The 144179-nt window shown below is 41.6% G+C and overlaps 1 protein-coding gene across 4 annotated transcripts; it reads left to right on the top strand.

Annotated features, from left to right (window-relative positions):
- Positions 1–7038: 7038 nt before the first annotated feature.
- TLE1 (TLE family member 1, transcriptional corepressor) lies at positions 7039–117408 on the top strand. 4 transcript variants are annotated; one of them, XM_054031628.1, is made up of 20 exons: positions 7039–7766; positions 8766–8866; positions 10766–10829; positions 10935–10979; positions 28714–28776; positions 29761–29865; positions 51582–51786; positions 52567–52583; positions 63539–63655; positions 71922–71975; positions 73738–73890; positions 74787–74931; positions 75649–75839; positions 77084–77160; positions 104897–105146; positions 106913–107160; positions 109532–109679; positions 110065–110215; positions 110686–110762; positions 116779–117408. In XM_054031628.1, the coding sequence occupies exons 1-20, from the start codon at positions 7743–7745 to the stop codon at positions 116884–116886; spliced, it is 2343 nt and encodes a 780-aa protein (XP_053887603.1). In that variant the 5' UTR covers positions 7039–7742; the 3' UTR covers positions 116887–117408. The 4 variants fall into 4 exon arrangements, with proteins under 4 accessions (XP_053887603.1, XP_053887605.1, XP_053887606.1 ...); XM_054031630.1 differs by having other exon boundaries at positions 51585–51786; XM_054031631.1 differs by having other exon boundaries at positions 29761–29835.
- The last annotated feature ends 26771 nt before the right edge of the window (positions 117409–144179 follow it).

A 144179-nucleotide genomic window follows, 5' to 3' on the forward strand; every position in this document is an offset into this window, starting at 1 on the left:
AGGTGCACCTACAACATATATAATAATGGTTTGCATTTTATAGCACTTTTCATCTGGGGAATCTAGAGTGCTTTATAAGCATTAATTAATTAAGCTTCTTAATGCCTGTGTGAGGTAGCTAAATATGCTAATACCTATTTTTATATGGATAAACCAGTACACAGAGAGGTGAACTGACTTGCCCAAGATAATACAGCAAATCATTGGAAGAGTTTTTTCATAGATTCTAGGACTGGAAGGGACCTCGAGAGGTCATCGAGTCCAGTCCCCTGCCCGCATGGCAGGACCAAATACTGCCTAGACCATCCCTAGTAGACATTTATCTAACCTACCCTTAAATATCTCCAGAGACGGAGATTCCACAACCTCCCTAGGCAATTTGTTCCAGTGTTTAACCACCCTGACAGTTAGGAACTTTTTCCTAATGTCCAATCTAGACCTCCCTTGCTGCAGTTTAAACCCATTGTTTCTGGTTCTATCCTTAGAGGCTAAGGTGAACAAGTTCTCTCCCTCCTCCTTATGACACCCTTTTATATACCTGAAAACTGCTATCATGTCCCCTCTCAGTCTTCTCTTTTCCAAACTAAACAAACCCAATTCTTTCAGCCTTCCTTCATAGGTCATGTTCTCAAGACCTTTAATCATTCTTGTTGCTCTTCTTTGGACCCTTTCCAGTTTCTCCACATCTTTTTTAAAATGCGGCGCCCAGAACTGGACACAATACTCCAGCTGAGGCCTAACCAGAGCAGAGTAGAGCGGAAGAATGACTTCTCGTGTCTTGCTCACAACACACCTGTTAATGCATCCCAGAATCATGTTTGCTTTGTTTGCAACAGCATCACACTGTTGACTCATATTTAGCTTGTGGTCCACTATAACCCCTAGATCCCTTTCTGCCGTACTCCTTCCTAGACAGTCTTTTCCCATTCTGTATGTGTGAAATTGATTTTTCCTTCCTAAGTGGAGCACTTTGCATTTGTCTTTGTTAAACTTCATCCTGTTTAACTCAGACCATTTCTCCAATTTGTCCAGATCATTTTGAATTATGACCCTGTCCTCCAAAGTAGTTGCAATCCCTCCCAGTTTGGTATCATCCGCAAACTTAATAAGCGTACTTTCTATGCCAATATCTAAGTCGTTGATGAAGATATTGAACAGAGCCGGTCCCAAAACAGACCCCTGCGGTACCCCACTCGTTACGCCTTTCCAGCAGGATTGGGAACCATTAATAACAACTCTCTGAGTACGATTATCCAGCCAGTTATGCACCCACCTTATAGTAGCCCCATCTAATTTGTATTTGCCTAGTTTATCGATAAGAATATCATGCGAGACCGTATCAAATGCCTTACTAAAGTCTAGGTATACCACATCCACCGCTTCACCCTTATCCACAAGGCTCGTTATCCTATCAAAGAAAGCTATCAGATTGGTTTGACATGATTTGTTCTTCACAAATCCATGCTGGCTATTCCCTATCACCTTACCACCTTCCAAGTGTTGGCAGATGATTTCCTTAATTACTTGCTCCATTATCTTCCCTGGCACAGAAGTTAAACTAACTGGTCTGTAGTTACCTGGGTTGTTTTTAGTTCCCTTTTTATAGATGGGCACTATATTTGCCCTTTTCCAGTCTTCTGGAATCTCTCCCGTCTCCCATGACTTTCCAAAGATAATAGCTAGAGGCTCAGATACCTCCTCTATTAGCTCCTTGAGTATTCTAGGATGCATTTCATCAGGCCCGGGTGACTTGCAGGCATCTAACTTTTCTAAGTGATTTTTAACTTGTTCTTTTTTTATTTTATCCGCTAAACCTACCCCCTTCCCATTAGCATTCACTATGTTAGGCATTCCTTCAGACTTCTCGGTGAAGACCGAAACAAAGAAGTCATTAAGCATCTCTGCCATTTCCAAGTTTCCTGTTACTGTTTCTCCCTCTTCACTAAGCAGTGGGCCTACCCTGTCTTTGGTCTTCCTCTTGCTTCTAATGTATTGATAAAAAGTCTTCTTGTTTCCTTTTATTCCCGTAGCTAGTTTGAGCTCATTTTGTGCCTTTGCCTTTCTAATCTTGCCCCTGCATTCCTGTGTTGTTTGCCTATATTCATCCTTTGTAATCTGTCCTAGTTTCCATTTTTTATATGACTCCTTTTTATTTTTTAGATCGTGCAAGATCTCGTGGTTAAGCCAAGGTGGTCTTTTGCCACATTTTCTATCTTTCCTAACCAGCGGAATAGCTTGCTTTTGGGCCCTTAATAGTGTCCCTTTGAAAAACTGCCAACTCTCCTCAGTTGTTTTTCCCCTCAGTCTTGATTCCCATGGGACCTTACCTATCAGCTCTCTGAGCTTCCCAAAATCTGCCTTCCTGAAATCCATTGTCTCTATTTTGCTGTTCTCCCTTCTACCCTTCCTTAGAATTGCAAAGTCTATGATTTCATGATCACTTTCACCCAGGCTGCCTTCTACTTTCACATTCTCAACGAGTTCCTCCCTATTTGTTAAAATCAAGTCTAGAACAGCTTCCCCCCTAGTAGCTTTTTCAACCTTCTGAAATAAAAAGTTGTCTCCAATGCAGTCCAAGAATTTGTTGGATAGTCTGTTCCCCGCTGTGTTATTTTCCCAACATATATCCGGATAGTTGAAGTCCCCCATCACCACCAAGTCTTGGGCTTTGGATGATTTTGTTAGTTGCTTGAAAAAAGCCTCATCCACCTCTTCCACCTGGTTAGGTGGCCTGTAGTAGACGCCTAGCATGACATCTCCCTTGTTTTTTGCCCCTTTAAGCCTAACCCAGAGACTCTCAACACTTCCGTCTCCTATGTCCATCTCTACCTCTGTCCAAGTGTGTACATTTTTAATATATAAGGCAACACCTCCTCCCTTTTTCCCCTGTCTATCCTTCCTGAGCAAGCTGTACCCATCCACACCAACATTCCAATCATGTGTATTATCCCACCAAGTTTCAGTGATGCCAACAATGTCATAGTTGTATTTATTTATTAGCACTTCCAGTTCTTCCTGCTTATTCCCCATACTTCTCGCATTTGTATATAGGCATCTAAAATACTGGTTTGATCTTTCCTCCCAGTTTTTTCCTGACTCTCCTTTCTCTCTGCCAATATAGCCCACACTCCCTCTTGTTTCCGACTCATTTCCCCGGTCTCCATGTTCCCCACTTACCTGTGGGCTTTGCTCACCTGTCCCCGTCGAACCTAGTTTAAAGCCCTCCTCACTAGGTTAGCCAGTCTGTGTCCGAATAGGGTCTTCCCTCTCCTCGAAAGGTGAACGCCATCTCTGCCTAGCAGTCCTTCCTCGAATAGCATCCCGTGGTCTAGGAAGCCAAAGCCCTCCTGGTGACACCATCTTCGCAGCCAGGCATTCACCTCCATGATGCATCTGTCTCTGCCCGGGCCCCTACCTTTAACAGGAAGAATTGAAGAGAATACCACCTGCGCTCCAAACTCCTTCACCCGTGCTCCCAGAGCCCTGTAGTCACTCTTGATCCGCTCAGTGTCACACCGCGCAGTATCATTTGTGCCCACATGGATGAGTAGCATGGGGTAGTAGTCAGAGGGCCGGATAATCCTCGACAATGCCTCCGTAACGTCTCGGATACGGGCCCCCGGCAGGCAGCATACCTCTCGAGATGAAATGTCAGGGCGACAGATGGGCGCCTCCGTCCCCCTCAGCAGAGAGTCTCCGACCACCACTACCCTACGTTTCCTATTCGCAGTGGTGGCAGCAGACTCTCCAGCCTTAGGGGTACGAGGCTTCTCCTCCTTTACTGTAGGGAGTGATTCCTTCTTTCCTGTATCAAGAAGAGCATAACGGTTACCTATAACCACGGCAGGAGGGTTCGGAGCAAGGGTGGAGCACTGCCTGCTGCCAGAAGTAACCAGCTGCCAGCGTCCACCCTGAGCCATCTCCTCCTCCACCAGTGGTGTATCAGCAGTCCTGTGTACTGGGACAGCTACCTCAGCTGTCTCCACATGGACACTGTCGAGGAATTGCTCGTGGATACGGATGCTCCTCAACCTAGCCACCTCCTCCTGTAGCTCTCTCACCTGCTGCCTGAGAGATTCCACCAGCAGGCACCTTTCACATTGGATGGTCCCCCCAGCCTGGATATCCGTAAGTGGAAATTGCAAGTTACAGTCTTTGCAAAACCACACCAGGATCTGGGTAGAGGCATCCATGCTTAGGCACTCTGTCTGGCTACAGGCACAGGTGGAGGAGACAGTAGCAGTGCTGGCACAGGTGTTGCGGGTCTTCCTAACCATCGTAAGCCTCCCTCTGTCAAACTCCCGTCTGCAGCCCCCTGTCAGCAGAGGCTTCTAGCTTTCAAACCTTCCTTTGAAGCTCACAGCTTCCAACTGCCAGCCACAGCACACGGTCCTTCAAACAACCAAAACAAACAAACAGACTGACAAACACAAGCTCAGCACACAGCAAGTAACCCTCAAACACAAACAAACACACACTACAGACAGTCACTTACCCCAAAAGGTTGCTGTATTGCTCCTCCTTCACCTGGAGAACTCCCTTGCGAAACTCCCTGTTAGCAGCCCCTGTTCGCAAAGCCTTGGGCATAGAACTCTCAGAAATTCTGACTCCCAGTCCTGTGCATGGACCACTAGACAAATTTACAGTCTGGTGCCACAATCACTGCCTTCTACTGAAAAGCAAACCTTTGTTGACTGCCGCTAGGAAATGGTGAAAGAAGAAAATGTACCTTCTTATGTATGAGATTGCACTCAATTTAAAAACCCTAAGGAGTGCAAAATTCATCTAGTGTTTTGGAAAATATGCACATGTAATGAGAGTTTGCTTTGTTTTTTGTCCTCCCCACCTCCGCCTTTTGTCATTTTTTATTGTAGGTAAAACTGGTAATAATGCAGTTAAAATAACTGAGAATTGAATAAAGTCATAAATTGTTCTTGTTTAGAGATGTAACAATTTCACTCCTATTGAATTTTAGTCATAGTCAGTTCTAATTTAAATTACATACTGAAATTTAATACAATTATAAATAAATCACATACATGTTTAAAGGGAAGTTTAATTGTAGGGTAAGAAAATATTTACTATAAAATTGCTCCCTTTATGTTCCAATGACTCCCTTTAATATTTTAGGACTTCTCCTTTAGGTAAAATATATTACCTGAATAAGTACGGGAACATTTATTAAAACATTATTGTAAAGCATTAAATTTAAAAGATTTATTAAAGCATTATTTTAAAGCTACTAGAACCTAATGCTTGATTATTAAATTCTGTTATGAATCAGATGGTTGTTACTAGAGGATGTGTTCTGAAGATGTTTACATCCCATTGTGGGCTGTGTCAGTATTTGGCGGGGCAGTAGTTAAACATGCAGCATGTGGAATTTATTTGACCCTAGTCTACTTCAAATAGACCTATAAACTGTTTATAATATTGGAAGTTTCTAACTGCTTAACTCCAGTGGAACTCTCTTAGAAAAAGTCAGTTTTACTCAATGGACAACTTCAGTTCTGTCTGAGGGTCACTGTAACTAAAATTGCAGTTTGTGCATTGCAATGCATTAGATCAAGTTGTGACTTTCATCCTACTTCCCCTCTATTGGAGTACACTATAAGCAGGTGCCACAGTTTGTGCACCTATGTGTACGTAATCTATAAATTAAATATGTATGTGTGCCATATTTGTCTGTCGGAATTAGAAAGTAAACTGGGATGAAAAAATCATAGGCCAAAATGTGCTTTCAGTTTACAGCAATGAACAGCGCTGAGTTCTTTTGGATAAAAACTGAGAAAAACAGAGCGGAATGGGACATGATTTTTATTTGATTTGATTTGGATGGGCTATATAGCTGTATTATAACAACATAAAGAGTATGTGTGTAATTTATATTCTTTAAATAAAATTTGAGTCTGTACATACATACTCCATTAAACTAGTGGGCCACTAGTAGATGTTATGGGTAAATCGTCTTTCCCTACAAACTCCATTTTGTCATGTTCATAATTTTCTGAAAAATTCTCTTTTGGGCTACAGTTTTCCATGCTGGGTCTGGTCCCAGAGGTGAATTAGTCTAAAAAATTTAATACAGATAGATATGTGCACACCAAGCTCAATGCCTGGAGCATAACACTCCACCCCCCAGCCACTGTGTTTAACCAGGGCACTGTATGTCTGGCTCTAACTGCAGCTTGTCCTGCTCTATGCTAGGATGCAGCATTTATCTCGCCGTGTTACTTTCACAGATTGAGACTAGAGAAAGGGGGGAGGGCAAAATGGAGGAATAAACCAGATCTCAGCAATACACGCCTCCCTTCATTCCCTTTTCCTCCTCCTCCTTTTTCTCTGCCCCCCCGCCCACGTTACTTTGATTGACAGTTCAGCCTCTCCCTTCTCCTTCCCACCGACCTTCCCGTTCTCCCTGCCTCGTTGAGCGTTCCACGGCCTCCTATTGGTCCGCTCGGAAGGGTCCTGCCGCTCCGCCAGGAGAGCTGGAGGGACCAGAGGCTTGTCCCATTGGGCAGTCGAGAGGAGTACATCAGCACCCCACGTTGGCCCATGAGCAGGCGATTGGCCACGGATCCCCTCCTCCCCTCGAGTGGGCGGGGCCGGGTGGCTGGTTAGCTAGAGGAGTGTGAAACCGCGTGTTAATATAACCAGCGCGGGCGGATACATTGTGTCCCGTTTATTGAGAGCCTGCTACTGCCACGGCGCTGCGCTCCCCGGCCCATCCCCCGCGAAGTTTGCATACTGCGCGCTATTATCCATGGAGGGGCAGCTGTAATTGGGAGGCTGTTTTTCCCCCCGGCCGCTGTTGTCTGGATGTGTCACCCTGGGGCGCTGGAGAGAACTTTGTCCCGGCCGTGAGCGGAGCGGGGCGAGGCGAGGCGCCGGCCCGGGAGAGCCCAGGATGCTGCTGCGCGCGGCGCTTGCGGGGCGCCGATAAGAGTCGCTGCTCCCCGGTGCGCGCCCGGCCGGAGGAGGTTATAGTGGCGCTGGTGCGCGGAGGAGCTTCCCTTTGATTAGTCCCGCCGGGGGGTGGGTGGCCTGGGACCAGGGGGGTGCGTGTTGGTGCCTCTCTTTGCATCGGCCCGAGGAGTCTCCGCGGTTCGTGGTTCCCCTTCCCCGCGGTGCACGTGCCGCTGGAGTCGGCCCCCGCTACTCTGCGACCGGCCCCTTCGCCAACGCCCGGGAGCAGCGCGGCGCTCGCCGGGGACTTTCTCTTGCGCCCCCATCTGCTGAGTGTCCCGCCGGTGCCAGCCCGCCCGCGCCCCGGCCTGGATTTCCCCTGCGGGCAGGAGCTGTGGGGAGAGGAGTCGCCTGCGCTCGGAGTTTCCGGTCTTACAATTGCACAAGTTACGAGCCTGCGAAAGGGGATTATTTACTCTGCAGACAGAAGCCGCGGCCAGAGGAGGAGGAGAAGGTCGGGCAGTGAGGGGAGCAGCCACCCCCCGCCTTGCACTGCCCCCGCCCCGCGGAGCCGCGTGGCCTGGGGACCGGCTGCGGCCGACGCGCCCAAGGAGCCGACACCTGCCGGTGACTTTTCAGAAAGCGGAGGGGGCGCGTTGCTGGCCGAGCCCCTAGCCCAACAACAACAACAAAGGAGAAGGCGGCGGGAGGAGGATGCCGCGGCCGGGCCGCTGAGCGGCGGCGTCTGCCCGCGAGGGCTGCTCGGGGCTCGGGGTCTAAAGTTGGGGACTGAGTCGAGAATTGAGCTGCAAAGGAGCAAAGCGGCGGCCAGAGCCATGTTCCCCCAAAGCCGGCATCCCGTAAGTAACCCCCGGGCCGGGCTACCCTCTCGGCACCCCCTCCCTGTAGGACAGAGGGGATCCCCGCTGCCCTTTGCCCTGGGTGAGTGAGTGGCCCCTGCCTGCCCAGCCAGCCTCTCTCGCTGCCTGGAGGGCTTCACTCTTCAGCCCTCGCTGTCCTGCGGGCCCCAGGGCTTCCTGCCCCAAGAGCGACAGACCCGCAACAGGGCACGAGGCAACTTCTTGGTTTCCCTGCCCCCCCCGGGGGGGGCTCCCCCCGTGTCCCTTTCCCGGAACACAGACCCTGCCTGTGTACTGGAGGGCACTGCGGGAGGGGCTCCTTCTCGCCCCTTTGTTTTAATGTGTAACTTATTTGCATATAAATGACAATGGCGGGGCTGGGACTCTCCTTCGCCTCGCCGCCAGGTTGGCTCCTTCCCCCTTCTTTAGTTGCAGCCAAATAAACGCTGGCTGGAGCAGAGACAGGATGTGTGCCCCTTCCCTCCTCCCCCCCCCCCCCCCCCGCATGTGATTTTACCGCAGGGAGGAGTTAGCACCGACTAGTTTTCCTGGGATGGTGGTGACAAGTGTAAAGGGGGTGGGGGGAGAGATCCTGACACCCATCCCTGTGCGGTTATATCCCAGGGTGGAGTAAAAGTCACCTTTATTTGTTTGTTTTGGAGAGGGATGGTGGGTAATAGCGGCAAGGGGGGGTGAGTTGGGTCCCCAAGTCTCTTCCCCCTTTCCCTAGCGTTCTCCAATTGTACCCTGTGCAGGAATTAAGCTCCCTCTCTTTCCTGGGGTGTGATGTTCATGAGCGTGGGACCCATTGCTGTTGGAGGTGCCCCAGTTGAAGTGTAGGGTGGCATGTTGCTGGGGGATGGTCCCTAAGAAGTTAGCTGTGCAGACAGTGGAATAAGTAGCTTATCTTTCATGCCTGTCCTATGGCCTTGCTCACTGTTTTTTATTTAAACATTTTTCTTTTCTTGTGCCTGCTCTTTCCTCTGCTGGCCTTTCTAGACACCGCACCAGGCTGCAGGTCAGCCTTTTAAATTCACTATTCCAGAGTCTCTGGATCGGATCAAAGAGGAGTTTCAGTTCCTCCAAGCTCAGTATCACAGGTGGGTGTAGCATGCTCTGTTCATAACCAATTCTTCCTGTACCATAGGCCTCAGGCACATACTGCTTTTGAGGATTCAGGCTGGTGCACAACATGTTGTTCAGTGGGGTGTGTTTCTTTTTTCTTGTCTCCACTTTCGCTGGTGGGAGAAGCTGTGTTTTATATCAGCGTCCAGATGGTGGCGTGGGGAGTCACAGTTAAACCCTGTCATTCACTCCTTTTCTTTCCTTGCCATTGTTTTCACAGCCTGTTTTGCTGCTGTTCAGATGAACTTTTTTCTGTGTGTTTTTAGAGCTTCACAATAAGTGTCAATATTTGCTCTTGGGAATTTTGTAACTGGCTGTGTTCAGAACAGCAGGTCAGTGGGTGCCTTTGTCCTCATGTTCCCGCATTCCAGTACCAAGGCACTGTTGAAATAAGCTTTTAATAAGAGCTAGAAGTTCAGTAGGAAGCAGTGGAGTCTAGTGGTGAAAATGAGAGTGACTGAGTTTGGGACCAGTAGATTCTAAGCCCAGCTTGGTCACTTAATATTCTGTTTGTGACCATCTGTAAAATATTCAGGGTGGGAGTGTGAAATTTAACTCTTTGGTAGGATCCTTAAATGAAAAACCTCCATAAGTGCAAAGTATTCTGAGAGACTATCCACCCTAACTCCATAGTAGAAAATGTTATGGTTAGTTCTCATGTAGTGTATGTTTGCACTTTTTTGTTTACAATGTTAATGCAAAAATATAAAAATGAAAATAAGCAGTATTTAAAGAGCAAATAAGGATTTTAAAAAAGCATACAAGGATTTTAGTGTGCTACCAGAGATGAGTGAATTTCATTGCTTTGGTAGATTTGAGTTATGGTTGCTATGCCATCATCGAAGCTGGCAACTGTGTTGCTAGTCCTTGTGCTTATTGCTGAGGTCTCTGCAGATATCAAGGGTATATTTTCCCCTCGTTGCATAGACAGTACTTTTGGCATTAACAGGAAACATGTCCCTTGGTGTGTAGCTGTACCCTATGACTGAGCAGAGATGAATAGAAGGCTCTATGTACAAATTTTCTTCTTTTTGAAGTTTGGATTAGGCCTTCATGATGATGTTGTATATAGCGTTTATCTATACAGAAGTTTATCGAGGCCTCTGGGGCCTATTTTTGATAGCTCTTGTATTTAAAAATTGCAAAACTTAAACTGTATACGGTTACATATAAAAAAGGTGAGCATGCACACCAAACACTTTGATTGCTTACTATTTTCTTTAATAAAAAAAGTCAGTTACCAGTCCACATGACAAAGAAATGGTATTTAATATTTTGTTTTAATTGGAGAAATTGGAGTAGTAAGGGTATAGGTTTATTGACACTACAGTTCCTTCACTTGTATTTTTGTTCTCATAAGTATATAAAAAGAAAAGGCATATCAAATTTTAAATACTGCTCAAAGGCTATACCTCTTCAAGACTTTGACAAGATAGCTAAGTACAAAATCAGGAGACTTTTTGGAGTAAAGGTTTAGAACTGAAAGGCAGGTGAGTCTTCTACTGTGGTTACGTTGTTGAACTCTAGTACACTAATTCCTAGACAGATTTTTTTTACTTTTACATTTAAACTGTAGTGAATTCAGGCAGTACCATAGTCTGGGGGTTGTGACAATTTTTGGTAATCACTCTAAGCGTAGTGTTTTGATAATATAGCCTTATTTAGTATGTATTTAAAATGAGTCTGATCTGATTTGATGGATTCTATGTACTCTTTATATTCATTTTCAGTTTTTCTGTTATGATACCAGGCTAAAGTTTGTTATTTATATTGAAGCGAAAAGACTAATAAGCTATCAGAGTGCAAATAGGGAAGGTAGATGTCAAAACAAGTGTCATAACATTTACATTAAAGTGTCTGTTTTATTTTTGTAGCCTTAAATTGGAATGTGAGAAACTGGCAAGTGAAAAGACAGAAATGCAGAGGCACTATGTGATGGTAAGTATAAAATATTTGTTTTTCCCTTTTGTTCATTACAGAAAATATTTTCTAATACTTTACTATCGTATGCTGGTTTTAAATTGTACTTTCCTTTATTTGCAGTATTATGAAATGTCCTATGGATTAAACATTGAAATGCATAAACAGGTAAGATGTTCATCTAAGTTCATAACTACTAAATTTATAGTCCAACTTGTTTAGGGTACTAAAACAAAGCTTTTGGATTTATATTTGAATTAGTGCAGTATGTCAGAAAGAGTGGATTGATTCATAGTTGTGACTAGTAAACATTGTTCACCTACCTAATATAAAATGATGGGACAAATAAGATCTGCAGAACAGAATGGTGGTGTTGGTGCTGGTTCTGAAAGATGTCCACAAATATATAGGAAATGGCTTGCCTCTGTAAACAAAGACACTTGAGTTAAATGGTTTATAAGGAAATAGATTTCTTTGAGGAAATTCCTAGTTGGTACAGCCCTAGATCTGTCTAATCAGTCTCTTATGCGTCTGCAGAATATGTTGATAGTTGCTGAAAACTTAGCAATTTCAAAGTATGAAAAGATTAGTGACTTGGAAAATTCTTATGACTGAGTTTGCAAGTTCCCATAAAATTCACACTTATGGCCACTATAATGGTGAATAAAAAGAGGTATTGAACTGGAACAAGGCACTAAGGACCTCATAAGAGAAGAAAAGCTAAATGATTGCTCAGCCCAGAGGACCCTCAATTGAGTACTCATTGTCTGCCAAAGAAAGCATTAATGGCAGGGTGTAAGTATTCTGTAGATATGCTGACATTCACTTTTTCATCAAGATGCTGGTACAATAAGTCTTTCAGAAATCGATGGCCTCTTAAAAAAATTATCATTAGATGAAGTTGCACAGTTGGACACATTTCAAAGTGCAACAATACAATTCTTTCTTGATGTATATGTGCTATTTCATCTAAAACTCTTGTTTCATTAAATTAAAGAGCACGGCTCACCGGCTAGGGCACAGCGAAGAAATTGATTAGTTCAGGTTTCAGATCTTCAGTACATTCAAAGACTTTCATTAAGCAAGTATATTTCAGAGCTGAATTCTGTTTTTGTAACTCTGAACTCTTTGATATTTTTTTCTTAAAATTTATTGTGCCCTGAAAAATATCAAATTTGGTAATGTGGAGTTAGATGTGTAGCTTTACATGCTCTGTTGGAGATGCATTTGTTTAAATTTGAAGTATTAACTAATACAGAAATATGACAACTTTGTTTTGAGATAACAATGAATTTTGTAGGGAGAAGATTTGGGCTACCATTTGTGACGCTCAGATTAGATATAGAGCTGAATTTTTTTTTTTTTTTTTTTCTTTTGCAACTTAAATTTGGAACATTGTCAGCTTTTACTTCAGGCAACTGTTTTGGGCTCAGTGGTAAAAACTCTTTTCTTCAAATAACTTAATGGTGTATTGTGACTTGGTGATAAGTTATGATAAAATTAATATCTAAATGCAAACCTCTTCTGGTATAAGTATTACATAAACTTATAATAGGATCAAAAGTGTAGATGGGTTTAAAATAATGGAACAGTTGATGAGAAAATGCATTTAGTGTATAAATGCACTAAAAAAAATCAAGGAACCTCAGAGCTCATATTTTCACATTGACCATAGCTTCTGTGTATTGCCAAGCTTTAATGATTATATATAAATGGTGTGTAATATTTATTTGCTGTGATGATATAGTGTAGAAACTTTTAAAGTAAATGAAAGAATGCATTATAACCTGCGACGGTCTAGCTGGGAAAGGCAGTATGTTTTTGTGTACCTAATATTGTGATTTTTAATGTCTGTGTTTTGTTTAATCATAATCCTAAGGGATGAAAGAACAAACTTCTGGGGAAGTGCATGGCGATCCAAAAAATGAAAGTTGACAAGAAAATAAGCTGCTTTAGTGTTAGTGGGTTTTCATGTCTTCCATGTAACATCTTCCACTTGAGTGCAGAGTCTTTAAAACCTCAAATTCACATCTAAACTACAGAGGTGCAAAATAGCACTGTTACAGTTCAGTATAAATTGTCTTTAAATTGAAAAACATCCTTCTAAATTTCAAATCCTATGAAGGCATTTGGTAGATAATAATCATAATTCTTATTAAAACTGGTGACGTCTAGTCCTTAGGGTGTAGCCAGCCTCAAATTGATGCTTTTTGCTGGCCGATCACCAGCATGGCCTAAGTGCTCATTATGTTGTAGAGAGGGCCTTTGGAGCTCTCATTACGTTTGACAGGAATTCTCTCTAGGGGGAAACTGGGCATTAGCTAGACTCCTGACAGGCTGAAATTATTCCTGCTTTATGGCTTATAACCAAATGCTAGCAAGGCATCATCAGGGGACACAAGAAATTGTCATTTCTGACAACATCTTTGTTACAGAAAAATGCAGCGATGGGGAAACTTTCCACTGAACAAGCATTAATGTTCTGAAGGCTTGTCTCCTGTGTAGATGTTACCCTTGCTCTGTGTGAAGCCCTTCAGAGTTGTTGGTCTGATGAATTTTTTTTTTATACTACTTCAGTGACTCTTCACACAGTGAAGTGCTGCAGCAGTGTTAAAATAAAAGTGTCACCCAAATAAAAAGTGATGTAATTATAGCTTGCCTTCTCATGTCAAAGCTGGTTTGTTGCACAGATATTATGTGTTAATGTTGTGTCAACAGTTCCATTATCCTTTAATTCAGGAGTTTATAACAAATTGGGTGGAATAAATTCACAAAGGCTTGAATGTTATAAACAGCCCTTTAAAAAAGTAAATATGCCATTCTAAAATGTACTGCATTAACCTAAGCATTCTTTTAGAAAGTGATGCACTGAGGTCAGGAAATGGCAAAGTTAAGGCTGTGGAGGCAACCTTAACTCTGCCCCTTGTGCGTATGTATTACAGTAGTTTTTAATTACATATGCCTCTCCCAGGATTTCTGCCTTATTTTAACCCAGGAACATGGACAGTGCTTAGTGAGTAAAGTGTCTGTTAAATATATTTATCCTCACTGGTCAGTTTGTAGCTTCCTTTCTTGTTTTTGTCATGAACTAGCTTTGGTATACTTAAATCAGACTCCTTATGTTGTTTAATATAGGTTTTTATGGTGTTTTACAGGTATCCACATTAAAATAAATAGAAATGAAACACAAAACAAAACTTAATAAACCCAAACAAAAAAAACCTATAGAATTGTTCTCAACTAGTGTTTGGATGTGTGTAGCAGAGCTGAGATGATGATCAGGATATATTGACTTGACTTGCATGTAGATCTTATACGCATTAGGACATTACATTCTAATAACTGGGGAGCATTTTATAGGTTTTTAAATGTTAACTTTCATTCTCAATCCTTTCCTACTGTGATATCCATGGCCAGCAATGGACACACTGCAGCTGCTGGCGCCGAGGCATACTGTCTGTCGGGTGTTAATAGCCATATTATACTCGAAGGGTTGCTGTCATCGGGTATTAGAGCAATGTCTCTTTATTTTCATCAGCCATGTCTGTCGTCTTCTGGAGTAAGTCAGGAGATAAAGCTTCCTGTGTGTTTAATGTCCAAATTGTTTAGGTGTAAGATTAGCTTTTGTTCGGTGGCAGGCAGCCAAAGAGAGAGCCATCACTGTTGAACCCACTGACAAAGTTTATATAAACTACTACAGCGTGTGGTGAGTTTCTGCTGTCCTAAAATTGACAGGTGGGTCTCTGAGTCTTTGCGTGGATAGTTATGATCTTTGACCTGCCTTCAGGCAAATGTGTCTTTCCACTTTTTTTGGCTTATCGCCTTTCTTCTTGCAAAATAATAACCCTTAACTGCTTATAGTAGTACAAGAGTTAAATGTCCTCTTAGTTCACTCTGTCATGTGAAATCACTTTAAACAGTATTCAAGAGCCAAGTCTCTTACTATCACGATCTCCAGGAGCGGTTAAATAGGGGGGAATTAAGAGGCTTTCTTTGCTCTCTGCAGCTCTTTAATAGGATGGTGGTATTGTTGAAAGGGATTTAAAGATGATTTTTTTTTTTTTTTGCCTTAATTGCATTTTAGTTATTGGAGTGAATTTTATGATTTTTTTTTCCCCTAAAGATTCTGATGCTGTGTAATTAAGTGGCTTTGTTAACTTTTGGAAACTTAAGATACATAGAATGTGTTTGTGTCTTAAAGGAAACATAAAGATGGGATCATAATGACTTTCTTCCCCTCAAAATGTCATATTTACTTTACAAATGTGATTAATATATAAAAGAACCATCAGCATTTCTAAATGACACAGTCATCTCACTTTATACCCAATCTGAGCTCTGGGTACGAGAAAGCTGAGAGGATTGGTAATGAGACAGAAGATTTCACCTCTTGGTCATTGGCTTGCCCAGGTCAATGATGTAGTTACTATCTGTCAGTTATTCAGTGGACTATGCTAAATGAGCTGGTAGTCTTCATCCATTTCTAAGTAGGTAGCTTGCCACTTTGTCAGACACCATTACTGCAGTCCTTTTAACTAGTCTTAGCAGTTGGACCTAATTTAAACACAAGTTAAACAAATGGGTACTTTATTATTCTTTAAATTATTTTAGCACCAAGGAACCATGGACTAGGACCCAATGGCACTTGGCGTTGTACAAACACAGAACAAACAGATGGTCCCTGTCTCCGAGAGGTTACAGTTTAAATAGACAACACAGGCACAGCCTGGGGGAATTGGAATAATGCACGGAGTTGACAATGTGGTGGTGGCAAGCTTTCCAGGGTGCTTGTCTCCCTTATCAGCAGTGCATTTGGAAGCAGAAGAAACTGAAAATTGTTTTGTTTTCAAGTTGGGGTCCCTTTAAATCATAAGTGTGCTGTAACTTTAATTTTTATGGTTGATAATTCAGGGGCAAAATTGATTTAGACAACATTTTAAGAATTCAGCAGTCCATCTGTTAGTAAAAGGGAAACTTTTTTTTTTTTTTTTAAAAGAACACATGAGCAAACTTCAAGAAAATGCAGCAAGCCTTCATCAGTTTCCTTAAGTTTGCAAGGAAACTGGTGTTGATAATTTTGTTTTACAATTTAGTTATGAGAGAGATGTCTGTGTGTTATCCTGGAATGTGGCCTATACTTTTCTGGTTGTTGTTTCAAAACAAAACATCTTTGGCAAAGTAGTAATTAAGCTGCTAAAGATATTGGGCAGCAAACTGAGTTTCTTCCCAACTGATGTTTTTGTTCCTCTTGCAGCTTTTTGATGTCTTGGATAAACAGTCGGTCAAAGTAACTTACAAGTAAGGTGACCAGTCAGTGTATTGACAAGAACAGACACAATAGAAAACTGCATTAGGAGGCAAGCCACTGGGATTTGCAGTAAATATATTACAGAACACAAGTGAATTGCCGATACTGCTTGTTTAGCAGTTTGCAAGGGCAATGCAAGTATGGATTTTTGAATTAGAAGGGAAGGACTGTTCTTTCTCTGTGCCGGAACATCTAGTTGATGGCTGAGGAGAAAATTGATTTAGAGAACAAAATGCTGCTGCCTCTATTTTTGCCATTTGAAAAGCTTCTATGGATTAGTGAGTGAAAACAAAAAGGTAGCTTTCAGTTTAGGAGAAGGGGAGCAGAATGGGTCTGTTTGTTTAGCTGCATCTTGATCAGGTATTACGCACATGAGATGGGAGGAAAAAAACAGCTATTGTGAGGTCAAGATAAGGAAAGGGCATCTATAGCTGAAGCTTTGGGTTTTGCACAATCTGCTTAAGTCTGCCTAGTTCTAAAATTGTTTTAGAAGTGCTTATCTTCCGATAAACCCAATCGTTGTACTCTGCCCTGTAGTAGATCCAGTTAAAGTTTTATTTTTAGCTTAATTAAAAGAAATGATGGCAACTAGTTAGCTTGGGTAGCTCTGTATAATAGAATATTGAAGATTTCAGGTATTCTCTGTGTAGTAAACTGTTTGCAGTACTGCCGCTCTTGCTCGTGGAGTCTTATGTCTGCAGTAGCTTAAGACAACATTCACATGCATGACCTATTGGTATCAGTGTAGAAACATGTCCAGTGGATTTTAATAGCTTCAAAATCAATGCTAAATCTCTCAGTTTAATTCTTGTTAAAGGAATATGGCCAATGTAAACATTTCACTTCTTTCTTGGAACCATTAATAATGCCCTAAAATCTTTATTTCTTTAAATTTAATTGGTCATTAAATTTGCAACACCACTTGGTAATATATTGTCATTCTGATGTGTAAATGTATAAAAGTTGCGTAATTAGTGTACATACCTTTCAGTAAAGACTTCCTGCGTATTATTTTTATACTTTGATGTACTAGGGGATGGCTATGTCAGTTTCTGTGGTATGTGTGAATTTTTCCATGTTACACTAACTCCAAGCAGCTCCTTCTCTTGATCCTCAAATCTGATGATTTTGTGTCTGAGTCATTCCACTGAAGTCCAAATTGCACCAACATTCTAATCTTTTATTTGAATTTTGGTAGCACCCAAAGGGCCTCGATCGAGATCCAAAACCTATTGTTCTAGGTACTATAAAAGTGCGTATTTGGCTTAAAGAGTTCACTATCTAACTTGAAAAACCTTGGAGCCGCCCCAGCTGTGCAACACTTCTGGGGGTTTTTTATTGCTACTTCCTGATACAGGAAAGTTCGATATGATAGAAGCTTCAGAGGGCATTCTTGCACATAGGTCATACTCACACACACGTACCAGTGTAGACTGGTATAAAGGGCCAAGTCTACTTGTCAAGACAAACACCTGTCAGGGATGGTCTAGATAATACTTAATCCTGCCATGAGTGCAGGGGACTGGACTAGATGACCTCTCAAGGTGGGCAATTAATGTTCATGTCTGTGCACAAGTAGCTTTCTGCATGAATTTTTTTCCCCCTTCCCGTCCTATGATAAGCATAGGGTAGACATGAAAGAGTTACTAAAGGTGACAGGATATTTAGAACTGGCTACAATCAGTATAAAAATGGGTAAGATTTAAAATACACCTCTACCCCAATATAACGCTGTCCTCGGGAGCCAAAAAATCTTACTGCATTATTGGTGAAACCGCGTTATATCAAACTTGATTTGATCCACCAGAGTGTGCTGCGCCGCCCTGCCCCCCTGGAGCACTGCTTTACCGCGTTATATCCGAATTCGTGTTATATCGGGTCACGTTATAGCGGGGTAGAGATGTAGTTAAGAGATGTCCAAGGGGGAGAAGGCAGATGGGAGTAAAATGCCAGTTCTTGGTCCTTTGTGTTCCTGTAAAGGAAGAGTCTTAATGTTGAGTCCCAGCATCAACGGGAGTCAAATGCTGCATAGAAAGTAGAGATTGTACCTGCAGCACCAGCGTCTAGCTGAAGGAGATACTGTATCCCTTTGTCCTGGGGGAACCATTTATGTGGTTGAGGTTCTTCATGCTTTAAGTTGGATGCATGTTGGATGGCTTTGGAGATGCTCTTGTTCCTTGGAGGGGACAGTGACAAGTAGGTGGAATTGGGGCTTCAAGAAGAGAATTGGGTGGTAAACAGTTGGCCAGAGGTAAAGCTTAGTTTTACATTTATTCGGTTATGAGGCCTAAGACAACTTCATTGTTTAGTCGAGGCTAGATGTTGAAACAAAACGGTGGAGCTAGTTACAGGCCTCTGTGAATGTGTATAAGTCATGAGTGTTAAGTCAGAATTCATGAAGTGGGACATGATGAAAATTTGGATTAGCAGGGAGATGTGATAAGTGTCCTTCTGTTAAGACTAATTTAAAAAGAGGCCTGACATACTAAAGATGTGTGAAAGGCTGTTGTCAAGATGCTAAAGTGTTCCTTATTCCTGCCAGTTGGCCTGGGTTCAACAGCATTTACAGCTGAAAGTAGAATGGGCAGTTGTTTACAATGCTTGGTCAATAGCTGCGGCAGAGCAGCTCACTGTGCTATTACAGAGAAGATTGGAATTGGAAAACTGAAATGTATCCAGTGACTGTACTTTAAAGTTGAGTGAAGTCCAAACCCACATCTGATAAATGTCACCGTTGACTTGCGTATCATATATATACTTATGTTGGAATATTGTGGCCTTTCTATAGCTTAAACTGACACCTGAGAGGCTTCAGAAAAATGTAGCCTAGGGTCTGGAATCAAAAATGTAAATTTCCGCATTGTGAAACGTACATAGTATGCTTTGAGACTTTAATAGAGATCCTGATATTTTTATTTCCCAAACAAACTACATGCACCCTACATTTTCAGTGGGGAAACATTAAAAAAAAATGTGAGGAAGTCATCTCCTAGGGTTTACTCGCATAGTATTGTGGCTGCCGTACTTTGTGATTTTGAAGTGAGTACAAATACAAACGTTGGGCAGAGGGAGAGATGCATTTCATGTTAAACTGTTGGCTTTTGCCCCAAATACAGGAATTGTTCCCTTTATTTTAAATGAGTACCCATTGCTGCTTATTAGATAGTTTTCCTTTCATAGAGAAAAAACCTCACCCCTCCTGTTGGTGAGAATATTAGTAATGACAGTGTTTATAACTTTAAAATATAGTTTAAAAGCCGACTTCTACGGTTTGTCGTATACTGGTTAATATGGCTGTAAAGAGGAGATGAATGTGGCTACTTTTCTGAGTCTATTACTCAGGAGGCCTGTAAATTTGATTGGCTGTTACAATTCTAGCAGAATCATTCGATTTGAGAGCAATAGAAAGATAAGATATCCAATTACCCAAATGATTTGCAGGGTTAGCCAACGTTGTCATGGAGATGCGAGTTGGAACAAATTAAATTTTAAGCAATAAAATAATCTTAAAGCACGTCTGGGAACAAGAAAATTTGGCAGTGGCACTTACCTGAATTGAATCTTAGCTTGACACGCTGTTGTTTGACATTGATATACTGTGGGGGCCTCAACTTTTAAATGGCATGTTGTCTTCATGTTTTTTTCTTTTTGCAGCCATTGCCAAAACAAGGCATGTATTAGTTGTAAATAAATGGTTGTTAATAATATATGCTTATCTCAATACTCAACCTGGATTCAATAACGCTTATGAATAGCAGAGTTCATAGAATGTTAGACTTAAATCATTTGAGACTTTTTAATATTTAAGTTTTCAGGTTGTTTATATTTTAAAAAAAATTATTTGCAACTAACATTTTTTAGTGTCTTATACAACAAATTTTTAGCAGAAATAGTGGAGACTAAGAAGTTTGGAAGCCCCTCTTTTTGGGGGGGGGGAGACTTATGAGTAATGAACACATTTTTGTTTCTGAGGTTCTTGATTTTTTTGAAAAGCATAAAAGCTTCACTATTGTTCTGTGTTGCTTTTTTCAGCAATGCTGTAGGAATATGAGAAAATCTATACCTTTAAACTTTGACTGATGAAGAATAAAACTTGTAAACAGAACTGTGATGTGTGAAAGGATGTTTTTATTATTATTATTAATGCAACATTTAACTGATTCCTGGCTTGCAGCATGGATTTAAAACAGTCGTCAAGTGAGTCGCATAAAGAGAGCTTTTATCCACGTCTCTTAGACAGATGGAGATGAAAATTGGTCTGAGGTCAAGCCATTTGCAACATTCTCACATCCTTCGATTTTCATCTCATCCTCTCCACAGATCATCTCAAATGATTCAGTAATGACCAAGAGTGCAACATTGACCTTTATTCCCTGGTGGGTTAGTGTAACACAGTATAAATGGCTGGAAGTAGTTTCTTTCATCCAGAAGAAGTTCAGTGCTGTGATTGGCCTTCCATGTGGGGAAGTGCAAATGAAGGCAGAGTACTTAAATTTAGCTTCTAATGCTGTTGTAAACTTGAATTGACGGTCTATAATTTTTGTCCTTGTGTGTGTGTGTTTTTTTTTTCTTTCTTTTTTAAGATACTCGTTCCAACCTTTTCACACACTAGGATGCCTTTTATTAACAGGATGAAGTTGGATAACTTGATTAGTCACTAAATATTTTTTAAGGCCACTTTTAAATGTAATATGTGTATTTTGGTAATTAGCTTTGGTCTAACTGGCAAAGACTTGATACAATAGGACCAGTTTTCTTCTTTTAGATTTTATCACTTGTATGCCTGCATTTCACATGCTTCTTAGTTTTTACTTTTTTTAAAGCTGCTTTTGTCCTATAATATATGGAATTTTGGTGTAACAGTTTAAATATTTCATTGACTACTTACTCTAAAGCGGGTTTAATCTAGTAATTCCTGTAAAAGATTATTTTTGCTATTTTATGATTTACAAAGAATACATAAGAAAATGATCTTGATAAGCCACACTGTTTATCACTAAGGGTCAAGTCCTGGTCCCATTGAAGTCAAGGGGAGTCTTGCGAATGGTCATCTTCCAACACTTTCTATGAATAACTTTATTATTTAACCCAACTAGAATGTACTTTATTTTTTTGCCATCTGAACTTCGTCTGGAGAGACTTCATGTACAGTACACAAACTTGTTAGAAACACAGATGTCACTGGAAAAGGTGCAGAACATCTGTAGTTGTAGCGAGCTTTTGTTTTAACATAGACTATAGGGTCATTTTAAAGCAAAGATGTGTTTTTTTTTTTTTTTTTTTTTTTTTAACATCAGGTTTTTATATTTTATATTTGCACCATTGACAAAGAATTTACTTTTTAAATTATAAGAAGACTAGATAACTGAGACTTGGATTTTTATTCCTTTACTCCCTCTTAAACTGTTCTCCACATTATCTAGCATTCTAAAACGGATATGAAATGTGGCATACAAAACTGAATAATTATAAGGAGGTTAAAAGGCCACAAATGTGGCATGCAAAATCCTGCTCTCACAAGCTTAACATACACCAGAATCAGACTGAATGCTTTCCTATCTTGATCTAGTTTTGTGACCTACAAAGTACTATTTTCAGATCTGTGGGGGCAGACTTCTCTTTTAACAAAGTATACTAACCACACTGTTTCTACATGATATGCTGCTAATTTTTTTTTCTTTCCCCAATTTGGGCTCTTAAGTTTTGAGGTGCCTTTTGAAAACAGATAATGGTATTGAACCACAATATTTAACACGTCTTATTAAATATTCCAAATATATGATTTAAGATAAAGTTGGTTGAGATCTGATATATCATTTACAGGGCTAGAGGTGGTTTTTATGGATCCTTGTCGCTAAGGACGCTTACGCCCTATCTACACTTGTAGAATACTCTTAATAAATAAAATTATTGCATTGTTAACATATGGTTAGTTCCTACAGTGTTACCTATGTTGGGGGCCCTAGTGTAAAAAGGCCACGTGTCTTATATTATATGTTGACTTGCCCCAGTCAGAGGAGACTTGTGTAATACTATGTCAAAATGCCTGGTGTGCCCTCTGTGCTAGAGCTTCTTCCAACATTACTAGCAAAGATGAGCTAGTGGTAGTAATGGTGAGAACTTGTTGAAGTATTTTTCTTGTGTAGCTAAGGCCTAATATGGGGGTGATGTCTTTTAAGATTACATTACACTTTTTTCCTTTCTCACTTCCAAAGCAAAAACTAACAGCGTCCTAAAGAAAAGATTGGTTTGAGCGTGGTTTCCATATTATGCATTTTAAAAACAAAAAAGTTGTTTGCAGGTTGAATTTTAGAATACAATGTCATCTGCTGGATCAAACATTTGTGAAAAATTTTATTAGTATTAATCGTTCTTTTATGGAATAAATAAATATTGTTGGTACAAACACTGCTTTCATAAGTGCTTAAAAAGATCTGTATGACAGAATCTTATTTAGAAAAAAGCATGGCTGCTTTGTTTTTTGTCATTTATGTCAAGAATGCAACTATAGCAAAATGACATATTAAAAATACAAACACTTATGCTTAGCAACGGTTAGGTCAAAACATTTGTCATTAATTAGAAGGAACCAAGGCAAAAAAATTACATGAAGACAACACTGCAGGCTCAGCTTCACTTTGCAAAATGCAGCTGAATTCCTTCATGTTAATTTTAATGATGCTTCAAAAAGGAGGGCAGCACTTGAATCAGGGGTCTGACAAGCTTGTCATTTGCAAATAAATCAAAAGACCATCATTGCAACAGCAAGAACCAATGAATGGAGTTGCTTTGTCATTCTTTGATAGGCCCCACACTCAAGCCTGCTATTAAAAATGAATGTATTCAAGAGGCTCTGCATTAAGAACATAAACAATTAAGGGCACTTGAGATGTTCTGCTAAGAGCTGCCATACAGATACAAGAGCTTTTACATGCAATGCAGGCCTCTGCAGTCTGCTTTGCCAGTGAGCCAAAGAACATGGGCAATTAGTGTTCATGTCTGTGCACAAGTAGCTTTCTGCATGAATTTTCTTTCCCTCATTGTTGGTCTTCAGGCATACATAGGGCAGTTAAAACAATCTGAGAATAGCTGCATCAAATTGGAGACTGCCCCCAAGTAACTGTTAAAAGAACACTTTTAGCAACTGCCAGATGACTAACTATAAATATGTATCTTTATAAGCCTCAAAAATTGATGACTTAAGTCATGATTACTAAACCATTCAAACTCTCTAGAAGGAGTTGAGTTTTGTTTTTCAAGCATATTTCTTTCTAGGAGAATTGTGATGGGAGTTTGTTCTTGCAATGATGGATTTAAATGGCTGTAATCCTCCCTGGATCTGCATTTGAAACTTTCACAATTAGCAATCCTGTAGGAACACAGAATACACTTCTGTTCTTTCCTGGATTGCTAAATGAGCAACTAATATTCTTTACAAGGTAATAACGCGGTGGAGGTGAATATGTAGAAACTGAACTAACTCATTACTTGTATACGTCTAGGTAGCCTAAGTTTATGGAAACAACTTTTTTTTTTTAAAACCCTTGGGGATGGAAGACTTCAGAGGAGCCAGGGCAAAGTTAAGTGTTCTGTGGTCACTAGTCGTGTTTCCAGTGCTTGAGAGAGGAAACTGATGTAGTTTGGGTATTAAATCTTGATGTAGTTTGGGTATTAAATAATTCCTTTAATAGCTGCTGATGGATTTTTGGTGGATACTCGAAGAATGTCTTTCTTTGAACTGAAATTTCTAACTTTCAGTATTTTAAAAGGTCCCTAGAGGCAGGTGCAAAGGAAAATTACTAATTAGGTACACGAGTCTGAATAGAAGGTTATTGTTACAATAATGTTGTCAAAGTAGAAAAACATATGTAGCTGTTAAATATTGTGGTATTATCTATGGGTATTGTAGGAATTGAGTGTTGTAGCTAGATGAACATGACTATTTCTCATCAATATATGTGTTACATGGTTTAGTCGTAATTTTCATCTTTCAAGCTTAAACTTTCCAAGCTTTATATGTTCCTGAAGATACGTTTTAAAAACAAAGTTTTGTTGGATTGAGAGGATGGTGAAAGCTGTGATGGGCAGTGATTGTTTTTTCCTATGTTAGTAAACTCTTGAAACTTGGCATAGTCTGGTGAAAATCTGTTTTGATTTATCAACCCTTGAGAATTTCATTCTATATACATATGGAGTCAACTTTTTCATGAACCTTGTTGCAAAGGTGATACAGTAGGCAGCGAAGGCAAGCTACATTGTGCATGATATTACATCACTGGATTAACTATTCATCCTTTAGTTCCCTGATCTAAAACAATTTCCAGGTATTTTGGTGACATGACCAATAAATGGGATCATCAGCGTACTGTTCCATTTTTTTGCTACCAAAATACCTACGTCGCTTAATATTTGGGGCATGTCCATGGGAGTTGAGGGAAGATGGGGGGCTCAAAAGACTGCTAATGGGTTTGCAGAAGACTTCTAAATCAGGATTGCTAGGGTCTTCAATAACAAGGGGGTTTGTAGGGATGTGACCTTAAAACCAACCAAAAAAATCCCCCAAACCACACCCAGACAATGTTAAGGGGTTTGCTTTCCCATTGTTTAAGTTCAGAAGGGACTTTTAGCTGAGACCAAGAGCAATATCTCTTCAGTCCCTTTCCTCTCAGTGCACATGCTCATATGCTGACTCTTCGGTTTCAGGTTTGCTGTTGTGGTTATTCTAGTAAACACTTTTGCAGGGCCTTGGGAAGTAAGTATGCGTGTGCATCACCAGAACAGTGCCTCAATGCTGCTCTTATGCTAGCAAGAGATAGGCATCCATGCTTTCTATCCATAGTTTGATCCTATGAACAACATAAAGTTGAAAATTAGACATTTATTTTTCAGCTGTATTAATAAATGTTAACTTTTACAATACTAGGGCCAGCGTCATAAAATGAAAATGAGACTTTTTTTAAATTAATGGTGCCCCTTTGAAGTAGTAAGTGCCTATTTAACAACGTGAAGAGCTCTGTTATCTCGAAAACATCTTTCTCACCAACAGAAGAAGTTGGTCCAATAAAAGATCCTATCTCATCCGCCTTGTCTCATGTTTTAACAATTGACCTTTCAATGTACAGTAAAAGGTGACATTTATCAAGAATTAGGAGTTAAGGGAACAGTGGAGGCAGTGCATTTAAAAAACCCCTAAAAATCTTTTATTTTTTTTTTATGCATTTTTTTTTCATGTCACAAATCTCTCTGGTAACTTCTTTGATTGAACTATGGAAATATCTTAATGCTCCACAAATTCTGAAATGCAGATTAGATGTAAACTAATTCTCAAATACTTCAGTGATGTAAGGTCAAAAGACTGATTATTTTCCACAAGTATCAAGAGATTCACATTTGTCTGACCCATTTAGTGGTTTTTTTTAGGGAAAAGAAATCAGAAAATTCCGTAAGGATGTTAAATTTCATGGACAAAAAGTTATCAGTGGTCCTGTTTTGCTTTACTGACTTTGAACCATTTTTCATTCAATTTCTTTAATCCCTGTATATGAACAGAGGGCCTACACCTCCAAGTGTGAGACTTCCATGAAACACCAAATATTTTAGAAATCTTGCTTTAAAAAACACAACTGACCCCCAAAAGTGAAATCTCTAATCAGTTATAGTAGAGGATTACAGGCCAGAGAACCTTCACTTAGGCTCTTCTGACCAAAACTGCTTTCCACCTGAAACTAGAACTCATCTCCTCCCATCCTGAAAACAAAGGACTTATGACCTAATTTTAATTAGGTCATTCAGGAACTATATATTACCGCTCCTCTCTCATGGGGATTCAAGCCCATTACACAGCAGTCTACTGGCATCCTAATTGCTGGCAGATCTCCAGCTCAGGAGGGGCTAGTGTGTGGGGAACATGCTGCAAAGAGTGAGTTTTGGTAACTAGGTAAGTGTTAGTTGCGTACGTGAAATTTACGAAAAATGCACATGATACACAAACTGGCCAACAATACTTGATCACTTTTAAAACTGCTACAAACACGTAACAGCTTTCCCATATTACTGTTGCTATTCATTAATTTTTTTTATTTGGATTGCACTAGCACTGAAGGCCCCAGTCAGACTCTGCCCCCCTGGACTAAGAATTCAAATAAAATGATCTCCACTCCAACGTTTATTTAAATAAAAAAGCTGTTTCTGAGCACTTGTCATCCTGTGGAATGGGAAGGAAAGGTCGGAGAAGCAACCACCTCTTCCTCCTCTAAGGAAAGTGAATTGTGTTCCCCTCCCTCCTTTCCATCCTCTCACCCCTTTAAAAAAAAAAAAAAATTCACATTAAGGGGAATACTATTGGTTGTGCCAGTCGTCAGTGGAACAGCTATCAAGTAACTGGCTGCTGGTCCCTGATTCTCTGCTCCAGCTCTGATGCAGGCTACAGGGCCCTTGGACTACTTTAACTTGCATCCATTGGCTTTAGTTCCCTAAGATGCTAAGCTCAGTGCATTCCCCTTCCCCAGCCTTCCTGCCAAGGGTTGTGGAGAGGGGAGCGTTCAGACAATTCTACTAGTTCTGCACCTGCTGGGCACTACCCTACACCCAGGGAATCCGCAGCAGGGAACTTGCAGGTGGCTTCCACGTCTCTTGTTCTTCCTGGGTGGTGCAAAGGGAGCAGAATGGGGCAGAAAATCTGCTCCTAGAATCATTAGGGTGTTGGGGCGAGGAGGAGGTTCAGTGGTTGACTTCACATCAGAATCTTCAGCTGTGGGCTGCAGCTAAGATCTTTGAGTAAGAGTTCCTCTATTCACCATAATATTGGAATTTGACTTCAGGTAAATGGATGGGGAATCCTTGCTATCAACAGACCATTATCTTCTATTAACCTTAGCTCTTATTTTATCGATGGGGAAACAGATGTAGGGTTTAGTGATTTATCGGGGGGATGAAGATTCATGTTGACGATGTAGAGCAGTGTTTCCCAAACTTGGGACTCCGCTCCTGTAGGGAAAGCCCCTGGCAGGCTGGGCCGGTTTGTTTACCTGCCCCGTCCGCAGGTTCCGCCGATCGCGGCTCCCACTGGCCGCGGTTCGCTGCTCCAGGCCAATGGGAGCTGCTGGAAGGCTTTCCCCACACAAGCGGCGTCCCAAGTTTGGGAAACACTGATGTAGAGTGTATTGGGTACAATTCTTGGAGTCAGGGGATATGGGTTCTTCTAATCCTGGTTTTGATACGGACATGCTGCAAGTTGGAGGACACTTATTATATAATTAATAGGCGTGTAGTGAGGTATAAATAAAGGTCTGAAATTCTGTAAATAAAAAAAAGAATGTCAGTGACAGTTGGGAATAGAATTTGGGAATGCCTGGTCCCTCAGCAGGCACGTGCTCAACTCTAGACTGTGCTGTGTCTGAGAAGGAAGGTAAAAACATCCTTTCCCTTTGCCATTTTAACGGAAGTCTTGCAAAATTGATAATGAAATACTTGAGATTTGCCTGTTAAGCTCTGTTCTCTACTGTCTTCAGTGAAGCTGATCATTGTCTCCTCTGCTGTTTCTTTAGGTTTTACAATTCTGTAGTCTTGTTCTGATAAGTTATCCACTGCTTCAGTGATTCCTTATCCTTGCCATGCCCCCTATATGTTTGCCCTCAGGGTTCTGTTCCTTCCTTCATCTGCTCCATTATTTCAATTGTTTCTAAATAGATGTTTCCCAAATCAATCTCTCTGCCAAGTCTCTGCCCTCTTTTGCACCTGTCTCTTGGGTATTTCTTGTACACTTCTGATTCTATCTTGCTGTCTCAAAAACTCCTAATCTATCTTCACTATCCCTTCTCTATTAGATCAGTTTCTTCATTGGATGCTTCTTTTACCACCTTCTCAGTTTTCATTTTCAAGGTCCTGCAAAAAACTGTCCCACCTCCATGTCTGTTGCTATTTCTTTCAGCTCAGTGTCCTCGGTTACTTTCTGCTCCTTTTGTCCATGTCACATTCTTCATGCCCTTCTGTCATGCTCCCCGCCTCTACTTACCTGCCAAGCACCCTCTCCTCTTTCATATGCACCTCTTCAGTAATCCTTTCTGCTGTACCTTTTCCATCCTCTCCATTATTTGAACTGTTGTTCTTTTTTTATCTTGACTTTTAAATTGTAAATTCTTCATGGCAGGCAATACATCTTGCTCTCTAAAAGGATTGTCTAAACACCGAACCTGATAAAAATCACATGAAAGGATATTCGCTTCACATGCCATTTTTGTAGAACACTGTTCTGTGCAACTTGGTAAATTGGGTAATAAATCTGCCTTTTAAAAGGCTTTAACTTGTGTTGGATTTGAACAAATCCTTTACTTGTTAATGAGCTACTTATAAAGACCAGATTTTTCCTTAAATATATATAGAGATTAGGTACTTGAGACATAGCAGATGTCCTAGAGTAACGAACTAGGTCAATGTCCTGATTAGGAGCCTATTAGTAATCATTTATACTTTCACTAGACATCTTTATGAATTTTTTACAATGCTTGCACTTAATATATGACCCTGTAAAGTATCTGATATATGATAACATCTCATGCATGTTTTAACCAAAATATTTACCTTTTTTTCTTATAGACAGAAATCGCCAAGAGACTGAATACTATTTGTGCACAAGTTATCCCGTTTTTGTCTCAGGAAGTAAGTAAAACTGTTCAGCTGTTAAAGTGCAATTATGTTGCTTCTCTGTTTGCAAATTAGCTAGTTTTAAGATGTTAATTTTATCACAACGCTCAAGTGTGAGGAACATCTGTTATAGCGTTCCTGAAGTGTGTAACTCCTCTTAAACCCCCCCCATCCCCGCTAATTTGGTCTAACATCTGAGTTTAAACTGAGGAACTGGTGACAATAGCTCAACCTCAAATTAATTCTCTTCAGGGGGGGAACTATAAAATGACTATAAAACAATTTTTTGTTTTCATCTTTAATGACAATACTAAGTTCTACTTAATAGTAAAGTGTTAAATTCTGTGTAAATAAGAAAGTTGGCCTTCAATACTAAAATATTCAGATATTATTTTTGGGTAGGTAGGTAACACACAGTTGGTAACTCAAATACAAAATGTTGTTCCAGGGTATAAAAACATTGCTTGACTACAACTGTAGCATATTAAAGACTACTTCTGTTCAGTATTGGAACCAGCTTTGGATTAGACTTTCAAATACTTCATAGTTGCAAAAATGTAGGTAGCTGCCTAGTCTTTTTGTTGATACCTACACTATGTTCATTATATTGGATGCAGGAATTATAAATGACTTGTAAAATGGACACTAGTTTCAAGTTGTTAGAACCTTCTCATCTCAGTTGGAAACTAATGATTTAGTTACTAGAAGATATTCTCTTTAAAAGTTTCCAACATTTAAGTTACCTTTATGACTTTTGCCTCACTCTTAAACAATGAATAACAAATCAAGTACTTTACATCTTAACTGGCATAAGATGACCTATAATAGATAACCTCGGCTTCTGTCTTACTGTGCAGATTTCTATACAGAAACTATTTCTGTGCATACTGGTCTCGGTTTTAATGTACTGGTGTTTTTATGAGGTGGGAAGAGGAGAAGTTGGCATAGGTGTTCAACAGCTTAACACAAATTTTAACTTTTTTTTTTTTTTTTAAATAGCATCAGCAGCAAGTGGCCCAAGCAGTAGAACGTGCCAAACAAGTGACCATGGCTGAACTAAATGCCATCATCGGGGTACGTGGCCTTCCAGGTCTACCTCCTACAGTGTGTATAACCAGCTTTCATTTCTTATTGCTTTGGTAGTTTTAAAATAAACCTGATAATTTTTTGATATCTAATTCTGTTTTGATACCTAATATTATTGCTCAAACTTATTTGACTTGGCTCACTCAGATTTTAGAGGAGGTAGAATTAACAGCAGCTTACTTTGTAACAGAATGTCTTTTCATTCCCTGCACCCATATATTATATCAAAACCTTTGCTGCAAGAAAGACCAGGGAGTTTGGGAAAGATTTATTATCTATTGATCATGGGTATTGTGCGCTACTTGATCTAAGTTACCTTTGTTTTGCCTCCTGCTTTTTGTGACATTTGAGTTTTTGGAACCTGTACAACTATTCAGTCTTCTTCCTTTTCCTTTCTTCTGCATCTTTCATGAATTTTAAAGTAGCAGGCTAATGAAAAGAAACTTCTCTTGCTTTTGAAGTAGTATTAATTGTCTGACATAATGTTCTAATAGCCTTTCACCAAGTTTGTGCTTCTAACTATGCTGAAATAAGTTAATACTATTTTCTTGTGACTGGTTGTCATTCACAAGTCATTTGTTTTGCATTAATGAACTCTGTGAACCATGCATTCCTTCCACTGCATGAGTTCATTTCTCCCATCACTAAGTCTAGAATATATCTCATGTTTTCTGCCCTTCCAGACTAAGTGAAAGAAGTAGCCGAAACAAGAAGCCGTCCTTTCTGATTTTATTCATATGTGAGCGCCTTGAGCAGATTCAAATTACTCATTTATCAATTTATGTTAATTGCTTGTGAGAAGATGCCCTGCTGGTCTTTATAGTTCCCTCAGACACTTTGTAATGATAATTAGACATGCTGCTGTACGGATTAACAGTGCCATAGTCCAATGACGTCTACAGACAATGGAACCAGTTAATCCATCTGTGCTTAAAATTACATCCCAACTGGAGATGGAAAAAAAAAAACCCCATAAGAGCGAGGGAGGATTAAAAGAATGAACCTCAGCTTGAAAACTCTCCTTTCATCAGTTTCTCAATTGCAGATCTGCAGTCGGTTTGCCTGTGGTAAGCTATTGGCAGTCAATTAGGTGAAATAAACTGGGAGGGTGACCTTCATTTCCTTTTAATAGCTTTTTCCTCCCTCAAATGGGGAGGTTCAGTGGATTTTCAGCTTAAATTTTATTCAAGCTGCTTTATTACACTTGACAGATTAGCTTTGCATAAACATACCCCCCCCCCCTTCAAATCGGAACCCTGTTTTCCCCTTTTTTTTTCAAATTTTGACTGTTACTGAGTTAATTCACTAATCATGTTTAATAAAAGTTACATCTGTATTTGTCTGCAGTCTTCTCTGTGCTTTGCTTGCATAATGAATTGCCTTATTTTGAAGATCAGATCAAATATACATACAAGCATACTGTATGAATAATATTTGATTAGCAAAGATTAATAGCATTGTGTTTTCTTGTTATTTTAAAAGTGTACAATTTCCCTGAGGGCAGCTCCTGAATAAAAAGTCCTTTTCATGGTGGACTAAACTTGTGGGACACTTCTTTGCACAGTGTTTTAAAAAACAAAAACAAAAAACCCCAACAACATTAAAACACCTTTTCCTTGGACCAAGAAATTATCCTGACAGTGAAGATTTACTGTATAGCAAAACCTGTCTTCCCAAACTCGCTATGAAAGTGTTGTCCCCAGTGGCATTTGCTGAATGTGTACTGTTCAGTTCTGTGCTCTTAGGTCTACAACTACAGCGTACAATTATGACTTTTATAGGCAGGGGTTTTTTGGAGGTAGGGAAAGGTATGTTAATCTTATGAATAGAAATCTCAGAGTTTTTTAATTTTAAACTACCAATGATCCTTCAGTAGAAGCATTTCCATTTGTTTTATGAAAGAGTACTCAGCAATGCTGTCGTAGTTCAGATGTTGTGAATGAGGGAATAAACACGTAGTTAGCACAAATGTATTTTAATTTTCAACGTAGATCTATGTATTATGCATACCAGAAATCAGATGTATGTCAAAGTGATCTTTTACAGTTTTAGGTGATCAATAATTATCCTATGCGGCACAATAAGTTTCATGCTCTGACATATGCTTGATTTTGTTTGAAAGGAATTGTGTGCATCCTGGAAAATCAGAGTAGCATAAAATTGGGTTGACAATTCAGTGGACCTTTGCTCCCCTTCATTGAACATGCAGTGTGTCAACCTGTCTCCCCAGAGGGGAGGAGGCATCAGGAGGCTGGCTATTCCTACAATCAGCAGCTGCGCTGAAAGTAAACACAGCCCAGTTTGATAGCAGCTGTCAGTATTGTTCAGGGACCCGACTTAGTGTAAAGAACAATAGAGGGGCCATACTCTTAAACTGCAGTGTCTTTCAGGCTAAGAAAAGAAATAGTAATTTAACGGTTTAGACATCTATTATGAGTGTGAAAGATCATGAAAGACTTCTTTAAAATGCAAATAGGCTGAAGCATTCTCCAACAGTATAAGGTACAATCAAGTAGCCTATGGCAGCGTAGTGCTAAAGATATTTCTGTACAATAAATGTTGGGGATGGGAAGAAAGTTAAGCATTTTCTCAGCAGATGTTCAGTTAGGTGTTCTCCCTGACTTGGTAAAATCTGCATTCTTGGCATTTCTGTCTGAGCACTGATTTTCTTTCCTTCTTTAAAAAAAGGATTGTGATTCCCTGACATGGTATAATGATTCAAAATAACTGTTTCCAAATTCAGTCTTGCCTCATTAATTTAGTTATTAAAGAGTTTGTGTTTCCATTGGGTGCACATATTGGGTTGGGGGAGGAGAGGAAGCAAAACCAAACCTTGTAATTTAGTGGACACTTAAAAAAAAATTAGATCTTTGTCACTTGGGGGTGTAAAAATCCACACGGTTGAGCAACATGGTTAAACCGACTTAAGTCCCTTTGTAGGCAGCACTTGGTCAACAGAAGAATTCTTTCATTAACCTAGATATCACCTCTCAGGGAGAATCCCTCCCATCAGCCCAGGTAGTGTCTACAGTTGAAGCACTACAGCATCACAGTTGTGACACTGTAGTATTTTAAGTGTAGAGAAGCCTTAAGACTTGTTTCTTGATAGGCCACTTTTAAAATACAAACACACTACTACTTTAGTTACTTGAGAAAATTGAATTTAGAGCAGGACTGCAAGATATTGTGGGGGGAGGAGGGGAATTATCTATCTAATGTAAAGGCAATTTTTAGTCAGTGTATATAAAGAAAGTATATTTAGATTGGAGGAATAATGAGTTGCATTCAGAAACTTCAATGAGTAAAAAAAAAATTCAGGTAGTGTTAACTTCTTTAATTAGATGTTGGAAGATCAATTGTGAGATGCGTGTTCATGAACACGCTCATTCACAGCCCCTTACTAACGGTTACTGAAATGTGTTATTGGGATTGTCTAATTACTTATGTCAAGCCGCTACATGTTAGTTTGGCTGAGCTAAGTATTTTACTTTTCAGCCATTGTACCTGTCTGTACATGTTCAGAAATTGTACATGTCTGTTGTTTTTTGAATTACACCAGTCAGTGTTCATTGTATTACTATTTTTCACTAAAGTTGATTGAGTGAAGTAGTAGATTTGCTAGATAATTAAATGAAAAGTTTTGATTGTAAAGGATAGGTGCACCTGTTAACTCCTTGGCACCACTGATTTCAGAGCTTTGCCTGAAGTCTGTTTGGGGGCTGGGGAGAATCCAGATCATGGCATGAAAGGATTAAGTGGATTATCATGGTAGAACTTGAAGGGATTTTTTTTTAGATATGATTAAGCAGCAAGCTGGAAAATCAAAGATGCCTATCAGCTCACACCAGGAGGAGCTAAGGGACAGTTATAATTAGTCTATCCCACTGTCAGCAATAACGTAATTTTGCAAGATTTATATATGGGCAACATTAATAAAATCCAGTCATTTATATAAAGTGTACATTCTTAATTTAGAACTACAGATCTGTAAATTGGAAAGGTATTTTAGTATAGAGAATATAGCATACAGACGTGAATACTTAGTTTGACATTAGTTGCTAATGGTTCTGTGAAATGTATCTTTTTGGATTGACAGTACTTTTCAAGACAGATTGAGTTGTAGACCTTCAAAAGAGCTCTCCACTGTTGCATGAGGTGATTGGCTAAAGGATTAGCAAACTGCTGAATTATTTTTCTCTCCTTGGCTGTGGTTGCCAGCTATCTCTGGGATGGTAGTGTGTGAAGCTTAAGAGGATGAGGTTAACCTCTTGAGGGTTTATTCTTATGAGTGTGTAGTTAATCCTTGGAAAGCCTATAAATAACTAGGCTGTATGTTTTGTTATAAAATAGAAATACAGACTAGAACAGAAATGAATGCAAAATTCGGTGCAAGGGAAGAGCTAAGCAGCTGTAGCATTACTTTAGATCCTTCTCAGCAGTGATCTGTATTTTGTGCCAAGTGATATTTGGGGGGCGGCGGTTTAAGAGCAATAACTTAATAGTTTTCTGTAAAAAGAAAGCTGAGTGCAAGATACTTATGCATCTTTTTGGTACACTTCATAGTGTACTAGCCTATAAGAAGCAAGCTAAAACCTTGCTGTTCAGATATTTATAGTTTTTAAGTACGTACAAAAGTGCATACACAAACTTGATGTTTTGCCTTAAATTACGTGGGATTTCTTACTGTGTATTTGCATTAGATACAAACCAAGTAATCGGTTTCCTTTTAGTTATCACAGCTGAGGCAAGATTCATCATTTCGACATTTTCTTACCTGATTTTTCTGCCCCCTCTCCTCCCCCCCACTGAAATTGTGAGCACCCATTTCTGGAAAATCATGCCACAAAGCTAATTGCGGTTCTCAAAATACACGTTCTTGCAAGATGGCAACAATTATGTATACTCTCTGTGCTACAGCCCAAGCAATGAGCAACATAAATGCAACACTTTCAAATAATATTTAAAGGTGACTTTTAATAATTGTATATGTGGTTTTTACGTATAAAGACCTGAAAGGGGGCTTAAATATGCCTGTGTGTATTTGGAAATCATGATTTTGCTGAAGGTTCTGAGAGATGTGTATGGTGCTTCTATGCAAGAGGTGACAGCATGGTCAGTATCCGAAACATTAGTCAGTGAAATTGAACAGTGTGTTTGGTTTTAAACAGACTAAAAATCCCTTCCCCTCTCCATTGCACAACTTTTATTTTGTCTTTTGTCTTGTCACCACTTCACTAGTTCTCTGTTGATCAGTCTTCCTCCTAGATAAGACTTTTATAAAGCAAGTAGGTATAGGGAGAATACTTTCAGTCCCTCTACACCGATCTAAAAAAAGCAAAAATGGGTAAAATACTCATCACCTTTAGACTGGTGTGTAATTGAGCTAATCATCTCTGCATCTCAAAACAGTATTGACATGCTTGCATTGGTTATATTTTAGAGGTGTAATGACTGAACCTGCAAATAAATGGAGATGGGCAGAATTACAAGGATTATGTGGTTGACTCAACAAAAATTTATTCTTTGCTTTTAGTTGCAGAAGTTTGAGAGCAGAACACATGTGCTGACAGATTTATTCTAGTAATATTCATTAGACCTGTCAATTTCCAGAGCAAATTGCACATATTTGTCTAAAATAGAAAAACATGCTTTAAGTGTTTTAAAGGCTGTTCCTGTATCCCCAAAACCACTCCCAAAGTGGATTAGGTAACTGGTTTCAGATGCCCAGCCTGTAGGTTCAGTCCAGATGTAACAATCTAGTTCCATGATGGAGTAAGATACTACAGAATATACCCGCTTGATTAGTTTCTAGACCTTTATGGTTAGGAACGCTCTTTGAATGTCAACCAGTGTAGTATTGTCTTCAATGTTTGGGGACACCCTTAGCAAATAAGAGAGAAATGTTTTCCCAACTAGAGCCTGCACTCCGCCGTGTGTATTTCCCTTTAAGGTACTTCACCCTCTCCCCTTTGTACTGTTCTCCTTGGTCCAATAGTCCAGGCTCTATCCTTCCTGGTTTTTTTTTTTTGTTTTGTTTTTTGTTCCACCAATGCTGACCTCAGCCCCATTCTTCCTGCCACTTGAAAAAAAAAAATAATAATAAAAAAAATCTCTTGTGTGTTCCAACTTCCTTCATTTTATTTCCCTTTCTTTTCTACTATTGTAAGGTCTTTGAGCCAAAGACCACGTGTTATTTGTGCAAGTGTCTGTCACACCTGTAGTGCTATATAACTATATATACTATAAGTATTAAACATTTAATTAAAATAATTACTCAATGAAAGCTTAACTGCTGATCATATTCAGCAGGAAAACCCATCCAGTGTGCTTATTCAGAGTTGGATGAGTGACAAATACAGAGGGTGGGGCCGTTCAGCCCCACTGTTTCAAAAAGTGCACTGTTCTACTCTGCACCGTGGAGCCCTACAGTAAAATCTTTCATCTTCCTGACATTGGGCCTGGGCTTGTCCTTTGAGAGCCAGAAGGGAGGGAGGAGAGAACCTAGGTGTTGCTGGATTTCTAGGCATTCTTCCCAGAGGTTTAGAAAGAGGAAGAGCTGCTGTACCTTCTCCTACTGACTGCTCAGGAAAGAGAGAAAAAGCAGTACAGTATTCCCAAGTTTCACCTCACTTAAACTACTTGCAAAATCGGACATAAAAATACAGAAGTGTCACAGCACACTATTACTGAAAAATTGCTGACTTTCTCATTTTTTACCATAGAATTATAAAATATATAATTCCCAGTTTGAGAAACACTCCTATAGTGTATAGAGCAGTTAAACAAGTCATTGTCCGTATGAAATTTTAGTTTGTACTGACTTCGCTAGTGCTTTTCATGTAGCCTGTTGTAAAATTAGGCAAATATATAGATGAGTTGCTGTACACACTGAAGAGCTCTGCAAACCCCCAGAGGTATGTGTACCCCTGGTTGAGAACCACGTCCTTAAAGTAAAATGAAGAGTGTATTAAAATAAAATAAGGGGTTACAATAGTGTAATGCTAGTCTGTGCATGAAAAGAATAAGATCTAGAGATACCATAAGAGGGAGATACCAAAGCATTCAGGAGCAAGCAGAGCAGTCCATCTGATAAGAAGCCTAGGGAGGAAGCAGCAAATCATCTGCTCCCACCGGATGAGTCTTCATTAGACTTTATTTATTTATTTTTAAACCTGGATTTAACTGAGGTATTTGTTTGTAGAAGCTGGTGTGGACACCCCTACATGTTTGTTCTTTACCCAAGGGCGTTCATCCATGGGAACTGAAGGGAAGAACAAATGTTTGCCTCCTGGAACAAATGTGTGGGGAGTGTTCATACTAACCTTTGCCAGTTAATGTGAGATTAATGAACAAATTTGTAGACAATTGACTCAAGTTAAAGTCTACTGAAGATGACCAGAAGCATCTTTCTTGCGGCTTATGTTTTCATTGCCAAAACTGTGTGTTTTACACAGAGTGGTACCTTTGGTGTAAAATTCTAGTTAAGACCAGGCACAGGCAGACTTTACCTCAGTGTAGCTAGTCGAGGTCAACCTTGTATCCGGTCCACTCACCTTCACTAGGGACTTTTTACAACAAACACACACACCCCAGTGAACACACAGCCTCTTTGGGGCCTTGATGTAGGGGTAAGAGTGGGAATAGTTTGAGATTCTCTTGAAATGTGGGGTGGGGAAGATTGCAAAGAAGATACTGGAAGAAATCGTGAACATAAGGAAAGATACGATTGACAAAGGAGGATGGAAAAGGAAGAGAAATGGCAGTAGTTCTGAATCTTCTGCTTCTTGGCCTCTCATGGAGTAGTAAAGATTGCTATCACGTAGATGTTCTGTTGAGGGTCTCGTGTCCCTAACTTTGTAGATCAAGGCAGTGTGTGTGTGAGATGCAGGGGTCTTAATTCATTAATGTATGTATATATACTTCTGCAGAGTGAGTTTGACACCCTTGTTTCACCCTGAGTTGAACTAGTTTTAGAATTGGAATTAATTTGGAGGGGTGAGCTGGGAGGGAGTTGCTTTTAGCTAGTGGTTCATTTTCCTATTTAACCTCCCCCATCCCAGACAAACAAGTTTGAGATAATTTAAGGACACTAACAAAGTGGTGGTTTTTGAGATGAGCAGTTGAGTATTAGTTTAAAATATGGGTTGACTGAAGAACAAGGCAGGAGCTCTGAAACATTAGCTGATTTCATAGGGAAAATGTGAAGAACAGTCGTAAGCCATTCTGCTAAGCTCTACCCTGATATAACGCGACCTGATATAACACTAATTCGGATATAATGCGTTAAAGCAGTGCTCCGGGGAGGGCGGGGCTGTGCACTCCGATGGATCAAAGCAAATTCGATATAACACGGTAAGATTTTTTTTGGCTCCCGAGGACCGCATTATATCGGGGTAGAGGTGTATAAGGTTAGCCTCCATACGAAAGGCGTTTGCTTTAAAACAAGGTAAACTTACTAATAATTTTCGGTTTTGTAATTTGACATCATTGTTTTAACATCAGTCATCTCCACAAAAACAAATGGTGCCAAACAGGATTATGATTTTGTGAGAAGGCAAAATAAGTGGCAAGAGCAATAAAGATCCTGTTTTCATGCATTTGTCTATAAGAAAGCAGGAAAGAGAAATAAGATTTTACCCCTGAGATATTTTAGGCTTTTAAATAATAGCTAAGTCCCATTATCACTCATGAGCTATATGTATGAAATTTGTAGGTTTAGATAGTTTTGCCAATACTACCCCTCTGTAGACTTAAATCTCTTAGCAGGGTCACATTTATAAACTACACAAAATAGAACAGGTTTGCTGAAGACACTATTCCCTTGTTTTGAAGAGACATTCTTTTCCCCCACACAGGGCACTATAACTTGTTCACATAATGGAGATCTTTCAAATAACTTGTGCAGAGCTACAAAGATTTCATTCTCAGCTATCTAGCTGTAGATGTAGCAATGGGCACTTTCCTGTTTGTTTTTCCTGTGGCATACTATAGCTTCAAATCCCAACAAATAAAATCTGAGCCTAGAAAGAAAGAGGAAGTAAAGGAACTGAAATAAGTACAGAGAGTTCAAAACGGTGGATTGAGTTAAATCAAAGTTATTTTAAGTCACTAATTTTTAATCATGATTTAAATCCGCAAACAAGAAAACTTGATTTAAATAATTTTAATTAAAAAGCACAAATGCAAAAGAGTGTTTTATAAACAAAGGTTGATTTGCATTGGTTCGTGATCATTAAAATACATTGATCTGCTATTAGATAACAGCCTTTACACTAAATTTATGCAGTTGTACAGCTTAACTTGCATTTATTTAGATTCTTAATGTTTACATTTTTTTGTTATAGTAAAAAGGGTGAATAATGCATGTCTTATTCACTGGATGAATTTTTATTTGTGATTTGTCAGTCTCTTCAGATGGGAATGCAATTAAATGAACAAAACTAGCATTTCAAATTTTATTAAATAAAGCTACCTTAAAAGTGCCTTGATTTTTTTTGTTTTGTTTTCAAAACATGTCTTGCATTTAAAACTAATGGATTTATTTAAAAAAGGAAATATTATCTGTAGTTAATTAATTGAACTGGTTTTCTGGTCCCTGTGTCCTTCAGGATTTTAAAAGTAGTAGATCTCACCCTCACACTTAGTTTTTATTTATAGATTGAAAGAGGACACCAAGATTTTCCACTTCTTCAACTTCCAGTTGCTTTCTTAACTTTGAATGAACTAGTCATTGAACTGAGCTAGTTGAATAAACTGAAATTAAGAAAATATTCTCTCTCCGTTTTCAGGAAAGGCTACTGCTGTCAAAAACAGGTTTTGTACATCAGTGAACTCTTTAGTTCCAGGTGCTTAACCACTGACTTCCACCAGTTCAGTGGTTTGACTTCCTTTAAAACTTAGCAGCAAACATGTACTGCTTAATATTATTTTTGTATTTAAATTAAAATGATTTTAATAAGGTTGGACCTTAACGTAAGTTGTCAATTTCAAAGCTAGTTGAAAAAAGATCTTAAAAAAACAACAAAAAATATTTAAAAAATCAGGTTTAAGTAAGATTGAGGGGAGGGAGGAAGTATTTTTAATCCATCCTAGTTCTAGAGGAATTAGATGAAAATTAAGCAATGAAGGTAGCAGCTAACTTTTTTCACTTTTAATAAATGAACTCCGATAGGGAGAAACTAACCAACAATTGGGCGATGATATTATTGAACATAGAAATACAACTAATTTGACAGCTTCATGGACAAACACCCCAGCCTCATGGATACCGTGGTTAGATAGTTCAAAAAAAGAACACATCACAATGATTGGGAAAACGTACTCTTCTCTGCTGACTGTCTCTCATTGGAATAACCCAGAATGGAAGCGTATGGTGTCCAAAAGATAAATTTGAGGGACATTCAGCATCTGCTGTCATTGGAAAGCCTGGGATAATTGTCCTTAATGTGGGCCTTTTTACACACTTATACTAGTATTGGGCCTTGTTTTGGGATACAATGTACTTGACAAAGTTCTTTATGCTAATCAAGACTGTACTCCAGGACACACTTTCCCCCAGACTACCTTAAGCACTCTAGGTCTCTAGCTGAAACATTTTTCTTTTAAGTGTGGCTGTGGAAGTACAGATAAGGGACAATAGTGCTTAGGCCTGCTGTATCTTATGAGGTAGCTACAACTTTCCTGGCTGCTAATATGCTTTTCAGTGAGCAACTAGGTGGTTTGAGCATTGGCCTGCTAAACCCAAGGTTGTGAGTTCAATCTTTGAGGGGACCATTTAGGGAACTGGGGATTGAGTTGGGGATTGGTCCTGCTTTGAGCAGGGGGGTTGGACTAGATGACCTCCTGAGGCCCCTTCCAACCCAATCATATTCTATGATTCTAAGAGTTCGATTTCTTTTGGACTGTGCTTCCTAAAGGGTAAGTGGCTGTATACAGCTCCAGCTGGAGACCCAAAGTGGCCTTCAAGAATAGCCCCAAAATCAGTGGGTTTAACCTTGAGGCGACAGAGGTGTATGTTATGTGACTAGCTATGTATCCTTGAAGAGTGGTGACCATTTTTGAGCTAGCTGGAGCTGAAAAGGGGTTCCTAGCCACTGCTGCTTTTATTACCATTCAGGTATATTGAGGAGTCCAAGAAAACCCTGAGATTGCCTTATCTATCATGAGTTTCCAAAGCTGTGGGTTTTTTTAAAATTAGGTGCTTACATTTAAACAAGGCAACACTAGCGCACATGGGGATGAAGAGGCAGTGAGGCTGAGTGTAGCAATACATGTTTGCCTTCTGTCCTTCTGCCCCCTCAGAAAGCCGGACAGACTTTCTGTTTTGGCTGAATTTGGAAAATCTTTCTAGCAAGAACAGTATTTCAAGGCTTTAAACAGTGTCTGTGCTTACCCAAGCATGCTTCAGGAAATCTCCCACCTTTTCAGTACCACTGGGACAGCTCCAATGGTAGTAACAATGGAAATAGCGCTAATGCGGGAAGGGCATAAGTGCCTTTACCACTGTGTTGTATGGACATGATTAGAGCTAGTGGCTGTGACATGGTGGTAGAAATATTAGTCTTTTCTGTGTTAGTACTAGAATCCTACCACCATCAATGGAGCTGCCCTAGTAGTAGTGCAGAGTCAGAGACTTCCTGAAAAATGATTACATAGACAAGCAAGTAATCACAGGTGTTAGAACACTTTCAGAACCGCTTTCATCATTCTCCATAGGTAGCAGAATCCTGGAGGGCCAAAAGTCCTTTGGACTCCATGCTCACTAGGATTGATGTAAAGATGGAAGTGGGAAATGGGACTATAAAGGCGGGGGTGTTTTCACTCAGCTATCTATCTCAGTGCAGCTTTGAAGTATGGGAATGCACTTCTTCCTTCCCTTTTAATTTCGGCACCAATTGCTAACAGGAGAGTGTGCAGAAAAGTCCACCCTTCTTAGTTATGACCCTGTTCATTCTGGGGCCAGTTCAGTATGTGAGATGCAATGACAGCCTTTTTTCGTAGCCTTTTGTATGGTAAGAGACATTAATGGCTGCTGGAAGAAACATATGTCTGAGACAGAATACACATTGCAAAATGTAAACTGTCCTTATGACCTGAGAGAGGTTGAGTTACAGGAATTAGGGTGGGAATTGGGGTAAATTTAGATAAAACTTGTATAACCACTCAAACTAAGCTAGGTTTGTTCACTAGGAAAGTGTCATTACTTCCTCCAAATTCAGTGTAGGTGTGCCTGTTTTAATTTGCAATTTACAAATGTATTTACAAACAGTATGACTTTCTGCTCAGAGTGCATGTTGCACATCTTTGACCTTGCATTCTCTAATGGAAACATGCAGCAGCATGTACATAAAACACAAAAACCAAACACAGCATTACAATACAGATGCATTTCCTCCCCTAGGGAAACGATGTGAGAATGAATACCATGTAACAGATATTAGTTACATCACTTAATACGACACTGGAAAGTGGTCAGACACTATACTGATGAGGACAGTATAAGAACTTGCATAGAATAAATATTTCATATGCTCATATACGTTCTTCATAGTTGTGCGTCCCCGTCCCCCGATTTGATTAGATGTACTTATTATTGGGAGAAACCACCTGGATCTAATATTTTTTGCTCATAGTCCAGATTTCTAGGGTTGCAGTAGAGATGGCATAGAACTTCAACTAGCACAAAAGAAGGTGGCAGAAAGACTTGTGGCTGTGTAGGAGGGAGCTTTAGTTTTTGAGGTTAAATCTGGCAATAGCACTAATTATCTCTCTTCTACTCATCTTGAGTTTCACCAGGGTAGTCTGAGGTTACCACTCTGTACATAATAGGCATTGAGAATATGGGTCAGGCTTCTACTTGGGTGGTGAAACTGTCTGCACTAGCTTTGCTGTTTGGTAGCTGTTGATCTGTGGCTTGGGAGATAGCCCTGCAAATTCTACTTGCACCAGGGCCTGACTGCAGGAGGACAAATTCCAGTTTAAAAGTCTGCATCTACCCCATGTCCAGACTGAGCATACTTCACCTTTTGTGAGTCTGTAACCTGGTCTCCGCCCAGTCAGGTAACCTCTGTGCCTGTTCATTTCTAAGTCCCTGGCTGCTGGTTTTTCCCCTCCACACCCTGACTCTAGACTGCTGATCAAAGCAGGGACACAGAAGCTACATCTCCCCTTAATGAGACTAGCAGGATCTGTAGTATAGGACATTTTTAGTGGTGGGCTGTGGATCACCCTATAGGAAGAGCAGAGTATGTACTACCTATAACCATTTTCAGAGCTTGGTGCAAAATGCATGTTTTTGAAAAGCTTACTTGCAATCCTAGGAACTACGAGGAGTGTGTAAAGGTATAGTAGTGGCATGTATACTCTACTGTCTCTATATAATGTGTGCATATGCGACAAGGTGGAGCTCTCCCGAGATGGTAGTGTCCCGTCCCCCCCCACTTGCTCTACCTCAGCTCCTTGATGCAGCATAGATAAGGAATGTATACAGCATTAGTCACCTTAATATCTAGGCACTACACTTGATAAATAAGGGGCACAAGACATAGATCTTCTAGGGCTCAGCCATTTGCCTAGAAACTAAATATGCTTCAGTTACAAGTGACTGAGCCCCAGAAGGTGAAAGCAGCGACTGCTCTTTCTGCATCTCGTGCCCTTTATTTTTTTATTTTTTTTTTTTTTGGTCCAATGGCAAGATATTAAGGTGATTGATGATTTGTACATACCTTATATCAAATTGCATAGAGGAGCTGAGGAAGAACAAGTGAGGAGAGACTACTGCTGGGGAGATCTCCACCTTGTTATGTATGCACAAGTGAAGAGAGACTACCGGTTTGGGAGCTCTTCTGCAAGTACTGCAGTACTAAAGGAGGGGTGGAACTTCTGCTTCTGCCTCTGCTTGGCAGGGAGGCAGAACAAAGAACTTTACTAGCAAATGGCATGGAATACCTCAATTTTTTTACATTGTCAGGAACTGGGAAAAGAGGGGAGTGATGGAAGAAGCTAGGAGGTGGGTGTAGGGGGGAGAGTGTTGTAGAGGAATGTGGGATCTGGGCAGGAAGAGGATGACTGATCGCTTAGGACTTGTCTAAGTGAACAGCAAGATGGGGCGTAAATCTGCCCCCACTAGTGTGCTGTGCAGTAAGGGCTAGTCTACACTGGCAATGCCAAAGCGCTGCTGGGGCAGTGCTGCCACAGCAGCACTTTAACATGCCTTGTATGCTCGTGGCACAGTTATAAAAAAACAAAAAAACCACCCACCTCAATGAGGGGTGTAGCTCCCAGCGCTGGGGCACTGTTTACACTGGCGCTTTACAGTGCTGCAACTTGCTGCGCTCAGGGGGGTGTTTTCACACCTTAGAGCAAGAAAGTTTCAGCTCTGTTAATTGCCAGTGTAGACAAGCCCTAAGTGTTCGCTTAGACAAGTCCTTAGAAACCTAATGTAATAACTGTGTAGAGAGGAGAATGGGATCCTGGCAAAGATTGCTCGCCTTGGGAGCCCTGGATTAAATTCCCTACTCCACTACAGGCTTCCTGTGTGACCGTGGGCAAGTTACTTTAGGACCAGATCCTCAAAGTTACTTGGCTGTTCCTCCACTCAACACCTAACCGATAGGTGCCCTATGCCCCAAGCTATGTGCCCACACTCCCTATACAGTGCATGAGGGGAGAGAGAGAGAGAGATGCCTAAGAAAGAAATCCTCAGAAGTCAGCTGATGGGAAGCCACCTAAGTTAGTCAGCAGTGAAATGCTGGGGAAGGGAGTGGGGAGAGGCTTATGTGCCTGGCTGACAGGCTGGAGATAAATGCTTCCCTGTGCTTGGGATCAGTCATGAACCCTGTCCAGCAGTTAGGTGCCTGACCCAGGTCAACTGTTTAGGTAGCCCATGAGCTAGCAGCCAAAACCATTTGCACAAAATAGACACATTTAACAGTTTTTACAATAAGAGAGTCCCCACAATAGCTAGTAGGCCAGGGATTAGGACATTCACTGCACATGTGGGAAACCAAGGCCTGATTTGGAGCAGGGACTTGAATCCTGGTTTCCCACATCCTGGGTGAGTGCCCTAATCCCCAGGAAAAAGAGGGAAGACACACATGCATATATCCTACTTTGTCCCCATGTGTCTTGTGCTGGCTGTGCTGTACTGGCCCCCTTCCGCTATCAATGGCCTGCATCTGGCCTTACTTCTGCGGGGTCTGACGGTTCCTGTCCATACTCAGGGCATGCCTACAGTACTGGGTTGTGCTAAAGAGAGAAGTGCTTCCCCTGCAAAGCTTCAGGGCCTCTGTAGCTTTGACCTGAGGTATTGCTAACAAGCTATTTGGAGCTGTGGGATTGTGTCAGGGCTTAGGTGGCTTTGCAAATGCCAACTGGTGGAAACTTTGGGGACTTAGGTGCCTACAGCATTAGGTGGCAGCTCAGTGGTGGCTTTGAAAATGTCAGTGTCTAAGGATCTTTGTCAATCTTGGCCCAGGTCTTGCCTTACCTCAGTTTCCTGTCTATAAAATAGGGGGTAACAGTACTTCCCTACCTCACAGGGTGTAGTAAGGATAAATACATTAGAGTATGAGGTACGACTGTGGTGGGAGCCAAATAAGTACGTAAGATATAGACATAGGAACTCCAGGCTAGATCAGTCTGTATGGGTAAGTACAATCATATGCTAATGGGACACATCTCTGAAGATTTATGAAGAAGTTTGACGTGCTAACCATAAGAGAAATATTAGTGGTTTGAATCATTAGAACCTCTGTGTTTAATAGATATGAATAATCTAGACTTAAAAAGCACCTTTCAAAGCAAAGGATTCTAAATCTTATTACAAACGTGGAGTCTTGCTCTGAAACCTTTAGTAATGTGGCCCAGTGAAGTTACTCTCTGGTAAATTTGGTGGAATGTGGCCCTTGATTGATTTATATATAAAATCATCTCGTCCACAGAAATGCAATTGCCTCAGAATTTGAAACGTAGCCTCTGTTTTGGTAGCGTACCATGTACTACACAGCAGTTGAAGAATGCAAGAACATTGGAAATGTAAAACTACAGGAGAATTTAAAGTATTTAGACACTTAAGAAATCACACTATATAGATCAGGGATCGGCAACCTTTGGCACACAGCTTGCTGGGGTAAGCACCCTGGCGGGGTGGGCCCGTTTGTTTATCTGCCGCATCCACAGGTTCAGTCGATCGCAGCTCCCACTGGCCATGGTTCGCCGTCCCAGGCCAATGGGGGCTGCGGGAAGCTGCGCGGGCCGAGGGAAAAGCTGGCCGCCGCTTCCCGCAGCCCCCATTGGCCTGGAACGGCGAACCGCAGCCAGTGGGAGCCACGATCGGCCGAACCTGCAGACGCGGCAGATAAACAAACGGGCCCAGCCTGCCAGGGTGCTTACCCCAGCAAGCTGCGTGCCAAAGGTTGCCGATCCCTGATATAGATGTATAAAAAGCTTACAATTTAAATAGAATAGATGAGGAGTCAAAGAAAGGAAGAAGTATCACCGTTTTGCAGATGGGGAACTAATGCACAGAGATTAAGCTTGGCCAGTATATCTCAGGAAACCCCTGACAGAGCTAGGGATTTGACCTAGATTTACTTGGTCGCCGTCCCATGCTTTAAACAAAACTATCTTTCTTAATGACTAGAGTTGAACTTTGACAACACCCTTATTCCAAACCAGAGGACCAGTGAAATATTGCCCTCTAATAGGCTAACTGAGTTTTTTAATACTTGGTCTTTTGGGCTGTTTTTGATGGTGAGGGGAAATTGGGACAGAAGTTTTGAGGAAATAAAATGCTGTTTGAATCAGCTTTCAAATGATAAACTGAATTGTTCTTTTGTCAATATTAAAAGGATTTTGGGAGGCGGGGAGAGGTGGTTGTAACAAAGCAGTTCTGGTTCAATTAGAGATTATTTTTAAATCAATACTGTGGTTAATTACCACAATACAATTGCTTGTGCATGCATCATTGCAATCTCTTCTCTCCTCCCTCTCTCTCTTCCCCTCTCCCCCCGCCCCCCGAAACCGGACACAGCTCTTGCTCTGCAAGTAATGATAGTAATTGGTGGTAAGACAGACCTGTTACTCATCCTTTTGAGCACATTTCTTATGGCAGGTGTCTAGATTTTAATTAAGTGCTAATGAGCATGCCTAGCAGACCGTGATACTCGACCGACTTTTTCAGTGTTATGGCTCACTATTGCTGAGCTCTTAAAAAGAGACAGAGAAGGCATTAGTATCTTTGAAGTGACAGGAAGGTGATTATGTGCATAATATAATTGTTGCCATCATCTAAAGCGGTGAATGCCTACTTTGTAAATATGTCCTCTGATCGTTGCTGTTATCCATTCTCCTGCTCCCTCTTTTCATTTTCCCCATTGCAGACAGCATAGACTCTCTGTTTGGAGTGGGTTTTGGGGAAGAGCACTAAGATATCTTAGGCTTTGTCTACACTGGCACTTTGTCAGCAAAATTTTTGTCCTTCAGGGGTGTTTTTAAAAAAAAAAAACAAAAAAAACACCTGAATGATGAAAGTTTTACCGATGAAAAGTGCCTGTGTGAACAGTGCTTTGTCAGCAGAAACGCTCTCTCCTGCCGACAAACAGCAGCTATACTGCGCAGCTTTTAGTGGCACGGCTGTAGCGGCACAGCTGTCTCTAAAAGATGCGTAGTGTAGCCATACCCAAGTAACTGAGTTTTTTTCTAATGGACACAGAACATGAGCTCTTTGAGGCTGGGATTGTCTTCATCTGTGTTTCACATAGCACTCTCAGTGCTATGCATGGCTGAAATATAAATAAAGTTTTTAATTGAAGCTAGATTGAAATCCGACACACTCAAGTGCAACAGCTCCAGTGGGGCAGGAGACCAAATTTAGTCCCTTATTTTATAGCAATTATCAATTTCTAATCATTCTGCAGGTAGTTATATTACGGAGAGTCCTTACAAATAAGCCAAGGTCTGTCCCTCTCCTAGTTGTTGACACAACACTGACCAAGATCAGTTCTGTAAAGGATCATGTAGGATTCTTCCGCAGTGGTACTGGAGAAAGTGTTTTCCCCATTGCTGCTGCTTTGAAGGTTTGGTGAAAGCACTTCAGAGTGTACAGCAGGTGAAATGAGTGATTGTGGTCTAAGGAGGAATACCCTACTCTTCTTGATTTTTTTCAAAATAAAATGCATGCCTGGCACCATTATGAATAGATGCAGGAACAGATGGCTGATACCAAACAAATTCAGTTTTGTTAATATTGATATACTCTGAAATGCTTTCACCAAAGCTTTACAGCTACTGAACTTAGCTAAAAGGAGAGTGCGGTATAATAGCTGCCCGGTGGGGTGGTGTGGGAGAAAGCTAGGTTTAACCCAAGCACTTTAGGTGGTGTACACTAGAGAATGCAGGTTTCTACAACAACAGACTGGAATGCTCATAACATTCCATAAACATTCCAAGTATTGCTACAGCTTCAGTAGCTCTGTGTAAGTCCAGTAACAGCTTTGTTAATGTCAGTTCTGTCTGAACTCTTGGAATACTGCTGTGGCCTGGAAGCTGCACCATTTCAGTCAAGTAGTGTTCCTGGTGTAGTTCCACAATGCTGTGCCCAGTGTTAGGTCTGATCACTCAGAGGATTGGATCAGTCTGCTTGTTAAGGTTACCCACCTACTGGCTGTGTGTGGGCTCAAGGGCAGCTGAGAAGATACTTGGCTGGTCTTGGCTCTGCTCCCTTTCCCCTCACTTGACACCCCAACCCCAGGACATTAAAGAGAGAAAGAAACAGCTACTTTAAACCACAATTTCAGTGTAACCTTCCCCTCCTCCCCCCTTCATATATACAAGCCCAAAGACTGTGGGTAGGGGCTAGTGATCCTCTGCAGTCTGTATGGATTGTGTGGAGATGTAGGAAGGCATAACTTTTCCCTTTCTACCATGTGCAATCCTTGTGCAAGATGTTCTTTTTGAAACAATAATTGGACCAAATAATGATATGAACAGGTGCAAATATGTATCTTATGCTAACATTAGATATGTAATATTCCATAGCTCTGAGAAATGTAACAGATGCTTTATATGTGAACACAAAAAAATATAAAACAAGAAAAAAGAAATGTATTAAAGTTGCAAAGTTAAGCACTCCAAAGTTACTACAGTAGTCTGTGTGACGTTAATTTGGTGTCCTTGTACATGTGTATTATGATGCAATCTTTAATTACGTGATCACATGCTGATTTTTCCACAGGCCTCTTCCCTTAGAGTACACAGAAATAATTGATCACTTAATGAGCAGCTATTCAGTATTTTGTTTTGTTGTCATTGATCATGCCCCATTTAGTGCATGCTATTCCAACTCTGCTCTGAAGACAGGATTATTAAATTTACTCTTGGGCTTTTCTGTGACGTTCATTGCCGTACTGTTCAAGTGCATCACAAACATTAAATTTATTTTCACAACATCCCAAGGAGGCTGTTTTAGGTGGGGAACTGAGGCACAGACACATTAAGGTCAAACGTGTCTACTGATTATGGGTGCCCAATTTGGGATGTATAGGATCTGAATTTTCAGAGTATTCAGCATTATATGGCACTTTATATGTTCAAAGCATAGTTCCTATTAACTTCAGTTGCAGTTGAGTCCTTTGCACTGTTGTAAATCAGACTCCATGGTCTCAAGTTAGACATATAACGAGGAATACACAATTAGTGAACACCTGTTAAGTTTGGTTTAAGTGACTTGACTAGCATCACATAAGAACTCTGTGGCAGGGGCAGGAATGGAATTTAGTTCTTCAGTGTGGCATTCACTTGCCTTAACCATGAGGCTATCCTTTGTCTTCCTGTAATCCCCTGTCTCATTCAAACTTCTGCACCAAATTAGGCAACGGTCCAGCCCTGCTTCACTGCTAGAGCAGGTCCATCCTGTGTACTGAACGAAGCATGGGTCCTCTGGGGGGAAAAAAGAGTATGTGATTAAAGACACTCTCATAATGCATACGTGCAGGGAGGGCTGAATTGAATAGGAATCCTTAATTTTGGCATTTCTAACTTTTGAGTGCTTGACTTTGCAAACGTAGTGTTGTGTTGTGTGTAGTTTCTTGGATTTTAAAAAAAGCAAACTAACCCCCCGCCTCCCCCCCCCCACCACGCAATTCCATCCTGTGATGTCATAGTGAGACGTATATGGTTCAACAACAGTTTGAAACATTTAGATCCTCTGCCACTTGAGCTTATGGAGTAACTAATAGCACTAGTAGGTTGTCATCTTCTGTGTGGCCCAGCACATTCCAGAGGGGAATGAAACGCACACTTTGTCAGTGAGATTTCACAGATGTTTGCAACTGCAGAGGAACAGGGAGATATAGGAATCTTAGGTTACATTCCAGGTACTGGAGAGAGTTGTCTGTAGTGGTCAGATATTTGTCAAGCCTGACTCCCTTCTGTTCCTCCAGCCTTTCTCAGTTCCAGTCCTGTCTCTCCCCTCCTCTCTGCCTCTCAGACTCTCTGTCCCCATGGCTTCTTGTCCCAGTCTGCTAGCCAGTACCAGTCTCCACACGCTGAGCCTAGACCCACACTCCTTGACTAGTCAGTCCTAGTTTATCCCTCTCCCAGTCCTATTTCTTTCCCTCACCCAATGGCTCCTTGTCCCATTCTGCACCCTCTGCAATGACCTCCTGCCCCATAGTCTGGTTGCTGTTTCCTCTGCACTCGGATCAAGCTACTCTCTTTTCCACACTGCCTTGGTGCTAGTACAGGGTCAACTGAGAGCACAGGAGAGACAAGTCTCCCCGGTCTTAGTTCTTGTGCCCAGGGCCACAGCTGGTCGCAACAGTCAAGAGCAGCAATTACAGGAAAATCCCTGCATCACTGGAATGGCAAGTGAAATCCTTGTGGAAATTAGCTGCCAAATTCTAACAACTGCACATTTAGAAACTTTGATGGATTTACACAGGGGCAGCAAAAGGCACATCCCTCACCCAAAGGAAACCCCCTGCCAAATTTCAAATCTCAACTTCAAAACAGGAGTTCTCAGTGAACTAATTGAAGGAATTTTTTAACTTGGGCAAAACAACGTATTTCCCCTAATCTTGTTCTTGGAAATGGCAGAACCATTTTTTGCAGAAACTTGCCCAAAAAATTTCAGCTTGAGGCATGCCCCCAGCATGGGAGATATCATCTTGAATGGTAAAAGTTTGGTAAAATTATAAGCAACTTAAAACAGAGCCTTATAATAGGAAGTGTTAGGCAACCTTAAATAAAGACAGTGGTATATACCTGATCTAGGAAGCTGCACCTGAAATCGAGAGAGGTGTCATAATCCATAAACACCACAATGCTTGTAGGGAGTGCTGTATTTGAATACATGAACTGGTTGATGCTAGCTAGGTTTTTTTAGTGTAGACACTGAAATATTTTAGGAACACAGGTTCTGTAAAAGCTCAGTTTAAGCATGAAATAATGCAGTCTTGTAGGCTGTCTTTTTGGTAGACATTTTTTCTTAAAAATGGCCCATTTCAGTGATGATGGGAGTGCTGTTGTAGACCGGACTAATGTGTTTTTAACTACTTTTGTTTAGCTTTACTCATATCAGGAGTAGGTGACACAAAGTGTGGTGGGGTGGAGAGGAAGATAGGGTAAAAATAGGATTGATTATGAATAGTTAACCAACATTTTTCTTCTCTTTTCTTCCTCAACTATGTGCTTCGCATACTTCCTCCTGTGAATAACAATACCATCCATAACAGCAGCAGCAGTTGCAGGCTCAGCATCTTTCCCATGGCCATGGACCTCCAGTGCCTCTTACACCACACCCATCAGGACTTCAGCCTCCGGGAATTCCTCCACTTGGAAGCAGTGCTGGCCTTCTTGCCCTCTCTAGTGCTTTGGGTGGGCAGTCTCACTTGGCAATAAAAGATGACAAGAAGCATCATGATGCAGAACACCACAGAGGTGAGAGGCATGGCAAGCCTGATTAGGACGTTGTCAAATTTGCACATTGCTGCAAATTGTGTGCATCTCTAAAGAAATCGAATTATATAGAATGAAAATGAGAACAAACTGTTGTAAAAAAAAAAAAAAAAAAAAAAATTTTTTAAAAGTGTGTCTGCATTTCTACCACTGAAGCAAAATTAAGCTTGGAAGTTTTCAGTATTTGAAATAGGCGATCCATTAGGTGTCTCCTGCTTTATAGATTGCAGGGCATTTTGACATCCTGAGGAATGCTTAGTGTAACACCAGTGCCTGCACAATATTGTGGATAATTGTTAAACTGCATAATTGGGTAAATTTTTTTCAAAGAAACTAATGTTGTTAAATTGGTGGGGAGAAGGGAAGAGGGGAATGAGAAGTTAAATTTTGAAGTGAATGTGTTAAATGAAAGATTTAGATAACTGTATCTGTTACTTTAGTTTCATAGGCTTAAGTTCTAGTACACATTTAAATATTGGGCAAAATTGCACTTGACTAATTTTTGAAAAAAATAATTTATTCTGTCATGAAATAAAAACTAGGCTTTGTGTATGTTTAAACTGTAAATCTATCATGTTTACAAAATACTGTAATTTTCAGGAAATCACTGTATTAGGAATGTGCAATGACTTATATAAATAAAAGCCATTTTAAAACTGTTCGGGGCTTGTGTTCTAATTTTTCCCCCCTTTTTTTATTTCTGTTCTTGCCTCTGTGTCTGAACGGGCATGTCTGTGCATTTCTTGGTTACTACGGGAGCAGACAGAGAGCCGGGCACAGTAAGTACCAATACTTCTGTTAACATTAAAATGTTTCTGCTTCAACAAAAATTAGATAAACAAAATTTACTCGCACCTGTTTTTTCTCTGTAGGTTTCCTTGTTCTCCCTCCTGTGTAGTCATAGTTGTATATGATAGGCATATATGTACCCTGTTCAGTACATTGTTTAAGTTGGAAAAATTAAAAGAAACTGTTTGTTTACAAAATTTCTGTGTTCATGATAAAATCATGGCAATGGCGGAGATTTGAACTTTAATCAGACTTGATTTGTTTGCCTTCTGGAGCTACTTTTTTTTTTTTTTAAGTCATGTTTATTGCTGCTCACATTTTGAGTGGCAGTTAAGGTGTTTTTTTTTTTTTTTTTTTAAATAAAAAGATTTGCAGAAGTTTAAGTTGCAGAACAGGTGAGAAATCAAAATCCACACATTACTGCTGTTTTCAGTCTCTTGGGCATTGTAATTTCTCTCACCGAATCTCTCTACCCATACAAATGTCTTCATTACTTGATTTATGCATCAGCTGCAATTTCCCTTGAATAATTTCCTTTCAGGCATAAACTGTAATAAAAATTTCATTATAAAATAAGGATCTGGCTTAGCCCCCACCCTTGTCCCCATCCCAAGAAAAGTCCGCCAAAGGGTGCTACTTTGTTTTTTCTTCACACTTTTGTGTCTGAGTAATGGTGTCAAATTCAGGTGTTAGGTATTTATTTTGATTTATAAAATGAAACTGTATTCACTAATGCCATGGGTGAATTTAGACCTTTATGCAGCAAAATGAGTTGTGATTATTCTCTTTCTCTCAACTAGACAGCAGTGCAAGATGCAGTTTCACTAGGGTTATTCATTGTCTGATAGCCTTAAGACACTTACCTGTTTTTGTTTATATTGCTTGTAAATGTCGGTTGTTTGAATGGCAGGGCTTGGAAATATTTTAATTAAAAATTTCCTGCATGCTTTTTATATGATAAACTGATCTTTTTCTCTTGCTTCCAAGTTGGAATTAACAGTTCTTATTTATTTCCTTGCTCATTGCAGTGGCATAATTAATGTCAGTACAGCTGTGGAAATGGTTAAAGGGTAGAATTCTCAAAAGCACTGAAGGAGTACAAGTCCCATTATATAACAATGGGATTTGTGTTCCTAAATCTATTTGGTGCTCTTGAGAATCCCACCTTTAGTTAAGTATTTTCTCAGAGTCAAAAGATGGATCTCACCACACGTTTTTTCTTTGCCCTGTGTAAAATACTTTGCTAAAAATATTCTGCAAATAATTTAAAGAAAAATGTGACAATTTGAGAAATATGCAGTATGCTTAAACAGCAAATATGCAAAGGACACTTGAGATGTGTTGACTTTAAAGTTTAGGTGCCCAGAATGACAAAGCAGTGTTATAGAATGCAGACTCTGTGCAACCCTTCATTATGCACAGCAAAGAAAGTTAGATACAGTATAAATGTGATCTGCTGTGTCAGGCTGCCAGAAAAGCCTTTTTAGTACATTGTGTGGGTTTGCAGTTTCATTTTCTTAATTATAATTGAACTCATAGTCAACTGAAACAATTTCACCCCAGTCACAACCTGCCACCATATGTAAAATCCATGATTCTCTGCTGTGGGTGTGAGGTAACTAGCATAAGTGCATTCTGGGGTATCGCATAGGATCATGTGGGACTTCAGGGCCCTGAAGAATGCACAGTAAATGTAAAGAAAATTCCATGCTTATTGTCCTTGCTGTTTGGATATGCCACCTAGAATTGGATGTCTGCCACTCTTTAGATCCAAGTTCAGCAAAACACTTAAATGGGTTTACATGTTTTGCTGAATAGAGATGAACTTAAGCATGTGACTTAACACACATAAAACACGTTGTATCCATTTCATGGCAAACAGAAGTTTGCGTTTTTATTTATTTATTTTTAAAGATATTTAGAATCCATGGGAAGTTATCCAAATTCAGATTTAACATTTGTGGTTAACATTTATTTGACAGTGAGTTTTGGTTGGTTTGAATTTTCTTTTTTAGTCACATCTTTAATGTCACTTGGAAATGGTTTTTATATTTAAATACCTTTTTAAGGCTAATATTCAACTGGTCATAGTTACATAAGTCATGTTCACATGACTATAAATCTTATCATAGTGTTTCCTAATCTAGTACTATATATTCTTATCATGCAGATTACTATTTAAATCCATCATCTTGGTGACCTACATATTTATTTCAATGAGGCTTTGCATATTAAATGCATATGGTGATGCTGCCAAAACTGCTGACAGAAATATGCTCTGATCACCCAAGACACTAGAAACCATGTTGTTAATCTAAAGTAGTTGCAATATTGTTCAATATTGCTTTGCAGTACTTCCCTATAATTTCCAGTGAAGATAACTGGTGTGAGCTTCCAGTGCAATCAATGGATGTTGATTACTCTAAGTTGCAAGATAAAAGTATTCAAATACAAAGCAAGCTTTTAATGCTCATCTGTGAGGTATTAATGTAATTTAATGGATTACAGCTGTTCAGAGTTTTGTGAGGCTCTTTTTGAAGAGGAAAAAAAAAAGTGCACCCAGACTAATACATGCAGTCAGAGTTTATAACTGTATGGTTTGAAACAGATGCATAAGCTAGTGAAAACTGGGAGTAAAATACTCCGCATGTGGAGGTGCATTAAGCAAATTTATTATAGTTCTGGATGACTGTGTGTGAGCAATGCCTTTAGAAGTTACTACTGTACATACTCTCACTGCATCTGAGTGGCTGGACTACAACAACTTTTTTTTTTTCTCCCTTACCTTGTCACTCTTCTTATCCTAAAAATCCTGAAATTGGTATAACTGCAATTTGTCTGCAAACTTTTTGAAAAATAAGCTATTTAATGCACAATTTCTGAGGTTGATGATGATAGCTTAAACTAAATCTTCAAAATTCAACTTGGCCAGTTTCGAAGGCAGAGGTGTGCACTTATAACCTCAGCCAAGTTTCCACTGATGAGATCCCAGCTGTCCAAAAATGAGCTATCTTAACAGAGTTTGGTGCAGGAATGCAGACATTTTAACTGTTGTGATCCTTTTGGGCTATGGCTAATAAAGCTGACCAGTCAGTTATGCTAACTAAGTTCTGTAACTGAAGTTTAATAAGGGTTTTAGGAGACTCCAGTGCAAGCAAGCTTTGTCCACATTTTTCTCTAAAGGGTATAATGACAACATCAGTCACTCATTTCAGGTATTCATTTATCACTTGTGCTGTCACTGTTCTAGCAGTCTATTCGGACAACATAGAAATGCAAATGTTTTCAAGTACTGTATTGTATCAACAGTAATTCATAGATAGTAGAGTTTTAATCTTTTTTTATGCACTTGTGATTCATATTGTCTGAAGACAAGAATTCTGACAGTATGTTTTTAGAAGACTTCTTCTAAAGTACCTTTAGGTTTGAAAGTAGTTAATTTTTGCCTTGATTGCCGTTTATGAAAACAGCAATATTTATAAAGCAGTCATGTTCTTTGTACAGTGAATAGAAAACTTTCTCGCTCTCCCACCCCACCCACAAAGAACTCCCAGAGACAAACATCCTAAAATATTTCTTTGGATGCTTCTCTTTCTTTGGGGAGGTGATTGTGGTGGACATAATTTCATTTTAAATAGTTTACATAAATTTTGAATAAATAATAATTTGAAAAGCTTAGTATGCATTTATATATTAAAGAACCTATGCTTTCATAGCTGCACCAAGAAGATAGTACCTTTCCTAGAGCTTATAAGAGAGAAGCTACCATGCTTCCTTTAACCATATGTTATCCCTCTCTTATTTATTTTTAAGGGCCATGTCAAGTTAAAAGTAAGGCCAATCCTGTGTCCAAATGCATGCAAAATACCAATTATCTCTAACTAGAGTTACCTGCATGCAAGAGCTGTGGAATATTGTGTTGCAGTCTAGTGTGAAACTAACTTGAAGCAGCAAGTGCTGATGGCTGGCAACAAAAGTTACAAAACAAAAGAGAAGAGGAATGGGCGGTGGAGATCAGTATTTATGGATAATTCCTGATCCCATTTTGACAGACATTAGTTAGAAAATATTGAGTTCAACAGAAGCACAGAGGAAAGCAATCTGGCATTTCTCACTGTGCTCATATAATAATGTGAAGATACTAGCTTTTATGATGGTGGTTGCTGCCATTATTAGATTTAAGTTCCAGTTGTAATTAAACTTTTTCAAATACACTTCAGTTTTTATGTAGGAAGCCTTCTTCATTCTGTGCAGGGTCATTACCAGTCTACAGTAGTGCAGAGTAGTGGTTTCTCTAGCTTATGATTGGTGCTGACAATTGTGATATTGTATATGTAAATTAAAAATAATAATTATTAAATTAGTGTGCACACTCATTTCAGTTAACTCTTCCTCCCCCCAAAAATCCAACCATTGTACTCTTCAGTCTGTTTCTCTGACCCATGCCATAGAAACTTTTGTTGATTACTGCCCCTGTTTTCAGGCAACACGCCCCACTGAGCACGTAAATAACTGGTAGCTTTTTAATAGTAGCTGTGGTGCTTCTCTATCCTGTAAAAAATATAAAATATTTATAATTAATTTCAAGTAGAGGAAGAAAACAGGGATGGGGGGGGGGTAAAAAGAGAAATGAGGGAAGATGGCAAAAGAGCAATAAGGCTTCATATTTAAAACAAAAATCCACTTATTTTTAACATTAATTTCCTACAGCTTATTTTTCTGGAAGAAAGTTCTCATATCTTAGGGTGGTGGGGGTTGGGTAGAGAACACTGGTAGAGTTGTTACTAACTGTAAGTTGTTAGGACTCGAGTCAAATCTTTACTCTTGGGCAGATATTTTAAAAAATTACACCCCATAGGACCTGTGAAATGATTTCCCTCCTATTCAACTCATGCTATTTGTTCTTGTTTACTAGTGGAGCGTACAGTCCTCTTTCTCTTGATAGTGAGCATCAGAGCTTCCTTTGGCCCTCTGATATTTTGGTTGTAGATGTTAGATTTGCTCCTGTTTTCTTTCTGACAAAGGATAAATGTTTGTTTTCCTGGTACATAGGGATGTTGGCAGATAATGCTGGTGTGCAGTGCAGCAGATCAGGTCTAATGTGGGAGCTAAATGAACATATCAGCCTTTTTTTTGTCTGCTGACAGTACAGACAAGTGTGAGTTCAATCTGTTATAATGGTTGAGGTCAGTCATTGCAGTTGGTTAGACGTACAGAAGAATCTGTAAAATGACCAAGCACAGTGGAAAAGATACAGCTCTAGAGAATGTCTTAATTGGTCCCAGGTGTAGTTAAAACATGCACGCAGATGTGATGGGAACTCTGCTACCTAATTGTTATAATGTTCAATGTAAAGCTAATTGTCAATGTGGTGTGTGCTAGCAAATTAACTTCCCTATGCCCTAGTATAACAGGATAAATGAGGTGTTTTGGACTCCCAGTCTGTCCTGCTGACACGTACTTTCCTTGTGGTTTGGAAAGAGTTCCTAAGGGGAATCGGAATGGCAGCTAAGGAAATCCATTTGAATAATGTGCATTATATTCACATTAGGAAACCTGCCTTCTCTCTCTGCATCCATGAGCGGGTTTTCCTTTCACATTTGTTGCCGATGCTTTCAGTGTTTGAATTTTGTTGGCAGCAAAGTCGCTTTGAGATCCATGATTGCCTTTATGCTGTCTGGTAACACTGACAGGAAGTAATGTCACATTAAGCTTTTTTTTTTTCTTCAAGACTTATTTGAAGAAGGGAATCTATGCAAATAAATAATAACATTGAGCCATTGGAGAAAAATAAAATGTTAGTTTTAAAATTGATTTAATCATGTATGCCAATCTGGATACATTGTATGTAGACTTCGCATTCTTAATCCCTGGTAAATTGGGTTCTTAGCATGAAAGGAAGGATTATCCTCAATTAAGTGTCTAGTCTCCTGAAATTAAGACAAAACAAAAATTGGTGTCATGCTGTTTTTCTTCTTAGTGAGTCAACCAGATATTTTTTGACACAAATCAGTTAACAGTGTAGATTTCAATCCAAAATGAAAAGTCTACCATTATCTATAAAATCTGTATTATTTCTATAGGGAAAACAGTAATTCTGACATTTCAAAATTAGTCATTTGTAGATGGTAAGGCTACCTTTTTTATTTCATTTGTTGTATTTAAATTAGCCATAAAAGAGAGACAAGAACTGATTAGATCTCTATAGAAATATCAGCTGCATGAGGGTGTTCTGAAGCTGCTGCTCTTTAATGCTATCAGTCCTATATTATGCCATTTAGGGCACTAATCATGTGGGAAATACAGACAGTACTTGACCTGACATAATGGGAGAATCTTCTCAGTTTGCTGTTCTAATTGGTAACTGTTCTCTGAACCCTCAAGTCACTTCTGTTGGCAGGAGGCACGCTGAGCCCTGGGTAAAAAAATTTTATATTGTCATCTGTGTCCCAGTTTTTTGTTTACTGTCATTTGTGTCATTTCAGTATTTCATAAAGTGCTAGTAACATGAGTGGAAAATGGAGACCCTTTCATACCATCTGATGAAATTCCATACAACTGACACTCAGAAGGAGTAGTTTGCAATAGGAAGCATACATACATAAAAAAATACTTTCAATTGTGGTAGAAGTTTTGAAGCTTGCTCTTAACCCTTTAAATATTTTAATGTACTATTTTCATTTCTTGCCCAGACTAATCATTGCATTTACCCAGTCTAAATTGATTGTTTTCAGGACTGCTGTTAATGTAACTATTTTTTTTGAATAGTTAGCAAAATCTAATTTTTAAAATAAATCCCTTTATTGTCTACTATGATTTTATGCAACCCAGAACAGTGTTGGCATAATCTGTGAATGAACACCCAAACCATCCAAGATCTCAAACTCTAGGATGTTGGACATGTCATGTTAATTGATCCTGCTCACATTCCTACATCATAGGCTTCAGCGCTTGTCAGGGAAATTACTGGAATACCTATTGCAGTAGCTTCTCGTGGATATTTTTATTCCAGAATAAGGGCTGGTCTGCACTTAAATGTTGTGGCAGCATGAAGTGAAGGCACTACTTATGCCAACGGGAGGGCTTCTCCTTTCAGTGTAGGTACTTCATCTCCACATGCTGCTGTCTACACAGGGGTTAGGTTGTTTAACTATGTCGGTTAGGGGATCTGGATTTTTCACATTCCTAAGTGACATAGTTATACTGATGTAAGTTTATAGTGTAGACCTGGGCGAAGAGACTCTCTCTCGTTCTGGGTTAAGAGTTTCCATTTGAGGAACTATTGAGGAATAGCCATTTCAGTCACTTTTCCCTTTTTCCTCAGTCTGGAAAACTGGAGAGGGATGGAAGGGGCTGAAAAATCATGAGTAGATTTCCTGATGTCGCAAGTCGGTATGGCAAAACGTTTTGTTTTGTTTTTAATTTTTATTTAAGCATAACCTTGAAAAAGATTGCCAATAAGTTTAGTCTTTCAGGTCCTTGCTACCCATTAATCATCCCCACTGTGACCCTGCAGGGTAATGAAACTGTATTGGGGGTAGCTCTCACAGGCCTTGCCCCTCCCCATTTACACACACACACAAATTTCAAATGACTCTCTCTCTTCCCACACTCCTTTACCCCCTGTAGAAATTTTGGTGAAAACAGTTGCTGCATTTAAGGCCTGATCCAAAGTAAGTGGGGATGTTTGCAATGGATCAAGTCTGCATTTAATACCCAATAAGATAAGTTATTTTTTCCAAGACCTTTTAAAATAATTATCTTGTCTGCTACACCCCAAACTATATCCAGTCAAAACGGTTAGCTTTTAAAAATATGTTGGAAGTCGCGCATAGCTGAGCTAAAGAAGGCAAGGTAGCATTTGAAGTGACAGTTAAAAATGGTGATATTAACACTTTATAAATGGGGTACGTTTTGCTGTATTGTTAATGCCCCAGAGCAGTGGTCCTCAACCTTTCCAGACTACTGTACCTCTTTCATGAGTTTGATTTGTCTTGCATACCCCAGGTTTCACTTCACTTAAAAACTACTTGCTTACAAAATGAGACATAAAAACACAAATGTGTCACAGCACATTATTACTGAAAAATTGCTTACTTTCTTATTTTTACCATATAAATATAAATCCATTGGAATATAAATATTGTCCTTACATTTCATTGTATAGTATATAGAGCAGGATAAACAAGTTATTGTGTGTATGAATTTTTTGTTTGTATTGACTTCACTAGTGCTGCTTATTTAGTCTGTTGTAAAACTAGACAAATATCTAGATCAGTGGTTCTGAACCTACAGCCTGGGGCCACTTGCGGCCCAGTCAGCACCGATGTGCGGCCATGTGACATGCTCAGTGCCATACAAGTAGTATATATATTGTGTGGTTGCAGCCGACATCACACACGGAGAGCTGCATGTGCAGCCCACGATGTTAAATAGGTTGAGATCCACTGAGCTAGAAGAGTTGATGTAACCTCTGCGTATCCATTGGGGCACAGGTACAAAAAATAATGGATAAGGACTACTAGTGGTTATTGGGATGGGGAAGTTACATCCCAGAAACTGTGGATCCTTGCCCCTTAATTATTATTCTGTAAACTAGTAATTAAATACATATCCTAGGAACTGCTTGTATGTGTGCATGAGTATGCTTTTGGGGTTTATATAGTGCCATGTATACTTTTTGGACTGATAACTAAGTTTTTCTTTATCGTTTTTTAGAATACTGAATTGCACAGATGTGTGTCCGCATTGTTTGGTATAGACATGTGCATGTAAACATAGGGTACAATCATATGTGCAGGAACTATGCATTAAAGGGACACTAAATTTAAAAATAAAATAAAACCTATTTCTTATCTCTGTTAATACTTGAAATTATTCTCAACATATTTTAGGCACAGATCTTGCAAGCTGCTTGCATGAGTGGAATCTACACCCACGTGGAATAATTTGCAGGATCCAGGTCTTAAAAATACAAATTGCTCTTTCCCTTTTTGCAGTTATTTTCTGAGTGAGTTTGGACAATGAAAACAATGAAGTCAGTTTTGCATTTTATTATTAGTTTCCCTTTCAGCTTTTCAATCCTGCAATATTTGTGTGCTTAAAAAATTATTTCTTAGCATTTTTTTAAAAAGAACTATTTCTGTTGGTCTTGGGTTTAGCAAAAGCAGGCTCTCGCGCCCCCCCCCCCCCCCACACACACACACTTTTTAATTTGTGGTCAAATTTGAGTTGACTGTGTCTCTTTAAGTTGTATCTTCTATTGCAGACATTGGGTGTTCATTTTAAAATACAAATCCACTTTTCATCAGAATTGGATTTTAATATATATTGCTTCCAAAACATTGGCTTCCTTATTCTCTTGTGTGTGTATTTGAAGGAGAAGCTGGGTTAAATTCCACCTATACTTATCAAGGTAATTAGTTCAGTCATCCAACAAGCCCACCTTTTAGCCACAAAACATTGTGGTAAAGACATTACTGTGAGCTTCTTTATACTGAATTTCATTGGACCCTCCCATATGCTTTGTGTAAAGCCCTCTGGCATTTGTGTAGCTTGAATAGTCATGAATAAAAGAGCTTAGAGCAAGCTTTAAAGTATAGCCTCTGAAGTAGGCAAAAGAGGATTCAAATTGTCTTGTGTACCCTGTTTTGTTTTCTTCCTCTATGTGGTTGAGCATTAATGTTTGAGCACTGCAAAGCTTTGGTTTCAAATGCGGAGTCATTCAATGAGTAGCAAACTGACTATTAAGTTATGTTTATGATATTTTAAGAGTAAATATCTGGCTTTTAATTAATTCACAAATATTTTCTTCTGGACTCACCACTATATCTGATTTGGCCTAAAGTAAGTTTTCCTGTAAGTATGTAAATATATATTGGCACCATGCTTCCTTCTTGTGATAATCTTTTTTTAGATGGCTTTTAGAAACCAGGCTTATCAGGTCTTTTTGATAGGAGTTTTTTGCACAACTCATTCAGCATTGTTCATGGCATTAACACATCACTGAACAAATTGCCCTCTTGCATATGCTAATTCTGTTCTTAAAAGAACTCATTGTAACATGTTTTAATGCTTTAGCTGGAGGGGAGATGGGAATCGGAGGCATGTCAAATTGTGTCATGTGACCCAAAAATATTTAAAATGCCTTTTTTTCTTTGGGTCAACAGTTTGTACTTTTCATAACTGAATGAAAGTAGCCTGTGTCATTTGTAGAAAAGATTAGTCTTTGCTCTTGTCTTTTGTGTGTGTATTGGCCTCAGTTTTTAAGTCCAAGACTGATTAAACAATGTGATAGCTTTAATTTCACACTAATGGTGAATTTTATGTTGGCAGTGAAAATATTTAATCTTTCTGTTTGCAGTAAATTTGTTGAGGGCATCCTTTTGAGGTTACTATCACAGCTAATAAATAAACGAGCACTGGGTAATCTTACTCTGTAGCTAACACTTACTTAATAGTTATTGTTTTAAGAGGTAGTGTTCATAATGGTACATGCAATCGGCAGATCCTCCAAGCTTTATTTGCTTTTGACATTGTAAAAATGAGAAATCCATCCTTGGGTAATAACTTTAAATTTACAATTATAATGTATAAATGCATTGTATGTTTGTGTGTATATGAATACATATAAAATACTGTATGTTCGCGAATAAACAATGAAGTTAGTTAAATTGATAACCTCACAAATAGTTGCTGACGAGTGAACTAAGTTTCTGATAGGTTGATTTATGCAAAGATTAAGCAAAGAATAAGCAAAATGTAAAATGCATGAATCCCTATAATTATAATTTGCCTTTGAAGACTTTGAGTTGAATTAAATCGAATGAGAGATTGAGAAGGTATTACATTTCTAAAATATCTATTGCATCTAGTTTTAGTTTTCAGGTGTATATGAATGAATTCGGGAAGGAATTTTTGATTGACTTTTTTTTTGTCTTTACAGAGTAATTCTCTGTTGGTACCGGACAGCCTGCGAAACACGGATAAACGCAGGAATGGTCCTGAATATTCCAATGACATCAAAAAACGAAAGGTGGATGATAAGGATTCCAGCCACTATGTAAGCAAATCTGTTTCAAATAAATTAATCATTTATTTGCAGAAGTTTTGTGTGTGAGCAGTGAAATAGTTGCTAAAAGCAGGGCAGATTGATTTAAATCAGTTATTTAAATCATCCATTTTAATAATTATTTAAATTAGCAAACAGGCAACCTCATTTAAATAATCTATTATAATCTGGTTTTGTATTTATACTTTTTAGTATACTAAAGAAGGTTAGTTCTCAGGTTGATTTGCGACTAAATATAGCTTCACATTAAATTTGGTGTTTATTTTGCTAATCAGGAGGATACACCACATTTATTTTAAGTAGTTATATAGAATAATTTACATTTATTTGGATTCTTAATTTTTCTTAATTTATTTTTAATTTTTTATGTTAGAAAATGTGAATGGTGCATTCTTCTTCGGGTGATTGCTCCTGTGTATTCCACAGTAGGTGTGCGTGCTCGCCACGTGCACCGGTGCCGGAAGTTTTTCCCTTAGCAGTACCCATACTGGGGGAGCACTGCAGCGACCCCTGGAGTGGTGTCTGCATATCGCGCTATAAGGGGCTCCCCCCACCCTCAGTTCCTTCTTGCCGCTAGTGAAGGTGGTCGGAACTTTGCGCTCCAGCTCTGCTGCAGCCTTTCTTCCCTAGTGGTACCATTCGTCGGATCATTTTCAGTGTTAGCTTGGGCTCGGGGCATGCCCCGCGCTCCAGGCTTCAAGTCGTGCGACTCCTGTCGCCACTCTATGCCCAGGAGTGACCCTCATGCTGAGTGTCTTCGCTGCCTGGGTGAGACTCATATTAGCGACCGCTGCAAAATCTGTAGGTCGTTCAAACCAAGAACTAAAAAGGAGAGGGACTTCAGACTTCGATCTCTCCTAATGGAGTCGGCGATAACACTGACGCCGGTGCGCAGATCGGACTCGGCACCCGCTGCTGCGTCGTCGGTACGTAGCGAGGCCCCTTCGACCACTCGGCGCCGCTCTCCCTCCAGGAAGCAAGGGAAGGGCCCGGCCTCACAGCGACGCCGTGATAAGGACAAGGGGGAGGCTGGTCCTGCGCTGGGCAGCTCTCGGTCCCCCCCCCCCAGGCTTAAGAACTCCAACTTGTGTAGAGCGGTGCAGCCTGGTGCCATCGACGCCGGAGGTGGTGCAGGCTGCAAAGGACATTATGTCTTTGCCTGTGCCAAGCTCACAACCGCGTATGGGCCCAGGTCTCGAGGCAAGCCCCCATTAGGTGCCCGTCAGACCTCTTCGGCGAGCCGTAGCTCTCGCTCCAGGGATCACTCCCCGCACTGCTTGACACGCAGCGACCGCTCATCAGGGGACTCCCAGCCACTGTACACAGCGGCCGGACCCTCCGACCCGTTGTTGAGACGGGAATCACGGGCCCCCTCTACGCTGCCCGCCAGTGAGCGCAGGCACTGAGAGAAGCGCAGGGAACACTCCCCGGTCAGGCGTGGGTACCGGAGCCGATCTCGACGCGACAGACGTCGTCGTTTGTGCTCCAGCTCCCACTGATTCCCTCTTCAACATTCTATCTCCCTCAGCACCGGGCCGCGTGGCCCTGCCATTACACCAAGGTGTTGCCAATATCACCAGTTCCTTGTGGCAAGCTCCCGCCTCCTTGGCCCATATCTCCAAGAAGGCTGAAAGGAAGTATTTTGTGCTGGCGAAGGGTCATGAATACCTTTACTCCCACCCGGCACCTAACTCGCTCGTGGTTGAGTCGGTGAACCACAGAGCGCCAAGGCCAACCCGCGCCCACCCTTGAGAACAAAGATGCCAAGAGACTCGATTCCTTTGGCAGAAGGATTTATTTGTCAGCTAGTTTTCAGCTGAGAGTAGCCAGCCGCCAGGCCTTACTCAGCAGGTATGACTTTAACCTGTGGGAGTCTTTTTGCCTAATTTCGAGCCCCTTCTCCCGGACCGGGATAGGAAGGACATCAAGGCTCTTGTGGGAGAGGGGTCGTCGGCGGCTAAAGCAGCCCTACAGGCAGTGGCGGATGCGCCTGACACAGAGGCTCGCTCCATGGCATCTGCAAGTTCCATGCGCCGGGCATCATGGCTCCTATTATCGGGTCTATCGACGGAGGCCCCATCCCTGATGCAGGACTTCCCGTTCGATGGCAAGGCGCTCTTTGCGGACCAAATAGATGTCAAGCTGCATGGGATGAAAGACTCCCGCACCACCCTGCAGACCCTGGGTCTCTACGTTCCTCCGGCAAAGGACAAGGCCAAATCGCTCCCGGCGGCTCAACTGACTAGGGGCAGATATGAGCCCCCATACAGAAGGCCTCGAGACCAGAAACGCCGGTCACAGAGTCAGTCCCACTCTGCCCAGCAGCCTGGTCCCCCTAAGGGCAAGAGGCAGGGAAAGAGGAGGTTTTGACTATTTACAGGGGGGCACTGGGCCTGTTGCCAGGAAGACCCCCCCCCCCCCCCCGACCAATAAAGTTTGTGTTCTGCAACCAATTGTCTGCCTTCCTCAGGGCATGGTCCCGCATAACGTCGCACCAGTGGGTCCTCAGCACTATTGCTGAGGGATATGTTTTGCAGTTCACTTCCCCTCTCACCCTCCCACCCTGCCAGGCCACCCGTCCCCCAATGTGGCCCTGGGAGATCCTGAGCAGGTCTGCATCCTGGATCAGGAAGTGGATCGGCTGCTCAGCCTCAGTGCGGTGGAACGCGTCCCAGCACAGTTCCAGGGCAATGGTTTTTACTCCCGATACTTCCTGATCCCCAAGGCGAAAGGGGGTCTCAGACCCATCCTGGACCTGCGCTACCTGAACAGGTTCCTAACCCATTCTAAGTTCCACATGGTATCCCTAACTTCTATTATCCCCACCCTAGACTCGGGAGACTGGTACGTGGCCCTGGACTTCCAGGATGCTTACTTTCATGTCCACATTTTCGAGGGGCACAGACACTTCCTCAGATTCGTGGTGGGGATGGGGCACTACCAGTTTACAGTCCTTCCCTTTGGCCTATCCACAGCCCTCAAGGTTTTCACGAAATGTATGGCAGTGGTGGCAGCATACCTCAGGAAAAAGGGGGTGCAAATCTTCCCCTACCTGGACGACTGGCTCCTCAAGGGTGATTCTCGTCCAGAGGTGGAGTCCCACGTGCAGCTACTCCTGGCCACATGCAAAAACTAGGTCTAGTCGTGAACGAGGCAAAACCTACTCTAGTGTCCGTCCAGCGCATAGAGTTCATTGGCGCTCTCCTGGACTCCTCCAAGGGCACGGCCTCTCTTCCTCTGGACAGGTTCAAGACCCTAAGGGACCTCATTGCCTCGGTCTCCTCGTTCCTGGTGACCACAGCCAGGTCGTGCCTTCGGCTCCTGGGGCACATGGTGGCTTGCACGTACGTGGTCCACCATGTCAGACTCCGGATGAGGCCCCTCCAACTCTGGTTGGCCTCCCAATTCTCCCAGGCCCGGGATGGCCTGGACAAGGTCCTCACAATCCCGTCCCTGGTATTGACTTCCCTTCAATGGTGGTCCCTCCCGAGCAATATGTTGCAAGGGGTTCCCTTCAGGTAGGCCAACCCATCCATAGATCTGATGTCCGATGCTTCGGACCTGGGCTGGGGAGCTCACGTGGGAGACGTACAGACCCAGGGTACGAGGTCGACCCCGGACTTGTCCCTGCACATAAATGTCAAGGAACTTGGGGCGATACGTCTGGCGTGCGTGGCTTTTCTCACACACCTCCGTGGCAGGGTGGTCAGAGTCCTCATGGACAACACCGCCGTCATGTACTATATCAACAAGAAAGGCGGGACTCATTCCCTAGCCCTCTGCCGGGAAGCCCTGGCCTTCTGGGAGTTCTGTATAGCGGCTGAGAGCGGCTCACCTCCCAGGCATCCGCAGTATGCAAGCGGATCGCCTCAGCAGTGTCTTCTCCCCCCAGTATGAGTGGGCACTCACTTGGTGGTTGCCCACCAAATCTTCCTAGAGTGGGGTCCCCAGATCGACCTGTTTGCAGGTAAGGAGAGTCCTCCTGGAAAGCAGGAAGCTGTCCACGCGTCGGACGTATGTGGCGAAGTGGTCCAGGTTTGCCAGGTGGGCGAGCGAGCGGGGAGTTTCCCCCTCCACAGCACCACTCCAGTTCATCTTAGACTACCTCTTATCCCTTAGGAGGTGCACCCTGACTGGCACCGACCTCAGTCAGGGTGCATCTCGCAGCCATATTGGCTTTTCACCTGCTGGTGCAGGGACACTCGGTCTTCTCCCACCCTCTGACCTCCCGCTTTCTGAAGGGCCTCGACCATTTGTTCCGTACGCTAGGCCCCCCGTGCCACAATGGGACCTCAACGTGGTCTTGTCAGGTCTCACAGCTCCCCCCTTCGAACCACTGGCCACGTGTTCCTGGTCACACCTCTCATGGAAGGTGGTCTTCCTCATGGCAATCATGTTTGCCCGACGTGTCTCGGAGCTCAGGGCCTTAACCTCAGAACACCCCCCATATGATTTTCCATAGGGATAAGGTCCAACTTCGCCCACACCCGGCGTTCCTCCCGAAGGTGGTTTCCACCTTCCACATGGAGCAGAGCATCTTTCTCCCCGTGCTCTGCCCTAAACCCCACTCCTTTAGCGAGGAATGCCGCCTCCACACGCTCAATGTGCATAGGGCATTGGCCTTTTACCTGGATAGAACTAAGCCGTTACGGAGATACTCTCAACTCTTTATTGCCTCGGCTGAGCGGACGAGAGGGCAACCTGTCTCTACCCAGCGCCTCTCCCACTGGATTACCTCGTGCATACATGTTATGAGCTGGCAGGGATTCCCCCGCCTCCTGTCATTAAGGCCCACTCTACGAGGGCTCAGACCTCATCAGCTGTCTATGCTGCCCATTCAGGACATGTGTAGGGCGGCCACGTGGCTTCAGTTCACACGTTTACTTCCCAGTCTAGGGACGACGCCGGGTTCGGCAGAGTGGTACTTCGTCCCGAACCATTGTGAACTCCTACCTACCTCCAACAGATACTGCTTGGAATCACCTACTGTGGAGTACACAGGAGCAATCACTCGAAGAAGAAAGGACAGTTACCTGTTCTGCAACTGGCCTTCTTCAAGGTGTGTTGTTCCTGTCTATTCTACATCCCGCCCTCCTTCCTCTCTGTCCGGCAAGACAACTCTGAGGGTGGGGAGAGCCTGTGGCTCCCCTTACAGCGCAATATGCAGGCGCCACTCCGGGTACTGCTAAAGGAAAAACTTCTGGCACTGGTGCATGTGGCGAGCATGCATACCTACTGTGGAATAGACAGGAGCAACACATCTCGAAGAATGCCAGTTACGGAACAGCTAACTGTCCTTTTCTTATTTATTAAAAGATTAATTTTAACATAAGATTTATGTCAAGCTCTATTTTGATGGAATTTCAATTAAAAGAGCACAAAAAATTGGATACTAATTTTTAATTAAACTATCTTAAATATACTGCATACATAATATAGAAGTTTATCAAAAGGTATATCAAAATATGTTTTGCATTTAAAACTATCTGATTTATTAAACAAAGGAAGCATTATCTGTAGTTGGTTAATCTGATTGTTTCTGGTTACCATGTCCTTAAGATTTTAGAACTAGTAGATCTCATAGTCTCAAACCTAGTTTTCATTCATAGATTGGAAGAGGAAAACAAGCTTTCCTGCATTTTCAACTGCCATTAGTTACTTAACTTTGAATGAACTACTCACTGAACTGAAATAGTTGAATAAACTGAAATGAAGAAAATATTCTCTCTGCACTTTCAAATATGTACAGCTTAATATTATTTTTGCATTTAAATTAAACTATTTTAATACATTATAATAAGTTTAAGCCTCACCATAGGTTGTCATAGTTCCAATTTTAATTGTAAATAGGTTTTTTAAAAACAAATAAAAACTGATTTAAATTTAAAAAACCCGATTAAAAAAAACACCCTTGTTAAAAGCTGTATTTCAGGTTTTGTATGGTTGTTGCCACACTTATTGATGTTCTTCATATTCATTCATGCTATACAGTGTAATGACTGAATAGTTTAGCCTAGTCCCAAGATTATTACTGTCATTGCGTTTTAGGGAACCAGCAGTGCCTGCCTTTAGGATTCAGAAGCAAGTTGTTTACCTCTGTTTCCTCCCCTTCTGCAAATTGTAATTGTAGCTTGAATGTGCCTCAGGGTCTGTGAAGGTACATCTACAAGGAAATCCATCCCCCTCCTTAACTTCGGAGCCCAAACCCAAATGTCTACACAGCTATTTTTAGCTACAAGCCCCACAAACTTGAGCCTGTATAGTCTCTGAAACATATGGCCATTGGTTTCTGCTTGCCATGTAACCTAACAAAGCTACCTACTACTTACGCTGGTTGAAATTACAAAATTTCTATGAAAAGCAATGCAAAAAAAAACCCCACCAGTAAAATGTTTCCACAACTTGTGTGTTGTCTTTTGACCAGCTTTACTTGCCCCTGAAGTTCCAAAGAACCAACAGCAGAAAGAGTGGTGGATCATATGCACTGGCTGCAATGGCTCAGCATTTCTCCCCTAAACCTTCTTCCAAGATTATGGTAGATAAGCATGGGAGGAGCAGAATTTAATGTAAATTAAATAGAAATAATAGTAATTGGAGAGGGATTGGAGATGTTAGTCACACAGAGAAACAGGGGAGGACTGATTTATTTTTGTTAAAAGTGCAATTGTGACACAATAGTACAGTGGCAAGAATGCACTGGGTCTGTGGCTTCAGGCACTAGCTGCATTGCTGGTCACTCAGATCTAAGAAAATTAGATTCTATTGTAATTCTCAACATCTGTGGGTATGATTTATCTCCTTCACTTGATCCCAGGTTTTCACCAGTTGCTTGTGTTGCTCACAGTAGGTTCAGTTCTATTCTCAGTGACACCCTTGTAGTCTCTTTGATTTTGGGTTTGCATCAGAGCAACTGTAAGCAGATCGGGGCACCTTCCCTCTCCTGTTAACCTAGCCCTGTATTACCATTGCATCTTTGGCCTGGTCCCCACTAACTCCCCACTTCGGACTAAAGTACGCAAATTCAGCTACGTTAATAACGTAGCTGAATTCGAAGTACCTCAGTCCGAACTTACCGCGGGTCCCAGAACATCGATTGCCTGCTGCCGGACCCGGAGGTAAGTGTAGACGTACCCTTTGAAACCAAGATCTGTGATTTCTTCCACCATCTTGTATCAATGCTGGGAACTTTTGACAAACTTTCCTACGTACTAAAATCTTTCAACTCACTATGTCCAGATGCTAGCAGATTTGGGAGTATTAATAACCTCATTTATTCAAAGGAGAGCATGCTTTTAAACCATTGTCTGTTTCCTTGGGAATCATATACAATGTGAAACTGTTGATTTTATGGAAAATAAGACAACTTCTCTTTTTGGTAGAAGCAGTAGGAATGGAATTGGATTATAAGTAGATAAGATAAATACTTAATTCTTAAAACAAAGAGTTTAAAATAATTCCACTTGGAACAGGCTTAATATTTAAAGATTTACTAGATTTCCAATTGCACTCACGTGGTTGCTGTTTTACTGCTTTCCTAAAAGCAGCAGTTTTAATGACAAGGAGGCATTTGTGTCTAGAAAGCAGAAATAAGTTGGCTAAAGAGAATTGTGGGATTGGAAATAGGACAGTAAATTCAAGATCTTTCCATTTAATTTCTGCTCAAAACTTTTGATGATATGACGTTTTAAAATGGAAATTGGGATGGTCTCAAACTGGACTCTGGACTTACCCAGGAAAATTACCTTGGATTTAGGAGAATCTTCTGAAAAAAGTAGTACACATAGGATATTTATTTCAAAATCCTCGCCATTGTGCTTTTCACGTTCAAAGCACTGTGCAAACTGTAACTAATTCTGCAACTCTCCTTTTACAGTTGATAGGACTGAAATATACAGGTTAACAATGAGAGCAGTTAAGGATGTCTTTTTTCCTCAGAGTGTTAACAGTCACTGGACTAGCCATACATCATTTATATTTTATAGTTAAATACAAATATTCTTTCCACTATCACAAATCTAATGTAAAGCTAAAAGGCAAAAAGCTGTGCTCCTATTTTCATCAAATTTGTATATTTTCCCTATCATTTATAAAAGTGGTGAAGGGCTCTCTGCTGCTAATGGTGTGGCTCTCCTCTTTCTGTCTGTCTAATTCGGGTAGGACAGTGATGTTTGAATATTCAGGTTGTGAATACAGCAGATGCTTAGTCTTTTCCCATGCTTTTCAAGTGTATTAAATGGAATAAACAATTTTTTTCTAGGACAGCGATGGGGACAAGAGTGACGATAACTTGGTTGTGGATGTATCCAATGAGGTAACTTAGTTTTCATTTTTTGCATTTTTAACATTTGCCCAAGCATTGAAGGAAAAATTCACTATCGTCTAAATCAGGGGTCAGCAACCTTTCAGAAGTGGTGTGCCAAGTCTTCATTTATTCACTCTAATTTAAGGTTTTGCATGCCAGTAATACATTTTAACATTTTTAGAAGATCTCTTTCTATAAGTCTATAATATATAACTAAACTATTGTTGTATGTAAAGTAAATAAGGTTTTAAAAATGTTTAAGAAGCTTCATTTAAAATTAAATTAAAATGCCAGGACCCGGGCAGCGTGAGTGCCACTGAAAATCAGCTCACGTGCCGCCTTCGGCATGCATGCCATAGGTTGCCGACCCCTGGTCTAAATGTATATAAAAATAATGCTTGGGTATTTTCTTTTTACTAATATTAGTAATTAACCTGAAAAACCTTAAAATTTAATGCCCGCTGGCTGCCATATAACAGGACAGAGCAAATTGGGCTGTCTTATCTGCTCCCTCTTGCACTGGTTCATATACATTTCAGCTTTCCCATAAGTTGTATTTCAACATTTCACAGCTGCTGTCATGACTGCCTCTGTGTGGTGGGGAAGAGTTAAGATGGGGATGTATGTACAGGACTGGGGTTGATCAGGCAGTGTTTTTAAATCAAAGTGTCATTGGCAGGGGCGGGGTTGGAACACAAGGTTAAAGCGAACTGAGAGTTGAGAAGCAACTAGAGATGTCCACAGAATTTCCTAGGGCAAGTGGCCCTTTAAGAAGACCCTACCATTCTTCAGGAAAGACAGTCTAGGTAGCTACAGTTCCTGCCAGCAGCACCAAGGTGAAGGGGGCTAGTCCAACTCCCTCCTCCCCCTCTTATGTCCTGCAGATACAAGACTTTGGGAGCATAGGATGCCATCAGTCCTCTTCTCTTACTCCGATCTGCCTTCTAGCAGCACTGGGAGGCAGGGCCTTTACCAAGCCATGGTGTACAGAGGAGGTCCGCTCTGTCAGCCGTCAGTTTTGTAGCATTGGATGGTGGAAAGTGGGTGTCGGAGCAGGGAGCTAGGTAACTAGCAACATCCTCAGAAGCCCAGACCACAGCAATATCTGAGCAAATGATACAGAATTGATTAATAGACTTTCTGCTCTCCTGCACCTGATACCACCTGCAGGGGTCAACCCGACCCCTGGGCGAGCAGCAGAGTGTGTGGAGGAGCCATTGGAGTCCTGGTGGCTTTGCAACCTCTGCCCAAGGCAGGCACCTGGCGGGGGTGGGGGCAGGGGGCGAGAGGAGGAGTGGGGGGAAGGTTTGCTACATAGAGGGGTAATATGGACAGTCTGTATAGAGGAAAGAAAACAATAGATAATACATACTCTATGGGCCAGGAGCTCAGGGTCATTTTCTTTGAGGGTGGGGTTAAACAAAGTGGGTTATCGTAGATTGTAATCTCCTCTTTATATATTTAAGAAAAAATTACCATGTTATTATTTAAAACTCACATGCAAAACTAACTGGGTTTGTTTTAATCAGTGGGCTAACTGCCCCCACTGACCAGATGATGAGGAGACATTGTCACAGAGAAACAAACAAAAACTAGTATTTTAAAAAAAATTATGTATTTAAACTTATCTCTTTAAAACCTTCCAGTTTTTCCATGGTGATAATTCCGTGGCAGTGCTTTGTACAAGCCCATGGCCATAAAGTAGTTTTCTGCTGTCCATTCCCCCCATTTGTATTTGTTTTTTGTTTTATTAGTAGTATTATTATTTTAGGATCCTTCATCGCCACGGGCAAGTCCGGCACACTCACCACGTGAGAATGGCATAGATAAAAACCGCCTGCTGAAAAAAGATGCCTCTAGCAGTCCAGCATCCACAGCCTCCTCAGGAAGTTCCACTTCCTTGAAATCCAAAGAAATGAGTTTGGTGAGTATTAAAAGCAGTCTGTAGCCCAGAGGAAATACCTATCTATTTCTCACATGTATGGTCTAACTACTAATTACTGTGCATAGTGGCTTGCTTGTTGGCAGCGGATGTCTGATTTTATACACTTGAAGTTGAAGCATGTTCTTGTTCCCCTAGACCTTTATAATACTGTACAACCCTCTTCTTTGCTGATAAAAACTTCTACTTCACACTGATCTTTCCTATGCACTTATAACTAATGGTTTCCAAGTTTACTGTATAATGCAAACGGTTCACTTTAAACAGTGTTTTCTTTTTGGAGTTGGAAATAGCTTACGCTTATTCTTCACTGCAGACAAAACATACACACACACACAGATCTTTTAAAAGTCCTACAGAATCACGATTGCCTTCTTCTAAATAGGCTGTTTTATTCTCTCTTTTGGTAAAATGTCATTAAATTATTTGATCATAAGATCTTTGGCTGTTATACTGGCACATTTTGTTAAATTGTTTTATTTTAGGGTATTATCAATTAGGCATCACTCTTTTTTTGGACTTTAATTGGGGACATTAGACAAATTTTATCTGTAATATTTGAGATGCCAATTTTAGACTGAAAGAATTTGGTGATACGTAGAATATTGTCCTAAATTAAAATTATCTCAGACATTTTAATGCCTGTGTAGGAAGGAAAAAATGACCTTCTGCATTTTTTGCTTGTTTGATTTTGGCAGGAATAGGAAAGGTCAACATTTCTCGCTCACAAGTTAATGCTATCAACATTGTGTGGATTTATGAAAATTGGCTGAGGGAGTAGGTAGTAGGTGCCCAGTGTCCCAGCTGCTGTTGTGATAAATTGTGTAATATGGCCTGGATTAAAAATAATACTCATTTAATTTGTTTAATGATACCAGCATGAAAAAGCCAGCACGCCTGTTCTGAAATCCAGCACACCGACTCCTCGAAGTGATGTGCCAACTCCGGGCACTAGTGCTACTCCAGGACTTCGTCCAGGCCTTGGCAAACCTCCAACAATGGACCCTCTAGTTAACCAAGCTGGTAATGCATTGCTTTTCATGTGCTTTTCTAAGTCTTTCATTAATCTTTTATTTATGTAATTTGTGAATACTAAATAAATGTATTGCTTCATTCTTTATATTGAAGAGGTTTGATAAGAAACAGATGTTCAAACTTAGTTTTCAGCAGCTTGTACCTCTTTCAGACTGACTGTTTACATTTATCTTCTTTCCAAATAATCTAAACTATGTAATGACTTCTTTAAAGTTTCTGATAATTATTCTGAATGCAAGCTCCTTCCTAGCCATTATCCTGTATTTGAAGCAGCTAATATTTACTGAAATGTAAATCATGACAAATTCAGAGCAATGCTTTGCTTTGCTATTCAGTCTTCAAACATCAGTTTTCTAAACTATACCTCTCGGCCTTATTGCAGTAAATAGAGACACCAAATAACATGAACAGTGGAGAGAAGGAAAATATGAAGGAAGGAATGGGCAGTATGTGAAGGGATTATTAAAAGTGATCAGAATAGCTAGGCATATATGAGTTCTCATTTACACAGAGCCAGGATGTGTGGTGGTGATGAACTTAGTTCAGAATGTACCTAGCAACATTAAAAGGGACTGTGGACAGAGGGAAAGACTGGGTGTTGCAAAAGAAGTATCCATCTGGAATGACAGTGTTTTCTTCCCTGTGTGCAGAGAAATAGAAAATTAATTGAATTCAAAATGAGCGCATTATTTCATTAAACTGCAGCTGCTGGTTTGAGGACACCCTTGGCAGTATCAGGACCATACCCTACTCCATTTGGAATGGTACCTCATGCTGGCATGAATGGAGAGTTGACCAGTCCAGGGGCAGCTTATGCCAGTCTGCACAATATGTCCCCGCAGATGAGTGCTGCTGCAGCTGCAGCCGCCGTGGTTGCCTATGGACGATCTCCTATGGTAGGAAACACATTGCTTGCCATCTCAATAGGATGAGTTTTGGTTCACTGGGAAAGGCTATATGCATCATTTAACATTGTCTAACTTCCAGGCCATCACAACGCCAGAGGTTTGACTACTTCACTGTATGTTTCACTTTGCTCTATGGCTACAGAAACAATCTTGTTCCTTGAAAACAAAGAATCTCAGTGTATTTATGTATGTTTCAGTTTTTGTTTGCCTTCATTAGTTCTTTGGTTCATTAAGAAATGCCAAACTATTTATTTATTTTTTGTGAATAAAAAGGTAGTGTTGGAAGCTACAAAGCACTTCATTGGTTCTCTGGACATCTGTTTTTCTCCTACTGGAGCAGATTTGTACATTTTATAGACATCCTAAATTAATCCTGCAGCACATAGAAGGCTTTTTATCCACTTTTCTGTGCTTGTAGTTTTTATTTTTTATGAAAATAAAAATTTGAAGTTGGTTGATGTCCTTTTTTTTTTTTTTATTGCTCTGTGGCCTGGAAAGTTAGAAAATTCCTTATGCCTAGCAACAGTGCAAATAAGGTGCTCTTTAGTCACCACTACCATAACGTAGAACTAAGCAGAGGCCCAGTTTTGCAAACATTTAAGCATATGTGTAACTTTAAGCACACAAGTAGTCCCAGTGAATTAATTGGGATTATTTCTAAGTAAAGTTATGTGCGAGAGTATTTGCAGGATATGTGAAGCTTGGTTCTGTATTCTCTAAATTCTAGAATGAGGCTAATCTTTTTAACTGGAAAACAGTTTTCTTGAGCAGGAAGGATGGAAATTGTAAGTGGCATATACATGTCTTTAAAACTACGTGCATTATGGTTTCAAGTTATGGATACCGTTTGAAAGGATGAACTTGAATGTACTTTGGTCCTTATTTGTTGTAGGGATTGCTTGAAGTATGTATTTATGCTAGATGAATTAATATAATAAGATTTAAAATGCTAGGAAATCCTAAAGTAGCACATAATGTATTAAGCATATAATTACTGTCATATTTAAGCTGTTACGATCGTGTACATCTATTGGTTCAGTTTTTGAATGTGAACACTGGAAAACATAAAAATAAATCTCTTAAGAACGTCCCTTTAATGCATTCCAATAAGAAACATTTGCATTTCTAAAATGCTCTACACCACTTTAATACATAAAATGAGTTGGGGGTGAAGGAAGGGGAGTTGTTTTCTCATTCAACAGGCTTGAGATTTATTCATTTTTCACTATCAGGTTGGATTTGATCCTCCTCCTCACATGAGAGTACCTGGAATCCCTCCAAATCTAGCAGGAATCCCTGGGGGGAAACCGTAAGTAACTTTTAACACCTTAGTAACATCTGAAACAGTGAGAGCACTTAGTTGTCTTATGTCAGCAAACAAGACTTCCAAATGGAATGATATCTTGGGTGTTTTGAAAGAGATTGCTGTTGTCCTCTCCTGATAAGGAGTATATCTTATAAATTCTCAACTGGCAGTTGTCTTCTTAATCACATTTGTGAACATTTAGTTATTTCTGGAGAGAAGCTGATGGTGGGATACATCCCTGAGTTTCCTTTCTCTCAAGCTTTGCTATTGAACTAGAGGTAGCTAGGGGAGTTGGAAATTAGTAGTGCTCAGCAGAAGAAATAAGATGTTTTCACCTTTATATTGAAACATGTGAAGCTGCCTTTCAGCTGCTACAAATAGTTGGTGCAAATCACATCCCCCTTATATTGGTAGATATTTTAGCAGGAGTGAAGGTCTGATGAAATCACTGTGTCTCAAGCTTCAGAAATTTAGGTGCCACTTAATGGGGATCATAAGTACTTACTTTGGCAAAAGGTGCATAATGAAGCAGGCGCTTCTGAAAACTACCTCAGAGATATGCAGCTGTAGAGCAGCAGGTTACACAGACAAAGATGTACAGTCGACATATAAAAGTAGGAGGGTTTATTTTCACAGCAGTGCTTGAAATTAGATGCTTGTATTAATACTGAACTCACTATGTAAAGAAAAGAGCACTTAAAGTTTTTTAGTTTGTTAATGGTGACCATGCTGTTTTGGATTCACAGATAAGTGTATTTTGGATTTTTAGAGTAATTTTATTTTTTACTGAGGAAGTAAAGGTAATAAAATTAAAGCAGTCTTGTAGTTAGCTAGTATTCTATTCTGTCAGATGAATTTTGAAATTCTCTTAAAGATGTCTGGCTTTCTGTATTTTCACAGTGTAGTGCTTTGTTGGCATATTAAGCAACATTTTTAAATTATGCCACTAAAATCTGTGTTTCAGTTTGGTGGGTGAGCATTTTGTTGAACCTTCAGCATTTGCAGCAGTTTGATTTTAAGTAGGTTGTAAAGGTTTAAGTAGCCTTAATTAAACCTGGTTAGGTTCCACATTTAGGGTAGAATCATGGACACATACAGCCTCTTTTTTAAAAAAAACAAAACAAAAAAAAACAACCCTCTAAAAACTTCTTATTTTAACAGTTTTCTTAAAGATTTTTAGAAAATAATTTTATACAGTTCTAAACGGAGCATAATTTCCAAAGAATATATTGATAAAACTGAATTTTCTGGTGGTATTTCCTTTATAACAGGTATATAGTTTCCCTCTCAACCTGCTCTGTCTCCTGGCAGTGTTTATCTAAAATGCCTGCCTAATTTGCATATGGGAAATCCTTCCTGTTGATTACAAATATTCTGCAGTATGGTTCTAGTTTCCATTAAACTATCTGCCTGATTTAGTAGTGAAACTGATTTAAATTTTCCCCTCTTCACTCATGTCTTCCTCACAGATGCATCATATGCCTCCCGATTGCTTCATGACTTTATTATGAAGCTTTGTGCTTACACAGGTTCATATGCAGATTCACTAGGGTTACCATATTCAAACATTTAAAAAAGAGGACACTCCACGGGGCCCCTTCCCCGGCCCCACCCCAACCCCACCCATTCTCCGCCCCCATTCCAATCCCTTCCCCAAAGTCCTTGCCCCAACTCTGCCCCCTCCTCTGAGCACCCCGCATTCCCCCTCCTCTCTCCCGCTCTGATCTTGGTTGGGCGTTGCTAAGTGCTTCCCTGCTCCCCACTCGCCCTGCAGCCTCTATGCCCCTGCCTGCCCTGTTCCTCCTCACCCTGCAGCCTCTGCACCCCCCCGCCCCTGCAGCCTCTGCGCCCCCTGCCTGCCCTGCCCCTGCAGCCTCTGCGTCCTCCCGCCCCTGCTCCCCCTGTGCTCCCTGCTCCCCACTCGCCCTGCAGCCTCTGCGCCCCCTGCCTGCCCTGCTCCTCCTCGCCCTGCAGCCTCTGCGCCCCCTGCCTGCCCTGCCCCTGCAGCCTCTGCACCCCCCAGCCCCTGCAGCCTCTGTGCCCCCTGCTCCCCACTCAACCTGCAGCCTCTGCGCCCCCCGCCTGCCCTGCCCTTGCAGCCTCTGTGCCCCCTGCTCCCCACTCACCCTGCAGCCTCTACACCCACCACCCCCCGCCGCCTGCCCTGCTCCCCCCACTCACCCAGCAGAGGGAGAACTGCGGGCTCCACGTGGACTCAAACACTGCCGCGCTGCTCTGTGGTGGAGGGGGAGGGACTCTGGCTGCTAGAGGCCCCAGTGGCTGCAAGCGGCTTTCAATCAGGCCAGGCGTCCAATCAGCCGCGCCGCACTCTGCGTGAGGGGAAGGGGGAAATCCCGGACATTTCTTCTTGATTAGAAATCTCCCCCCGGACAGCCATTTAAAGCTGAAAAACTCGGACATGTCTGGGAAAACCCGGACGGATGGTAACCCTAGATTCACTTGTCCTGCACAGCTTTCAAAAGCATGCAGTCACTTAATTTTTAGTCTGAATTGTAAGTTATAAGAAACATTTACTGTGTTGAACCTTACAAGCTGAACCTTTACAAACACACCTTGATTTGCTTCCACCATGCTTTTCAGCCTTATGTACCGCTGTACCTGTCATCCTGACTGATTAAATTGTGCAGTGAATATAGTGCTTTGTGTAGTGCATGTTTCTTCTCCTACTTTTCCTCTTTCATAGGCTTTAATGCGAACTGCTCCTCCTAAATGTGTTTTCTTTGCTACTTACTGCACTTTTACATGCAGACTCCACGAATAGGTTGGCACACTCAAGCTCCTTCTTGGACCGAATTTCATGTATGACATCCTCACCTGAGGAAAAGATTAGAGAAGAGATAGTGAATGTACTGCATTACTAAGAGGGGTCTAAGGATGGTATTATGCATCAAACATTGGCTGTCAAGTTAAATATTGAAGAGCATACTAGTTCCTAAAATTGATTTTTCTGTTTTAAGGGGCCAAATACATTCCTAGTGACTTCAGTGAAATGTGGCCCACAGTTTTATAAATAAAATATTGTGGGATCATTCATAGGCCAATAGATATGGGTGATTTTAATTCTTGGACTTCATTTATTAAATCATTTCACTATTTCCATTTCATGACTTCCAGAAATATTTAATCGAAAGTGTACTGGGGAAGGGGGCTCAAATCTAGATATCATTGTTGCAATGTTCAAGGCACATCAGCCATGTCGGTTTCCTATTGCTTAAAAAGTATTATTTGAAAGAAAAATATTGTGTTCTTTATGGTGTTTTCCTTCTGGTCACTTAGATTTTGACCGAGAGTTTAAAGCTTAGTTATTGAAACTGCTTCTGAGAACCCTCACTTGCAGTTAAAAGTTACATACTCAGTCATACTCCTGGTCATACTACTTGGATACTGTCTTGCCTCCTTTGCTGATAATTGCTGCCTCCTTTGCCTGTTCTTACTATAAATAACATGATAAACTTTTAAAATCCCAGTAGTCTTCAATTGACTGCGTTAGGATTTAGACTTATTTTAGCCCCGTCCATCCACAACTAGTAGGATGTCTTCCATTGTCCAGAGTAACTTTATGATAGCATCTTTTATCTGTGTTAGATAAGTCTATTGAAATTTTCTGGTACAAAATATGGGTGTAATGTGGCATCTGTCACAGAATTTCACAGACTGCAGGGGAATTCTCAGTTTATATTTGAAACCTACTTTCTCCCAGACACACAAATTGAGATGCCACATTGTGTTTGTGTAGTAAATGAGATATGACATTTTAGTTGTGTATCCTGTTGCAGGTGGGAGGGGGGAGGAAGTTTTTCAGTTAGAAATACTGAATCCCCTGCCATCTGTGTCTGCTGGCTACTATAACTATCTGTAGCTACTCTGGGCTTTTGTTTTTTTGTTGTTGTTCTAAGTACCATTGACTCAGTTCTCTCTCTTTCCAAAGTACCAGCATTTCTGTGAGCACTTTTCTTCTTTGACCACTGTACACACTGAGATCTTATTAATAGAATACATTGCTGTTAGAAAAATAAGCTGCCTCTTAGGAACCTGCTCTTGTTTTCCAGTTGCCTGCTGTTGCAAGAATTCCCTCTGGAAAACACCTTATTTTCTACTGCTTCACCTTCTGCTGTGTCACTAAGTTTAAGTCCCTTACTCCCAACCTTTTCTGATTTTCTTTTTTTAATCTGCCACTGGCAAGTTTGTTCTCTTCAGAGCCTAATCCTGTTACCAGTGATGCTAGTGACTCTGGGCCATTGCATGCTGACCTAGAAAGCTGTAGGGTGTTTCAACTCTCAGTTCCCATCGCCACAAATTAGGTGGTCTTGGCAGTTGATAACAGTGCCCTTTAGACACTCTTTTATTTTATTTTCCTGTGTTTCTCCCTGAGAACCATTCCTTCCATTTTCTCTCTTCATCCTGCTGTCAAGCTGTATTTAGTATTTATTCTTCAGTTTTCCTGCCTTCTTTCTGTAGTTTTGTGGTGTTTTCCTTTTCTCCTGTATTATCTTTCTATATTCCCTCCATTGCTGAAGCCCACTGCTAATTTTTTCCATTACTGTGGAACTAATATTTCTCTAAAATTTTTCTTTTGTCTGCCTTTAACTGCTGTTATGACTTGCTACTTTTTACTTCTTGTTGTTCAGTTTTACGCTTCCATCCTCATAACAAATGATTCAAGCTCATACTTTAAAATCTCATGCTCAGTAATGTTTGGAAGAGGTCAGATGATCTAAAACTACTTCAGTTTCTTTAGCTATTGGCCAATTATTAATTTATCTTGTGGTATATTCATCATGTTGCACAAGAGTGAATTTCTTTAGATTTTCCTGGCAGCACTTGTTCTGTTTTTTCTTTTTCTTCTGGTGTGGTCTCCAAATCAGTACTATTTTCAGAGATGACCATCTGGTGTGTGACAAATCGTGCACCTTGTCCTTTCTCTCCCTACTGTACAGTGAGCAACACGCAGTATTTTATACTCTCTTTGGCTTAGTGCTGTATTCATATTTGCTCATTTGATTAGTCATTCCAGTGGAGTTTTTAGTTTTCTTTACAGTCCTCCCCTATGGCTATTGTGTTAACATTCTGACAGGTTTTCCCAGGGTATGAGTTCTGACTTCTTCTAGCACTACATTGCTGCACTCAGCATTGATACTAGAGTTAAATGATAGCAACATCGTGGTCACAAACCTGACAATTAAAGAACATGCTGTCTTAAAACAGAATTGAAATGATTGTAGGGTGGATTTGATTTAAATCAAATTGATTTAAATCACTAGTCAGGAAGACTTGATTTAATCATGGATTTCTACATAAAAGTGCATTCTTGTTGGTTGTTATAACCTTAATACATATTCTTCACAAATCAGAGATGTAGGTTTCATTTTTAGAACGTACACACTACATTTTTAAAGTGATTTATTTTGAAAACTTTTCAGATGAGTTTTACAGCTATATCAGAAAATGAAGGATTGGTGATTTCATTTACCAAAGGTAATTGAAGCAGATAGTTCACCTTCCATAAATATCTCCATAAATATCTCCAATTTGATAGGTTAATCATTAATACTTGGAGGATTTTCTTGCCATGCTGTATTAGGAAGAGAACATCACCAGACAGACATTTTTGTTTTATTTAACTAAAACAACAACGTTGTGTATTCTGGATTTTTTTCTCCAAAGCAAACATATAATACTTTAACAAAACAAGCATATGAATTTTTGAATTTAGTTAAACTTTCAAGTTTTTTTAATCAGGTTTGTTTTTGTTAAAATTGTTTTTAACTAAAATAGTTTAAATGAAATATATATATATATATATAAAATATATTTTTAAAAACCACAAAAATTAAATCAACTATGTCAGCCAGGTCAACATGAGAAACTTAAAATATTGGCTTCTGCAGCTAACTCAGTCATCTTCTCCTTCATTTTCCAGTTTGTTCATAATCTGGAAAAGAAAAACAAGCTTTCCTGATTTTTCAGGTCCCAAACGATTTCTCAATTTGTAATGAATTAGTCTAAAGCAGGGGTAGGCAACCTATGGTACACGTGCTGAAGGCAGAATGCGAGCTGATTTTCAGTGGCACTCTCACTGCCTGGGTCCTGGCCACTGGTCCGGGGGCTCTGCATTTTAATTTAATTTTAAATGAAGCTTCTTAAACATTTTAAAAACCTTATTTACTTTACATACAACAATAGTTTAGTTATATATTATAGACTTATAGAAAGAGACTTTCTAAAAACGTTAAAATGTGAAACCTTAAATTAGAGTGTATAAATGAAGACTCGGCACACCACTTCTGAAAGGTTGCCGACCCCTGGTCTAAAGGAAGAAAATATTCTATCTGCACTGGCAGAAGAAGCTACTGCTGTTAGAAATGAGATGATCACTTCAACAGTCTCTGAATCCAAGTGCTTAAGTGACTTCCACCTGTTCACTGGTGTGACTTTTTTTTAAAACATCAGCAAACATATATTTCTTGAATGGTTCACCCTTAGCACTGAAGTTTATTATAGTGGGCATTATGGAGGGATGATTGCTGGATGTCCATGTCATAGCCAACTCCTCTTCTTCAGCAGTTAAGGTTTCACCGTGGTACCGAGTATTGAGAATATTTGCAAGAAAATGAGCTGGAGATAGTGCTTATCCCATTCGGGTTTTTTTTTTTTTTTTTAATGCTTGTAATTTAACTCTCATTGCATATTTCTCTTCTGAAGATCTCACTCTGTTCCTTCCAAATTTCAACAGCATCAGCAATAAAACAGCTATTTCCCTGCATTTTGTTCAAGGCTACAGAAATAGGCTTCAGGGTACTCAGCATGTGTTCAACATTTCTCTTAAGCCCAATGTTGAGAACTTTGGCTATGACAGTACCATCTATTTTTTCACGATTTTGTTCACAAACTGTTGTCAGATTAGGCCAGTTCTTGATATAGTGCTCGAAACAGTCCACTACTGAATTCCATGGTACGTCTTGTGGGAGAGTTAGCTTGGTTCCTCCCACTTTTTTTCAGAGCAGCTGCTGCAAAGTGGTTGTTACGAAGTATTTTGCAATTTCAACATCATTAGCTTTTATTTCTGGAACACTGAAGTCTTTGGCTAGGAGGTGCATCAAATGAGCACTGCAACTGTATGTTATTCGCTTGGGACTCTCTTCTAAATAATTTCTTCTCATCTTGGAAACATTTGCAGCACTGTCTGTGACCAAGCTGCATACTAGACATTTGAATTTTTTTTCAGTTTGTTATAGCTTTTACTGCTACTTCTTGTAAGTATTCTGCTGTGTGTGCATTTCCTGATGTATCCATTGTTTCTGTAAGGAAGACGTTCCCTTCTTCTGTTGTCACACAAGCACATACAACAGGATCATTGTGGATATTGCTCCACCCATCAAGACTCAGGTTAACAATTTTACCCTCTAGACCTTTTGCACACTGCTCAATTTCTCTTTCATACACTTTATCCAGCAATTTGCCTGCGACAGTTGCTCTATTGGGTGGACTGTATCCTGGTCTTAATGACTGAACCATGTTAATGAAGTGTGGGTTCTCAATCATACAAAAAGGAGAGTTTGTTACATAAACAAACCGGGCAGTTTTTTCATCAATTACCTCTTTTTGCAATCTGCTGGTTCTTACCACAAACTTATCTATGGTTGTTTCTGGATGATGGAGATTTTTCTTTTTTTTCTTTTTGCTACACATGATATACTGTGGCTGTGACATACATGATGTGACTGGAACACTATCACTGGCAGATAACTCTGAAACTATAGAAAATGATGGTGAAGGTGGATAGTCTTCAGAATCCTGTATGTTTAGTATGGATTCTACTAAACAAAATAAGTCAATGCAGTTATTTAGGGTTACCATACGTCCTCTTTTTCCCGGACATGTCCGGCTTTTCGGCAGTCAAACCCCCGTCCGGGGGGAATTGCCAAAAAGCAGAACATGTCCGGGAAAATGGCGGCTCTGTTTAAGAGCCCGGCTGCCTGAACGCTACCGGCTTCGGGCAGCCCCGTGCCTGGAGACCCTGCGCCGCCGGAGCCCGGGAGGGGAAGTGCCCGGCTGGGGGCGCAGGGTCTGGAGGCACGGGGCTGCCCGAAGCCGGTAGCTCTCGGGCAGCCCGGCTCTTAAATAGAGCCGCCGGGACTGGAGCCTCCAGCCGCCGGGGCTGTGTGTAACTGACACAGTGTCAGTTACACAGAGCCCCAGCCGCTGGAGGCTCTGTTTAAGAGCCGGGCTGCCCGAGCGCTACCGGCTTCGGGCAGCCCGGTGCCTGGAGACCCTGCGCCCCCAGCCGGGCACTTCCCCTCCCGGGCTCCGGCGGCGCAGGGTCTCCAGGCACGGGGCTGCCCGAAGCCGGTAGCGTTCAGGCAGCCGGGCTCTTAAACAGAGCCTCCAGCGGCTGGGGCTCTGTGTAACTGACACTGTGTCAGTTACACACAGCCCCGGCGGCTGGAGGCTCCAGTCCCTGCGGCTCTATTTAAGAGCCGGGCTGCCCGAGCGCTACCGGCTTCGGGCAGCCCCGTGCCTACAGACCCTGCGCTGCCAGCGCCCGGGAGGGGAAGTGCCCGGCTGGGGGCGCAGGGTCCAGAGGCACGGGGCTGCCCGAAGCCGGTAGCGCTTGGGCAGCCCGGCTCTTAAACAGAGCGGGGGCGGCTGGAGCCTCCAGACCCCGGGGCTCTGTGTAACTGACCCAGTGTCAGTTACACAGAGACAAAGAGGAGAAAAGCCTCCAGCCCCCGGGGCTCTGTATAACTGACCCAGTGTCAGTTACACAGAGACAAAGAGGAGAAAAGCCTCCAGCCCCGGGGCTCTGTGTAACTGACCCAGTGTCAGTTACACAGCGCCAAAGAGGAGAAAAGCCTCCAGCCGCAGGGGCTCTGTGTAACTGACACAGTGTCAGTTACACAGAGCCCCAGCCGCTGGAGGCTCTGTTTAAGAACTGGGCTGCCCGAGAGCTACCGGCTTCGGGCAGCCCCCTTGCCTCCGGACCCTGCGCCCCCAGCCGGGTACTTCCCCTCCCGGGCTCCGGCGGCGCAGGGTCCGGAGGCACGGGGGCTGCCCAAAGCCGGTAGCGCTGGGGCAGTCCGGCTCTTAAACAGAGCCTAAGAGGAGCAGAGCCTCCAGCTGTGGAGGCTCTGCTCCTCTTCGGTTCTGTGTAACTTATACAGTGTATAAGAGTAACTTATACAGTGTTACGCAGAGCCGCCGGAGCCCTGGAGGGGAAGTGCCCGGCTGGGGGCACAGGGTCCGGAGGCAAGGGGGCTGCCCAAAGCCCGAGCGCTACCGGCTTCACGGTTTGCTGGGCAGCCTCCAGACCCTGCGCCCCCGGCTGGGCGCTTCCCCTCCCGGGCACCAGCTGCGCTGGGGAAGCGCCGGCTGGGGGCGCAGGGTCTGGGGGCTGCCCGGGAAACCGTGATGCTGGTAGCACTGGGGCAGCCCTTTCCCCCTGGCTGGGAGTGGGAGGGAGGAGGGGGCGGAGTTAGGGTGGGGGAAGGGGCGGAGTTGGGGCGGGGCTAGGGGTGGGGAAATGGGCGGGGCCATGGCCCGTGGAGGGTCCTCTTTTTTTATTTATGAGATATGGTAACCCTAAGTTATTTAATTATTACCACCATACTGCTCATTTAGTATTACTCATTGCATTCACTGACACTCAGTACTACTTTAAAGGTGAAATTGTAAAAAGATGATCTGCCTATTTCAGCTACTTATTTTTTTTACCACAACTGCACCTAAAATGATAGTACCATAGAGTAACAGCTATATTTTTTTCTCAAACATGAGAATTCAAGAATAGTCCAGAAGGAAGACAGGCAGTCCTTAAGAAAGAAGTATGAAATAAAAAAGTTTACCAATCTGAAGATCCTGCATGTTCAGACATGTTCCTTTCATCATCAACACAGCTTCATCCTGAGAAGGAACACTTCTCATGATGTTGTTTCATTCGGGCAACCAGGCCTTGCATTTCTTTGTTGCGCTGTTTGCATTTTGCACGCATGCCTGTCTTACCCACAGGTAGAGGAACTTCATTAAAATATTCCCAAACTGGGTGTCCTATAATGGCAGTAGGCCATAAAAGTTTTCCCTTTTAGTGAGAGAATGGTATGGTAGATCTCAAATCAATGAAGGCTACTCTCAGAAAGACTTCTGGAATATGCTGCTCAAACAGTTTCACTTTTGTTTCTACTGCCTGTTCCTCCCTTCTCACATTTATCTCCAGACTTCTTCTCCTTGTCCAGATCTATTCCACCCCCAACAATCTTCTATTCATTGAATTTTTTGAAACATTACACTTTTAGAGAGAGATGTAAGGGATTGACTCTGTGTACACAAATTTGCAGAGGGACAATAGGGTTGAGTAGGGTTACCATATTTGAACATTCAAAAACAGAGGACACTCCACGGGGGTGTCGGCCCCGCCCACAGTCCAACCCCGCTCCACCCCCACTCTGCCTCAGGTCCCATCCCCTCCCCACTCGGCCCTGCCACCGCACCCCTCCTCACCCCTGGCCCGCCACTGGCTTGCTGCCTCCCTCCTCAGTCCCACACCCATTGCTCACTTCCTTCCACCTGCCATTCACTTCCTCACTCCACTGCCAGAAACCCCCATGCCCGCCCCGAGAACCCCCTCCTGCTGCTGGCTTGTCGCTTCTTGCCTCCTCACCCCCGCCCACCCATCTGCTGCTGGCTCCCTCGCCACTTGCCTCTTCAACCCCTGCTGCCTGCCGCTGGCCTTTTCAACCCCCTCCCCCCCCCCCCCCCCGCATGCCACTGTCTCACCACCCGAACAAAAGACAGTTTATTTAAGAATGAGGATTTAACTAGAAACAAGAGTGATAGAAACAAATGATTGCAATATAAAACAAAATCATAAAACACGAACCTGGGCCTACACTTATCAAGAGTGATCTTTCTTATCTCAAAGTAGGTTCCTCCTCTTCCCACGAAGGTCAGTCTGTTTGCAGAGTTGGCTGGTTTCCCAAACACCAGGATCCAAACGTTCATGAAAGCAGCCCTGTTTTACAAGGGGTTTCCTCTGTGAAAGGATACAGAGTGCTACTCTCTCCTATGTGTTATACTGAAAACAGCCTTTGTTTCTATTTGCACACAGGGCAAACCCCAATCCTGTTGTAATGTTTCTTTTTTACCTTTAAGACGTTCCAGTTGTTTGCCATTGCCTCTGATGGTGTCCCATTCAAAGTCTTACTATTGTGCAAAGCTAAACAATTGAGCCTTGCATTGCATCACCAGCCAGGTTAGGCAGGGTGACAAATCCCCCTTGCCCCAAAGGGCCATTATCCCCTGGTGACTAATTTCTACTCCAAGTCTACAACGCAGACTTTTAAGGTAAATACATTATTCCTTCAATATTACCCATGCACACATCTCACAAAGATTCTCACTCTTAACAAGTTACCAGCCTTGTGTAGATCCCTTCCGCATTCCTCTTTGTGGGTAAGTGCCCAGTAAGACACGTGTAGGGTGCAGTGAGTTTGTCAGGCCTGCGGTGACATCTGTTTGTGAAGATCAGGGAGCCCGTTGCCAAGGGGCGCTGGTGCCCCAGTGAAATTGGGGTGGCTGACCGTATGGGGCAGGGCGCTGAGGCTGGTGGGGCAGGTAAAACTCACTCAGCTGGGGGTCAGATGGTGCCCGGATGGGGCAAGGGCAGGTACTGGTCAGTCTCTAGCGCTTGTGCCGTGCCAGGGCCAGCAGCCTCTTCACTGCAGAGTCTCCCCCGCTTGCCTGGGGGCAGCTGCTCCTCTTGGGCTCCCCGGCCGCTACTACCACGGCTGCCCGGGAGGACACGCAGTTGGGGGCGCCACCGCGGAGGAGATGCAAGGGGCCAGGCTCGGCTGGGGCCCCACACCTGCTGGCCGAGAGCAGCAGGAACCGGACGCCACGCGGGGGGATCCGGGCAGCCCAAGCCCAGGGCGGCGGCAGCCTCCGCAGCAGCAGGGGCAGGCTGGGAGCGTAGCCTGACATGGGGCAGGAGAGGCTGCACTGCTGTTGCTGTTTCCCAGCCCTGCCACACGGCGCAGGAGAAGGAGGTGACTACAGCTGCTGGCCCCCCACCGCCCTTGGAACTGGAGCGCAGGGCCTGGGGCACAGCCCCGCCTGCTGATAAGAGCTGGGCTGCGGCTTCCTGCTCATCACTGCAACGCCAGGCAAGAGCGAACCCAGCCCTTGGCCAGTGCCCCCTGCTGCCCCTGCCCGGCTCCCCTCAGCGGCCTCCGTTCATCCCCGCATCACTTTCACGGTAGAGTTACCATCCGTCCGTATTTTCCCGGACGTTTTTAGATATTTAAGAATTCCTCCCGGACGGCAATTTAACAACTAAAAAGCTGGACATGTCTGGGAAAATACGGACGTATGGTAACCCTAGGGTTGAGGGCTGTTATTTCTCACCTCTCTATATTATTTATTTATTTAAAAACATTTTGCTGTTAACAAGCATGTTCTCTGAAGAGACAAATCCACAGTTTGAGAACTGCAAAACTAAGCATCCCTGATGGTATCTTCTAGACTGAGCACTGAGTCCCATTGGGTAGATAAAAAGATTAATCTAAATAATCTATACAGAAGCCTCTGGAACTGCATAAGATTGGGACCCTAATCCATGAACTATTGGAACTCATAATTTACAAAACTTTTCTTAAACATTACATGACTATATTGTCGCTTACTATAGAATTAGAATTTATAATCCCTATTCCATGATGAGTTATTTTTGAGCTCTAATGTATCTTAATTAAAACTATCTTTAGATAGGTTTTTTCCTCAAAAACCATTTTATTAAAAAAATCCAATTGAAATAAAAAAATCTGATTTTTTTAAAAATCATTGATTTTTATCCACCCTGAATAATTGTATTAAGGATGTGTGTTTTTTATCAGTGCTCCATTTGTACTTTTCAATTCTAGTTCGGAGCATATAAATGTTATAGACCAGATTGAGATGGAGGCAAAATAGAACTACTTTTTAAAATAATGTCATTAATTTTAATAAGGAAGTGGCATTTTATTTGTTTAAATGTTTACCATGCAAGTCCTAGTTATAAGCTGTCTGGGACACTTTCTGCAGAACCCAAAACTGCTGCATTTTAGCAATTATATTGAACATCTAGAGTTGGATAGCTGGTCAAATCAGTTTCTTGACTTCAAGGAAGAATTAGCATGATAAATATGATTAAAGTTCTGTAGTTCAATTTTATTATGAAAATGCTATTTCTGGATATTTCTCTGAAATGGAAAGAACAATTCTGGACCTCTCCTGGGAGGGTGATAAACATAAAACAAAATTATCCTATTTGGAAAATGGAGAGCTAAAAGTGCCAAATTTAAATTTGTACCAAATTAATGTGAGACAAATGAATACATTACTATTATTTGTATTGTGGTAGTGCATAGGAGCAACAGTGTGTTCCTGGTACCAATCCAAAGTCCTGGGTACAAATTGAAAAGCAACTTACTGACTCAGTAAACCAAGATCAGAGAGACTGCTTCAGGGTGGATTGATTTAAATTAAAATGAATTAAAATGTATTCAGGATTTAAACCAGCAAGCAGGAAACCTTGATTCTTCTTCGAGATGATGTTTTCATGTCCATTCCAATCAGGTGTGTGTGCGCGCACATGTGCATGGAGGCTGGAAGATTTTTCCCATAGCAGCATCTGTCAGGTTGGCCTGGGCGCACCCTAGAGTCATGTCTTCATGGCGCTCAATATAGAGCCCCGCCGACTCGCCACGCCTTCAGTTCCTTCTTACCGCTAGTGACGGTTGACTGGAATTTTCCGTAGCCTTTGCTTAGCAGCGCATTCTACAGTTCTTTATATCTAGTTTACCTTAGTTATTAGTATTGGACTAATTTGTAATTAGAATTGTTGGGGGTCGCTCCCCATTTCGACTCCTTGGAGCTGTGGTATGCTGCGGTCCGGGGTGCATGCCAAAGAGTGATCCATGCTCCTCGTGCTTATAGTGTCTAGGGGAGGATCACCAAAAGGATCGCTGTAAGATCTGCCATGAGTTCCACCCTAGAAATCTTAAAGAAAGAGAACAGCAGCTTAAAGTAATCCTCATGGAGGCAGCTCTACACCCCCATTCGGACCTGGGCTCGGGACCTGGCTCCTAACACATCGTCCTCGACAAAGAGCACCCTGGCATTGTCATCAAGCTTGGCACCAAGAAAAGATCCGTCCCAAGACACTCGGTACGGCACCTCCCAAGGCCTGGCGGAGAGCAGGCACCAGTCCCACTCACCGGTGCCTCAGAAGAAAAAGAAGCCAGACAGTTCGTCACCTCCGGCTAAATCCAGAGAAGTGAGACCCCAGTCGGGCCACAGCTCCGGATCCCCTACTGGGGCTGCGTCAACTCCTGCCCAGGCGAGGCAGTTGAGTCTGGAACCCCCCCAGTCACCCGTCCCTACGGGCCAGTAGCTACAGCTCCCTTCAACACAGGAGCTTTCAAAGCTGCTTGAGACCTGCTGCACCTTATGGCACCATTCTCGCTCCCAAGGAGGGAGGAACCACCAGCACTGGCGGTCCTACCCTGCCTCCAGGTGCAGTCAAGAGGAAAGCCGACAATGATGTCCAGGCACTCCCCCTCTCCATGTCCTTCTTCACCGGCCCACTCAGATAGAGAACCTACTCGCTCCCCGAGCTCTTGATGCTTGAGGCATCGAAGCTCAGCTCCTCTGTGGTCTTCAGTCTCAGAGACCTTGGAGTAAGAGTGATTCCTACCAGTCTAGGAGGAGTAGGAGCAGAAGATCGAGGTCAGGGAGAGACAGGAGAGAGCCCCAAGCATGGCCACTGCAGTGGCAGAATCCACCACTGGGCCTTTCACCAAAGCCAGGGAGGGATTCAAAGGCACTGCTCCGCTTCTGTGGCCTCAGCCACCTTCGTCCCGCCATCAACCGCGCAGCTTGCCTTGGCTCCTGCCCACACGCCAACACCAAAAGCCTCGGCACTGACCTCTGCACCAGTGACTCGTCTGGCTTTGGCACCAGCACCAATCTCGATGCCGACTACGGCACGGGCACCGACGATCCCGACGCCGATGCCAGTGATGGGCCCGCTACCTTCGTCAGCGCAGACAGGGCGGTTGGCACCGGCTCCATCGATGGTTCCACCAGTATTGCGGATGACTGAGCCAACACCAGGTTCAGTGTCGACAACTCCGGCACCGGCGAGCGCTGCATCAGCACCGAGAGTTGTGGGACCCCTTGGGAGCAGATGGCAGGGAGCATCCCCTTCTTATAGGTGTTTCCTCCTCATCATCGCCAGACATGGAATTGGCAGGCACAGCCATAACCCTAGCGCCTGAGGACAACAAGGTGCTACAGCCGTTGCTGCGAAGGGTCTGGGCATTAAGGCTGAGGAGGTAGTCGAGGAGGAGGATCCCATGGTGGACATCCTAGCACCCTCCGGATCTTCTCGTATTGCCCTGCCACTTACTAATACTATTGTGGACCCCATCAAGACCTTGTGGCAGACCCCATCTTCCTTGCCGCCCACTGCCAAGCGCAATGAGAGGCGTTTTTTCGTGTCCTCCAAAGGGTACAACATTTGTATTCCCACCCACCTCCTGACTCTCTTGTTGTGGACACTGCTAACCAGCCTGAGAGGCAGGGTTTCCAAGGGCCTTCTCCAAAAAACAGGGAGGCTAAGCAACTAGACCTTGTTGGGCGAAAGTACTGTTCTATAAGGTGTCTGCAGCTCCGTATTTTGAACCAGCAGGCCATCACCAGCAGGTACTCTTATAACACCTCTGCAGGGATGGTCAAATTTACGGAGCTCCTCCCTTCAGACTCCCGAGCAGAGTTCTCAGCCTTCGTGGAAGAAGGGAAGCTAGTCTCCTGGGCTTCCCTCCCGGCCATGTTGGACGGTGCAGATGTTGCCTCTAGGCTCATGGCTACTGGCTCCAAGTCTCAGGGCTCCCTTATGAAGTCCAGCAGAGTATTCAGGACCTCCCGTTTGAGGGTGAGACTCTCTTTTCTGAAAAGACAGACAAGAGGCTGCACAGCCTGAAAGACTCATGAGCCAGCCTCAAATCATTGGGTCTGCATACTCCAGCCACAGAGCGGAGTCACTTCCAGCCGCAACCTCCTCCGAGATTCCATCAGCAGAACCGACAGGACGGCTCTCAGAGGAGGAACAGGAGTGGCAGGAGGAGACAACACCTGTCTTCAGGCCAGGGCTCTGGCCAACCCAAACTGGCTTCTGGCCCTAAATTGGTCTTTTGAAGGTGTGGTTGAGGATGGCGCACCGGATCAGAGACTGGATCTACCCCAGTGTACCTTTTCCTCCTGTCTCCTTTCTACTGTGCATGGTCCTATATCACGTCAGACCGCTGGGTGCTCCGCATGGTAGAGAGGGGATACTTCATCCAATTCTGTGCCCTTTCACCCTCCTTCCCTGTCCCTCTTCAAGGACCCTTCTCATAAGCAGCTCCTTATCCAAGAGATGCAGTTGCTTCTATCACTCGGGGCAGTGGAGGAAGTTCCTCAGGAACCCAGGGGCGAGAGCTTTTATTCACGGTATTTCCTAATACCGAAAGCCAAAGGCGGCCTCTGGCCTATCCTGGACTCGTGAGAATTCAACAAGTTTGTGAAGAAACTCAGGTTCCACATGGTCGTCTTGGCCTCCATCATCTCCTCGCTGGATCTAGCAGACTGGTATGCCGCTCTCGACTTGAAGGATGCATATTTTCATATTGCAATCACTCAGCCCCACAGGAAGTACCTCAAGTTTGTGGTCAACAGTACCCACTACCAATTTACAGTCCTCCCGTTCAGCCTGTCAGCAGCACCTTGAGTCTTCACCAAGTGCATGGCAGTCGTCGCCGCATTCTTGCAAAGGCACCAGGTACAGGTGTTTCTGTACCTCGACAACTGGCTGATCAGAGGCCACTCCAGGACCCAAGTGGAAGCTCAGGTCAGATTCATCAGAGCCACCTTCGACAGCCTGGGTCTACTTCTAAATGAAGCAAAATCGAATCTGTCCCCCATCCAGAGGATAGAGTTCATCGGGGCAGTACTGGACTTTACCCAAGCAAGGGCATACCTGCCGGAGGCAAAGTTTCAGGCCCTGAACGATATAATTCAAGGCTTCAGACAGTTCCCCACCACTACAGCGAGAAACTGCCTGAAACTTCTCGGACACATCGCTGCCTGTACCTATGTGGTGCAGCATGCCAGACTCAGGCTTCGACCGCTTCAGTCATGGCTTGCGTCAGTGTATCACTTAGCCCGGGACAGCTTGGACAGAATCGTGACCCTGCCTTGCCTGGTCCCCAACTCCCTCCTGTGGTGGATCGACGCTCAGGGGTTCCCTTTGCTGCCCCAGAACCGTCTCTGTCACTGGTGATGGACACATCAGTCTTGGGCTGGGGAGCTCATCTGAGAGACCGCAGGACTCAAGGCCTCTGGTCTCAAGCAGATCAGGGTCTTCATATAAATATCAGAGAGCTCAGAGCAGTGCACCTAGCATGCTAAACCTTCTCTCCTTACCTAACCAGACAATGTGCATCGGTCATGATGGACAATACAACAGCAATGTTCTATAGCAACAAACAGGGGGGTGCACACTCCTCTCCCCTGTGCCAGGAAGCCCTCGTGCTTTGGGACTTGTGTAGAACATTTGATACACCTGCAGGCGTCGTACCTCCACAGGGTACAGAATGGGCTGGTGGACCACCTCAGCAGGTTGTTTCACGGCCATGAGTTTTCCCTTCGCCCGGACATCGCAATTTCAATCTTCCAGAGGTAGGGTTTTCCCCAGGTAGACCTATTTGCCACGCAACGCAACAGGAAGTCCCAGCAGTTCTGCTCCTACCGGAATCACAGCCCAGGCTCCAGCACAGATGCGTTCCTCCTCCACTGGGGAGGTTCTCTCCTATACACCTTTTCACCCCTACCGCTCGTTCACAAGGTGCTCCTCAAGACCTGCAGAGATCGAGCTCAGATCATACTGATAGCACTGGCCTGGCCCCATCAGCACTGGTACACGTCTTTCCTAGACATGTCCATGGGAACCCCGATTACCCTGCCGCTCTTCTTGGACCTTCTCACACAAGATGACAGGCGTCTCCAACACCCAGACCTCCAGTCATTTCATCTCATGGTGTGGAAGCTCCATGGTTAAATCATTGGCGCTTTCTTGTTCAGACCAAGTTAGACCGGTCTTCCTTGGCAGTAGGAAACACTGTACAAGAGCCACATACCTTGCCAAGTGGAAGAGATTTTCAAACTGGTTGGCACAGTGCCACTTGCCCCCGACACTAGCCTCCGTGCCGCTCATTCTGGGCTACCTCCTCCATCTGAAGCAGGAGGGACTCTCGTTGTCTTTGTTGGGGTGCACTTAGCCGCCATCTCGGCCTTCCACCTGGGTGTGCAGGGCCGCTCTGTGTTTGCTAACCCCAGGGTCAGACGATGCCTAAAAGGCCTCGACAGGCTATACCCTAACATCTATCAGCCTATCCTTGCCTGGGACCTCAACTTGGTCCTTTCTAGGCTCATGGGAGCCCCCCTTTGAACCATTAGCAACATGCTCTGTGCTCTACCTCTCTTAGAAGGTGGTGTTCCTGGTAGCGATAACCTTGGCCAGGAGGGTGTCTGAGCTCAGGGCGTCCTGTATTCATGAGTGCTATAACCTGGCAGGTGTTCCTGCACCTCCGATCACTCCACCAGGGCGCAGGCTTCATCAACAGCATTCCTGGCTCAGGTTCCCACTCAAGAAATCTGCAGAGCAGTGACGTGGACCTCCATACACATTTTCACCACGCACTATGCGATTACCCAGCAGGCCAGAAATGATGTGGCCTTCGGACGAGCAGTACTCCAATCAGTGGACAACTCCGACCTCGCCTCCTGAATTTGGGCTTGAGTCACCTGATTGGAATGAACATGAACAAGCACTCAAAGAAGAAAAAAATGGTTACTAACCTTCTCATAACTGCTGTTCTTTGAGATATGATGTTCATGTCCATTCCAATACCCACCTTCCTTCCCCTCTGTCAGAGTAGCCGGCAAGAAGGAACTGAAGGGGTGGCGAGTCAGCAGGGCTCTATATTGAGTGCCATGAAGGCACGACTCCAGGGGGTGCCCAGACCGACCCAACAGATTTATGGGAAAAATTTTCCGGCCACCGTGCACATGCGCACGCACACACCTGATTGGAATGGACATGAACAACACATCTCGAAGAACAGTTACGAGAAGCTGAGTTACCGTTTTTTCAGATAATTGATTTTAATCTTGTTTCGCGTTTGTACTTTATTTTCCTAAAGAGAGGTTGATTCTTATTGGTTGGAAACCATTAAAACACGTTTATTTGCAACGAAATATAGCCTTTACACTAAATTTGATGCATCTTTTTGCTAATCTGGAAGAATTATTTAATCTTTATTATATATAATATATAAAATTTATTTAATCTCTAAATTATATAAAATACACATTTATTTAAACATTTGCGTAGCTTAACATACGTTTATTCAGATACTTAATTTTTACATGTATTTGATTTAAATAACAATATCTGATGGTTTTTCTTTTGTTTTAATCATCCATTTTTAGTAGGGCTGTCAAGCAATTAAAAAAAATTAATCGCAATTAATCACACTGTTAAACAATAGACTACCATTTATTTAAATTTTTTTGGATGTTTTCTACATTTTTAAATATATTGATTTCAAATACAACACAAGTGTACAGTGCTTACTTTATATTTATTTTTGATTACAAGTATTTGCACTGTAAAAAAGCAAAATAAATAGTAGTTTTCAATTAACCTAATACAAGTTCATTTAAAAATAAAACAATGTAAAATTTTAGAGCCTGCAAGTCCACTCAGTCCTACTTCTTGTTCAGTCAGTCACTCAGACAAACAAGTTTGTTTACATTTGCAGGAGATAATGCTGCCCGCTTTTTGTTTACAATGTCATTTGAAAGTGAGAAGGTGTTTTTTGTGGCATGGTTGTAGCTGGCACCGCAAGATTTTTACATGTCAGATGTGCTAAAGATTCATATGTCCCTTCATGCTTGAACCACCATTCCAGGGGACATGCGTCCATGCTGATGACGGGTTCTGCTTTATAACAATCCAAAGCAGTCCGAACTCACGCGTGCTCATTTTCATTATCTAAGTCAGATGCCACCATCAGAAGGTTGATTTTCTTTTTTGGTGGTTCGGGTTCTGTAGTTTCCGTATTGGAGTATTGCTCTTTTAAGACTTCTGAAAGCATGCTCCACACCTCGTCCCTCTCAGATTTTGGAAGGCACTTCAGAGTCTTAAACCTTGGATCGAGTGGTGTGGCTATCTTTAGAAATCTCACATTGGTTCCTTCATTGCGTTTTGTCAAATCTGCAGTGAAAGTGTTCTTAAAATGAACATGTGCTGGGTCATCATCTGAGACTACTATAACATGAAATGTGTGGCAGAACGTGGGTAAAACAGAGCAGGGGACATAACAATTCTCCCCCAAGGAGTTCAGTCACAAATTTAATTAACACAATATTTTTTTAACAAGCGTCATCAGCATGGAAGCATGTCCTCGAGAATGGTGGCCAGGGCATGAAGGGGCATAAAAATGTTTAGCATATCTGGCATGTAAATACCTTGCAATGCCAGCTACAAAAGTGCTGTATAAATGCCTGTTCTCGCTTTCTGGTGACATTGTAAATAAAAAGAGGGCAGCATTATCTCCTGTAAATGTAAACAAACTTGTTGTCTTAGCGACTGGCTGAACAAAAAGTAGGACTGAGTGGACTCTGAGGCTCTGAAATTTTGCATTGTTTTGTTTTTGAGTACAGTTATGTAGCCAAAAAATCTACATTTGTAAGACGCACTTTCATGACCGAGATTGCACTACAGTACTTTTTGTCAGGTAAATTGAAAAATACTATTTCTTTTGTTTATCCTTTTTGCAGTGCAAATATTTGTAATAAAAATAATATACACTTGTATTCTCTGTTATAATTGAAATCAAATATATATGAAAATGTAGAAAAACATCCAAAATATTTAATAAATTTAAATTGGTATTTAATTGTTTAACAGTGCGATTAATCTCAATTATTTTTTTGAGTTAATCACGTGAGTTAACTACAGCCCTAATTTTTATCTAAGCTGGGCTTCATTGAAAGAAATATGTTCTCCTTCTACCACTTATTCAGGCAGAGATAGTGTATAGTCATAAGTGACAAAGTGTCTGGTTTATTTAGAAAAGATGTTTTGGGAAGATGAGCCTGAACTCCTAATGCTATATGTTTGTGTGTTTTTGTTTTCATATCATCTTTCTTTTGCTTTTGTGTTCACTTTTATTTTTCGTGTGTGTGTGTGTGTGTGTGTGTGTGTGTACACCAGGGCTGTAGGCCTGAGGTTGGAAATACAGTTCTTCTGTAGAAGCAGCAGAAGAGGTCGTCTTTATTTATACAGTGACTAAGATAAGCGGTAGCTTGGAAATCTGCAAGGAGTGTTTGAGGAATAAATAAAGCCATTTGCCCCTCCATTGGCAGTGCCGTACTTGTTCTGAGGAAGGATCACTTCATTTTCACAAGCGTTAAAAAAATTTCAAAGAAAAAGGAAGAAGCAATAAGATGTTATGTCATGTTGTTGGTTTAAAGAGACAACATGAGTGAGGTCATATCTTTTATTGGTCCAGTTTCTGTGGGTGAGAGAGACAAGTTTTCAAATTTACACAGAGCTCTTCCTCAGGTCTGGGAAATGTTAAAATTAAAGATATTACCTCACCTACGTCTCTCTAGTCTGCTGGGCCAACATGGCTACAACAACACTGCATATTGTTGTTTTGATATTACTTATTAATTGAATTACTTGCATTAAAAGAGAATGAACATACACAGGTATGAATGTACAAGCCTTAAATTAGGTTCAAGATTTTGCATTCTAGGAATAATCATTGTGATACATTGAATGATGATGATGATGTGTCCAGCACTTTACACATACAGGAAGATATTGTCTCTGCCCCTCCTCTTCCCCAGGACTAAAAAACTTTGTGCATATTAATTTATAAATAAACTGAAATATTAGAAAATCTGATGTTTTGGAAATATTGGGAGTTAAGCAGTAACCTTCAAAAGTAAGATTTCATATATTGGGGAAAAAAAATAATGTGCACAAGTATGATTATTACTCTGAAAGGTGACTGGGGAAAAATGGCTTGGGTGGGGAACTTCATGTTTCTTATCTCTGTCACAGCCAGAACAAATCTGGTCAATTTACAAGTTAAAAAAAAGATGTCTTCATAACTGCCAGCCCTGCAAAACCAGCATGAGATCTAAAAGTCAAGTTGTGTTTTACTTGTGTATCTTTATGCCTGTGTATTTTCACCAGTAATAAAAATGTTGCAACTGGAACTTAAACGTGTGTGTGTGTGTGTGTGTGTGTGTGAGAGAGAGAGAGAGAGAGAGAGAAAATATAAGCCCAACTGCAGCCTCTCCCAGCTGTCATGATTCTATACCTGGATTCTCTTCCTAGATCTGACCTGTTGTGTGACCTTGGGCAAGTCACTTCACTGCTCTATGCCTTTGTTTCTTCTGCCACCCTTTGTCTGCCTGGTCTATGTAGCTTATACATTTTTTGGGACAGGCAATGTCTTTCTTATGTGTTTGTACCTTGCACAATGAGGCCTTGATCTCTGTTGGAGCCTCTAACCACTACTGTAATACAATCCTGTGTGTTTAATGAGGCAGGAAATATGTGATCATGTAATTAAAGACTTTATCATAGTTCATAGGCAACCTCAGTTTTGGCATTTCCTAACTTTAAAGAGCTTGACTTTGTAACCTAAATAATGTTTAGGGTTTTTTTCAGGGCAGGAAGGGGTTGTTTGTCATACGTTTTAATGTAATTACTTACAGACTATCTGTTACTTGTCCATTATACACAAATAGAAGTTTCCAGCATCCTTGTGGGTTAATCTTCGCTCTTGTGTATGAGGAGACTTGAAGAGTAAAAATTAACCAAAAAGGGAAATGTGTGGGGAATGCATCTCTTCCTAGAGAAATGCCTTTTTCAGTGGTGTTCGTTTAGTTTGTATGTGCTTTTATTATAGCTGGGACTGGTAGCACTGTCTATTATTAAGATTGCCTGACATGTCTGCTTATAAGACCCTGGTTTCAATTGCTTCTAACTTTGTCAAACTTCAGACGATTGGGCTGAAATTTACCATGCCTGATGTCTGTCTCAGGCTGAATTTAAAAAAAAAGACGTTTCGGGAAAAACGATTAAGTCGCTTCCGAGAATGAGGGTAGGGAAAAAATTGTTTTGCACATGTGGAAAAATTCTGGTGACATTTTCTTTGAAAAACACAAGGACCCCCATGCTTTGGAGTGGTGACATGAAATTTGACAAGGGGTGACCTTTATGTCAGGACTATGCCTTTTGCCACCCTTGGGAAAATCTGCCCAAATTGGGATTACAAACCTTTGAAAAATCACACCCGGTCAATAAAGACTTGCTAGATATTAGCAACTAAATTGCAGGGACTGGCTCGGCAAAGAGCTTGAGACAAGGAGTCAGGTGGTAGGGGGACAGTGAGATTGGATAAGGAGCCTGGGGAGAAGCATTGGACTGGAGCCACTGGGGAATGGATCATGGGTATGCATGAAGACCAGGGAGACAAATCAGATAAAGGAGCCAGTGCGTGAGGGGGGTTTGGACTGGCTGGATAAGCAGACTGGGACTGGAAAAGGGATAGAGACTGAGGCTGGAATGGGGAGTCTGAAGGAGTTGAGACTAGGATTTGCTGGACAAGGGCACAAGGATTGGGATGAGAAGCCTGATGAGTGGGGACTGGCTAGCTGAGAAGAATGGGACTGAATGAGGAGCTGAGGTGGGGAAAAGAGGACGGGGATGGGCTGGGGGGAACAGCAGAAGGGGTCAGTCTTGGGGGAAACAGACAGAAGTGTCTGTATCCACTAGATCACACTCCCCTCAAGAGCCTGGAATGGAACTCAAGATTCCAATTCTTCTGCTCTCAATAAATGTCTGTGAAATCCACTGAAGGGCTGGTCCACATAGAGGATGACAGCCTTCTATCCGTTTCTCCCTGAGCTCAAGTGGCACAGTGATGTGGAGTGTGGTAGATATAAAGATTCCAAACCTGCTGATGACACCTGGTGGTGTCAGCCTGATGTGGAATTTCAACCTTTTCAGTTTATTACTTTAAAAAACCTGGGAAATTACATCTAAAAAAGCAATGTGTAAAAAAAAAACACTATTAGGCTTGCAAAGTCAAAAGTTAGGAAATGCTAGAATTATGGTTAGCTGTGCAACCTTAATTTTGCTCCCATGCACATGCATTATGGGACAGTCATTAATTACATAATCACATAGTATTTTTATCACAGGACCTCATTTTGTTCATCCCTTTGTTTTTGTTTGTTTTTTAGGGTAACAACGTTGGCAGTAATTATGGTATTTAGAACAGTGGGCTTTTTGAGTGAGTAAAGAACTGCCCTCTAAATCAAATACTAATGGTATTTATAAATGGAAACTACTCATTGGATGAAAGGAGTTATAACCAGTGAAGTCACCTACACGATATTAACTGTTGAGGGCTAGTGTTCACTTTGTTCCTGTGCCCTGAAGGAGGAAATGAACTAAAAGGAAGTGCTACAAACCTGAGACAGCCAGACTCATATTGCCCTCTCTTTTTTATTGTCTATCAGCATCATGAAGATAAATGGTATATTCAGTTCTATGCAAGGAATGTACTGTGATAAAACTTGAACATTTTATATTCAAATTATTTTACTAGGGGGCTTCAGAAGTTTTCCCAACATCTACTGTTAGCATGTGACAAACACTTGTGCTGTCACAGCCCCAAAAGCCAGGCCCTAGACAATTTAAAAAGAATACTGTGATTATGTTTTGCATTATCAATCTACTTCCCATTTAATAAGTCTTGCAACAATATAACTTTGTCTCTTGTGCTTTTTCTTGTATCTTGTTTCCCCTTTACTCAAATTTTCCATCCTATTATATACATTGTGTTGTGGAGTGAGTATCCTTCCATTCTTTTTCTCTCCATGCCCTTGTAACCTTTTCTTATTCTTTCCTAATGTTATCTTCTGTTCTTTACCTCCAGTTCTACATTTTTCTCTTGCACACATCTTCCTGAAGATCTTTCTCTCCTTCACTTCTTGGCTAGTATAGCCCCCTCATTCTGTTTCTTGCTCACGCTCATCCGTACCCATTCACCTGTGTGCATTCACTCAAGTATGAATTCCACCACATGTGGTCAGCTATAAGAAACATCCATGCCTTAACATAAATGCAGCTTGCTTCCCTCTACTCTTTTCAGAAAACAATAATAGCACGTGGGCTGCTCTTCTTCCATTCCTTCCTTCCATACTGAAAGATCATTAGTGATATCTGGGCTGCTCTGCTCTCAGGCTTAATTCTTTCCTTCAAGGGAAGGAGCCAGCTGTTCTATCTATTCTCTCCCCATCCCTAGTCAGCGTTCTCGCCCCATTTTAGTAGGTTTTTCAATTCCTGGTTATAGCACATACTACAGAAAACACAAATCGGAAAAATCCGAGAGTAATAGTTTTAGGATAGAATGCGAATTAAATAATGCATGTAATACTGAATTTCATCTGATTTATACTGACTGAGAATCTGTAGGAAGGCTGCATTTGGAGTATAGAGTAGACCCTTTGATCATCCTTTTATGAAAAGGATATTTTAAGGAAAAAAAGGGATAATAAGGGAGAGCACCAAACAATGTGACTCAAACTGCCCAATTTGTATTAGTGAGTAGGTAGTTCATTCTCCTCTCCATGTTCATTCAGTTTTTGGCCTTTTTGAGACTGTCATAAATGTGGCGTCAGCATTGATGGTAGTATTGGTCTTTGTGATGTGAATCAGATATGTATTAAAAACATTAGGACAAAATTTGGGATCTCACCAGGGCAATAAAATGTGTTAAGTTAGTGAAAAGGTTTTGTCCTATAATGGTTTTGAGCTATAACAGAAACGCTAGGCCCTAACTTCTATTAGTGGAGTATTGTGAAAGTAATACATGTGGGGCATCTGCCTATATACGTTTTTCCTTGAAAAAAGTATAATCTTTATTTAGCTACTGTTCTCCACATCACAGCCATCAGTTTCAATTCACTCATTCTCAGATGGTGTGCAGGAGGGTGCGGGGCATGGCGGGGCTCAGGGGACGGAGTTGAGGTTCAGGGTACGGCAGGGGCTCAGGGCAGGGAGTTGAGGTGTGGAGTGCAGGAGGGTGAGGGGTGCAAGGTGCGGCGGGGGCTCAGGGCAGGGAGTTGGGGTGAGGGATGTGGCAGGGGGGCTCTGGACAGGGTGTTGGGGTGTGGCTTCTGGCCCGGAGCCACTTACCTAGAGCGGATCCGGGGTGGCAGCGCTGCGCACCGTGGCCAGGGCAGGCTCCGTGCCTGCCCTGGCCCTGCTGTGCTCCGCTCCAGGATGCAGCCGGAGTCCCGGGGGCAGGGGAAAACGGCGCCATGTGCTGCTCTTCCAGGTACCTCCCCCAAAGCTCCCATTGGCCGCGGTTCCCTATTCCTGGCCAATGGGAGCTGCGGGGGGCAGTGCCTGGAATTGAGAGCACAGAGCCCTCTGCTCCCCTCCCCCCCGCCCTGCCCGGATCTGCAGGGCCATAGTTCCAGCTGCTTCAGGGAGCTGCACGGGGCTCGTGGTGCCACGAGGTAGGCAGAGGGGCGGGGGCCCATGAGCGGGGGGGGCACGGGGAGCTTGGTGGGCCGCATGAAAAAATCCCGCAGGCCTTGTGTTTGAGACCCTTGATCTAGATCATCCCTGATAGATGTTTGTCTAACCTGCTCTTAATAATCTCCAGTGATGGAGATTCCACAACCTCCTTAGGCAACTTATTCCAGTGCTTAACCACCCGGACAGTTAGGAAGTTTTTCCTAATGTCCAACCTAAACCTCCCTTGCTGCAATTTAAGCCCATTGCTTCTTGTCCTATCCTCAGAGGTTAAGGAGAATAATTCTTTTCCCTCCTCCTTGTAACAACCTTTTATGTACTTGAAAACTGTTATGTCCCCTCTGTCTTCTCTTTTCCAGACTAAACAAACCCAATTTTTTCAATCTTCCCTCATAGGTCATGTTTTCTAGACCTTTAATAATTTTTATTGCTCTTCTCTGGACTTTCTCCAATTTGTCCACATCTTTCTTGAAATGTGGCGCACACAACTGGACACGGTACTCCAGCTGAGGCCTAATCAGCACAGAGTAGATCAGAAGAATTACTTGTTGTGTCTTGCTTACAACACTGCTGCTAATGCCAGAATGATGATCGCTTTTTTTTGCAACAGTGTTACACTGTTGACTCATATTTAGTTCATACTTGCAGTCTAGGTGTTTGGTTAAATTCCCTGAGGCTAAAAGATGATTAAGTAGTTGCTATGACCTCATAGACTTTTTTTTAAAGGGGATTTGTTAATCGTACCACTTAATGCACTTTTATTTTTTGCTCTAATTACTTCTCATGCAAGAGGAGATGGAACTGTCTGTTGTGAGTGGTCTCGTCCCATCCCAAATTTTCTGTGCCTATAGCATTTGGCACTGCAGCTTAAATTGATATAATATGAAAAATAAAATTAGCCAAGCAAAGGAACTGCTAAAAGGTTGCTCTTATTTCTCACAACTCAGCAATGTAATGGTTGACCTAATTCTCTTTGTCTTTTTCTCTTCTCTTCCCTCTTTTCCCAAAAAGAGCATACTCCTTTCACGTTACTGCAGATGGTCAGATGCAGCCTGTACCTTTCCCTCCTGATGCCCTCATTGGACCAGGAATCCCTCGCCATGCTCGTCAGATCAATACCCTGAATCATGGGGAAGTAGTGTGTGCAGTTACCATCAGCAACCCCACAAGACATGTGTACACTGGGGGAAAGGGATGTGTCAAAGTCTGGGATATTAGCCAACCTGGCAACAAGAGCCCTGTCTCTCAGCTGGACTGCCTGGTAAGCAAACAGTAACTTGTGCACAAGGTTAACTTCTCCTTGGAGACTCAATAAGGAAATAGCTCTCCAGGCCTGGATTTTATTCATATTATAAGGAAATATCAGGCAGTTCTGTTTCCTGCATTAGGTATGTAACTATTTTTTAAAATAAAATGGTGGCAGTGGTGAGGAAGAATCGTAGTTTATTCATCACAAATATGATCAGTAACAATCAAATGCTGCACTAGACAGATGACTTTTAAATGGAAATTGTCCCCAGTTCTCCCTCTTGCAGATAATGGGGGTTTCCCCATTAGTTGAGATGAAAGTGACAGAAAGTGAATGCAGTCATTCTTGCTCTGTGATGCCTAGAACATTCCATAAATATTTCTCTTTTGCTACAGTTCATTTAAATAGAAGGTAGTTACAGTGCTTGATTACAGTACAGGGCGTGGTCTCAAACTTAATATGTATTTGCTCTTGTTCGGAACATAAACGTACATCTGTTGAGAGCTGACAATGATTTCAGTGCTGTATTCAACATGGAGCAGGCAGGGTGTGCCTGCTCAACTAGTTCAGGAAGCTTCATACACCATGCTCTGCTCCACAACCAATAAAATCAGCTGAAAAAGGTCGGAAAGAAAGGCAACCAGTAAAATGTGAACTGTGAAGGCAAGTGCTCTACTAAGGGTATAAGCTATAAATCCCTATAGTACCTATTTAAAACAGCATGTTTGCTTTCAATATTCAATGGTGTTGGTACAAGCGAAGGTATACAGTCAGGCTTTGCTGTGACCTTCTTCATTACTATCCCAGTGTTAGCCATCAAATATCATTGCTGAATATATATGATGTGCTATGTAGAGGATGCAGTCCTGGAAGCAGTATTCATAGTTATCGATGTGTAGGTTATGTAGTCTTATTGCTGCTTACAACAGGGCCAACAAGGTCTGCTACCACAAAAAATGATTGTCCTGCTGTACTAAGGAAAGTGTAACGCAAACAAATAGCAATATTGCTTTCTTATATGTTTGGAGTTATAGGCTTTATCCTTTTGGTTCTCATTACAATAATTTTGCTATTTAAAGTGAGGAAATCATGACAGCCAATAATTTATGGAGTAAAACTTGTAATGGCTGAAGCCTGGACTGTTTCCCCTTAGTACTTTTTAGTCAGCAACATTATCACAAATGTGAAACCAGTTATGTGGTAAGAGCCCTGCTGACAAACGAAGACCCAGTTTAAGTCCCAAGAAACAGGTTAAAAGCAGTCAGGGCATAAAAGGTGCAGCGTTTGTGTATAAATAGTAAGCACAAAATAGAGATTAAGGAAAAAAACTCTAGGACGGCATTGGTCTTACAACCTGTTTTTCATAGATGGTTTCTTCACACTGCCAAAGTAAGAGGTCATTTGCTCTTTCAGAAATATTCCTGCAGTGTTGGCAGTCATAGCAGAAGGAGTGTACAGCAAGCAAGCTCTTGGCTCTGTTAGCTTAGCTCTGTCAGTTTGTAATGAGATGTAAGAATTGCTACCCATCAGATTCAAAACACAGTAGGCTTCCGTACTTGCAATATGAAAACTGTAGCTTAATTTCTACAGCTGTACTCTCTGCTCAGTGGTGAGAGGTAGGAGATGGAAGCCATTTAGAATCTGCTGGTGAATTTTGTGTACTTTGGCAGCAGGAAAATACAGCCTACTGTTTAAAACTTGGATGCAGCATGGATCATGTCATTGGTTATTATCAGTAGGAATTTATTAATGTAACTGAGGTGGTTTGTATTATACAGAACAGAGATAACTACATCCGCTCCTGTAAATTGCTGCCTGATGGATGCACCCTCATAGTTGGTGGGGAAGCCAGCACATTATCCATATGGGACCTGGCAGCACCAACTCCTCGTATAAAAGCAGAGCTGACATCATCTGCTCCAGCCTGCTACGCTCTGGCTATCAGCCCCGATTCCAAGGTCTGCTTTTCCTGCTGTAGTGATGGGAACATTGCAGTGTGGGATCTGCACAATCAGACGTTGGTCAGGTGAGTTATTCTTACTTTACAAAAGGATTTTTACTAAAGTTACTCTTTAGATAATTAGCTAAATGTTTATTGTTCTTACATAATGTTTCATGACAAAAGTGTTACATAGGTAGTCCCTGTTGTCTAGAGAACAGAGTGAATCCTAGCTTAGTGATGATCTCAGCCTAGTCCGGGAAAACAGTCTCACAGTTCATAAAGGGCCTGATCCAAAGCCCACTAAAGTAAATATAAAAATTCCCATGGACTTCAGTGAATTTTGGATCAGCCCCAAATCACCGCAGACTGATATATATCACTTTAATCTTCATGGTTGATGAAGAGTGAATGCAAACTTTGGGGTAGTATTGAGGTGTGTTTCTTTGTCTTGTCTTGACCCTTGTTACATAAGTATTGAAAATCACCTGCTTATAAATGGTAACAAAATTGGACTATCCAAAAGTGATTTAGAAGAGTGTGGATGCTGCCAACTGTATCAATAAGGCATGAAATACCAATAGTCCATTGTGCATGAGAAATGGGTGTTGACAAGACATTATACTTTTGACCATGTGTTCTTTGGGAAACTTCCTGTGCAGTAACATCTTGGCCTTTTCTGTTGAGATTTTTTTAGCATACAGTTGATTATACTGGCTTTGGGATGCACCAAAGGTGTTAAACGAGGCTTGGAGCAGCTCTTAAATTTTGTTTAATTTAACCATAGTATAAATAATGTTAAATTAAAATTGAAACAATTTCATGCATTCTGTTTTTTTTGCCATTCTTCCCCAGTTTTCGTCTCTCATATTTTTAAGATACTATTTTTGGTAGTTGGTCCGTTTTTTGGAGGCTAATAAGTGATACTCTTTGCAGCCAATCTCTAATTCTTTTAGGATTGGTTGGCAGGGAGTATGATTAACTTAATGCCCAGATAAGTCATTTCCGTAACTGACTTTCCTTTAAGCCTTCAAGACAAAACAGTAAATGTGCTAGAGGCAGAATCCATTTCTAAATGTGAGTGCCTGGCATGGTAATGTTATCCCTTTCTGCCATTATGCAGAGGCTGGATCTGGAATTGCCTGGGATAGCTTATAGTATAATCATGCTGTGGTCCACTGAAAAGCTAACTTTTGGTCCATTGCTACTAAATTTGTAGATATCCATGGTACTGTAAGGAAATGGAGCTTAAATTATGAATGGCCCTGATTTTCAGTAAGTGTTGAGTGCACACTCTGGGCCTATTTAAAGTGTTTCTGAGTGGGCACCAAAAAAACTGAGGTACCCAAATCCTAGTCACTCTTTAGGATTTAGGCCCACATATTTGCACCAAGTATAAAGCCCTTTGTGTGTTTAGATCCACAAATTTGATTTTGGCATGTCCTAAAACGTGGATGACCCTTGCTACGTATTTAAATTATGTCTGAGTACAAATAAAATCTTTCTAAATTTTGACACTCTCATGAATGACCAGGACTAGCTGCCATAGTGCTGTGATGCACTTTTTTCCTCTGTATGTTTGCTTCTATTCTTCCATTGCCTGCTACTTTACTAATTGATAACTCCTTGTGTTTTCAGATCAGTGACTCAAAACAAAACGTGCCACATGACCTTTATTGTGGCAGTTGTAAATGATTTATAGTTGACTCCCAAAAGAGTCTTTTTTTTTTTTTTTTCTCCCCCCCCCGCCCCCCGCCCCAACCTTTGACACTAAGGCAGAGGACTTCCCCAAAGTCAATCGCTAGTGAAAAATGCAAGCATCTCAGAGGATGTCAGTCTAAGGATCAAGGAAAACTTGTTGACCCTGTGTTGCTGAGAGCTGGGAGTTCCTAAGGCAAAGCTTTAAAACAAAACATACTGTTTAGTGACTATGGGATCTCATGACCTACTACCACTGAGGGCATAATTTTGCTGATTCAGTCATGGTGGCGGTGTTGTTTTTAGTTTTCTGGATTCCTTCCTACTAATATTTATGTAACCAAATCTGCTATGTATTTATCTTCTTGATTCACAGATAAATAAAAATGCAGAAATAACTAGTTTGTCCCCTGGATAGTCTGTTTTTTAATCTTGGTGATTCATTCATTTTTTCCAGGTGTGATGGCTAACATACTTGTACTTTGTGTTTTAAATAGCTTTCCTTCCTCCCAAAATTTGATAGGAAATATTTGACTGCTTTTGTTTAGCTAGCTGTATTACAGATCATTTCCCTAACACCTGCAAAGTGGTTTTTGTAATGTGTGCATTTCATGTCCAGCCAGTGGGAGGGGCTGGCTCTTGCACATCAGCAGACTCAGAAGAGATGACACACACATACAGAATCCAAAACTAACAACACAACAGTGTTTACCTTGAGCTCTGGCAGGAAATCATTATTCAATCTGGTTTGTTTTATCAGGCAATTCCAGGGCCACACAGATGGAGCCAGCTGTATTGACATTTCTAATGATGGTACCAAGCTCTGGACGGGAGGTTTGGACAATACTGTCAGATCCTGGGACTTGAGAGAAGGGAGACAGCTACAACAGCATGACTTCACATCACAGGTGACTAGGTTTTCCTACTTTTTTTTTTTTTTTAATTTGCCAGTTTATTTAGGATGATACTCAAGAACTAAACCCAGTGCAAGTGGGAAATTTTTATTTTGCTGTTAGAAGCCAAAACATGCATTATGTTTTGGAATTCTTATAGATTATTGGCTCACAAAAATGCAATGATAGCCTAAATGACATCTCACTTCCCGCTCCCCCCTAAAACATAGTTTGAATTACATGAATAGATAACTAAATATTCCTCTATTTTCTTGTCAGAATTGGAACGATATTCTTGCTGGTGAACAGTTTGGTTTTGGTTTTAGTCTCTTTCCTCCACTGTGATATTTCATTCATTAACTTTGCAAAAAGATAGATTTTCCTTGTTTAATTTCCCCAGATCTTTTCCCTTGGATATTGCCCTACTGGTGAATGGCTAGCTGTGGGGATGGAGAGCAGCAATGTGGAAGTACTACATGTAAATAAACCAGACAAGTATCAACTACATCTTCATGAGAGCTGTGTGTTGTCACTTAAGTTTGCTTACTGTGGTAAGTTGGCCTGGAAGCCAGGGGTTCCTATGTTCTAATCCTTGCTCTGCCAGTTACTTACTGTATGACTTGGGGAAGTCACTTCACCTTTCTGCCTCTTATTCACCATCTGTAAAATGATGGTAATACCCATCTACCTTCCTCCTATGGCTGTTGTGAGAATTAGTTCATGTTTGTAAAGCGCTTTCTACTTACTAAGTGGTTATTTTTTTAAAAGTATTACTATTACAAGCAGCAACATCCTCTGTGATGCGTTTCATATCCTCCCTTCCCCTCCCCACACAGATGTAAGCAAAAACCATGTTGATTAGTACCAAGAGCTTTGAATAGTGCTAATCAGCCAGCTAATAACCCCTGAGGTTAATATGCCTATTGAGTTAAACTTCATAAATGTGAGTTGAAAATGTAAAATCTGTCAGTTGTTGGATGTTTTATTATACGTTCTCATTGCCTTTCTGTTACACTTCTAGGTAAATGGTTTGTGAGTACTGGAAAAGATAACCTTCTTAATGCCTGGCGGACCCCGTATGGAGCCAGTATATTCCAGGTAAGAGTAATAGCCCCCCCCCCTAGTTTCTTTAAAAAAAAATATATATATATATATATGCATATATATATATATATATATATATATATATATATATATATATATATATATATATATATATATATATATATATTAATGTTATATTTTTCTTTGAGTGATTGCACATGCCCATTCCATTTCAGGTGTGTCTGTGCCCAATGCACCAAAGTTAGAAATTTTACCCTTAGTGGTACCCATTGGGGTGGTATATGCGCCCTCAGCCCCCTCATGCCACTGCCCCAGACCTCCCTCAGTTCCTTCGCACCGCCTGGGATCAGTAGTCAGAGTGCATGGGCATGCTGTTGCAAGTTTCTCCCTTTACATGGAAATTATCTTCCTTTATGTAAATAGTTAAGTTAATGATATTCGTTGGTGGTAGATGATTGTAGGTTTTATTGGTTGTTTTTCTTGGAGCATTGGTTCCCTCTTATTCGTGGGTTACTGACACCCAGTACTGAGGTATGCGTTGGTCTTCAGGTTTTAAGTCTTGTGCTGGTTACAAGAAATCTATGCCAAAGAATGATTCTTATTTCACCTGCCCGAAGTACCTTGTTGTGGGTCATGTTCGAAATCCCTGCCAGATTGCAGGGACTTCAAATCCCAGACGAAGAAAGACAGGTAGGTGAGACTGCCATATCCTCCTGCAGGCTGCTCTGCATCCACCTTCTATACCTTCCTGTCAAGGAGGGCATCAAGTACTTTAGCATTGGTGAAGACTGTCCCTTGGGACACTGCTTCTGAAAGTCAGCACCAGTCCCCTTTTCTAGTGGTGAGAAAGAAGCATGGAAGACCAGACCATTCATCAGAGGAGCCGAGTCTTGGATCATTCAAAGATCGAGGTCCCTGGGAACATCCATCAGTAAACAATCTGGAGGACAAGATAGGGTATCCTCTGGGAAGAGATGCTCCCTGTTACCAACCTCTTCTCATCAAGGGTTATCAACTTCAGCACCCATGCCTGGGCCATTGAGAAGGACCTCTACTACAGTGCTGACTCCTTCAGTGCAAAAATAATAGCACCAGGAAAATCTCTTGGTACTGATGACACTGGAGACCTATGTGGCAGCACAGGATCTACTCTGTTTCATGGTGCCAGATTCTCTGATGGTCCAGGAGACGTGCTAGTGAAAGGCCCTGGCTATGGACCTACCTCAGAGACAAGTTCATCCCTCAATACTGTTTGGGGCTAGCTCTTTGGAGTGTCCAGTGCTTTCTCGCTCAGTTCCATCCAGAGGTAAACCGCATGCTGTCCCCAGTTCCGATATCTCTGGAGAGAGACCCCCAGGCTCTGGCGCTGCTTGGCACCGTACCACCATGGTCATGCGAATCAGGGTCTTCCTCGGATTGTGAGGTAGGCTCCTATGTCCCTCACTCCTGGGTTAGATGACAACGCTCACCTTCACCTTCATTGCAGGAATTCCGTTCCTCTTACCTATTACATGTGCAGAGATGTGGATCTTTGGAGCCGTTGTGGCTGGGATCCTATGCCATATCTATTTCTTACTGGAACCTGTGGGGCATGCCTCCCACTTCCAGATCCTCCCTGGTTTCCTAGCCTTATAGATCTTCTAGCAGATGACAGATCACAAGGTCTGTACCAAGAAGACTTTCAAGACCAGACTCATGCTTCCAAACATTGACCCACTGCACCACAGGAGGATTAGCCTCGGCCTCCTCTGTATTTTTCCTCCTCTCATCTGATGAGACTATAGTTCCCCAGGATTCCTCACCTGTCTGGATGACATCAGGGTTTATCGAGAGTAGCTACCTCTTTTGATATTCCTGCTGAAGTGGTTCCAGGAGAGTTCCCACAGGCTTTTGAGTTCAACATTATGGGTTCAGCAGGGCCTTCTAGAGTGGCTCTGCCCATCAACACCTACAAAATCCTTGTGGCAAATGCTATCCTCTGCCTTTCACAGCTAAGAGAACTGACAGAGGGTGCCATGTCCCTTCTCAAGGCTATGAACATTTTTATACCCATACTTTGCCAGGTTCCTTAGTTGTCTTGGAAGTGAATGAGCTCGTGTCAGGATTGACCATCTTCTACACCAAAGGACAAAGATATGAAGAAATTAGACCTTTTTGATAGGAAAATTTATTCCACATCTGGGCTGCAATTTCATATCTTTAGCCAACAAGCCTAATTGGCCAGATACGACTTCTCCCTCTGTGACAATATTCTGTAGTTCTCAGACCACTCTGCAAGCATCCTTAGATGGGGTAGATTGAGCAGCCAACACCATGGAATCTGCAATATCCCTCCCATATTTTTTCTGACTTGTTATCCCGGTTCCTATATCCTTGGTCCCATATTACCACAGATCCGGGGGTCCTAGGTACTGTGAAATTGCTGTTTATTTCCACTCTCCCCACCCAACTTCCTTCCCCACTTTCTCTTCAGAGAACATTCTCATAAGGTTGTCCTCCTCTGACAAGTGCAGTCTCATCTCCATTTGGGAGCTATAGAAGAGGTTCCCCTCTTTATTGAGGTTTCTATTCATGTTATTTCCTGATTCCAGAGTCAAAAGGAGGTCTCAGACTCATCCTGGACTTGTAAATTGTTAAAGAAAGTAAGGTTTTGCATGATAACCCTAGCCTCCATCATCCCCCTCCCTGGATCCCAGCGACTGGTATGCTGCCCTCAGCTTGAAGGATGCACATTTTCATGTGGCTGCCCCATAAAACTACAGGAGATTCCTAAGATTTTTGGTCAACAATATCCATTATCAATTTGCAATCTGACTCTTCTGCCTGTCTGTTGCCCTAAATCTGTATATTTATAAAATGCATGGCAGGCGTAGTTGCATTCTTAAGGAGAGCAGGAGTCCAAGTCTTTCCTAACCTGGATGACTGGCTGGTATGGGATCAATCCAAACTACAAGTGGAAGTCGGTCTATCTTGGATCCAATCTGTCTTCAGCGTTCTGGTTATGTTGAACAATGAGCACAAGTCAATCTTCTTCCCAGTTCAGAGAATACAATGTATAAAACGATCCTGAATGCTCCAGTAGCCTGGGTGTTCTACCTCAAGTCTGATTCCAGACAGTGTTAAACATTTCCATAGATCTCAAAGACCATCCACCTACAACAGTAAGATACTGCCTCGGATTACTGGGGCACATGGCCTCCTGCACATATGTGGTTTGGCATGCCAGAATTTGTCTCCAAATGTTGCAGAGCTGGTTAAGGTCAGTGTACTTCCTGGCTCATCACCCATTGGACATGTTGATTTGAGTACTTGGGCATGAGTGATAGCCTCCTTGGTCTAGTGCAGTGCTTCTCAAGCTGTCTGATGTGGGGAACCGGCAATTTTTTTTTCCAATGTGCCAGTGACCGGTGCCATATTATTATTATCCTATTTGACGCTCTTATGAGGAAACTCGTCGTGGACCGGTAGCCGATGGCTTGCGGACTGGCATGGTCTACAGACCACCACTTTGAGAAGCACTGGTCTAGTGGATGGATCCAGCCAATGTGTGTGTGGAAGTTTCCTTTGCCCCTCCTTTACCCACACTGACTTTTTGATTACAGGTACTACTTCTCTAGGTTGGAGAGCTCACCTAGGAAACCTACAAACGCAGGACCTGAGATCTCATCAAGATTTAGCTCACCACATGAACATATGGGAGTTCAGGGCTATTCATCTGGTCTGTCAGGCTTTTCTCCCTCACATCAGGGGAAACACTCAAGTCCTCATGTACAACACTGCAGTGATGTTCTACATGAAAAGACAGAGAGAGGCCAGGTCAGACAATCTCTGTCAAGAGGCGATACATCTTTGGGAGTTTTGCAATTCATCTCAAAGCCTGTCACCTTCCTGGTCTTCAGAGCAGCTTGGAAGATTGCCTGAGCAGTTTGTTCAGCATAGATCATGAGTGGTCTGTCAGGCTAGAACTTGTGAGGATCATTTTTCAAACCAGATCCCTCACATAGACCTGTTAACTACTCACAAAGTGTCAGCTCTTTTGGTCACAGTCAGGGATTGCTGACAGATGCTTTCCTACTTTCTTGGAAAGACAAACTGCTGGATGCCTTCCCTCCTATTCCGCTATTTTTCAAGCCCAAGAAGGGTCATGTTTGTGTGGCCCACATAGCACCAAGTTGGCCTAGCCAGCGCTAGTTCTCCAATCTGCTTAGCCTTTCTGCCAGGTTTCCTTTGACACTATTTACAGAACCCAATTTTATTTCCCAGGACCACGGTTGCCTGCTACATCCCAACATGGCCACTCTCCATCTTACTGCCTGGGTGCTCCATAGTTAACATCTCTAGAGCTGGAGTATTATGTTCTCATGAATAGCAGGAAGCCAGTTACTAGATATGCTTCCCTGTTGAAGAGGAAACCGTTCTCCTTCTGATCAAAGCAGAGAGGTGTTTTTGCAGTCATGGCCATTATCCAACATGTTTTGGACTGTTTGTTCCATCTGAACAAGAAGGCCTATAGATTACTTACATCAGAGTTCACCTGACAGCTACCTCCATTCTCCACCCACCAATTGCAGGCCACTCAGAGTTTTCTAATCCTATAACAGTCAGAGTCTTAAAAGGTCTGGACAGGCTATATCCCCATGTCATGGATCCCATTCCTCTCTGAGACCAAAATCTGGTGATAACAAGGTTGATGGGTCTGCCCTTTGAACCAGTGGCTACCTGCTCTTTACCTCATCTATCTATGAAAGCAGTGTTTTTGGTGGCTATTACCTTCATGAGAAGGGTGGTGGAGTTACGAGTTCTGGTAGCTGACCCTCCTTACTCAGTTTTTTATGAGAACAAGGTATACTTGTGCCCACATCTGAAATTCCTGACTGAGGTGGAACTCCAATACTTTAATCAGGCCATATATTTACTGACTTTCTTTCCTAAGCCCTGTTCTCCTAAGGATGAGGAGAGGTTCCATATCTTGGATGTTAGAAGAGTACTTGGACAGAATTAGGTTTTATAGATCATTGTCCCAGCTGTTTGTGTCAGTTACAGTCAAAATGAAAGGATTTCCAGTCTCAACTCAGAGGATTTCATCTTGCATACATCTGTGCTATGATGTTGCCTATGTACCCCGCTCGAAACAGGGTGGTAGCACACTCTACAAGATCTCAGGCAGCTTCAGCAGCTTTTTTGGCTCATATACTTATAACAGACATTTATAGAGCAACTTGGTCATCAGTGTACCTTTATTACGAGTTATGCTATATCAGGGATCGGCAACCTTTCAGAAGCGGTGTGCCGAGTCTTCATTTATTCACTCTAATTTAAGGTTTCGCGTGCCAGTAATACATTTTAATGTTTTTAGAAGATCTCTTTCTATAAGTCTATAATATATAACTAAACTATTGTTGTATGTAAAGTAAATAAGGTTTTTAAAAATGTTTAAGAAACTTCATTGAAAATTAAAATAAAATGCAGAGCCCCTGGAGCGGTGGCCAGGACCCAGGCAGGGTGAGTGCCACTGAAAATCAGCTTGTGCGCCGCCTTTGGCACTCGTGCCATAGGTTGCCTACCCCTGTGCTATATCTCAGCATTCCAAAGATAATGCCGCTTTTGGACAAATAGTTCTTCAATCCTTGTTCAGGTAGACTCCAAAACCTACCTTTGGATTGTACTTCTTGTGCGTCACCTGAAGTGGAATGGACATGTGCAGTCGCTTGAAGAATTAAAAACGGTTACTAACTTGTTCTGTAACTGTTGTTCTTTGAGATATGTTGCACATGTCCATTCCATGATGCACCCTCTATCAGAGTTCATCTGGTTGGAAGGAACAGAGGGTCTGGGGTGGCTCTGTTTTTTATACCATCATGCAGCAGCACCAGGTGGCTGATGGTGCATTCGCCTCCCCAAAGGGTACCGCTAAAGGAAAAATCTCTCGTTCACTGGGCACACACACGTACCTGAAGTGTATGGACAAGTGCAATACCTCTTGAACAGCAGTTACTGAACAAATTAATAACAATTTTTGTGTTGTTGTTTTTTTTTCCCCCCCTTCTAGTCCAAAGAGTCCTCATCAGTGCTTAGTTGTGACATTTCTGTGGATGATAAATATATAGTCACTGGCTCTGGAGACAAGAAAGCTACAGTCTATGAAGTCATCTACTGAAAAATGTGATGGGGACATAACTTAGAGTTGAACTGGGCCAAATGTTCTTAATTTGTAGAAGTAGAGAGGTTTTACCTTTTTAAAAAAGGAACAAAATATCAGTTTCCAGACCTTGATGTGAAACAACTCCAAGTATACAAAATAAAATAGAAGGCAACGTCCAGCAACTAGGTATCCGCTACCTGAACCAAATGAAACACAAAGGCAAGATGGACAGATGTCGCCTAGGTTTTGTGGATTTAAAAAAACTGAGTCTGCTGATGAATGTTGAAGCCTTTTATTTTTCTTTCTTTCTTTGTGACCTCATGCAGATCTTTCTCATTGCCTGAATATGTGGGATTACCTTTCTTTTCCTTGCAGTTCAACTTGCATTCTGTCCTGTGTAGAGCGGTGGTGTCTGAGACAAACTTGTTTTCTGGTTTTGCATCTTGTGATATGTTTTTGTATTTTTGTTGAAGGTCAAATGTTTGTATAAATTGTAAATATATTTGGTTTATTACAGTAAAGGCTTTAGTACCAACAGTCTTTTTTGCTCTCACTTATTAAGCAATCTGTTTAAAGACTTTTTGGGATACGAGTACCTTTTGTAGGAAAATACAAAAACTATGTAAAGTTTGAGAACGATGTCCTATACTTTCTTTACTAACCATCCCTAAAGTTCATTATCATACCTGAAAACAGTAGTTTCACATACCAGTTTATAAAATTCAGTAGGAACTGTTTTATGCTACAGAAAACTGAAAAGAAATTTTTTTTTGTAACTGATCAATTAGTGCCAATATAAAAATTGAAGAACAATTCATAAAGATGTGCATTTAATTATATTTTTTCTCAAATCTCCAATATATATTTGATTTGGCAGATGTAATATACATATTTGTGCCTAATTATAACCCATTGAGTTCGCTCCAAAACACATACAGTAAGAGGTGACTTTTCTCACAAACCTAATTAATCAAGTTCACCCAGAACTACATTTTAAATTACTACATCAAATCTCTGGTGGATTAAAGGGAGATTAAAGTGAATAAATGTTGTTGGACAAATTATACCACTTCAGATTCTAGTTTCTCTTTGGCTAGGTCTACACTACAGGGAGGTCGACCTAAGATACGCAACTTCAGCTATGCGAAGACGTGCCCTAAGGCTCTGTGAAATCTTAGTGAGGGCTCCTTGAGTTAAATTGGATCATACTCCTGCCATTGACTGGGCCACTGTTATGGCAGTTTTGAAGAACCATGCTTTGATGCCAATTACCAAAGCTAGAAGCCCCTAAATTATCTGACTAGGCATTATGTACTTTAAAAATAGAGCTGGGAAGAGAGTTTGTGAGAACGACTACTTCTGATGCACTTAAATTGTGTATATGTTGGAAAACTACATCTGCTATTCGGTTATGATAGTCCTAATTAATAGGATTTTGTCTAATGGTTTGCATGATAAGCTCAGATACTATGCTAAAGAGGGTCACATATGTACCTTGGTCCTAGATAATAAGCTGAATAAGCAAGTTATATATGGAGCGTACAGAGGAACAGGTGGGAAGTTATATAAATGGCAGACAAACTAAGGTTTATTTGCAAAGAACTGCCCTCTCTGATTTTCTTCTTGATGTTTCATGAAGTGGCCCACATCTCTGCTCTTACAAAAAAAGACACGTTACCAGGAAGAAAAGGCTGTGGTTGAGAGATTCATTAGCTGGCTGCAGAGTGTCCCATGTGGGAGAAAATTTCCTCTCTGGTTTCCAGTGCCTGCAGAGACATTAGTTTTCTTTTCAATTTATGTGACCATTCTACTGAAACCATTTCATAGCACTGTGGAATTGTAATGACTGTAATATATAACTTTTGCATTTCGAATGTAAAATGTTAACCATTCTTGATGGTCTAGTTTTGTTGCCGTTTAAAATTGATGCTTTATCTATACATATCCATACATGTGCCTAGTGCTGTACATCTGTATGAAAATTAGACCGACCAGGTTTGGTTACGAATTTTCATGCTCCTTCGGTGCATTGTGAGGTGTGAGGCTAAAGCACTCTGGTTTTGACCATCCAGGAGCATGGTGTTTGGTATAACTGCACAATCGATTTTTAAAAATATTAAATCATTTAAAAAAAGAGTTTAAAAAAATGTACAAGCTTACTAAAAGTTACTCTTTTAAAAATATCTCTACTATTTTAAAATTCAAAAATTTTAGTTATTGGGAGCCTATTCTCTGTATCTCACTTTGCTAACCAGTAATTGCAGATCCCAAAACACAGCTCATCAGCTGAAGTTTTGCACATGAGGGATCTTGATCTTAGCTGACAGGTGTTCTTTTTATTGTTTCCAGGGAGACTAATGCTAGATGGACAAATAGGGCTAAAGTTTTAATATGTTTACTTTATTTAAAAAGTTTCCTTTTATATTTTTTATTTCATGCATATTTTCCAGGAAAGGGTACTGGAATGCTTGCTTTCGATAGTCTGGGATGCTCTTTGTAATCTTTTCAAATGCCACTTTGCATAAAAAAAACCCAAGAGTGATAGAAAAACATAACTACACCTAAGATGGTCCCCCACCACCATCTTTTATGAATAATATTTAATCCAATGGCAATTCACTAACAACCCCTGATTTGTGTGGTTAGGCTGTGCACCCACAGAGTTGGAATGTTATTTGTGAAGATAAGCTTATGTTATATAGGTGATTTGGGGAACTTTTAAATCCAGTTTCTGAATGAGAACAAATAGATCCCTGATCACATCTATTTCAGGTTCTGACCCAGCAATTTTTTGGTGTGTTTTGGGAGACTGCTGTATCTACAACTATCCCCACTGAAGTCCAGTGGGGTTCATTGTGGGTGCAACAGGCCTCTCGCACATAAGTTGATGGATCAGGGCCTTAATATTGAATCTGTATTCTTGCCCTTTGGCCTCAGTCATTTCACTTTTCTGCACATTTTTGTAAGTTTTGCAGCTATATTTCAACATGACTATCAAGCTGTCAAGCTTTTCCCACGAAACACTGCAAAGGACACATCAACTTTCTAAATGTTTCCAATTTTTTTTTTCTTTTCATAAAGAGATGCTCCCTCACTGAGTAAAATCTTGGAACACTTCTGCAAACTTCTCAACAAGAGCCAGCAGCTGTAGAACCTGTAACTTTTTGTAAAATAATGGGTGGAGTAGGGATGTGCGTTGGGAGAGAAACAGGCCAAAATTCTTTTCCTCTGTTGTGTGCTCCTGCAGTAGCAGAAATGGCACTGAAAGATGCACACAGAGACATGAGCATTCTGGATATTCTAGCAATAACTGCAAAGTGATTTAAAATATTTATCTTGTTTGCAGTGTTGTTGTAGCTATGTTGGGCAAGGATGGTGTCGCTAGCCTCTGTTTGCCAGACGCTGGGAATGGATGACAGAGGATGGATCACTTGATGATTACCTGTTCTGTTAATTCCCTCTGGGGCACCTGGCATTGGCCACTGTCGGAAGACAGGATACTGGGCTAGATGGACCTTTGGTCTGACCCAGTATGGCCATTCTTATGTTTTTATGTTAGTCCCAGGATATGAGAGACAAAGTGGGTGACATAATATCTTTTATTGGACAAACGTCTGTTGCTGAAAGAGACAAGCCTTTGAGCTCCACAGAGCTCTTCTTCAGGTCTGAGAAAGTAATTGGAGTGTCACAGCTAGGTTTCTTCCAACATGTGTTAACGCCTTATGCTTAGCAATCTGTTCTTTCTTGTATTTAGCTGTGGCACTGATTACCTTTTCCAGACCTAAAGAGCAGCTCTGTGGAGCTCAAAAGCTTCTCTTGCACCAACAGATAATTACCTCATTCACCTTGTGTCTCTATTTTTCTTCTTGCCCTTCAGTTATAAAGGAGTCTCCTTTTTAGCCCCTTTCTGGAAATATCTACCTTGACTTGCTGTGTGGCCTTCAGTACTTTGTATTGCCTAAACAGCACACAAGAGCACTTTAATGTCAGACAGAAGCAGGGAAGCCTTATAAATTATATATTGGTTGTCAATGCAAACAAAGACTGATGGAGAAGAGATGTGGAAATATCAAGTCATCTGAACAGTTATCGTACTAATTCACACATCTATTTTGTCTGTTTACATTATGAATTACAATATGACATTGATATATTTCCCAGTAATGTATCCTATTTATATAAAATCCTATTTATATCATTCAAAGCAAAGAACTTTCCCCACATCAACCCAAAAGCCTCCAGCCCTCAATAAAAGACCCGGAATATGTTTGAATACTTGTGATGGATTCTTTTAAGAGGCTTTAATATTTCAAGAACTCTTATTTTAAAGAAGTATGTGTAGCAAATGGAATATTAAGTGCATAGACATTTAAAATGGTAAAATTACATTTTGCCATAGTATAAATGTCAAAACTGATTCTCTGTCTATCATGCCATCTAACAAACACATTTATATACAAAATATGGGCCGTCATTGAAATCACTTCACTAGGTTAGCAGCAACATTTGTGTAAGTGGGTAAAATTTTCAAAAGCACCTAAGTCACTTAGATGCTCTTGCAAATTTTACCCAGTTGTCCTACTGAACTCCATGAGACTACTCACATGGGTAAAGTTATTCAAATATCTAAATATCTTCAAGATCTAGTCCAGTAATAGGACTAGAAAAATATTGAATACAACATTTTGTTCTGTGTTTTGCTTTCATATGTTTGTATTTATTGTGTTGGCAAATTCGGTTTTGCAAATGTATAACCAAATACATATGTAAAATAAAAATACTTTTAAAAAGCCCACTTTATAAATTATGAACATAACAAATAATGAAAACACACAAAGGATATGAGAAAAATTAATGAGAAGCAGTTTGTGTTCAGAGGACCCAGTATTGCTAGAGACATTTTCCTTGAGACACTGTGTGTGTGTGTGTGTGTGTGTGTGTGTGTGTGTGTGTGACACTAGTTCTTCACAAAGCTGGATTTATATTTCCTTGGGTTGGGGTTAAAAGTGCAATTCTGCTTTGAAAAGTGACTGTAAAATTGACTTTGTGGGGTTCCATGTTTGTTATTTCAGTGACATCCTCATCAAAGAGTTTACAAATAAGATGGCGGCTTTCTTATATTTCTAATTGCCAGCACCACAGGTTCCTCCTAAAATAAGAAAAACAAGCTGTTCTTTCAGGTTCATGGATCAGCAGCAATACAGATTCTGGCATTGCACCTTAGTTAGCAGATCTGTTGGTGATGCGTGGGCCAAAAAAGAATCTGCTTTATTCTCCCACTTGTGTGTTGGCTCTGCAGCACTAACAGGAATAAACTATAGTATCTTACTTTTCTCATTGAAGTAAGCAGAAAGGATTTGAAAACTGCTCAGGGAAAAGCCTGGAGTAATAAGTGTCACTGTTTCATACATATAAGAACAACCACACTTTTAAAATGTATTTTTCAAATCCCAGGTAATCAGTATAGTTAAATCATGCCTTGTAAAATTGTTTGGTGGTTTCTATGGGGTAAATGTAAAATAATAATCTGCAATGAACTCTTCCAACCAGAAATGGTGAGACGTGTTTGATGGTCTGTAACAGTAACTTAGTCATTACTTTCATTTTTGGAAAAAAAAAAAAAAAAAGGTAGTTCTCAACATTATACAGAATATTATAAACTTTGTAGGTGTGGTGCATCTCTCATCTCTTCTGAAAGCAAGGCGCACAAATGCAGGTGCAGTCATCTCTTGAACTAGTCTGTGCATTCTGGCAATCTGTTTCGTTTTGGGCTATCTACTAAGTTTGTGGGTGATAGGGTCTGCTACCTATATTCACCCCTTATAAGTTTTGGATAGAGACACTCATCCTTTTTTGTAATTTTCCATGCAAATTTTGCCCGTGTTAAGGCCACACTAATTCATATCAAAATGCTGGAATCAGTACTATGAAATTGATACTGTACATAGCTTGTCGAGGGCTGCCTTTTTGCTGTGTCCCCAGAACAAAGGCATTATATTTCCTGAACAACTTTTATATCTGTGAATTCTTCCAGGAATGAGTAGGAGATTAAGGGCTGGTCTACACTAAGGGGGGGGATCGATCCAAGATACGCAACTTCAGCTACGTGAATAGCATAGCTGAAGTCGAAGTATCTTGGATTGAATTACCTGGGATCCAGACGGCGCGGGATCGATGGCCGCGGCTCCCCTGTCGACTGCGCTACCGCCGCTCGCTCTGGTGGAGTTCCAGAGTTGACGGTGAACACGTTCGGGGATCGACGCAATATATCGATCCCGGATAAATCGATTGCTACCCGCCGATACGGCAGGTAGTGAAGACGTACCCTAAGATCACAAATAGTTGGGAGATTAAGTAATCACACATACTGCTATGCTTAGCCTTTTGATGCACTCTGTTATGAGCATAAAAAATGGAGATGGTAGCTTGCAACTGAAAATAAACATTCATGTTTCTTCAAGAACAACATTTAATGGCAGGATAAAATTAGCAAGCAGACTGAAAAGGTCACAAAGGGAAGTTAACATATATCATGGAAAACTAAGAAATCATTTGTTACATCCTTGGTAGTGGGCCTAATTTGTTTAAAATAAAATCCATCTGTTCGTTTCACACTCTTTGTTCCACTTCCTTGCAGCAATCCACAGTGGATTACTCCATTACTTTAAAAATTGGATGAAATTATGATAAACTAATAATTCTTATTTCGTGGTTAACTGCGTCAGGATATTTTGGAAAATGCCCAAGCTTCCCTTTGTTCTTCTGAACGATCCCATTTTTTTTTTTTTTTTTTTTACAGTCCAACCCAAGAATTTTTTTTAATTGGGTTTAAAATAAATGCACCATTTTATTGTTGGCGAATTCTAAAAGAACACTGGCATTTAATAAAATGTTTTCAATGCGGATGATGATTCAGCTATGTACTTCTGTTCATAATGTTAGTATCCTAGCACACAGCATACATTTCTAGGACTTTGGGCTCAAATTATTCAAATTCCTTATTTCAAGCTCATATGAAATTAAAATGACACTTGTTTCTTCCTGGGACAGAGTGCTTTCACTTTCCATGCAATGACCCAGTGCAGTACCATGCCTCACTCTGCGTCCATTTGAGTTCGTATCAATTCTCCTGAGATGTTCTAATCCATTATACAAAGCGCTTCCTGTGAAGTAAACCTAATCAAAGAAGAGTGTAATAATTTAATACAGTGTGGAATATGTGTGCTGCTGACATCAGTTGAGTGATCTGGAAAATGATTGAGTTTTGAAATATGTACTTCACTCTATATAAGTCCATATACATTTATCCAGCATTATTTTGATTTGTTAAACTCAACTCAATCATAGTAGCTACAATACCAGTGCATGTTGCCAGTCCAGCTAATTTAGCAATGATCAGCTTGCTTTCAAATAGTTTTGATTAACATTATCATTTATCTGCTATTTTTTGTTACGTGCATGTCATTGTCTTGATACTGTATTTATAATTTCCCTACTCCTGCAGTGTTTTTAAATAGCTCATTAAAAACTCAAATATGAAATGGCAAGTGGTTTAAAATTGAGGATTTCAGAATGGATGTTAGAATATTTCAACATTTGTTCACAGTCACTTTATATTTTTCATTACTGAGATAATTCAAAAAATCCTTAAGGCTGAATTATAGTAAAAGTTTATAAATCCCAGTACTAAGTACAAACTAATTTTCTCTGCCAACAGACAGCTGTAACTTAAATGGGATTTTGTTTTTTTATTCTACCTAGTTTATTCATGTTGAGGAATTTTTTTTTTAACCTTGCAACTTCTAATGACTATAATTTCCTGAGTATTAAAGTTATTTTAAATGACAAAAATATCATTTAGAAACTTTTTCACTTTTTCTAAATATCATTTAGAAACTTTTTAATGTGCCATTAAAAAAATGTTTACAATATTTACCCTGGTCCCACAATTTTCACTATTCTTGAAATGGGAAAAACAGTAGTAAAAGTAGCTGAGGATAATTTTTAATGGCTCCTTCAGTGTAAATTGGTTTTGTCTGGGTTTAGCTGCTTAAAGCTACCAATATCCCTATCTGTAATCAAAAAGATATTAAGATAATATTTTTAAAGTTCATGTTAATGTGGTGATTTAAAATATTTACTTTTGGTTTAGTTCAGTTTGTTTTTAGTTGTGTGTCAGTAAATTGATGAAGTGAAACTACAGTGGTCAGTTTCACATTAGAGTTCTCAAGTACTTTTGGTCTTCAGAGATTGTGTTGGCAACATTTGATTATTATTTTAGAGTTTTGTTTCATGAAAATATATATTCAAATGAGGTGTTTTTTAAACACCCAAAATGTGAGGCCCTCAAGGGCTTTGTTGTTTTGTGTCCTTAGTTTGTTACTTAATGCAATACATTTGAATTTAGCCAACAAATTAATCCCTTTTTGTAGACATGCCTTGGGCAAAGACCCCCGACAGGTATGAAAATAAAGAGAAAACATCACTGCACATTTAGCAATGAAACTGTACATTCCTCTTTTAAAAGCGAACAATCTCGAGTAAGCTATTTAAGTCAGTTAAACTACTAATCATACGTGATCCATTTTTAACTGTGGTTTCCAGCAAAAGTGCTACAAAGTGATATGTGGTGATAACAAATTCAGAAGGAAAAGAATATGAAATTCAGATAGCAGCTTGAATGATTTGCTGTTAGCATGGGGCCCAATAACACTACAAAGCTATAAACTCTGTCGATTTAGATTGCCCAGTTAGGTGGCAGAGATGCAATTTGTCTTTTCTGTAGCCGCCTGCTGCTTGCTAGCTCCATCTCCTGTCACAGCCTATTAGCTCCCCAAGAAAATTGGTGGGAAATTGCCTGCAGATTGTAGGAAATTGCATCTCCAGGCCCTGGAAAAAATGTAGGATAGCACGACACTGACCCTCCCAGAGCAGCTATTAATACAGCAAAAACTGACCTTTGGCTTGGTGTGAAACGATTTTGCTATTTTCTGAATAAAGACTGTATTATGTGTGGTTGAAGGAGGGAACAAATTATTATCCTAGCCAGGCTTGTAGCCAACCTGCCTGAGGAAGCTTAAATATTACTGATAGTTTTTTCTTTTACCTTTGGAGGATAGAAAGGAGTTGTTGGGGCACTTGTAGATAAAACTATATGTAGGAATGTCCAGAAGCAACCTTTCAGCATTTCAGCAGCATTTTTAAAAAATCAAATGCAAAATGTCTTAAAGAAAATGTTCAAAAGAAATTTCTCAAGCTAATCTCAAACCAGCAGAATTTGATAATCCCCTGCACTAGCCCAGCCTTGGCAAGAGTAAAATCAGCCTCGTTGATGCTTTGCTTTACACTACTGGCATTAGATTTGTAATGGGACATACGCTAGTGGAGGATCACTGTAGCAGAATAAAGCGCACACTCTTCCCCCTATATTGGGGGTGGAGGTGGCTGGCACAGGAGCCAACACTGCCAGCTTTAATTAGTGCGGAGTTCATCTCTGCCAGGAAATCCTCCACCAGACATTTACAACCAGAATCTAGGTGATAATTTTAAAATTCATTTCACATTCTCTTACAACGCAACATGCAATGAACCCTTTCCCCACAGCCTATTTCTAGACGTGCTAACTTGTGTTTAGGCCATCTTCACAGCACAGCTGTAACTGCCTAGTAGATAGACTATACCCCAGGGACTGTGTATTGTGCACATTTTAGCATTAATTTTGAGTACTTAAAAAAAAATAAATCCAGCTGTTGTGTTGACTTCATGGCCTTGCTTTTATATAAAGCCACTTCAAAACCTGCTGCTGAAGAAGCTTTGTTTTGTTAGGATAATAATGTAAACCTGAAATGCCCTATTGAACAGGGGAGCTGGAAGGTTCAAGGGTAAGTAGTAGGGATATAAAGTCTTTCACATCTATGTCAGCTGCTGGCTCAAACACAGATGAGCTCCATTGTTATCTGATGGCTGTCCAGTGACCCATGTGAAATAAATGTGTTTCATTCCCCATTGGAGAAGTGTCCACCTCACACAAACCACCACAATCGGCGCCTTTACTGACCGTCACAGAATTGACTGGGCCATGGAAACCAAATTATCCCCTTATAGGTAATTCTTTGAGGTCAGGGTTGAGGCATGGTGACAGAGCAGTGTGGGGAAGCATGCACTGCTGCTAGTGTATAATATTGCTATTGGGAGGCTAAATAGGATTTCACACTGAAGGGCTGTCAGTTGGACACCTTTTATAGGCTCTAAATGATCATACAAATGCATGCACATGTATAGTGATCAGAAGTGCTAAACTCTTGCTGAGGAGTTTTTTCTGCATTAAAGATAGCAGAGATTTCATCTATGAGTAAGTGACTTTAACAGGAGCTATGCAGGGCAGCGATCAGACATTGTGCATTTTTTCCCTTTAAAATACCAGAGTAGGAACAAAAGATCTGCCATGCATAATCAGACCATGGGTCCAAGTCTACAATCCTGCCTTCAGTTGTGGCCAATGGGTGACAGTTCCTAAAATGTACCTAGCCAACAGTATGAGATCTTATTACGTTTGTTTTAATATGCCTGACTCCAGGTATAGCGTATCAAGACCACCACCAGAGCTCCAAATCCCAAAGGGTGTTAAGAGGTCGCGGGGAAGTTCCACACAAGGTAGTGGGTATGTGAGGGGGTGAAGAGAGGACTTTCAGATGAGATTTTTACAAATCAAGTTGATGTCTGTGTTTCCTGAACATTAAACATATAATATTCCTGCTGCAAACTGCCTAAGCATATAAGATAGCATGATATCTTTAATGACTATATACAGCACATCTGCTCTCTCTTTTTAATGCCTCACCTAAAAGACATTCACTTCTAACCGTTCTCCTTACATACACCACATTATCAAGACTTTTGAAAAATCCAGAGTATCTGACTCTGATCCCCAGTAAAGCGGGGGAGGGATAGCTCAGTGGTTTGAGCATTGGCCTGCTAAACCAGGTTGTGAGTTCAATCCTTGAGGGGGCCACTTAGGGATCTGGAGCAAAAATCAGTACTTGGTCCTGCTAGTGAAGGCAGGGAGCTGGACTTGATGATCTTTTACGGTCCCTTCCAGTTCTAGGAGATAGGTATATCTCCATTTATTACACTGCTCTACAGCCAAAATGCTTCTGAAATAAATGTAGTCAAACTTTACTAATTCTGGGTCACTGAGAACAAAAATCATGCTTAAAACTGTTGATTGGCTCTAGTTTTCAAGATATACTATTGGGTCGGTATATACGACCCTTGAATTGGGAATGGCGGAGGATAAGTGAGTTATAAAGGGAAGGGATCTCAATTTAAACCAGAAATGACTAAAATACATCTTTGACTGGATCTATGAATAAATCTATGACTGGGTTTGGACAGTACTTGCTTCTTAGGCAAAACAATGAATGATGCAATCTGAAGCTGGTATTGCGTCATACATGATATGAATGGCATCATGTTATTCCTAGAAGTCATGGATGATGCAATCGTAATGAAGCTTACATCACTCTGCTGAACAAATTGCCCTATATCAGCTCTAGAAATCATACAGTGTCGTGCTCTCTTATTTGTCAGTATTTGATTTTGCAAAGGGACACATTTCTGTTTAGCCAGAGTGAGCAGAGATGCCTTGTACTTGTGTGAACAGTGCAGATAACTTCTGCTATGTTTGTGGTGAAGTGACTTTTGCATCACAAAAGCGCAGTATAACCACTATGGTTAAGAAAGCCTATCACCTTTATTTTGGCTGCAAAATTGGAGATCAGGACAAGAGGTGGGCCCCACACATATACTGCAACACTTGTGCAACAAATCTTCGCCAGTGGTTGAACAGGAAAAGGAACTCTATGCCTTTTGCAGTGCCAATGATTTGGAGAGAGCCAACAGATCATACCAGCAATTGTTACTTCTGCATGGTGCCTCCAGTTGGGAAAGGTGTGTCAAAGAAGAAAAAGTGGACTGTGCATTATCCAAACATTCCATCAGCTATACGCCCAGTACCCCACGGAGAAGGACTGCCGGTTCCTGATGCACCAGAATCATTCTCACTTGAGTCAGAAGGGGAAGAGGATGAAACTTCTGGTCCTGAACCATCAATGTCACAGGACCCACATTTTCTCCCATCCTCCTCCTCTGAACCACACCTCATAACACAAGGGGAACTGAATGACCTTGTCAGGGATTTGGAACTACCCAAGAGTAAGGCAGAGCTGTTGGGCTCCAGACTACATCAGTGGAATCTCCTGGAGGTGATGTTAGGGTTTCCATGTTCCGTGACCGTCAAAAGGATCTTGTCCCATTCTTCTTCATGGAAGGTGATCTTGTAGCCTGCAACAACATCCATGGTGTGATGGCAGCCCTCAACATCGTTCATGATCCAGATGAGTGGAGACTGTTCATTGATTCATCGAAGACGAGTCTTAAAGCTGTTTTACGGCATAATGGCAATGTTTTGCCATCAATTCCAGTTGGTCATGCAGTCCATATGAAGGAAACCTATGACAACATGAAACAACTTTTGAGGTGCGTAAACTATGACCAACATCAGTGGCAGCTTTGTGGCGATTTGAAGGTTGTTGCTCTCATGCTTGGTCTGCAGACTGGATACATGAAGTACTGCTGTTTTCTCTGCGAATGGGATAGTCGTGCAAGAGATTCCCACTACATCAAGAAAGATTGGCCACTCCGACAGTCATTGGAGCCTGGGAGGAAAAGTGTTCAGCATCCACCACTTGTTGAATCAAGGAAGAGTTTGTTACCACCCTTACACATCAAGCTGGGTCTGATGAAGAACTTGGTCAAGGCCATTGACAAAACACAAGCAGGTTTCAAGTACCTCCGTGGAAAATTTCCAAGGTTAAGTGAAGCTAAGATAAAGGAAGGTGTCTTTGTTGGTCCTCAGATTCGTCAACTTCTTTGAGATGATGCATTTGACCATGCACTGCGTGGCAAGGAAAAGACGGCATGGAAAGCCTTCCAGTTAGTGGCAATAAATTTTCTCGGAAACAACAAGGCAGACAACTACAGGTTGTTGGTGGTGGAAAACCTCCTCAAGGCATACAAAAGCCTTGGTTGCAACATGTCAATAAAGATACATTTTTTGCACTCTCATCTAGATTTTTTTTCCACCGAACTGCGGAGCAGTGAGCGATGAGCACGGCGAGTGATTTCACCAGGACATTGCAACAATGGAGAAACGCTATCAGGGCAAATGGAGCCCCATGCTTGCAGACTGTTGCTGGACAGTGACAAGAGATGCTCCATTTAATGAATACAAGAGACAAGCCAAGAAGCGCTGAGTAGACACTGAATAGGACTAAACTATGTACATAATACTTTTTTGCCTTTTGTTTCATAATAAATTTTATTTATATAACCCTTTTGCTGATTTTTAAAGTGTTACATAAACAGGACAGGTGAAATATTATCATGTAAAGCAACCATAAACACATGAAAAGACCTAGGTTTACAATTTATGATTAAAACTCCACTATCTAGACAATATACATAGACATTAAATGTAAAAACTTAAATATCTTAGAAACAGTAGCCAATCACTTGTTTTAATTGTCATATTTGAATTCAGCACATCAAAATACATAATAAATAGCACATTTTATCTCTGAAGCAGACGACTTTTCAAAAATTGTAAACCAGTGTTGTTGTTGTTATAAAGTTTGAGATCACCATCCCATCTGATGTATTTTCTTTTATTTGCGAGGCATTAATTTCATTGAGTGATGCTTTGTTTTTACATTATGAGGCACAATAAAGTGGAGGGATGAATCAGGCTTCTTTGTCCTAAGCATTAAGGAAACAATCATCAGAAAAAAAAAGCGGTTACCCCTGAGTCTGGCAGACCTGCATAGCGACACTTTGTAACTAATACTTCTATCCTGTGGCAGGAAAACATGGCACCAAGAGTTAGTAGTAGGAAAGGGTGCAGAAGTGAGTTTATAAACCTTATTGCAGATGTTAATAGTTCCACTGAACCGTAAGGGATTGCTGCTGAATCATCAAATGGGTGAATGTTTTCTTGCCTGCTCCCCAGATGATGATACACCTTTGATCAATCTGATTGCCCTTTGCTGTACAATTGGTACGTCCAGAAATTGGATTCTCCTGGCTGATGAGATTGTGAGAACTTCTACCTGCACAATTGTATTGTCTTTAATGAGGTCAAGCTTTATTATTCCACCTAACATGAGGAGATAAGACAATCCTGAAGTGCATTATGTGGCAGGCCTGAAGACCTGTTACTTTCCCTTCATAGTCTCCAGCCCAGAGTCTTTGGCAGGGTGTGAGGAAAGGGCTCTCTCACACCCAGAGTGCTTTTTAAGGGAGTGAGGATCAGGTGGGTCATAAGCAGCACACACTCTCAGTGAAGCAGGAATTCTCTTTCCATTCTGAGTTTGCACAACATCAAAGAGCTTACTAGCTAATTTTAAGGTATAAACATAATATCTGAGTACATCCCAAATTCTGGGATATATTTATTCTCACAACATCTCTCAGGTGTGCTGTTAGCCCTGTGTTCCAGAAGTAAGGCACAGACAGACTTAGGCCCCATTACTATTGATATCAATAAGAGTTAGACACTGAAACATTTTGAGGCACTGGACCTAAGTGACATGTCCCCCAGCTTACTTGGGAAGCCTGTGGTAGAGCAGAGAATTGATCCCTAGTCTCACAAGTCCTAGGCAAGCACCCTAACCACTGAACTAACCTTTGGGTCCTTAGTGAAGCAGGGAGTAGCATACATGCTTCTGGGGAAAAGGCATGAACTATAAGTGGTGATTTTTTTTTTCTATAATTGGTTCAGAAGGATTTCAGTGCAAATACAGATCCTTGCTCTAAGTAAGGGCTCCTGACCACATTGGGAAAGCTCAGCCAATAAGGGAACCAGAAGAGATACCATGTGACTTATGTAACCCATGAGTCTGAAAAATGTTAACAAGTAATACGGATGTTTGCTGCAGAATTTTGGGTCATCCTATCAGAAAACCAAGGTTTGCCCAAGTTTCCGATATGCCACGTTTCATAAAACTGATTTCATTTGCGCCAGTATACCGTGAACATGTCACCCAGCTCTATGCCAGTGTAATTGCTTTATCCCCACAGGAAAATTTTAACTATATGGAGAAATGCATTGTATTCATAATTGTGCATATTGTAATCCATTGAAACAATTGAGGACTTGCCACACTCACTATAAATGAGTCCCAATGTGTCTTTAATTTTATGAAATACTTGGTCAGACTGTTTCTGTACTCTGCCAAACTGTCCTTTATTAGTTACTCTCGCATACTGTCTCTCTCGCGAGATGAGAAAAACAGGTGCCTATTTCTTTCTTTCACCCCCGAGAACTCTCCCCTATGGAAAAGTCCTATAGAAGTTAATAGACAATGATAACTTTTCTGTAAAATGTTTTAAAACTATTCTGTAGAGTTTAATAGAGAATTATCTTCCTGTTTGTAACAGTATGTGCTGGACCCTTTAAGGGAGGCTACAGCATAAGCATGGTCCCAGTCCTGATTCAGTCCAGAACCAAGGGAATTCTGGGGCGTGTAGTGCCCAAAGACCATGAGGGCAGGTAACAGCAAAGCTTACTGGGAAAGGAGACAGGGCTACAAAAGAGCTTACTTATAGGTACCTGAGAAGTAGTAGCTATAAGTTGGAAAAATGTTACATGGGTTAGCTGGGTCTCTTCAGGTTAAAAGCCCAAATGAGGTTGATTAGTGATTAGCTCAGAGACAAACTGGAGATTAAGGAACCCTGGAGCGGGGTAGGAGTTTGATTAATGGGACTGTTTGCAAACCCTCAGCCAAAAAGAAGTGAGCCCTGCACTAGGGAAGCTGAGCTCCAGACAGATACAAGTAAAGGAAAATGGGTGGGACAAACACAGTGGGCTGAGACATGACATCAATATCAGCTTATTGTTTAGGGGGTCCCAGAAAAGAAGCCCCACTCTTTCAATTTGCTGCAGCAAATTGGATGGGGCAGGTCAGAGGGACCTGAGGTCAAAGTATTACTTACCCCTCAAGAAGATAGACTGTTCTGTTTGTTTGGACTTCTGTATTTACCTCTGAAGAGGAGGACTTTATATTCGATTGGAGAGCCAAATCACCCAGCTGCCAGAGTGAGAGGCACTGTCTTCGGAGGGGACACTGAGACACGTTTGAAAGGGGGAACTGAGGCAGTGGCTGAGAAGTGATACCAGAGAGGTAAGCTAAGCCCCTATGCTTCCATAGAACAAATTCTGGACTAAACTCTATTGGCTGCTAGAGTGTCTATGGGCTTTGTCTTCTTTTCTCAAAGCTAAACATGCTTGTTTTTAAAACTTTCCTCATAAGTCAGATTTTCTAAACTTTCTGTCATTTTTGTTGCTCTCCTCTGGACTTTTTCTACTTTGTTCACAAAAGTCTGGCACCTGGAATTAGACATAGTATTCCAGCTGAAGCCTCATCAGTGCTGAGTAGAATGGGACAATTACCACCTGTGTCTTACATACAACACTCTTGTTAATACACCCCAGAATGATACTTGCCATTTCTGCAGCTGCATCACATTGTTGACACACATTCAATTTGTCATCCACTATAGCCCCTGGATCCTTTTCAGCAGTATGATTTCCTAGACAGTTATTCCCCATTTTGTAGTTGTGTGTTTGATTGTTTTTTTTTTTTTTTTTTTTAATTCTTAAGTGAAGTACTTTGCACTTGTCTTTACTGGATTTCTTCATGTTGAATTCAGAATAGTTCTCCAATCCGTCAAAGTGGGCATCTGAAACTCATTTGGCCTGTAGGAAGGAAAACTACTTGTCAATATTTCCATTCGTCATAGTTTAATTTTTGCCCAATCTACAAGAACGTTAGTTTTGTATTCTGGCTACACCTAGCAGGACACAAGAAGGCAAGGTACTAGTCCACCCTCTTTCTCCAGTTAGAAACTCCCATAGCAGGAATAAGTTATAGGAAACTATAGAGAAGAAGAAATGTAAGAAGTGGTAACCTTCAATGGAATGAGTGTTTACCTCATTGTTTAGTTTGCCACACCTGACCAAGGAAGTGTCTTACATGGCAGGTAGATCCAGCTGGTATTATTCTATGGATGTGTGAGGAGACCATGTTGCCACTCTGCACTCACTGAGGTATGTTATTTATAGACACTGAGTGCGTGTCCCTTTTGAAATAACAGTTGATAAGAAGTCCATTGTAGTCTGCTGACTTGAAAATGAGCCTTTGTGTTCCAGACTGCAGTCCAGAAGGTGCCAGTTTCAAATATAGTAATGAGGACAGAGGGCTTTTTGCTTCTAATTATGTGATCTGTAACCTCCTCAGAGCTTCCTTCAGGAAGCTGCTATGCCCATTTTCAAACCGTTAACTTGGAGGTGAGGATGAGAGTGGAGCACTGGTCAAGGAGAAACTAAGGTGGAATATCAAATTCATGAGATCTGAGTGAGGAGAGTGAGGACAACAAAGAGAGCAGTGATGATATTTCTCTCTGTCCCTGATTCGCCCCCACCCCAAGCATCCTTGGGAGAAGGCTTGTGAAAGAACCAGTACTCCAATCCCACTCTGCAATCCTATGCACACATTTATAATTGTGGGCTTTGAGCTCAGAGAGCACCACCAGGTTAGGTTGGCTAACCAGGTTGGTATGCGTGACACATTTTTGGCAGGTTGAGAGTAATGAATGTATTAAAATCTCATACCAGATTCCCCTGTTGTCAGTCGCTGAACTGTTTTCTTGGGCATTGTTCTTCTCCTGGGGAACCTCCACTTCCTTGGGTGGAAGGCCTTTCAGAATGGTCTCCCTGTGGGTGTCCCCTTCCTGTTCAGGGAAGTGACAAGTAGAATGAGAGTTGGAAAGCAGAGGATTACAGTTCTACTTGAAGTTCAAGAATACTGATGCTCAGTTTCAATTCCTCCAGGCTCCAAATGCTCCGAGGTGACCTGGGTGGGCTCCATGTGGTGATGCAAAAAGAGGGGAAGGAGGAAAGACCTTTTAAGAGATTAAAATAGTGGGATCTCCAGACCATATTGGCCCTTGAGGGAAGCTAGAGAAATCAGGCATGTTCCCAATTATGATGGAAAGGACTACAGGAGAATCTGCAATATCAAATTCTAGAGAGGTGAGCATACGTGCTGGCTTCCGAGGTGTCTCCCATGAGAATAACCCCTTGCCTTCTGTGGGGGCCTGAGCTGTATAGGCCTTTCTCTTCCAGCCTCTCCCTGTCATTGCAATAACCCCAGTTGGTTTGTGTGAAAGGGTCCAAGATCACGGCTCTTCCATGTGTGGTGTTTTTTAGAGGCTAGGGAGGAATAGGAGCAGATATCCGCTCAACAGGTGAGGTGAAGTCTCCATGCTTCCCTATTAAAATAGACAAATGGCCTGGGGGAAGTAAGGTGGACTAGGGGTTTACACTGAGGAAGTCTCATTTGCAGTTCTATCTGCCACCTTTATTGCTGGTAGGTTGAACATACCAGACTGTCTTGTAGATCAGTGTTTCCCAAACTTGGGACGCTGCTTGTGTAGGGAAAGCCTCTGGCGGGCCGGGCCGGTTTCTTTACCTGCCGCGTCTGCAGGTCTGGCCGATCGCGGCTCCCACTGACCACGGTTCACCGCTCCAGGCCAATTGGAGCTGCTGGAAGCGGCGGCCAGTACGTCCCTCGGCTGGCACTGCTTCCGGCGAACCGCGACCACTGGGATCCGCGATCAGCCGGACCTGCAGATGTGGCAGGTAAACAAACTGGCCTGGCCTGCCAGGGGCTTTCCCTACACAAGCGGTGTCTCAAGTTTTGGGAAACACTATTGTAGATGAACAAGTTTTGTGTGTGTGTGTGTGTGTGTGTGTGTGTGTGTGTGTGTGTGTGTGTGTAAAATAAATAAATAAATAAATAAATAAAAATAAATATATATATATATTGTAGAAGTCATTGCCACAAATGCCCCAAATTGCTGAGTGTTACAGGGAAGTCACCTTAAAACCATTAGGCTGAACTATTAAAAATGCTTTACAGTTAATCTTGTTCTTGATGCCGTGCAAAATGACAAATAACATAACTAAATATAAACACAACAAGGAGTCTGGTGGCACCTTAAAGACAGATTTATTTGGGCATAAGCTTTCGTGGGTAAAAACCTCACTTCTTCGGATGCATAGAGTGAAAGTTACAGATGCAGGCATTATATACTGACACATGGAGAGCAGGGAGTTACTTCGCAAGTGGAGAACCAGTGTTGACAGCGCCAATTCAATCAGGGTGAATGTAGTCCATTCCCAATAATAGATGAGGTGTCAATTCCAGGAGAGGAAAAGCTGCTTCTGAAATGAGCCAGCCACTCCCAGTCCCTATTCAAGGCCAGATTAATGGTGTTAAATTTGCAAGTGAATTTTAGTTCTGCTGTTTCTCTTTGAAGTCTGTTTTTGAAGTTTTTTTGTTCAATGATAGTGACTTTTAAATTTGTAATAGAATGACCAGGGAGATTGAAGTGTTCACTTACTGGCTTATGTATGTTACCATTCCTGATGTCCGATTTGCGTCCATTTATTCTTTTGCGGAGGGACTGTCCGGTCTGGCCAATGTACATGGCAGAGGGGCATTGCTGGCACATATATCATTAGTGGATGTGCAGGTGAATGAGCCCTTGATGGTGTGGCTGATGTGGTTGGGTCCTCTGAGGGTGTCGCCAGAGTAGATATGGGGACAGAGTAGGCAATGAGGTTTGCTACAGGGATTGGTTCCTGGGTTGGTGTTTCTGTGGTGTGGTGTGTAGTTGCTGGTGAGTATTTGCTTCAGGTTGGGGGGTTGTCTGTAAGCGAGGACTGGCCTGCCTTCCAAGGTCTGTGAGAGTGTGAGGGATCATTTTCCAGGATAGGTTGTAGATTGTGGATAATGCGCTGGAAAAGTTTTAGCTGGGGGCTGTATGTGATGGCCAGTGGTGTTCTGTTATTGTCCTTGTTGGTCCTGTCCTGTAATAGGTGATTTCTGGGTACCCGTCTTGCTCTGTCAATCTGTTTCCTCACTTCCCCAGTGGGTATTGTAGTTTTATGAATGCTTGATAAAGATCTTGTAGGTGAGATTGCTGCTTTTTAGGTGTGGTGGTGGGTACTGTAGAAAAGGCTAAAATAGGTTTTGTATTGTGTGGAGTTTGTTTGTTTGTTAAAATCTTGTACGTGGTAACTTTGAATCTTCTTCTACCAAGAATAGAATTGTGTTCTGCTGTGTTGTTTTTGAAATGTACTACAATATGTGTTATAGCAAGTGTCTTCCCCACTACACTGCTACTTTAAAGTCTGAGCTTTATCCATAGCAATTTCCCATGCTTTCATCCAAAGCCTGAAAATATGCCTCAAGCAAGACATTCAATCAAAAGTAAAACATTGCCAGTTATTTGACTGTCTCTCCAGCTCCCTAGGAGGTAGCTTGCTGGTACGCTGGTCTGAAGAAACTCATGTTATGAAAAGCAAAATGAAAGAAAACAGAAATTAAACAATAAGAACAGCTTCACTTCAGAGAAATTGTCTGAGTATCCCATAGCAATCAACTTCCACCTCCTAGAAAAGGAACTTTAATTCGATTTCATTTTAACTGATTTCTTTCCTGTTGTTGTTGTTGAGCTTTTTAAAAAAAGAGACTGATTCGCTTTTTACCGATGCTTTGTCTCTCTAGTCTTAGGTGCAGGAGATGAGAAAGGTCTATTAAATTATCAGATTATCCTCTTATCTTTCCTGATTTTAAAAAGATCAACAACCCTGTTCTCCAAGTTCTACAGAGGGCTGGGCTATTTGTACTATTTCATAAGAACAGGTAAATTGTGATTGACCTCATAAATAAGACTGGGTAAGGATGGCAATAAATCCCACCCTTTCTGTGCTTGAGTTCCCAGGATGTAGAAGGAGCATGTACTCTTGCTGTTTCTGGGACAAATGACAAGCAGTCTAGCAGACATATGCAGGATGGAAGGAGGAGCTGTTTTGTTCTTTTGGTAGCTCTATCTCGTGCAAATTTTATTTCCTTCCTGAAGGGGTTCCATTGTCCGTAATTCAAGCATCTGCAAGAGGACCTGTTTGGGAGGAAGATAAGCTGTTGAAGAAAATAAGGTCTTTCTGAGTAGGCTCCATGGATCCAAACCTGTCTACTGGTACAACTGAGGGCAAAATTACATATGCGAACTTCCATCTTATGTCCACCAGTTATACTTACACAAAGGCATTACTCTTCCCCCAAGTTTTTAAATGAATTCTCTTCCTCTCTTCCTTATTGACTATGCTCCTTCCTGTCACAGTCAAGAGTAGTGGGCCGGCCTGGGTCCCCCCCTTCCCCCTTGTCTTACACCCGGCCGACGGGAGTGGCCGTCTTGGGCTGCACCAACCACCTGCCAAGAGGGGTGTGACTTTGGGGGTGCAGTTGCCCACATTGGCCGGAGCGCATAGAGGCAGCTAATTGACACTCTTCCCCCCCCCCCCCCCATCGCAGTCAAGTAACTCTACTCCGCCTTTAGTTTTCCTTCTTAGTCTCTCATCATGATCCCTTTAATGAATTAAGCCTCATGCTGGGAAAATTCTATGTCTTGTTCTTTTGGTCACCACAGAAAAGTGTCTAAGCTCTTGCTCTCTTTTAACTTCCCAGCCAGCCCATTCTTGCCAGAAGTCCAGATTTGATTGGGAAATCACAGATTTCTTCTTGGTGATCTGTGTTCCTCTGTCTTGAGAATTAATAGGGTGTAAGGTTACCTTTCTGCTCCTATGATCTGTTGTCTCTTTGAGCAGAGCTACCAAGTTTTGCATTTCTCCCACTCCACTTGCCCAGTTTTCATTGTTTCTCTCATTTAGCAAAGTGGGGTAAGCAGTAGGAACCAGGGAAGCCATCTATTCCAGTAGCTTCACCAACCAGCACTCTGTAGTGACAGTAAGTTACATCAGCCCCTATCATGGGGGCCGGGGAGAGCTCAAGAGAAAGAGGAGACACTATAGTAAGGAGAGAGGGAAAGAAAGGGGGAGAGTGGAGGTAAGCAAAAGGGAGATGATTTTAAATTAGCAGACAGAGGTATAGGAGAGAGGAACTGGAAAAGATTAACTTCAGACAGGAAAGAAAAAAGAGAAAACACTGAGTGATGAAATTATTCTGTGTTCTCTTTGTGTGATTCAATTTAGAATGGGCTGTAGAAAACTGTTGGGCTCTTTGAGTTTTGCTTATGATATGTGAAGAAGAAATTGGTACATTTAAAAATACCAGTGTGGTTCCGATATCACTGGTCTACAATTTTTGAGAAGTCGTCTGCTTCAGAGATAAAATGTGCTATTTATTATGTATTTTGATGTGCTGAATTCAAATATGACAATTAAAACAACTGATTGGCTACTGTTTCTAAGATATTTAAGTTTTTACATTTTGTGTCTGTATATTGTGTAGATAGTAGAGTTTTAATCATAAATTGTAAACCTAGGACTTTTCATGTGTTTATGGTTTGACACACCTTTCCCAACTGGAGGCACCATGCAGAAGTAACAATTGCTGGTATGATCTGTTGGCTCTCTCCAAATCATTGGCACTGCAAAAGGCATAGAGTTCCTTTTCCTGTTCAACCACTGGCAAAGATTTGTTGCACAAGTGTTGCAGCATATGTGTGGGACCCACCTCTTGTCCTGATCTCCAATTTTGCAGCCAAAAGAAAGGTGATAGGCTTTCTTAACCATAGTGGTTATACTGCGCTTTTGTGATGCAAAAGTCACTTCACCACAAACATAGCAGAAGTTATCTGCACTGGTCACACAAGTACGAGGCATCTCTGCTCACTTTGGCTAAACAGAAATGTGTCCCTTTGCAAAATCAAACACTGACAAATAAGAGAGCACGACACTGTATGATTTCTAGAGCTGATATAGGGCAATTTGTTCAGCAGAGTGATGTAAGTTTCATTACGATTGCATCATCCATGACTTCTAGGAATAACATGATGCCATTCATATCATGTATGACGCAATACCAGCTTCAGATTGCATCATTCATTGTTTTGCCTAAGAAGCAAGTACTGTCCAAACCCAGTCACAGATTTATTCATAGATCCAGTCAAAGATGTATTTTAGTCATTTCTGGTTTAAATTGAGATCCCTTCCCTTTATAACTCACTTATCCTCCGTCATTCCCAAGTCAAGGGTCGTATATACTGACCCAATAGCATATCTTGAAAACTAGAGCCAATCAACAATTTTAAGCATCATTTTCGTTCTCAGTGACCCAGAATTAGTAAAGTTTGACTACATTTATTTCAGAAGCATTTTGGCTGTAGAGCAGTGTATGCGGAGATCCCAGAGATGTCACATGCATATCACTTACCCTCCTGCAGTAACTGATGTGCTCTTGAAAAATACAAGTGAAGCAGTGTAAATCCTCTCTATCTAGAGTTAAACACCCACATCAAGATTACAGTGTAGAGCATATGGAGATGGGCTTACAATAGGATGCACAATTAAACTAACATCAAAATCATCAACTGTTAGCTTGCATGCACTTATCACATGTACCTGATTCTGAGCAACCACTTCATATATCTTGACAGAGCAGTTAGCAAAATAAAGGATGATACTGTACTATAAACCAGCCTAATTAGTATGGTGTGGAACACTGATCTATATCTACTGAATATAGACACAGTGCATTATGGTAATTGGAAAAGTCACCCGGGGAGTCTTAGAACTGTCCTCATGTAACTTTTCCATTCACTGATAGAGAATGTAAAATATGTATTTAAAAATATACTGTACATTTGCTATGATCTTAGCACTAAGCAGTATAAATCATGTGTATACTACTATTAATTTGTACTATAGTGGTGACCAAAATCACAAAGGGGATTTGGGGCCCCATTGTGCGAAATACACAAGAAGACGTGGTCCCTGCCCCAAAGAACTTAGTCTAAATGAGACCTTCAGAAAGCTTTGTGTATTTTATCTAGACTGTAGTACCAGTAAAATAAAGTGTGGCTTAATGGATGAAATACAGTGCAAAACCTGGGTTGTAGACACAGCTGAACAAACTGCTCCTGGAGCTTGAAGGGTCACTGCAGTGTACACAGAAGGCAGGGGTGACCTGTGGTATAATCTCAAGACATAATAAATACATGCTTCATGCTGCTTCTTACCTTCTGCTGATTCTGGTATTTTAGAACACAGTGGGGCGTCTCTATGCAAAGATTCTAATCCAACTTCCTGTATTTGAAATGGGGTTTCTTTTAATTATCTTTGAAAATTTGCATGGAAGTATGCTTAGAATGTCTTAAGTTTATCTAGTATAACATGAAGATAAGGTTTTGAATACTTGCTTCTGGCAGACTGCAAAGGCAATTAACCAGGTCCAGGAAGTAAAGCTAGATGCTCCATAGACAGTGAGGGCCAGGTCTGCTGCAGATGTAGATCAGCATAGCTTCATTGAGCTCAGTGCAGCCAAATGAGCTCACATCTACTGAGAATGGCCTTATATTTGAGCTACTTGAAGAGCCACTGACCCTTATTTTCCTTTATTGTGAATCCCCTATGTGTCTATTCTGCTTATACTTAACTATACTGACTTCAGTTTCTGACCGGCCCTCATTTCAGCTGAGTAGGGCTTTCAAAAGAGCCAGGCTGCTTATCACAAGTTACTGCTGTGCTAAATTTGATGCTGCTAGCCATATATGTTGGCAGTATGGGTTGAAGGCGGATAAATACCCAACAATCTGCAGCAACTTAATCCAGATGGTCAAGTTTGTTTTCTTTACAATTCAAACTGTCTCCAGTGAATGTATGAAATCCATATTGTGGCTTTGTTTTGCAGTATAACTTTAGTGGTAAGGTTTTGTGTCTAGGACTTCCAGAAGGATGATCAGATGCTTAAGTTTAAGCAGATCAAAATCAACAAATTTAGTTAAAACAAGAATTGCAGGTACTGCCATGTATTTTGGCATGGAGTATGGTGTGCCAGATAACGTGCTGGCTTTGGCTGAGAGTGATACGTGAGCTTTAGGAATACACTAATGGGATAACAATAATGGATCGGATTGTCTCTCTCCCCTGGTCCATACACGGAGATGGCTCTCTGAGCAAGGATTGTGCCATGCCCACATGGAAAAGCAACTCCGCTATCTCCACTGCAATGTCTTCCCCTGGACTTATGGAGGGCTTTCTATGGGTTTGGGATCCACGTAGGGGCAGGTCTTGGGAGGGGATAGGCTCAAGGTGATGACATTGTACTCCCATAAGAGCCTTGTGGAATTCAGAGTGGAAAAATACCAGATCTCCTGGGGCCACCATTGACTGCTTAATCCGTGATAGAGTGGTTCTGCTGGAGTAACTCTGTCAAAGTGTGGGTGAATATCTGGGGCATAGATGGTATGGATGGCCCTGGAGTCCTGTGGAGTCCTTGGGATCTAATCCTGTAGTTTGTGCCTCACCCCCAAAATGGAATTAATGGAGACACTTCTTTCTGTGTACTTTATTGCATGAGAAGTGGCAAACAAGCCTGTTAGGCTTTACATTAGTGCAAAGTGCTTTTATCTGAGGATCTCAGCTTGCTTGTCAAACATTTAACTTATCTCACCACATACATTATTCCCATTTAACAGATGAGCATCAAAGATTAAGACCAAAGTCACCTAAACCCAGTGGTCTCCAAAGTGGGGTGTGCACCCCCAGGGGGTGCGCAAGAGGATCCTTCGGGGTGCGCAGCAGGAGGAGCGCTGCCGGAGCAGCGCCGCTTTTTTTCCCCCCCTTCGACAGTTCGGCCGGGAGCAGGGGGTGCGTGCTCAAAAAATTTTTACTGATGGGGTGCGCGATCAAAAAAGTTTGGAGACCACTGACCTAAACAATTGGCCTACTGAGCACCCACAACCTTTAGATCCTCTGAAAATCGCGTCAATTATTTAGATGTCAAATTTGAAGTACATATATTTGAAAAAATGTATCTTAAGTCACACAGGATGTCTATTGTCATTCACATGCCCTCACTCCCACTTCTGTCTCAGTGCTATTAGCAGCTAACTATCCCTGAGAATTTAGGCTGCAGCAGGCCAGTGGGCCCGTGCAGATGCACAGCCAATAAGAGAAGGGCTTATTGGGAGCCAATCAGGGCCAGGCTCAGCCCTATAAAAAGGCTGCTCAGTGAGGGAGCAGGCAGTCTGTCCCAGGCCTTTGAGAGGGGGAAGGTCTTTCTCCAGAGGTGGGGGACTAGTACCTGGGACAGCGCAGTGCTGGGCAGGCCTGGGAGAGCAGAAGGGAACTCCAGCCCGGTGTCTGCCAGGCTGCAGGCCCTGAGGGCAAGGGCCTACCCAGTGCGAGAGGCTGAAGGGGAAGCGGCCCAGGGACATGGACAGACGGAGGGAGAGAAGGAGGACAGGATGGCTGCCACTAGAGGATCCCTGGGTTGGGACCCAGAGTAGTAGTGGGCGGGCCTGGGTCCTCCCTTTCCCCCTTGCCTTACACCCGGCTGACGGAAGTGGCTGTCTTGGGCTACACCAACCCCCTGCCAAGAGGGGTGTGACTTTGGGGGTGCAGTTGCCCACATTGGCCGGGGTGCATAGAGGCAGCTGATTGACACCCCCCCAGAAGGGGGCAAGGATGGACTAAGGGCACTGTCGGAGGGCAGTGGCTCGAAGAAGACGCCGCAAGCTGGTGAACGACGCGGGCTCAGAAGCCAACCGAGGGCGAGACGACGGGCGGGACACCACCAGCAGAGGGCACTCCCCATGGACTGAGCTAATTCCCGGAACAACCAGTGGGAGGTGCTGGGTGGTGAGTCCCAACTTGTCACAGATGGGTATTCTCTTTTGCAGTTATAAATCTAAATAAGTTAAACAAACACAGGGCATGGAAGAAACTAATTCACTAGTGGTGTTCAAATGATTCCTTTCAAGCTAAAAATTGCAGTGAAGTTTAAACAAATCTGATGCAAGAGAGCACTGTGTGCTGTTCACTAACCCCTTTTGATGATGAACTTGCTGATTAAACTGAGAAGGCAAATATCTGGCAAGAGAATAAAAATGAACACTGGGTGAATCATAATTAGGAGACCTATTGAATGGTCTATAACTTGCGATCAAGGTAATATTTAAAAAGAAAAATCCAGTTTCAGATGCCACATGTCCCTATGCCGAATTTGGGGGTTTGACAGTTATATCTTCTAATTAACAAAGAAACAAAAAGTTCCTCTTTCCTGCTGTGTGAAAGACCCACACAAACACTGGGGGGGGGGGAAAATGGCGGTCCAAGAGAAATAGTGAAACTGACTATCTACTAAGTGCTGTCTAATGCATCA

This window comes from Malaclemys terrapin, chromosome 6 (genome assembly GCF_027887155.1).
Source record: "Malaclemys terrapin pileata isolate rMalTer1 chromosome 6, rMalTer1.hap1, whole genome shotgun sequence".
Classification (NCBI taxonomy): Eukaryota; Metazoa; Chordata; order Testudines; family Emydidae; genus Malaclemys; species Malaclemys terrapin.

Excerpts from the sequence above, each read along its gene's own strand:
- TLE1 (XM_054031628.1), top strand. The coding sequence starts at position 7,743 with ATGTTCCCCCAAAGCCGGCATCCC. Across the intron at positions 73,891-74,786 it reads AATCCAAAGAAATGAGTTTG|CATGAAAAAGCCAGCACGCC; the intron begins GTGAGTATTAAA and ends TAATGATACCAG. Across the intron at positions 109,680-110,064 it reads AGCATGACTTCACATCACAG|ATCTTTTCCCTTGGATATTG; the intron begins GTGACTAGGTTT and ends TAATTTCCCCAG.